General features: G+C 45.1%; 5 protein-coding genes and 1 long non-coding RNA gene across 13 annotated transcripts; 4 read left to right on the top strand and 2 right to left on the bottom strand.

Moving 5' to 3' along the window:
* Positions 1-19,364: 19,364 nt before the first annotated feature.
* MTHFD1 (methylenetetrahydrofolate dehydrogenase, cyclohydrolase and formyltetrahydrofolate synthetase 1) lies at positions 19,365-63,925 on the top strand. Its single transcript, XM_065839299.2, has 28 exons — positions 19,365-19,752; positions 29,451-29,535; positions 31,843-31,902; positions 32,414-32,467; positions 32,842-32,978; positions 33,096-33,196; positions 33,530-33,666; positions 35,087-35,198; positions 39,429-39,556; positions 40,194-40,291; positions 40,992-41,165; positions 41,692-41,828; positions 42,120-42,166; positions 44,208-44,315; positions 44,416-44,490; positions 46,215-46,317; positions 47,492-47,568; positions 48,984-49,124; positions 52,131-52,199; positions 52,733-52,844; positions 53,025-53,164; positions 53,595-53,636; positions 54,687-54,787; positions 55,479-55,656; positions 56,635-56,742; positions 57,948-58,100; positions 62,720-62,828; positions 63,002-63,925. Exons 1-27 carry the CDS (start codon positions 19,712-19,714, stop codon positions 62,807-62,809), a joined length of 2,808 nt encoding a protein of 935 aa, XP_065695371.1. The 5' UTR covers positions 19,365-19,711; the 3' UTR covers positions 62,810-62,828; positions 63,002-63,925.
* Positions 63,926-68,040: 4,115 nt separating this feature from the next.
* Positions 68,041-74,087, top strand: AKAP5 (A-kinase anchoring protein 5). The gene is made up of 2 exons (XM_065840048.2): positions 68,041-68,138; positions 69,246-74,087. Exon 2 carries the CDS (start codon positions 69,906-69,908, stop codon positions 71,295-71,297), a length of 1,392 nt encoding a protein of 463 aa, XP_065696120.1. The 5' UTR covers positions 68,041-68,138; positions 69,246-69,905; the 3' UTR covers positions 71,298-74,087.
* Positions 74,088-82,750: 8,663 nt separating this feature from the next.
* Positions 82,751-86,598, bottom strand: ZBTB25 (zinc finger and BTB domain containing 25). Of its 2 annotated transcripts, none has more exons than XM_065840202.2 (3): positions 86,425-86,598; positions 85,584-85,763; positions 82,751-84,402 (listed from the first exon to the last, which is right to left on the bottom strand). In XM_065840202.2, exons 2-3 carry the CDS (start codon positions 85,754-85,756, stop codon positions 83,265-83,267), a joined length of 1,311 nt encoding a protein of 436 aa, XP_065696274.1. In that variant the 5' UTR covers positions 85,757-85,763; positions 86,425-86,598; the 3' UTR covers positions 82,751-83,264. The 2 variants fall into 2 exon arrangements, with proteins under 2 accessions (XP_065696274.1, XP_065696272.1); XM_065840200.2 differs by lacking the exon at positions 86,425-86,598 and adding an exon at positions 85,970-86,406.
* Positions 86,599-89,382: 2,784 nt separating this feature from the next.
* Positions 89,383-115,311, top strand: ZBTB1 (zinc finger and BTB domain containing 1). Of its 7 annotated transcripts, none has more exons than XM_065838267.2 (3): positions 89,918-90,081; positions 100,578-102,489; positions 113,387-115,311. In XM_065838267.2, exons 2-3 carry the CDS (start codon positions 100,598-100,600, stop codon positions 113,421-113,423), a joined length of 1,929 nt encoding a protein of 642 aa, XP_065694339.1. In that variant the 5' UTR covers positions 89,918-90,081; positions 100,578-100,597; the 3' UTR covers positions 113,424-115,311. The 7 variants fall into 7 exon arrangements, with proteins under 7 accessions (XP_065694338.1, XP_071665825.1, XP_065694335.1 ...); XM_065838268.2 differs by having other exon boundaries at positions 89,919-90,081; positions 100,578-102,317; XM_065838266.2 differs by lacking the exons at positions 89,918-90,081; positions 113,387-115,311 and adding an exon at positions 89,383-89,498 and having other exon boundaries at positions 100,578-103,092.
* LOC136101802 (uncharacterized) lies at positions 110,884-121,270 on the bottom strand. Its single transcript, XR_010651385.2, has 4 exons — positions 120,888-121,270; positions 120,016-120,128; positions 115,347-115,430; positions 110,884-111,783 (listed from the first exon to the last, which is right to left on the bottom strand). It is a non-coding gene; the product is annotated as an uncharacterized lncRNA (long non-coding RNA).
* A 492-nt stretch (positions 121,271-121,762) lies between these two features.
* Positions 121,763-124,141, top strand: HSPA2 (heat shock protein family A (Hsp70) member 2). The gene has a single exon (XM_065839625.2). It carries the CDS (start codon positions 121,848-121,850, stop codon positions 123,750-123,752), a length of 1,905 nt encoding a protein of 634 aa, XP_065695697.1. The 5' UTR covers positions 121,763-121,847; the 3' UTR covers positions 123,753-124,141.
* The last annotated feature ends 214 nt before the right edge of the window (positions 124,142-124,355 follow it).

Genomic DNA, 124,355 nt, shown 5'->3' with positions numbered 1-124,355 from the left:
CCTTAGAAATGTTGACTAATTCTTCTTCAGAGCTAATGAACAAGAACAGAAATTTTGTGTGTATCCAGAACACTTTCTAAAAGTTAAAAAAAACCCAACACAACAGCAATTCATAATCCGCCAGTTCTTTATTTGCCTTGGCTGGTTGCTACTGTTACTGTTTGTTTGCTTTTTTTTCCACAAGGCCAAGCACCTACATTGCGACGTTTGTATCGTTGTACCACAGGTATTGCATCACCTGTGATAACAGAAGTCTGATGTTGTCATGGAACCAATGGCAAGATTCCCACTGACTTCGGTGGGCTGGGATGGCAGTGTGGACCACGGCAGCAACACAGCAGGAACAGCACTGCACAAACGAGGGACTTTTTAGCCCATTATCTTGGGCAGATCCAGTTTGAATGGATTTTAGTATGGGCACTCTTCATATCACTCAACTCTCTATTTGTTTGCTTCTTAATCCTGCTCTAAAGAAGTATTTGAGATCTACCAATTCTGGTGTATGGGACATAATTTTGTGACTTCAGCACTCTAAGGAGTAGTGCTTTATGCCTGTACTTCAGGAAAATCCTTCTTCCTCCCATCAGAGATACTGGTTAATGTCTGTATGCTTGTCCTTCCACCCTGGAGTATTCTGACTGATTAAGGAAGGGGCATGCAGAAAATAGCTGGGAGATCTGTTCCCATAAAAACCTGGAAAGTACTCCAGATAACAACGCTTTGAACACCTTAAATTTTAGATCAAAGAAAGCCCAGTGCCAAAGGTGGAAGTTATTAGAGCAAATTGTGTTCACATCTTCCATTAACCCAGAATATACTCACCACTGAGTCAATGGGAGAACACGTCCTCCTCATCACTGTCACCTTTTGCAAGAACTAGCATTATGCAACCCAGAAGCTGAGGAAAAGCACCTTTTCCTTCTTTTTTCCCTTTTCCCTTTGGTTCCATTTTAAAGTGTCACTTCACAAAGTGCTTTCCATAAATGTAGTCCACCTTGTATGAATTTTATTTTTCTTCCCCCATCATAATTTTGTTGGCTACAAAGATGCAACAAAGCTTGGACACCAAGAGTGGTCATTTGCACCCAGCCTTTGTGTTCTTCTGATATGAAAATGACAATAAAGAAACTTTAAATGTATTTGTTATGCCAGTTTTACAAAACTACTTGGAACTCCAGCAGTGGAGAGCTGAAATAAACTAGACAGAAGTGACTATGTATATGGATAGGAAGGTGGGGTCTTCATCCTAATCCCTTAAACCCATGGCTCTAACACTGGCTCTGCCCATTGGGGATACTGATTCACCCATGAGCATGTCAGCAGTTTGAGATTGCATGCATATATTTGGCTTCATCACATCACCCAAACATAAAATGCTGGTGTCTCTTTGCAGGAAATCTTGCTGTCATGAGCACAATAATGGACAGAGTAACACGAGGTACATTTTCCCTGTCTGCATGTGCTATATCTGCAGTGATGAGTGAAAGAGACCACAAGCTGGGAGGCTTGGGATGCACTTGTGTCCTGCTGTTGACTCACTCTAAATTGGCCCATTCAAAGCCCTAATTGATCTTGCATTCAAGCTGCCTGCTTACAAGTCCAAGCTCTGAAGCAGATGTTTATGTCATGGTGGGATTTGGGACAGTTAGAGGGAAAGCCTGAGCTCATCCAGACGCTCAGCACAGGCTCTGCCACATCTACCCGCAGTGTGGTTTGGCAGGACACCAGCCGCCCACCAGGCTCCATCCCCTCCTTTCCAGGGCCTCCAAGGGATGTTCCATGGCCAATGGCAAGCAGACAATTGGCCAGGCTACTCCACAGAAGTTCTCTGTTATAACACGATATAAATCTTCCTAGTCTAAGCCTGCATAATCTGTAAGAAGGGTACTGGTGGGAAACAGCTAGGACAAAAGCCAAGCTCTATATCCCAACTACTTTTCCTGCTCACTGAGCAGTTCTGAGGTAATTGGAAACAGCAAATCACAGAGACTAAAGCAAAGTGTGAGTGTATGTTTGTGTTTGTAAGCAATTTTAGCTAATAATACAAATGTTCTTCCTCTTCCCACTTAAATAAGATATCATAAACATTATACTAAGAGATACCAGCATCAGATGTTACATTTAAAAGGTAATTGTGAAACGCCTCACACAGGATGCAGTAAGGTGGGGAAGGAGTTGCTGCTGAGATCCAAGTCAAGGGCAAAGAAGATGCACATGCAGCTCCCAGTGCCGAGACTCACGCCTACAACCACACAGAGCTGTAACCTCTCAGGATTCACACCCCATTCCACCCTACAGCCATGTGCACCAGGAGAATCTATATTACCTACCACATGGTGGTTTCATTTTGTCAGTCACAACAAGAGCTGCCCTCAGATCCCTCCGTTTGTCCCTTCCTCTCAGCAGTGGCCACAACACCTGCCTGTCCGCCTTGCCAGACCCCACTCTTTCGCTCACAGAAACCATGTGTCTTACTTTATTTCAGTTTTCCTGTAAGGTCTGTCTGTGGAGAGACGTTGTTAAACTAAAGAAAGCCCTAGCTTGTACAACTGGATCATGAGTGCTTCTGTCAGGGTGTTCTCCTGCAGGCAAAGAAGAGTCCACTTATAAAATGTCGCCTGGAAGTAAAGGGGAAAGCTCTAACAAAGCATCCCTTGGCACCTACCTAACATCAGCTGAAAAGGACGTAGGAAGTGCAGAATTTGAAAGCACCCAATATATATCCTTTCCTGTGTTATTAGCGTCTTAAGTTATTGACAGATTAGTCAATTCAATTCCAGCATAGAGTCACTTTAGGTTTGAATTTATCGTCCTTTTGCTGTGGCTGTGGGAGTTACTGATGTCACCCCCTGCTCTGGGTAATCCTTTCCCCTACTCCAGATAATCCAGCCCTGATGTACAGCAATAGCACAGTCGCATATGCCGAGTTTAAAAAGCTTAACTCTTTGTTCTTGCCAATAAAAAGTTATCTATAGAAAACCAGTTAAAATATTTATGTTATTAAGGTCATTGACAGCATCATTTTTTACAAAATCTAGTCTTGGCCTAGATGAGAATGGTGGTTTCTCTTTATAGGACAACAAATGTTTACCCTTTCTACTCTTAATAATGCCATTAATGTTGCTAACGTTGGTAATGGTGAACAACATCAGACCTGAAGACAAATCCACTGGCAAAGGGATGTAAACATGCCCAACACACAAAAGTTTCTGAACCAGGAGACACAGGAAAAACCTCACTGCTATCAACAGCACTTGGATCCAGCAAAGAATTGCTTGAAAGCAGTTTGGGACAAAAACATGTTAAATAGTGCTTCCCCAAACCAGAAAAGCATTCCTACACAAATAATAAAAACACAATCACCCCTGTCCCACCCAACATGTTCTGGGATGCTCCTCTGGGATGCAGAGCTGTGTACCTCCACGGCAGGCAGGAGATGGGACAGAACTGCAGCCACACCTGGGATGGAGAAATGGGGGCACAGACCCCCCCATGACAGGGCCACAGGCAACAGAGGGGCCAAGCAGCAAAGGCTTCTCTCTTTCTCACCATCCTCAAGGCCTGATTCTTTGAATTTTGCCATTTATGTGCCATTCGTGGGCACTCACCATCACTGTGGATGCAGGCTGTATGTGGCTCTCTGGTATGTTAACTTTTTCCAAAGCTGAGCTGAAGAAAAAATATCTTCAGAGCCCTAAGGCTCAGCATGCTTTGTGCATTCCCAGCTGTACAGAAACACTATCTAGAAAGCACATTTCAAATTAAACTGTCATTAACTTGTCATTTAACTGAATATTTCAACCAGGAAATGAACTCTCATTAAAAAAAAAAAAAAAAAAGTGTTCATAAGAAAATTTGGGAACAGATTAACAGATTAATGTCTATTTGTCATCAAAGCGCTTCATTTTACATCTGCTTTAAAAGACACAGTATCACCTGAAAGTATACCAAGAATTGACACTTACTGATTTTCTATGGACTATTGCCTTGATACTCAGGATTCTCCTAGTTCCAGGAGCAAGTCCACGGGTACACATGCTGCCATTGATACGTATATATGTGGCACATGGAGTTCAGAGTCTTTTGATCAACACCACCAGGTAACAGACCAAAAGCATAATGCAAGGTGGGGAACCCCAGCAAACCATTGTTCCTCCTCTCCACCCGTGTGTAAGCAGGTGATATCTGAACCTCTCTTCTCCCTGGAACAGGCAAACACGGTTGAATACTGATCAATATAAATGCTATAGAACTGTTACGCTCTTCTCTTTGAAAAATAAGTTCACTTATTTACTTGCCTACTTGTCACTCTATTTCCTCAGCAGTGAATACAATTGAAGACAACTCTTCAGGCTTTAGAAATCACCCCTCATGTGAAGCCATAACACTTCTCTGCCAGGAGCACTCATGCTGTGCCTGAGTGAAGGGCACCTTCCTGAGTGAAGGACGTCATGTGTGCTGCACCAAAATCTGACTTGTTTAAAGAAAAAGATCCAAATTGCCATGAAGTCCTGTGTGAAAATGTTCCTGCTTAAAATGTCAAGGCACCCCAGGACAGCTGGGGAAAGCAGCTTCTCACCATCCCTCTGAAAGCCACACAGGCTGCCTGTCATGCAAAAGCTCCATCATCCTGTAACTTGTAAATATTATAGGAAATAAGAAGGACTGGGAATAAAAAAAAGTCCACAAAGGGGACCCATTGACCCATGCACCAGATCCTTTCACAAAGCTCCAGGAATGCCACCGAATCCTCAAAGGAAAAGGGAAGGAAGACTTGGGCCCAAAATGTTTTCCTGTGGCAGCAGCTCAGACCATATTGATTATCTTGTCCTATACAGACATCTCACCACATACATCCATAGGGTCAACGCCTACACTAGTATCAATGTTGTATCAGGAAAGGCCTTAGGGCCAAATCTGCTCTCTGTCTCACTGACTCATTGCTACAGTATGTTCTTTGTTGATCCTGTATGGCCTCAAGTTGCACCAGGGAAGGTTCAGATTGGATATTAGGAAAAATTTCTTCATGGAAGGGCTTGTGAAGCATTGGAACAGGCTGCCCAGGGAAGTGGTTGTGTCACCATCCCTGGAGGGGTTTAAAAGATGTATAGATGAGGCTCTTAGGGACATGGTTTAGTGGTAGATTTAGGTTATGGTTGGACTTGGTGATCTTGAGGGCCTCTTCCACTTGAAATGATTCTATGATTCTATGGATGACTTGTACAGGGACTCAGTCTCCTTCAGAACCCACCTGCCAATCCTGTGCTGCTACGATGGGCACAAGAGACATAAATAACATCATAGCTTGGCACAGCTCCTCATTTTCTTCTCCAGGTTCCTAGGCCATAAAAAGGAACCACAGGCCAAGCAGACTTCCTCCTACTGATCTCACCATATTCCTGTTCCACATCAATTCTACAGGTTCTTAACCTTCCTGCATCCCAGGCAAGCATCAATCACCGTCTCTCCCCTAGTCCCAGTTTCTAAGCTCAGAGTTTGCTCTGCAAAGCAGCAGGGCTCCAAGGCAGAACTGCTCCACATGCTACCAAGCAACTGCATCAGGGTGCGCAGACTGGAGATGTCAAAATGCTTTGCTTCAAAATGATGGTTGGAAGGGACCAGAAGGGCCCTTAATGTGCTTTTTGGCAGCTACAGCTGACACAGGCTATAGGACATAACATCATACTGCCCTGCTGCATTATTTAAAGCTGCCACAGACAGCAGCAAAGGATGGGTCATCTCACAGCACAGACTTCCTAATCAGATCTCAATCTGCTTTATGACTAGGAAAGCTCAGAGAGAGCTCACAGTTGCAGACAAGAGCAAGCTTTGCTGTTCTTTCGAGAAATCTTTCTCCCAGAGATGTGCAGGACAGACGATGGAGCTCTGCAGACTTGCGAGGTTAATTTACTGCTTTTCTTCTCTGATGTCGCTGAGCATGAGGGAACAGACACACTCCCCAGCTTCAGGGAAAACACCAGCAACATGTCTCTGAATTCAGTGCCTCCGTCAGGCTCTGCCTCACTTATAAATGGAGCATTTCTTGCTTTAAATACCAGAAAAATCACACAGCTGTTAGGCAAAAAGGAAAGGGCAGAAATGTGATAGCTCTGACTAGAGGCTGACCAAGTTTTGGGACACAAAGGTTTGTAGTATACAGCACATAAACTGGGAGAGGTACATGCCCACAAATATAGGCTTGTACACAAATGAGTGTTGAACAAGCTTACAGTGAGCTTGCTTATGTTCACATAGAGGGAAAAAGAATGAGATACTTGAATAGCTTGTCCACTCAACACTTTTTAACTCCTTTGAAACTCTTCACAAGAAGCTGAAACTCAGTTCCAAATACCTAAGAATACCTTCAAGAAAAGGAAAACCTTTTTGTTTCATATATGTGTGTGCATGTGCGTGTTTAAACAGCACATCACACAAAGGTCTGCTTTTCCAGGGCAGGTAAATCAGGTCCCTTCCTTCTTCAGTTTGCTGTTCCTTTCTAATTACAAACAGCAGTCATCAAACACAAGTAATGAGGGAGAAATATGTATTTTTATTTCCAATGCTAAGAAGTTAAAGTCTAATTATGAACAACCCCAACAGGGATATAATGAAGCACAGTGGGTAAATATATCCATCCTTCAGAGATAGAAAATAAATATGTACATATCAAATACAGAAAAAATCATTCACTACAGCAAGCGTAAGTACCTTATCAATCCTGTTTCCACTAAAACTAACAGACACACACGGTCAAGAAGTGTTATTCAAAAAGGGAAGCACACAAAGACCCTGTGTGTTCAGAAAAAATTGATGCATTCTATATATTATATACCATAGGGAATTATCTGCGTGTCTCATGAACAACATAGGACAGGAGATGTGGGACTTCAAACCATTCTGTCTGTCGCTAACCTTACCCTATTTTCTCCGTCACTTCCATTACCCTGTTTTTCTTGCAAATTCTTTCGGCTATAAATGGTTGCAGACGAGGAATATCATCTTTACCCTGTTCCTATAGTCTTCCTTACATGTTTGCAGATATGCACCATCAGAGCCATGATCCTGTGTGGGACAATCTTTTGTTTGACCTCATACAAAGTTCTGTGATCTAGAGGCAATCCCACAGAAAGAAGGACATGTATGGGAATCAGGAATGCTAGAAGTAAAAGTACATTGAAGGTAGAATTGGTATAATGAGTATTTCTATAGAAAATACTGGAAATTTATTTTTCATAATCTTCTAGTGAAATTTAACAGTTGGGAAAAAAGTGGGAAAGTCCTATGTAGCCACAAGCCATTAACGAAAAATTATTAACCCGAGAGAATAAGGAGGAGTTGGAAATTACAAGCTGGTTATCACAGCTTCATTGCTTGTGTTTATATTTTGCTTTAAGCAATCTTTCTTTCTCAGTTACCTTATCTGGAAAACGTGGTAATACGTTACTCACAAGCAGGCTGGGATAGTGAATTAGGCCGTTGTTTATTACAGGGAGTACCACGACATGCTGTAAAAGTATTAGGAATGGTTATTATGTGAGAGAGAGGACTACTTAGAAAACGGTTTCTTTGCTCTGAATTCTCTCTTAATACCAAAGAGTCAGGACAACCCAGGGCCTATATTTTTCAACACTGGCACTGTTCTCAATGGAATCCAGTGTGACACAAAATTCTTCAAACAGTTAACAAGACATCTTGCTTCTGCAGGATGCCTAAGAGGTCAATGAGAAGTGCTGGAAGATTTCTGTGTGAAGCTAAGGTGGCGTTTCTAAAGGAAGTCAGCTAAAAGAGCAACAAGAAATGCAGCCAATGGAAAATGCACTTGAGTACATACAAATCGTCACTGGCATAGTGATGCAACTGGAAGTTCAGAGACAGTCCAACCTGGCTGTTGCTGTCTTAGAGTGACGGATAGAACTACAGAATAGAATCACTGAATCATTTCAGTTGGAAGAGACCCTCAAGATCATTGCGTCCAACCACAACCTAACTCCAGTACTAAACCATGTCCCTAAGAATCTCATCTAAACACCTTTTAAACCCCTCCAGGGATGGTGATTCCACCACTTCCCTGGACAGCCTGTTCCAATGCCTGACAACCCTTTCCATGGAGAAAATTTCCCTAATATCTGATCTGAACCTTCCCTGACGTGACTTGAGGCCATTTCCTCTTGTCCTATCAACTAAACTATGGCCAATACAAAACTCCTGCATGGTAGGTAAGTGAATGGCAAGCTTGAGACAGGGGTCAGAAAAGCACTTCAGAGGCCTGTTTTTACTGCCACTCTGTTGGACACAACCAGCTTTACCTCCCTGCCAGAAAAACCTACGATGAAAATTACCCTTCACTTGCTTTATAGAAAATCACTTAATTGGAGTTAAAACCACTCTTGGAAGTGATTTGATTATTCCGTCTCCCTTTGCACTGAAGGGGATGAGGAACACTCCAAGTCCCTGTTCTGCTAGTTCAGAAGGTTCGGAACAGGAACCTTGACGAGACGGCCAGAGAGCAAACACCACCTTAACCCAGGACAGCTGCTTTTGCAGCGACTGTCCAACAGCTGGCTGTGTCACCGACATGTTGTCTCCATGACATGTCTAACACAGACGGGGCACATGAGACAGCTAAACAGATCATGGGATAATTAGACTCAGGAAACACTCTATGATGGAACAAGTGTTAGATCATGCTATCCAGTACTAAATTAACACAGCTTAGCTACAAGGGCAATTTCAAAGCATGTACATTGAGGTTAATCTCAAGCCTTACACCAAAGTTCTGACATCTTCTGATCAAAGGGAGACTTGACCAGTAGCATGTATTTAAATGTGTCCCCGTTACCCCATTACAAAGTTGTGATCTCCATCACAGTAGATAAGTTGCATTCTAGAGTAAGGTCATTTATTTAACCAGCCCTGCTTTGTTCAGTGCATGATCTTTAAGCAGGACATGTTCCCTGTAAGTATTTGAAAAATCAGAGTCTAATACTGTTTTTCTGGTGTGCTCCTGCAAACAGGCTTTCTAAAAATCTCTTTTCTGACCGAGGTTTATTACGCTAATCCAAGTTTTCTGTTCCTCCTCATTTCCTGGAGACAATGTCCTATCCTAACAGGCCCACTTAATGGGTGAAGCAAAGCCTAATGTCTTTCATTAGTTTGCTGATTCGGGGTCAGTTTCTCATAACGAATTGCGGCTTCTGGGGCCCTGTGCCATCAGAGGCACGGCTGTTAGTTCACCAGTAACACCGAAAGTCTTTCTTGTACGCACTTTGCAGCCTTTGTGGCTCTTTATAGAACAAGCTCCATGACTTCTGACATGTTGGGTAAAAGGGGGTGGATGCAAAGGTAAACAACCGAACTGTGGGAGTTGCCAAATCAAACGCAGGGATGCCTGGCAGGGAGGTGAGCGGGGCAGAACAACAGCCTGCGGCAACACTCGGAGCACAGAGGTCCCTCTTCCTCTGTGGCTTCAGGCTGTCCTGAAATAACTGCTTTTATCCTTCTTCATGGAAAAAAAAAGTCTGCTTTGGTATAAAACAGACTATGCTCAGAGCTGCCTGTTATCATGGCATGAGCTTTTCTCTCCTTTTGCATCAATTTGGTCAGAAGAATTGTACTGAAAGGGTAAAACATTGATCATTGCTGTCAACTTTGTAGACATTTTCACAGTGTTTGTCTCCTTTGCCACTGTGTTTCTTCTCTGAGATTTCCTATACATGAATAGAAGCTTTAACTTTTTCATTGCATTTCAGGGCTGGATTTTATTCTGATATGAACTGAGCAGAAAGGTCTGTTCAGCCATTTCTCATCACATAATCCCTCTCCTGTTTCTTTCCCAGTCCCTTTCCAGTATTTCAACCTCAGGGTGACAATTAAGAATAAATGTTAAAGAACACATTCTTACATAAAGGAATGACACACGCAACTTCTGAGTAACAATCTCAGCTTTAGTACTTGACTGCCACATGAGACAAGTCAGAAATACTAAAGCACTTCCTGCTAGGATAAAAGGAGGTTAGCTAGTCTGATTTTATGGCATAAGCATTTAAAATTCATGAGTCTGTCCCTTCACAAAGATGAGAATCTGGCTCAAAAATGATGAAATAATAGATTAAGCTCTTGGGTATTATTTTTACTTCCTTTCCTATTTTTTAGACTCTACAATAAACTCAGGTAATTTTCAGAGTTTTGCCTGTAATCATGAGACTTTTTTTTTAGGAGCTGGTGAATTATGAAAAGCAGCACTTGATATTGTCCTGGTTTTGTTAAAAACAAGTTTCTCTTTTAGCGAATTTTTGCCTGTCAGCTAAAGCCTTCATATTAGCTGCATTTTCCTGGAGAACCCGACACATGTTTTGGTTAAACCTAGCAATGGAATGCAAACTTATTGATAAGCACGGATGGACATCTCGCGAGAGGGGAAACGAGAAACTGGTGATCGAGAGACTGACCAACGGTGTATAACATTCCATTCACGTGAATACTTCATATAAAAGTGGGAGATCACGAGGATCTCGTCCCCTTTGCCCTTTTTCACTTTTTTCCTCATGGCCGACATTAGGAGAGGACCTTGCTGGTCGTCCCTGCGAACTGAGGCCCAGTGAGAGACTGAATCCAGCTCTGGTTGGCTACAGAGTCTAATCCAGGACTTTGGGTGCTGGCTCTGCAGTTGCTGAGACTTACAAGATTGGTTTTGTATATTTTGTATTATTTTCTCTATTCTTATTAGTAGCATTAGTAAAACATCTTTAATTTTTCCAACTCTTCTCTCTCTGTCCTTCTTTCCCTCCCGATCGCCTGTCCTGAGTGGGAAGGGGGGAGAGGGAGGGGCAAAAAGGGGGAAGTGGGGGGGGAGAGGAGGTTAACAATACATCTGCCAGGGTTTGATTGTCACCCCGCAATCCTAACACTCGACAGATAATTGGCACCCAACGTGGGGCGAAGAGAACGGGGTAAATTTGGAGATTTTTGGCTTTTCTACTGCTCTGACGTACCTTTCAATTTTCTTGGCACGGTGCCAACTCATAGAGTTGTGATACTCGCGCGTCTGTTTGCTTCGGATATTTTTTAGTGGTATTAAGGCAAAGTGAATTACATTGATTTAAAGATGTTATGGCAAAAGTTGTATCAGTTATTTTCTACATTGTGCTCGCTGATCCCATATCTGTGTTGGTGTTTCTTTCTGAATCGAAGTATTCATTATATAACAACAAGAAACTGGACAGCGGTCATGATGATACTGTGTGGTATGGCACTGGTTTATTTCATTATACTGCAGCCGCTAATGAATTTCTACTCGTTTCTGCTCTACCTTGAAAAACCTCTGGGAGAGATGAAAGAGCAGAATGGCTCTATATTTGCTAATTGGTCAAGCGAATCTTTAGAAAGGCTGACTAACAATACTTTTGTGATTTCGCTGGGACAGTTTGCAAATGTGTTAGAGAACTTTGAATATCCTTGGAGCTTTGATAGAACTGTGATGGTGTTATCTGGTTTGCTGAATGTGTGTCAGTTTGTGTTACTGTTAAGAGAAATGAGGTTCAATAGGAGGTTTGCGTCTCTTCTTAGTCCTGGGATTTGCGGTGCGTCTTCGGAAGCTTTAGCAAAAAGCACTCCTAGCCGCTCGAGAAAAGGCAAAACAGCCAAAGCTGCCGCTGCAGCCACTGCCCCCCCAACCGCGGCTTCACAGGCTGAAGCTACAGCTCCTCCGCAGAGCTCCTCTGCCAAGGTCTCTGCAGATAACGTTACTTCTCCAGCCTCAAAGGCTAACAAGGCAGCCCCCCCGTCTTCACACACTGGGCACTGTTGCTGCTGTAACCACAGCAATCACTGTGACAGTCATTCAGACTCTGAAAATGAATCAAATGATGGTGAACCCATATCAGCATCAGTTGCTGGTTGTAAGAAAGTCACTAGAAAGACTACCCGTGCAGCAGGTGATGGCACAGGGCCAACATCAACCCAAGAGGCATCATCATCAGGACAGGGTGGAGATGAAGTGACCACCACTCGGTCCTTTTCTCCAGGTGAGCTGAGAGATCTGCGAAAAGACTTTAGTCGTCGTGAAGGCGAGAATATTTTAACCTGGCTGCTGCGATGCTGGGACAATGGGGCAGAAACAATTGAATTAGAAGGTGGTGAAGCCAGGCAGCTGGGATCTCTGTCAAAAGATTCCACCATTGATAGGGCAATTTCAAGAGAGTCTAATGCCACTACTCTCTGGACCCGACTCCTGGCAGCTATGAAAGTCAGATTTCCCTACAAGGAAGATTGTATATCCAAGTTAGGGAAATGGAATACTATGGAGAGAGGTATCCAGTTCCTGAGAGAATTAGCTGTGCGAGAGATCATCTATCTAGGGCCAAACAGCCAAGAGGGGACAGACCCAGATAGAATCAATTGTACAAAATCTATGTGGCGCAGATTTGTACAAAGTGCACCACCTGCATATGCTAAGTCATTGGCAGGAATGGTCTGGTCAGCTAGAGGTATACAAGAAATTAATGAAGTGATTGAGCAGCTCCGGTACTTTGAGGACAGCCTTGCTGGTTCTCTACGGGCTTGTGTCTCCGCTGTGGAGAAACTGTGTGAAAAATCTGATGACCGGTTTGAAAAGCTGTTGCAAGAAATCAAAGAGCTCAGAGAAGACACGTACCGTTCACGACCTGCACAAACCTATGTTTCAGCTGTTAGGAGAAGGCGTTTCCAATCTCGAGAGAGAGGGCAGAGACAGCCCACAAAAAGAGGTTCACTGTGGTTCTTCCTACATGAGGAGGGAGAAAACATGAATAAGTGGCATGGAAGGCCTACCTCAGAACTTCAAGAACGAGTACGTGAGATAAAAGGAAAAACTCCTAGGAAGGTGGCTGCTCCAGTTTACAAAAGGAGCAGAAGAGATTCTGATGCTCTTGAAGGAACCTCTAACTCACACCCAGAGACTGTGCAAAACAGGAATTAGAGGTGCCCTGCCTCCAACCAGGTGGAGGAAAGGGATAACAGAGTTTATTGGACTGTACAAATACTATGGCCTGGTACAACACAACCCCAGGAGTACAAAGCTTTAGTGGACACTGGTGCTCAGTGCACAATAATTCCTTCTAATTATAAAGGAACACAATCCATCAATATTGTTGGAGTGACTGGGGGATCCCAGGAGCTGACTGTTGTAGAGGCTGAAATGAGCCTAACTGGAAAAAACTGGCAAAAGCATCCCATTGTGACTGGTCCAGATGCTCCGTGCATCCTTAGTATAGACTACCTCAGGAGAGGGTATTTTAAGGACCCAAAAGGGTATAGGTGGGCATTTGGTATAGCAGCTGTGGACACTGAGAAAATTGAACAGCTGTCTGATTTGCCTGGTCTTTCAGATGACCCTTTTGTTGTAGGACTGCTGAGGGTTGACGATCAGCAGGTGCCAACTGCTACCACGACAGTGCATCGCCGGCAATATCGCACCAATCGAGACTCTTTGATTCCTATCCAGAAGCTGATCCATCAATTGGAAAGCCAGGGTGTGATCAGTAAGACTCGCTCACCTTTTAACACCCCAATCTGGCCAGTGCGTAAGTCTAGTGACGAGTGGAGACTAACTGTAGACTATCGTGGCCTGAATGAAGTTACACCACCACTGAGTGCTGCTGTGCCTGACATGCTAGAACTGCAATTTGAACTGGAGTCAAAGGCAGCCAAGTGGTATGCTACAATTGACATTGCTAATGCATTTTTCTCTATTCCTGTAGCAGCAGAGTGCAGGCCGCAGTTTGCTTTCACCTGGAGGGGCATCCAGTACACATGGAATCGCTTGCCCCAGGGGTGGAAACACAGTCCTACCATCTGCCATGGACTGATCCAGACCACGCTGGAGCAAGGTGAAGCTCCAGAACACTTGCAATATATTGATGACATCATCATATGGGGCGACACAGCGAAAGAAGTCTTCGAGAAAGGTGAGAGAATAATTCATATTCTTTTGGATGCTGGTTTTGCCATAAAACGAAGTAAGGTCAAGGGACCTGCACGAGAGATCCAGTTTTTAGGAATAAAATGGCAAGATGGCCGTCGTCAGATCCCAATGGATGTGATCAACAAAATTGCAGCAATGTCTCCACCTACTAATAAGAAGGAGACACAGACTTTCTTGGGCGTTGTAGGTTTTTGGAGAATGCATATTCCTGACTACAGCCACATTGTGAGCCCTCTCTATCGAGTGACTCGTAAAAAGAACCAATTTGAGTGGGGCCCTGAACAACGACAAGCCTTTGAACAAATTAAGCGTGAGATAACTCATGCGGTGGCCCTTGGACCAGTCCGAACTGGACTAGATGTTAAAAATGTGCTCTACACCGCAGCCGGAGATAATGGACTTACCTGGAGCCTCTGGCAGAAAGCACCAGGAGAAACCCGAGGTCGACCCTTAGGTTTTTGGAGTCGAGGATACAAAGGATCTGAGGCCAACTATACTCCAACTGAAAAGGAGATACTAGCAGCATATGAAGGAGTTCGAGCTGCTTCAGAAGTGATCGGCACTGAAGCACAGCTCCTCCTGGCACCTCGACTGCCGGTGCTGAACTGGATGTTCAAAGGGACGGTTCCCTCTCCACATCATGCAACCGAAGTTACATGGAGTAAATGGATTGCACTGATCACACAACGAGCTCGAATTGGAAGTCCCAACCGTCCAGGGATATTAGAAGTGATTACAGACTGGCCAGAAAGCAAAGATTTTGGGATGTCTCCAGATGAGGAGGAAGTAAAACGTGCTGAAGAAGCACCACCATATAATATGCTTTCAGAGACTGATAAGCAGTATGCACTGTTCACAGATGGATCCTGTCGTCTTGTAGGAAAACATCGAAGGTGGAAAGCTGCTGTGTGGAGTCCCACACGACAAGTTACAGAAGCCACTGAAGGACAAGGTGAATCCAGTCAGTTTGCAGAAGTGAAAGCCATCCAGCTGGCTTTGGACATTGCTGAACGAGAGAAGTGGCCAATACTTTATCTCTATACTGACTCATGGATGGTAGCAAATGCCTTGTGGGGGTGGCTACAGCAATGGAAGAAAAGCAACTGGCAGCGCAGAGGTAAACCCATTTGGGCTGCCACACTGTGGCAAGACATTGCTGCTCGGCTAGAGAGCCTGCCTGTGAAAGATCGTCATGTAGATGCTCATGTGCCTAAAAGTCGAGCCACCGAGGAACATCTAAACAACCAACAAGCGGATCAAGCTGCTAAGATCAAAGTAGCTGAGGTGGACTTGGATTGGCAACATAAAGGTGAACTTTTCCTAGCTCGGTGGGCCCATGATGCTTCAGGGCATCAAGGTAGAGATGCAACATACAAATGGGCTCGTGATCGAGGGGTGGATTTAACTATGGACACTATTTCACAGGTTATTCATGAATGTGAAACTTGCGCCGAAATCAAACAAGCAAAACGGTTAAAACCTGTATGGTATGGGGGGCGATGGTTAAAGTATAAGTATGGAGAAGCTTGGCAGATTGATTATATTACACTTCCACAAACACGTCAAGGTAAGCGTTATGTACTTACAATGGTGGAAGCAACCACTGGATGGTTGGAAACATATGCCGTACCTCATGCTACAGCCCGAAATACTATCTTGGGCCTTGAGAAGCAAGTCCTTTGGCGGCACGGTACGCCAGAAAGAATTGAATCAGACAATGGTACTCATTTCAAAAACAGTATTATAGACAATTGGGCCAAAGAACATGGTACTGAGTGGGTATATCATATTCCATATCATGCACCAGCCTCTGGGAAAATTGAAAGGTACAATGGTTTGTTAAAAACTACACTAAAGGCACTTGGTGGTGGAACCTTTAAAAACTGGGATTCACATTTAGCAAAAGCCACTTGGTTGGTCAACACCAGGGGATCAACCAATCGAGCCGGGCCTGCCCAATCAGAAATTCTACGGACTGTAGAAGGAGATAAAGTCCCTGTAGTACACATGAAAAATATTTTAGGAAAGGCAGTCTGGGTTACTCCTGCCTCAGGCAAAGGCAAACCTACTCGTGGGATTGTTTTTGCCCAGGGACCTGGCAGCACCTGATGGGTGATGCTTAAGGATGGAGAAGTTTGGTGTGTACCTCAAGGGGATTTGATTTTAGGTGAAAATATGCAATGCTGAACTGTATGATGTGAATTGCCGCACTAACAATGTTTAATAAGTGTCTTTCAGATCAAGACAATGGTGATGAAACCAGCGCTGGCTTCTTCGAGTGGCGCCCGACACCTTCTTCGAAGTTGGTGTCCTTAACCCACAAACAGGGGTCATGAGATGCACTTGTACCATTTTCCCTGCCCTGGGAGACTGTTGTGACAAAATGAACTTAATGAACTTTTCAAAGGATGGTCCACTGATTAATTACTCCTGTGTAAATATGTACATATATATATATATATATATATATATATTAGTAGTGATTAATTAGATTGTATTGATAGATTGTATTGATAAGGTTTAAGTATTCAGTGAATGTCATATTATAAGGGGTGGAATGTCCTGGTTTTGTTAAAAACAAGTTTCTCTTTTAGCGAATTTTTGCCTGTCAGCTAAAGCCTTCATATTAGCTGCATTTTCCTGGAGAACCCGACACATGTTTTGGTTAAACCTAGCAATGGAATGCAAACTTATTGATAAGCACGGATGGACATCTCGCGAGAGGGGCAACGAGAAACTGGTGATCGAGAGACTAACCAACGGTGTATAACATTCCATTCACGTGAATACTTCATATAAAAGTGGGAGATCACGAGGATCTCGTCCCCTTTGCCCTTTTTCACTTTTTTCCTCATGGCTGACATTAGGAGAGGACCTTGCTGGTCGTCCCTGCGAACTGAGGCCTAGTGAGAGACTGAATCCAGCTCTGGTTGGCTACAGAGTCTAATCCAGGACTTTGGGTGCTGGCTCTGCAGTTGCTGAGACTTACAAGATTGGTTTTGTATATTTTGTATTATTTTCTCTATTCTTATTAGTAGCATTAGTAAAACATCTTTAATTTTTCCAACTCTTCTCTCTCTGTCCTTCTTTCCCTCCCGATCGCCTGTCCTGAGTGGGAAGGGGGGAGAGGGAGGGGCAAAAAGGGGGAAGTGGAGGGGGGAGAGGAGGTTAACAATACATCTGCCAGGGTTTGATTGTCACCCCGCAATCCTAACCCTCGACAGATATTAATCACAAATACAAATCATGCAAGTTACAAACTCTGGGCAGGAACCCACAGCTTTTTTGGAAAACACCATTTCTGAGAGTTTACCCTGTCCTTAACTGAAGGAGTCCATCTTTTGCATTTTTTTTTTAAACCACTTTTTTTGTTTTGTTTTGATTTGTTTTTTCCCCCAGAGTTCATTCAGGCCTCAGATAAAGGCAAGAGAGGAAACAAGCAAGGCACAGAATTTTAAGCAGCCTAGAAAAATCCCTTCTCTCATTTAATTGAATAATCTCAGTTTGATTGTGTAAAACTGCAACTGCCTGTTGGAATGTTCCAGGAAATACAAGGAATATAAAATGAAAAAGTAGTTATTTCTAGCTTTTTAAAATTTAGCATATAAAAATCTTGTAATGCAAAGTCTTCCCTCTTTTCCAAGGCACTTTTAAAGATAAATTTCTGGCCTTTAATCCTACAATTACAACACGTTGTTAACTTAAAGTGGTTTAACCACTCAAGGTAAGAAGCTTTCCTCTGAACAGAAAAGCAAGCAGAAAAGACACCCCTTGTTAGGCTATGAAAGGAAATACAAAGAAAAACATTATCCTCAGAGAAATTTTGAACTGGTTATAATATATACAGCCCTCCTAGAACACCAAAGAAGCAACCCTAAGGCTTCTGAAACAGAGGGGCCCATATATTTCTGTCCTCATAGTTTGTGCCCTCGGCAGAAGCTGCGAGGCCTACACTTCTCCCTTCTCAAAATCTGACAGTTCCCCAAATCCCTTTGTGAATCATGGAGAAGCAGGATTGAATTCTTCCTTAGCAAACTCTTTGGAACAGGCACTTCCAAACCTTTGCATTCTATGTCAAGCAAAAATCTATGTGAAAGCACTTTGCACAGGCCTTTTAAGTCTCAAATTCTCAGTGAGAGCACTGCTGTGGTAGCACCCAGCTCCTGTTCTCCATCGCTTGTAGATCTGCAGTGGCGTTACCCTCTTTCTTTGCTGTACGGTCTCCACACATGGCAGATGTGAATACATCCCAGAACAGTAAGTAATGATTTATTGCAGGCACAGGAACGTGCTGCTACTCCCCAATAACAACCTAATGCTGCAGGTGCACCCCATTATCAGTTTCCCAGTTCCCTGTCCCTGATCTTCGTATCACGGTTTCTTGAATCATGGACCTGTTCTCTAGCCATGTGCTGGATAACAGGTAACACTGACGAGTTCCTTAACTTTGCTGGGTTGTGGCACTATCTTGCCTGAGCATGTCTGTCTCAGTGACATTTAATGGCCTTTTTTCAGCTCTGGCTGGACCCTAATCACTAATTTGCTGGATGTGTGAGAAAACCACTGAATGCTGACTCTCTAAGCAAGGTCCTAAAATGTCTGTGCTAGCCTGCAGAGTAAGGAAAAGCCTTGGTTATGAAAAAAAATGGGACATACGAAGGACTGCGTTGACCTGAGCAGCTGCCTGACAGGAGTCCACACTTCATCACAGAACATCCTCACTTGGAAGGGACCCACAAGGATCAAGTCCAACTCCTGTCCCTGCATGGGTCAACCCCACAGTTCACACCATGTGTCTGAGGGTGTTGTCCAGTCTATTCTTGAACGCTGTCAGGTTTGAAGCTGTGACACTTCCCTGGGGAGCCTGTTCCAGTGCTCCAGCACTCTCTGGGTGAAAAACCTTTTCCTAACGTCCAACATAAACCTCCCCTGCACATCTTCCTTTCATTCTCTCAGGTTCTGTCATTGGTCACTAAAGAGAAGAGTAAGTCCTAACTGGATTACCTGCTTCTAGTACATCCCTCCAAGGTGACTGTTAGGAGCCTGTTTCTCACTCTTGACAACTCCTGTGGACTTCAAGCCACAATCCCACCGTCTTCTTCATTGCCCTCATTCTATACTGACTAGCCAGCGGTTGGGTGACTTTATATTGGACAAATGTGTTGAAATGTGGAAGAACTGATCTCTCAATGGCACTGCAGTGCTACCCCAGGACACAAAACACACAAATTATTCTTACACTGATTTGGAATTTTCATTAAGACACGGCCGGTAAGCGGCCCAGCACCAACAGCCGGGCACTGCCAGGCCCCCGCACCGCCGGGCAGCACCCCCAGCTCCGCAGGCAACCTTCGCCCTTCCCGCCCTCCGACTGCAGCCAACCCTGCCCGCCCAGTCCCCTCCTCCGCAGAGCGGGGCGCCAGGAAAGGCCGGGGCTGCAGCCTATGAAGCGTTTCGGCGCCATTTCCCCGTTCCGCCGCGTTCCCCTCAGCAGGCGGGCGCCTCAGGGCAGCGGGAAGGACAGGGGAGGAGACGCGGTACAGCCGTGCCCAAGCCGCTGCAGTGAGGGGAGCCCCTGCCCGCCCCTCCGTGCCCCTCTCCTCCGGGGCGGGGGCAGCGCTTGCGCGGTGTTGCCGGCCCCCGCCGAAAGTTTGGGGCCACGTGTGGCGCGGAGCAGGGCAGCTGGGGGTCAGTCCGTCCTGCAGACGCGCCGGGAGCCGCGCTGTGCTCCGCTGCCTGCCCGCCCTCGCCATGGCTCCCGCCGAGATCCTCAGCGGCAAGATAGTCTCCGAGTACGTACCCCGGGGCCGGCCTTCCCGGCGGGGCTTTCCTCGGGCGGGGAAACGCAACCGCGGGGCGGACGCGATCGGGAGGGAACCCGGTGCGGCTGGGGGGGTGCCCCGGGGAGCCCCGTCCTGGCCGGGGTATGGGGCTGTGGTGGCCTTTGCTCTGGCTCGGTCGCCTTTATGAAGCGATTTGAAGACAGCCTAAAGCTTTTTCACTACCTTGAGTTCAAAGTTCACCCCCTCCTGGCTGGAAACTGTGGGAGTTATTAAATGGAGGTAGTATTAAAGATCTCTAGAAAAAGTGCCGTCATGGCTGCATCGCTCCCCAGCAGCCCACGCAGGGTGTGCACATCCAGCATCTGCCCCATAGAGCAGTTTGCGATCCCTCAGCATCGCTGTGCTGAGATGAGTGCCCAGGCAGGTGTGAAGAGGCTGCCTGGCTTAGAGTTTTGGTGTATTTGTGCCGTGCTCTTGGGATGCTTTACGAGCAGGAGTTGGGAACCTGTGCTTTAGGTATGGTCTGTGTGTTGCTGTACAGGTGTTGGTCATTCCTTTTTAAAACAAGATAAATTAACCCATGTGCTGGGTAATGTTAAGATGAATGATCACAGGTGTCCTGCCGAAGGTATATGAAAGATTTGGCAGACCTTAAAGGAGAAGATTTTCCTGTGCTTTTCAGCTTTTACGTAGCTGGCAAGCTCTGAGTGTAGGTGACCCTGCGTTGTGTCTTTCAGTTTGCTGATTTTTCCTGCTGCTGCTATATATACATATCTGGAAGAAAGCTAAATGAATGTCACTAACCCTAGAAAAATGCAGTGTTTAGCAAAGAGTAACATTTCTATTATATTCAGTGCAAACAAAGTTTGCTTAGGTACGTTTGTTGGGTACCTCCTCTCTACAACCAGAGAATTTGGACAGCAAGTGTAAGTTTGAATTCATCTACGACATATGTACATTTGTTCATCGGTGGAGCAGCTTTAAAAAGCAGGCCTAATGCGTCTTGAATCTGAATAGCCATGATGAAAGGCTGCTTGCATGGTTTTTACCTGGTAATTTTTGCGCCAGTGCCACTCGAGTATTGCAGTCTCTCAGTCTTGTGTGCTTCCTTACACCTGCTTTTGGCAGTCTTGGAGCCAGCATGCTCGTCAATGCCTGTGTGTGGTGCTGGTGGTATTTACATGATTTGCTTCTTGCAGGTTTCCTTTTTTCTGATATAAAAAGTGTCCCTCAAGTGTAGTAGTTCCTGTCAAGCTACACGTTATTGCAATTTTAGAGTGACTAAAAATCTGGAAAGGTGCTAGCTTGTCTACAGTGAGTGTGTTTTGGAGGTATTGTGAGCATTCACCTTAAAACTTCTAGCTTCCTTGGCAGTGCGTATTGCGTTACTTGCTTTCTATAAATTTATAGATACAGTAGTGATTTTTTTTTTTTTAATTTCTGTTTGTTTTCTGTGTTATAGTAGCAGTGGTTTTCAGAGATGAGGACCATCATGATGTGCTAATGCCTGTGAAGAGACATAAGCTTTTCATAGGCACATACAGGAGAAAGAATTGCTTCATTTCCAGCACAGCTCTGAGATGTTTGGCTGAAGCCTGTCTTCCAAGGGCATCAGGTGTTGACGTGAAGACAACACAAAACAGAAATATAATTGCAGCTGTACAGCTGTGCTCCTTCAGTTCCTTTATTTCTGCTGTATTAATGTCTGGTATGACAAAACCATTGTGTGCTCCACAAGAATGAGCCTTAAGTAATTCTACTTTTTCCTAGTGGAATACTTGAAGGAGGCATGAGAAAATGGGGTATCCACCCTGCAGATACCCATCCCTTCCTTCCAGACCCTCTAGAGAAGTGCTGGTCCAGAGGATTCTCATTGTCCAGAGTTCATCTCGAAGCCAAGAGTCTGGTAGCAGCAGCAGAAGTGATAGGCATGTGGTTTTTCTAGGAATTTTCAACTGAACTGCCTGTTGTAGAAAGGGAGTGTTTCTGACTTTACATCAACTGCAAAGTAGTTACTATCTTGTAGAGGGCATTTTTCGAGACTTTATCCTTTAAATGAGAGAAGTGTTTGTAAGTCAGTCAAATATTAACAAATGAGGTGAATCAATCAAGTATCGTTCCAGCTACATAATTCTGGGCTTCTGTGTGTGTTTTAAACCAAAACTCCTAAGTATTGTGAACTTTATTCTTCTGCCACCAAGCACCCCTTCCCTGAAGAGAGATGAAAAAATACTTAATTCAGAGCTGTACCAGTTATTTAAACAAAAATCAGGTAGACAGTGGCATTCTTATTTTTGTGAAACATGTAAAAAGAATATTTTCAGAGAGAGAAGGAGAGAGCTTCCTTGTCTCTATAAATAAAGAAAACTTGAGGAGATAAAGCTAGTTCACACCTAGAAGGTCTTGGAAGGCTCAGAAAGGTACGAAGGAAAATAGACATTTTTAGTGGCTTTGAATATTACCTGTGAGGTTAGAAATGCAGTTATGTTGTGCATGGGAAGGAGAATATACAGGCTAGCAGGGATCATGATGCATGTTGGATTTTTGTGTTAATGCTTCTCTTGCTAAGGCTGCTTTCTTTTGGTAGAAACAACCTGCTATACCTGGACAGTCTGTGAAAGATGCTGTTAGGTGGCTTATGCATCACCCTGAGCTGTCTGGTTATCTCCAAGTGCCTTTCCTCTGCTTCTCAGAGTGGCTGTTTAGTAATTCAGCCTCAGATCTTGCTGCAAATTAAATTTCCCTTATTGGCAAATGAGTTGCAAAAGGTGAGTTGTTGTGTAACAGTACAATAAATGACTAACAAGAGGCACAGAAATAGCGGTTTATGGAGGGTTGGGGGGAATCAAAATACAGTATTCTCAGCCCTTTTTTTGTTAATATTATTCCCTTAAAATAAAAATACTCTGTTTCTGTATCTGAAATAGATACTTGGGGCAAAACTTCATAGTGGCTCTTCTTTACAGCTTATGTCTGCTGCAGTGACCACTGTGTTTGTTTGTTATCACTTGAAGTGGCTCAGGTTTGGAAACGCCTGGCTTGGTTTGGATGGGTTGTTAGCACCCGGAATGGACCATGATTCCTGGTCTGGATGAGTTGGCTGATTAGTTGTGATGGCAGGGAGGGCTCAACACCCTCCCCCCCCTGCCCAACCCCTAGGGACAGGCCAGGTAGTGCTTTGAGTTTAAAGTACCTCTGGAGTACTGGATATAGCGATGATGGGGCTAAACTTAGAACTGGAGTCAACAGTGCAGTAAAGACAACTCTTATGTTTTTTCAGGCTGAACCTCAAAAGTTTTTTGGAGTTCTTACCGAAATTGAACTTAAAAAAATTCCCTGGTCTGTGAGTTGTCATTTACGAGGTCCTACCCAGAATGTTTCAGGCAGACACTGAAGGTACCACACTGCAGCTGTGCAAAGTTAAAGTGTTCTGTGTGGTCTAGTATAGCTCAGTGCCACCGAGCGGCTCCAAATATGAGCAAGAACCCCCTGTGTCAGGTGCTGTACAGACACAGAATTTGAAAATAGAACCGTGCTCCAAAGAGGTTACAAGCTAGGATAGGACATTGATGGACAACAGGGCCACATTGCTGCGATCTGTGCATATCAGCACCAGATAACAAGGAAATGGAGGGTCTGAAGGGAAAGAATCTGTAGGGGACTGCCATGTCTCCTTTGTGGAAAGAAGGAATCTTGATATCACTCTTTGTGAAGACAGACCATTGCAGAGATGAACTAGAGTGTTGTCTGGAGTGCCACAAACGTGGATTGACTCCTTATCTATTTCTCTTGTGTTGTCCTCTGATTAAATCCCCTGATAGCTGGGTGCGGTATCTGTTTTGAGATGCAGACCTGGTTGGCGTGATTGTTGTTGCAGCATGGGAAGCCGGTTGTGACAGTTTGTGGTATTGTAACTCATATTTGGGGCAAATTCTCCTATGGAAGTTTTGAAGACTCAGCTTTGTGTGAAACTTAAGGTCTGTTTTTCTGTTGGCAGCCAGCCACATTTGAGAAGTTCCTAAAATGCTGCCTGTCCCATCCCCTATGGATGATTGCTTCTTCAGCTCGGCTGTTCTGTGGCCCTTATTGGACTGGTGTTCTGGACATGATAAAAAAGCAAAAGCATCTATCTGGCCTGAAGTGTGCTCAGACGAGTATTTGAGCTGAACCAACCAAAAGAGTGGTTAAAAACCATGGGAAGTGATAGAAGGAAACAGGCAGTTCCACCGTGAGGCAATGATGGTGTGTCAGGATCATGCAGTGGTAGGGCAGGAGACTCATGAACAGATTCCAGCTCTGTTCTCTAAACAGTGTCTTCCTGCAACTGGAGCCATTGGTTGAATGTCCAGCAGCATCCAGGCAGACGTTCCCAAGTAATTTCCCATGCCAGGGCCACTCCACTGGGGACAGCCAACCCGTGACTCCCGCCAGGAGAGATCCCTTTCTGTCTCTTCTTTGGGGTGCCAGGAGGATGTTTTGTGGCACATTTGCAGCTTCTTCACAGTCTGCTACTGCAGACATGGTGCTGTGGTGGTTTGGAGAAGGAGAAGCTTGTCTCTCCACACTGCAGTTGTTTGTCATAGGGACAACAGAAGGCGAGCAGTGGCAGAGCTGCAGGCTACCAGGAGGAATGGCTGTAGGGACAGCATCTCTGACCAAGGTGGTGCAGGACCTGGGGAAGGTCATCAGCCTTGTATGGCCATTTCTGTAGAGCTAGAGCAAGAGCATTTCTGATGCATGTTCCTGAGACCTTGGGGAAATTTGTGATCCAGGCAGCGACACCGAACCCCTGGAGACAGGCCTCTTCCAGAGCATCCTTGTCGCTGAAGGATGTATTTGCCAGGTCATACATTTAGCAATATTTATGTACACCCTGAGCTCTGTTACAGAAGGGACAGAAACACAGCTTGGGATCATCTTCATTTGAGATCCCACCTGGAGTCCTGCATCCAGCTCTGGAGCCCTCAGCACAGGACAGACGTGGACCTGTTGGAGAGGGACCAGAGGAGCCACAGAAATGGTCAGAGGCTGGAACAGCTTGGCTAGGAGGACAGACTGAGAGAGTTGGGGTTGTTCAGCCTGGAGATGGGAAGGCTCCAGGAAGACCTTATTGCGCCCTTTCAGTGCTTAAAAGGGGCCCATAAGGAAGATGGGAACAGAGGTTTTAGAAGGGCCTGTTATGATAGGACAAGGGGTAATGGTTTTAAACTAAGAGAGATTCAGATTAGACCTGAGGAAGATGTTTTTTGCAACAGTGAAGCAGTGAAACACTGGCCCAGGTTGCCCAGAGAGGTGGTAGATGCCCCATCCCTGGAAACATTCAAGGCCAGGCTGGATGGGGCTCTGAGCAACCTGATCTGGGTGAAGATGTCCCTGCTCATGGCAGGTGGTTGGACTGGATGAGGTTTGGGGGTCCCTTCCAGCCCAAACCATTCTATGATTCAGTCTTCGAAAAGGGCAAGAAGGAGGACCCGGGTAATTATAGACCGGTCAGCCTCACCTCTGTCCCTGGGAAAGTAATGGAACAGCTTATCCTTGGTGTCATCTCAAGGCACATAAGGGATAAGAGGGTCATTAGGGGCAGTCAGCATGGCTTTACCAAGGGTAAGTCATGCTTGACCAACCTCATAGCCTTTTATGAGAATGTAACAAGGTGGATGGATGATGGCAGAGCGGTGGATGTGGTCTACCTTGACTTCAGTAAAGCCTTTAACATGGTCCCTCACAGCATCCTCACAGCTAAATTGAGGAGGTGTGGTCTAGACAATAGAGTAGTGAGGTGGGTTGCAAACTGGCTTAAAGAGAGAAGCCAGAGAGGGGTGGTCAATGGTGCGGAGTCCAGTTGGAGGCCAGTATCTAGTGGAGTGCCTCAGGGGTCAGTACTGGGGCCAATATTATTCAATATATTCATTAATGATTTAGTCGAGGGAATTGAGTGTACTATCAGCAAGTTTGCTGATGACACTAAGCTGGGAGGAGTGGCTGACACGCCAGAAAGCTGTGCTGCCATCCAGCGGGACCTGGACAGGCTGGAGAGTTGGGCGGGGGATAACCTGATGGAATTTAACAAGGGAAAGTGTAGAGTCCTGCATCTGGGCAGGAACAATCCCAAGTTCCAGTATAGGTTGGGGAATGACCTATTAGAGAGCAGTGTAGGGGAAAGGGACCTGGGGGTCCTGGTGGACAACAGGATGACCATGAGCCAGCACTGTGCCCTTGTGGCCAGGAAGGCCAATGGCGTCCTTGGGTGTATTACAAGGGGGGTGGTCAGTAGATCGAGAGAGGTCCTCCTTCCCCTCTACTCCGCCCTGGTGAGACCCCATCTGGAATATTGTGTCCAGTTCTGGGCCCCTCAGTTCAAGAAGGACAGGGAACTGCTGGAGAGGGTCCAGCGTAGGGCAACAAAGATGATTAAGGGAGTGGAGCATCTCCCTTATGAAGAAAGGCTGAGGGAGCTGTGGCTCTTTAGTTTGGAGAAGAGGAGACTGAGGGGTGACCTTATTAATGTTTATAAATATATAAAGGGTGAGTGCCATGAGGATGGAGCCAGGCTCTTCTCAGTGGCAAACAATGATAGGACAAGGAGTAATGGGATGAAGCTGGAACACAAGAGGTTCCACTTAAATTTGAGAAAGAACTTCTTCTCAGTGAGGGTAACAGAGCACTGGAACAGGCTGCCCAGGGAGGTTGTGGAGTCTCCTTCCCTGGAGACATTCAAAGCCCGCCTGGACACATTCCTGTGCGACCTCACCTAGGCGTTCCTGCTCCAGCAGGGGGATTGGACTAGATGATCTTTTGAGGTCCCTTCCAATCCCAAACATACTATGATACTGTGATACTGTGATGGCCATGTGTCCTCTGTCCACCTGAGCCATTGCATGTACAGAATCCTATAGGTGTGACTCTGCCATGGGAGCCGTGCTTCCCTCTCCTTTCACAGCAGAGCTGAAGGAGTGTGGTTTGTCCTTTGCTCTTCTGGGAAATTAGCTTAATAAATTTAAATTCAGCTCATTGTTGCAGCCCAGAGAAAGAAAGGCTAACAGGTTTTTTTATAATCTTTGTAGCTGGCTTTTGTACTGTGTGCTTAGAGCCATGTGCTGTCCTTGACCTGTGTGGACCCTGGGCTTCTGTTTGCAATGTGAATTTGTGGAACAATGTGAGCTCGGGAGGGGTCTTAGCGTCAGAGGGAAGGCTTTTGGAGGAACAGCCATGTACAATTGCAAATTTACATTTGAAGGCATGCAGCTAATAAAAAGTGGTGTTGGTTTATCAATATGAACTTTTGTCATTGTGAAGAACTAAAGTCCACAATAGAAGTTTGCAAACTGTTGCTAAATAGATGCTGGCTTGCAAAGTTTATTGAGTAATGTATATGTAAGACCGCAAAGTTAAAGCAAGGGTTTAACTATTTTTTTTTTCCTTAAGTTTTCTCTCAAACTGTGGCTTTTCTGGTAGCTGGAGAGCAGTGGTACTTAACACTAGGTGGCTGTCTAACAAGTGATTTCTTGATTCAAGTCTCCTAAAGCAAATCAGCGCTGGCAGCACTACCACTTGGTGTGTGTTACCTTTCTTCTGTAGCTGAAGGGGAAGTGAGCTAGTGCCTAATTACAGAAAATGACAGCAATGTAATGTGTGAACAATCACGGCTGCTGGGGGTGAAAGCGCCACAGCCCTGCCTTGCAGAGGCTGGAGGGAAAGTGGACTCTTGGCTAGGCTGTTTTCTGCTCCGCTGAGAAGACTGGATTATAAATAAAACCCAGACATGAGACCTGTTCCAGTTGATTGTCCCTTATGAAGGGTTTACTAGGTCATAACTTATGATACATTTCACATTTGCTTGCATGTCTTTTGTTTGCAGGACACAAACCAGTGCTGTGCCTTCCTTAATGGAACTGAGGAGGCTGATCTCAGAAGTAGCTGGCTTGTAGCACCGGCTCAGGCCACGTACAGTGGGTTTCTGACCCTGAGATTGCTGTGCTGTTGTTATGAGCTGCTTGTGAGCTCAGGCCCTGTTGTGTCTGCAGCTGCACATTTGGTGCCTTCCCTTGGGGCTTACAGCTGGAGCATAAGGAGTTGGTGATTTTACTACATGGCAGATGAACTTGTCACTTGAGCATGAGGAATTGCTAGGACAAGGCTTGCTGTGACACTGTTTTCTGAACTCCTCAGCCAGTCTTAGTGTCAAGGCTTTTACAGAGGTGATAGCCAAAGGAAGCCTAGGAACTGCTACTTTTAAAGTAAAGTTGAAAACAACCTCTTTTACCAAAGCTTGTTAAGAGGCTTTGAACAGCTTGGCCAGACACAAACACCTCTGAATACTCTCAGCCTGCTCTTCAAGTGCAGCATTACTCTGACCACATGGTTCGGGATGCAGCAGGAGAGATGCAGGATTTGGGATGAAGCAGGAGGCTGTGTCATTCCCCTGAGATGGGACTTGGAACAGCCTCCGGGCTGCTTCTGGCTGGACCAGTTGCAAGTCTCCCCTGGGATCAGTGCTGCTGGGTTGCAGCAGAGCCATGTTCCCTTCTTGCCTCTGGCGTTTCTGATTCGGAGCTCATAGTTGCAGGGCAGAGTTGGCTTCACTGTCATGCTTGAATTTCCCTGTATGGAAGGAATTGCAGCCTCCCAGCTGGCATCAGCTTCCTGCTCTGTCCCCATACCCTTGCTGTTTGTGTTTTTGATGAACTGGCACCAACATCATCTTCTTCAGTTTGGGAAGTCCATTTCCAGCTGAGAAGCTGCAGACCTTGTGATATTGATTTGAGGGTAAATGAGCACAAGGAGAACACCTGTGTTTTAAATGGTAGGGTGTTTGAAGCAGGGCAAATTTGCAAAGCATGATGGTAGCACCTTCTCTTCGAGTATAGTGGGTGGGATGGAGGCTGGAAATCACGTGAAGGACAGACCTGTCAAGCCTCTACTGTCCTGCGAGTTTTGCTTTCCTGGCTTTTGCCTCTGAGTATCTCCTACATTTACAGTGAAGAGCCACAGCCTCCTTCCAGCACCATGAGCACAACTGATCAGTTCTTCTCTCTGAGTCCCGACTGCCTCTGGTGGGGAGACAGAACAAGTGGTGCTGGGTCTGCACACAGCAGAACTTCAAATTCAAAAGAGCACACTGGGCCTGGCACCGGGACCTCTTTCTCACCGCCTTCCCTGATGAAAGATCATGCACATGGGGCCAGACAGTGGCTGAGGAATTGGAGAGGAGTGCAAGTCTGGGGAGGGTGGTGACAGTGGCCTTTGAGCTCTATTTATCAGTGATGGGTATCTGTTATCTCTAAAACATCACATAGTAAACTGGATATGAGTTGACATCTGAGCTAGATTAACTAAAATCCTCTCGTGCTCCCCTTTCAAAATTGTATTTTAGTAATTATATCCTTAAACTTGTCTTCACTGAAGACTTGACCTGAGTTTTGTACCAGGGCTTAACTGAGACCACGAAGAGGAGGGTTAAGAAGCACAATGTGGACTTTAGAAAAGAAAAAAAAAAAGTTTGAATCTTTCAAAGTGTCTTAGTGTTTTTAGGGATGTTAATCTTATCTGGAGATTGTTGGGACTTGTGTACTCAAGGCATAAACATGTGTTTGCCAGTCTGTGCATTTTTGATCTTTCCAACTCCTGAGTTATCAGTGTGTGAGAATTCAGCTCCTTGGTTAACTTCTACCTTTTTTTTCTTTTTTTTTTTTCTTTTCCCTTTTCAGGCAAGTGAGGGAGAGACTAAAGCAGCAAGTACTTGAGATGAAACAGAAATTTCCGGGCTTTACACCAGGACTCGCGATTTTGCAGGTATTGTTCTCTTTAATGACAACTAGAGAAAAATCTGTGTTGCTTTGCAATGGTAAGCACAGCTGATGGTAGCATTTTATAAGGGACAGAAGAGCAGAGTCCAATGTGGGATAGTAACACAGTTCTGTGATGTCTTTTCCCCAAGTACTGGGGCACAGAAACATTTTGGGGTTGGTTTTTTTTGGTTGGTTGGTTTTGTTTGCTTGTTTGGGGTGTTTTTTGTTTGTTTCATTTCATCAGACCCTTGCAGTTCTCTGAACATTATGGTGAAAGCAGGCTTCTTGCCTTTTAAGAGGAAGCCAGTGCTTGTAGACTCTAGTCAAGGTCTCTTTGTTTATGTGAACCTCAAATTCTGTCAGCTTTTGGAGATGTGTTTGTACCAGAAGTCTTTGAAATGAGGTGTTTATTACACAGAACATGGAGAGAGATGCAGGGTGGGAAATGGGGGAAAACAACCAAAACCACCTTTGGCCAAGAAGACTTTGAGTGGAGGGGATGGAGCAAAATCCCGTTGCTGAATTTGATGTCTGGCAGAAGTCTAGGTGCTGGAGTCTACACAGAAACACTTGTGGAGGAAAAGAAGCTCTCATCAGTACAGGGGTTTGGCCTGTGTTTGGCAGAATTAAGGTGATTTTTTTTTTTTATCCTTGCAGCTGTAAAAAATGGAAACTCTTTGTGCTGAGATTAGAAGGTGACCATCAGTAGCAAGTGTCATGTAATGGGAAGGAACAGTGTGGCCACAAAGTGTTGATGGACTGTAAGCAGCTGCTTAGGGAAGTGGCTTCTGTGTTTTGGGCTCCTGAAGAGCTCTTGGTACCTGTCTCTGTATTCCAGTTCTGAGACCACTGTAGTACACAAAGGTCCCATTCCTCTTCAGTGCCAGGAACAAATTTATTTGTGGTTGGATTGGTTTTTATTTGTGTAGTTTTCTTTTCCATTAGCTTTAAAAATATCATCTCTACAGAAGACTTGTCTTCAGGCATTTAGAAGGAAGGACGAAGGTCTTTTATTTAAATTTAGTAAGGGATGCTTTGATGGAAGTTCCTGAACTGCTGACCTTGTAAACTGTCTTCAAAAATTGCTGCCTTGTAGTGTAACTGGAGTTTTTTCTTGGTTGGCCTGTTTTCAGTCTTGGGTTGCCTTAGAGTCCTTACAACCTCCTTGCTCTTTGGCTCTCTGACACTTTGGTGAGCTACCAGACATTCTGGGCTTGGAGCTCGTCTCCCAATACTCATATTCTCAGCTGTCTGTTTTTCATTTAAGTCAGGGCAATTAGCTGTTTCTGATATGTAGCACCCCACACAACAGGTGCTGTTTTCTTGGGAGATATCTAGTGTATTCTGAGCTCAAAGAATACATCATTTAATGCTTATTTTTTTGTCATGTAGTCAGGAATATCCTCTTTTGCACAATATACATGATCTGTCTGCTGACATCTCCTGATGCCCACTCTCTTCTTTCTTTCCTGCCCTGTATGAGGCATACATTGTCATAAACCCAGCAGACTAATTTAAAGGGGAGACAGTGCCTTTGTCTAACCCTGGAGAAGAAGAACCAGTGTGTGCTGGGTGATCAGGTAACCCCTGCAGCTTGTCATCTGTGTGGGAACTAGGGATAGCTCCCAAATACAGGGGAACAGGGTTTCAAGAGTTTGCTTATCAGCTTTTTCTTATTTGTCCCTCATTTTCTTATGGTTACAAGGAGTATTACCCTTAACAAAACATTCTGGATGATGCAGGTAGCCTTCTGAAATGCAGTTGTACTGTAAGCACCCAACACTGTCAAAAACTACAGGCGATTGTTGCTCTTGCTGCTCTCTCTTTGTGCGTCACGTTGTTCTTGTTTAGCTGGTTTTTATTTGGCAGAAAAATTCTCAGGGTTCAAAACAGCAGTGGAAGAAATCTTTCCATCAAGGCACAAATATGTGCTTAAAATTAAGATTCCTGGGTATCAGAGGCCCAACTTTTCTGAAAGCCTTAATCAGATAATTGAATGTTATCAGCACCTGCTGATCATGGTAATTAGCTAGAGATTTAACTTCCTCAGATGAGATGGCAGGCAGTGTTTTCTGCTTTGGAGAGCACTGCGTTTCTAAGGTTTCCAACAGGTGTAAATAGTGCTTATGCAGCAGATCAGACAACTTGTCTTCTTGAAAGAACACTTTCCTGGTAGCTCCAGCTACTTATAGCCTCTGTCAGTGTGTTTTACAGTTATTGAAGAATACCTCTGTCTCCTTGGCCAAGGAAGCTAAGGGTTAAGCCCATCTCAGCCTGTGACTCGGTTTCTATTCTGTTTCTTCATCCTTAGGTTGGAAATCGGGATGACTCGAACCTCTACATTAAAGTGAAGCTGAAGACTGCTGCTGAGGTGATGCCCAAACTCTATATATTTCTTTTTACCCTCCTATAGTAGGTCAAATCTGAATATGAAAAAACAGATGCAAATCGAATAGGTCTGTCTAAGCTTTGCCCGTATTGAAGAAACCAACATTGGCCCGAATTCTTTGTTTTAAGGAAACAGTACAGATGTGTAACCTGACACGTAGCCAAGTGGGGTACCAAGGTAACACAGCGTGGTTGGTGCCACTTTTTGTGTCATCATCTCTTAGATTACATGTGTCTGAAGTGATGGTCCTCTGGCTTTCCTGTTATTGTTCAAGGTAAAAGGTGAATAGGACAGTTGAAGTATGGGCCAGTCTAAGTACGCAAAGCACCCTGTTTCATTTATGGTACTTCCAAATAACGGGACTGTAGCAACAGGAGACAGGCCTAGGAAATATGACAGTATAGATATGGCTGGGCTGGACTGAGAGAATAGCCAGATCAATCTCTGATGTCAATTCAGAAATCAGATAATTTGTTGGTATTCTCATTTGCAGATTGGGATCAGTGCCAATCACATAAAACTGCCCAACACAGCAACAGAAGCTGACGTAAGTAATGCAGGCAGTAAGGAAAGAATACATAATTTTGGTTTTGAACTCAAGAGATGAACTTATATTTGCCCTCTCATTTCGTTAAAAAAGACTCCTTGCCCATAGATATTAACTAATGAAAAAAGAACTGAAACCTGCTGAGATTTTTGTTTTTACTTTTAAAAGAAAACTAGAATACTACAATGTAAAATTTAGAGACTTAAACAGGTATTTTTCTGAAAATAAAAAAAAGTGAGTTGTTTATACTCTTGGGTGGAAAAACTAAACATATTGTGAGTGTCTGTTAATCCAGAGAGGATGGTGCTTTTTGCTTTGCATCACTTATATTTCGGTTTATCAGCCATTAGGTTTTCGGTCTTTATTTGTTGTAGGTCCTCAAGCACATTGACGCTTTGAATGGAGACCCTGCTGTTCATGGCTTTATAGTGCAGCTGCCTCTTGACTCTGATAAGCCCATCAATACAGAAAAAATAACCAATGCTGTTGCACCTGAGAAGGACGTAGATGGGTAAACTGACCTCAGCCCCGGAGAGCATGACAGCTTCTCCAAAAAGAAGCTTTTTTCTTTTGAATGGTGATCACGAGGCTAGGAATCTTACTTGGCCTTTATTCTTTCAAAATACAGTTTAAGTAGCATCAATGCTGGGAAACTCTCTAGAGGGGACCTTGGAGACTGCTTTATTCCTTGTACACCAAAGGGATGCATGGAACTTATCAGGCAGACAGGTAAGGAGGTTTCCATTCGTTGTTCATGAGTGCAGTAGTCTTCTATAAGAGGAGAAATTATGCACCTTGCAAGGCTATGTTTCATGTTGAAACTTGTGTTGAGATGCCACATCTCATCCCTGCCTTTTCAGGTGGGACAAGGGCTGGTTTTAAACCGGTCCTTCTTTCCTCCCTCCCAATCTCGTTCCACATCACACACAACCCAGAAGAAAAATCGTGTTGTGAAGGACCAGAGCCAGACTTAAACTGACCAAAAGACTCCAGAGTGGTCTGAGTTGGTGCTAAAATGCACAATGACCTGTTTTTACTTTCTTCTAACTTTCTGTGATGCAGGCATCCAGGTTGCAGGGAAAAGAGCTGTTGTGGTTGGACGCAGTAAGATCGTTGGTGCTCCCATGCACGACCTGCTGCTCTGGAATCACGCAACTGTCACCACTTGCCATTCAAAGACCTCGACACTGGCTGAGGAGGTGAGGACAGGGTAGATGCATGAGGCCGTAGTTATCTGCTGCAAGCCAGTGCTGCCCACTGCACATTGCTACTCAGTATATTGCTACTCTAAGTCATTAAGTCTGGGTTGTCTTTAATCTGAAATGGTTCAAGTCCTGCTCATTGAATGGTTTTGTAAATACTTCTGCTGGAAAAAGATCCTGATTATTTTTGACCCTTAATTAGAGGCTTTGAATTATAACAATAAAATTACCATTTTTGTTTTCTTTAAGCATGTGCTGACAATTTAATCTCCCCTTCGTATCTCCAACTAGTGGCCTGCAAGACAGCATATATTTTTGTTTTTTCCCAAAAAGACCAAGTAGTCTTTTGCTTTAATGGCTGGGAAATGCTAGATCAAATGTTTTCTCCAGGTTGATTGGGTTGGGTTTTTTTTTTTTTTCAGCCTATTTTCTATGATTGTGAGTTGGTACCATTTTCCTCTTTAGCAGTGAGAGTGACAGAAATAGTGTGTTACTGTACTGCCACCTACTTGGATTTTGTAGAGCAATCAACACTGCCAGGCTCTGTAGGAAAGTATTACAGCTAAAGAGAGGGTAGGTGTATTTGAATATAGCTCACAAGGAAGATCAAAAACACTGCAGTGCTTCGTGCCATTAAGTTGCTGTTCAATAAGACTGTCATTAGGTTGATTAACAGTTGAAGTGCTAATTCTTAATGAAATCTTAAAAATAGTTTATCTCCCTTGAAGATTAAAAGCAAAAAATTCAAGGGATAGCAGCTTCCTTAGCAAACATGAATGAAGCAGTGCAAGAAGTGACAATGAGCTTTAGTTGGAGTCTCTAGCACCAGCTTTGTGACCAGCCCTGTGACATTTACCGAGTGCTGTCTGAATAAATATTAGTGCTGAATTGCAATCAGCTTTCCCTGGAGCCACGTGCAGTCCTGGTCTTAAACAACAAGGCAGCGCTGCCACAAGTGAGATGCCGCTTTGAGTTCTGTGCAGGGGTTGTTCTTGGCTGCTGTCTGATGGGTGCTGGGTGTATTTCTAGCACTGAAAAGAGCAGCTGAATATGCAGGGATATTCGAAGGGAGGAAGATAAGAATATGCAGAAGGCTTTAGTTTAATCTAAAAGTAGTCTGTGTGATCCACTTGGGAATCACGGAGGAGTTCAAAGGAGGTTGTGAAGTGTTGACTAGCAACAGTTCAGGGTAGGAGTGTGAAAATAGGCCATAATTTCTGGCTGCAGGAATCAGTGCGTTCCAAGGAACTGCTAGCTACCTTCAACTGCTGCTGATGCCCTTCCATCCCTCCCATGGCAATTGGTGAGCACACAGTTTCGCTGCCACTGAAGCTGATCTGAGTTGCTGCTGAAGCAGCTCTGTGTTTTTCCAGTGCTGGTGTGATACAGAATTTTTTAATTGGCTTTTTTTTTATAGGTTGGTAGAGCTGATATCCTGGTGGTTGCAGCTGGTAAAGCTGAAATGGTAAAAGGTGAATGGATCAAACCTGGTGCAATCATAATAGACTGCGGAATTAACCATGTGCCAGGTGCGTGGGTGATGTATAGAGCGGGGATATGTTTATTTGTATATAAATACAGTTGCTAAGTAAGCACATGGATACTGTTTCCTTGGTGTTTCTACTCAATGCAGACTTCTTTCTCTTTTAAGTCTGTCTTGGGTGATGATGGCAACCTCTGAAGATGCCAGAATAAAAAAAAAAGGTTGGTCTGAAGTGCTGTCCTGAGACAGATCAGTGGCAGTTCTATTTTTGCCTTCAGTGAGGCTGATGATCAGTAAAGAGGAGACTTAGAAAATATTAACAGACTATCCATGTAATTTACCACAACTACATAGTGAGGTCTTGCTGCTGTTGTCACTTGTGAGCGTGCAGCTTTGCTGTCATTCCTTTGCATTTACATCTGATTAAGCTGTTCTGTTTGAAATATATAAATGGCAAGCAGTCTCTTCAAGTACTTCTCTTGAATGGCTGTTGTCTTGAAACAAAGCAGCTTCTGCAAGAATATTGGTGACAATGGCTCTGGCATAGAATAAAGTGCTTGAACATAATGGATTTTAGGGTAAGTTTTCACTTAGCTGCTTCTTCATTATAGAGGAGGAACAGACAGTCTGGCAATTTCTGTTTTCATCTCATTTTAAATCCAAATTACAGATATTGAATGATATGGAAAATTAGTCACCATCTAACTATCTCTGTGCTACACCCACAAGGCTTTTAAAAGGTAGTTTTCATAATTAATCAGTCATTTTGTTGCCATTATTTAATGGAATGTAAAGAAATTTCTGTTCAGCAGTCTTGTTCCTCGAAGATGACCCTGAGTTGCATTTAAAAATGTTAGTCCTCTGTCTAATTAAAATTAAAAAGTCATCTGCTGTTGCTCTTTGTTGCTTGGTCTATTTGTGCTGAGCTACCCAAACTTAGGGAGTTTGCCAAAACCCACAGGATCACTGCTGATTTTCGTGAAGCAGAATGGCTTGAAGTCTCCCCTACTTACAGGTTGCAAGCAAAATACCGTTGTATTTCTGCCGTATGATGGTACGACCTTTTTTGTTTTTTCAGTCTTGATGTGAACTGCATCTCTGAGGACACATCCCTGTTTCTTTGTATTCAGTCTGCCTGGGGCAGTGCACTGAGATCTGAGCTTCTCGTACACCCAGTTTTGTGTGGCAATATGCTTAATGGCATTGTAGGACTCGGTAATAAGGGCTTGACAGAGGACCATGGAAATTGTCATTCAAAATGATGGATGCCACAGGCTTTTCTGTGATTTTTCTGGAGCTACTGAGTTTTCCTGCATCTTCCTTTCTGATAGGCTGCGAAAAATTTTTCAGGTGAATCTTTTGGGAAATCAGTGCCAGAATTGTGGCAGAAAGAAAGGCAGCTAGTTTGCCAGCTTCTCTGGCTACATTACTGTACAGATAGAATATTGTTGGTAGCTGTGATGGTGCTTTGAATGCAGCAGGGGAGAAGTAGCACAATTGTCGTACATCTTGCCCTATATAGCCGTAAGTGCATCCAGCCGGGTGGCTCCTAGGTGGAGATGTGAGCTACAGCTGGAGGACCTGGCAGCCTCTGATGTGCTTGTACTTAGCAGGTCAGGGTGCATTTGTCTTTCTCTGCAGCTGGAGGGCTAGTCCAGCCAGTATTCCAAATGCCTTATTCCAGGCCTGTAGAAATTGCCCTGCTACAGGCAGCAAGAGCAGTGTGGGCAGGCGATATTCCCAGAGATTGTGTGGTCTCTGGAGTTTCCCCAAGTCCTGGTGGAGGGAGGGACCCTGTGCCAAGTCCTTCTCTGCTGGGGGGTTTTGCAGCTCTAGCCAGCAGGGAACCTTGAACAGTGGGTTATGAGAGCGGCAAAGGAGGATCAGCCTCTGTGGATCTTGGTGCCTTGCTCTTCAAACACCAGAGGAACTGGGAAGATACAGAGAGCCTTGACTTGCTGTGTTTATATCTGGAAATCAAGCTGGTATCACAGGCCTATAAGATCAGATTGTGATGGACCCCTCTCGAAACACCTTTCCCAGTGGTGCCCAGAAAAAGAAACAGACTGCAAGGAGATGGTGTCACGTCTTATAGAGGAGGGTCATGTATGGTCTTGTGTGTTTGCAGTCAGATATCAACCAGAACGCATTACAGTTACATGTACATTAGCACAAGTTTGCTTGGAAGTCATTGGCATAATCCCAGCCCTTGTCTGGCGAGAGTAGGACTGAATTAGCTCTGCTCCAGAAGCTGCACTTGGGTTGTCTGTCAGGCAGCTGTCTTGGAGATAGATGGAAATTGTTGTACCTGTTCATCCCGTATGTGTAGGCATGTCCTTTGCTTCTTTGATCTCAAAGTCCTTGGATGCTCTCCCTGATGTGTTCCAGCTGGCTAGAGAACCCACTGGACCAAAGAGACACAGGCACTAGGAATGCTTATAGTGTCTCTGATACTCTTCGTAACTAGTATATATATATTTTTTTAAGAGTGGGATGATGAATATTGAGAAGGTGAAACGATGGGGGGAGGCGGAAAGTGTTGTGTGTGAGCTTTCTTTCTAAAGAATATTTTAAAGGTAATTGAATAGCTCTCAGGTTGTGCTCAGCAGTGCTTGGCGTGAGGGGCGAATGCAGAGGCAGGAACGGGGGTTTGTTTGGCTCCTACTCATCGCTGTGTCTGTCTAACAGATTAGGCTGTTTGTCTTTGGATCGTGTAATTCAGTGCTTGTTTTCATCATTCTGGGGCCTGGAGTCTCCCTGGCCAGGGTGGCTGATAAGCCTGTTTGGCATCCTTGGAAGAAAATATGATTATGTTATTTGCCTTTTGCAAACTTAATTAAACTGGTCTCCAGCCTGGAAGGCCAGACTGATCTGCAGTTCAGGCAGCAAAGCTGACAGAGACTGTAGAAACACCATTTAACAGCTGTGGTGTTGTTCAAGCTTTGAACTCTAGCAAAAAGAAGTGTTGCTTAAAACACAAACACACCAAAACATCCAAGCTACTAATTGTCACTAACAATGCAACTAAAAATTAATGTTGGCAGAAGCTGCTTTTGTTCCCTCCTTGGTGTTTATACAATCGGCTGTTTGGGAGTTTGGTTTCTCTTCCACTCCTCCCCCTTACCAAATGTATGTTAAAGTTATTGATTGTATTCTGTTCACACATGTGCTTATATATTTCAATGTAACAACATTAAAAATTATCTTCAGGTTTTTCACACTGCTTGAAAGTTCCCTGGAGTCCTCATATCTGAAACGAGGATCTGCTACTCCAAGGAAACTTAAATGTATGGGTTTTTTTGGTATGTTATCTCTATAATCAGCAAATTCCTTAGGTGACTGTGCTAGTTTACTGATGCATTTTGTCTCTTTATGGCTAAACTTAAAAGTCACCACTGGAAAAAAGTGCTTTATCTGCTTCTGAATTGTCAGGTCATGTGCAGCAGGATATAGCAATTCTTTTTTGCCAGAGAGAGAGGTGATTATTCAACTGGAGCTCTCTTAAGCACCTGTGAGGTTTGCTGTGACAAGACTCTGATCTCTGGGAACTGCAGTACTTACTTGTCCATCATTAGAATGGCAATGAGTAATTGAAAAGCTCAGCACTTTCTGTCTGCAGTTTCTGTTAAAGGCAGGTGATTTTATTTAATAGTAAGGTCTAGATTTCCTCCAAAGTGGAACAGAGCAAATGTAAAGCCTTTTTTTTTTTTTTTTAAACAAGTCAACTGTGTTTCTTTTCTCACTTCTTCTAGACCATTGGCTTATTTCTCCTCCAAATTGGAAACTCTGCTAATCCTTCAGAGCAATACAGCAGGAGCTGTGAGAGATGGTTCAGGTGACATCTCTACTGAATGTCCCATTAGTGTTTTACTAGTGCAGATATAAGACTTGGTCTGTGCTTTGGTCCCCCTGCCTTTGTTTTGGAGTCAACCTCATGCTGCCCTGTGGGCCATGTGCCACCGAGGAAATCCTTGGATCCTCAAGGAGCAGGAGATCGATCAGGCTAAGGATACATCACACTTAATGGGAAGATATGTTGCATGAGCTGTTGATGCTCTCTGAGTGAAGTATGATGATAACATCTTAACTTGCAATGTTATTTTAACTTTTTATCTTTACTTACAGCTTCCTGGGTGCTCAGCTTTCCCTTTTCCCCTTTTTTTTTTTTTTTTCCCCTTTCCCCAACAGGGGGAAAGACTTCAGCTTCAGTCAGTGCTACCTCCTCTTTTGTTTTGGTGAAATGTGATGCCTAACTTAATTTTCCTTAAATCCCCAGACAGCACGAAGGCCAGTGGAAAAAGAGTTGTAGGAGATGTGGAGTACAGTACAGCAAAGGAAAAAGCTTCTTACATCACCCCAGTTCCTGGTGGCGTTGGGCCCATGACTGTGGCCATGTTAATGCAGGTATGTGGACACTGTGAGGCTGTTACGTTTGCTGTCAGGGTATGTTGCTGCTGACCATCAGCAACCTACCAAAGCAACTGGTGCTTCCTTCTTGCTCTTACAGAGGTCTGGTTAGGATTTCCAACCTCCAGTCCAAACAATTTGGATTCAGTTAACTGAGGAAGAAGATGAACCTTAAGGAAATGTTAGGACAGAGGTTTTTTTTTGATTGAGTGTTTTTTGAGTGTGGTCTCTCATAACAGTGATAAACAGGCTTGTCTTGCAATTCTCTGGCTGTAATTCTAAAATTATATGTAGGGTGATTGGATAAAAAAGAGGAGAATAAGAGTATAAGACAGCTCCCTCTGCTTCCTGCTTTGCTTAAGAAACCTTGCTGGCACAGAACACCCCAAAAACTCCGGCACACTGGAAGATAGAGAGGTAGATGGATAGGTAGACATGGTGGATGTTTTTTATCTTTAAGAAAACTATGAGCAGAATTCCATTCTGAATTGTTAGCGAATGCTTTAATCAAAGCACTTTGTGTCAATCCCAAACTGAGACAGATGGGAGGGGAAAACCTTTCTGAGTTGCTTTGTTATCCAGCATGGTTCATACAGTGATCGTTGCTGTAATGCTTTTCTCATGCTCATTTTAGAGCACAGTGGAGAGTGCACAGCGTTTTCTGGAGAAGTTCCAGCCTGGAAAATGGAACATCCAATATAACCAGCTTACCCTAAAGATGCCTGTTCCAAGGTAATGTTTTCAAATGAAGCCACTGGCAGTATTAATGCGGCACAGTGTTCACTTCTGTTTCCAAGCTTTGCGTAATACAGGGTGTACATGTATGTAGACTGTAGTTGGCATTGAAATTTGGAGAGAAGCAGCGAGAAAGCACCGTGAGGCCTTCCTAAGGAAGCAGAGCTGACCTGCAGTGGTGCTGGGACATAGGTTGAAGAGTAGGCTCGGGTCATCCTGATAATATCGAGATGTAAACATGGATTTCCACAGACTTTTTAGACCAGGTAGATAGTTGCTGATTTAGCAAATAGCAAGACAGTTGTATTTTGGGAAATTTTCAGTCTGACATGGCAATAATCTGCCATCTTGGAGCAGGAGTAGTTGGTGTCAAGTCCCCAAGGAGCAGTTGAAAATACACAAATTACTGTAAGAGAACATAACCTACAGCTTACAAAAAGGCATTTATGGGGTGGGAGGGATGAGGGGAAGACTGGTGGGAGTGTTTGTTTGGTTTGGGTTTTTTTTAAAAAGGCAACTCTGAGGATGTGTCTATTCTACTGCAGCCAATATCAGTGGGATTGATTCGTTTAACTAGGAGGGGTTAAAGCTTCCCTTTTAAAACATAGATTAGGTGTTTGTAGTTTATGCTGTCCAAAAATGGGGAATTTGTGAGAAGTCTTTGACTTATAAATTGACTTTGCTCTCTTTCTTTAAGTGATATTGAAATATCACAGTCGTGTGTACCCAAGCCCATTGATCAAGTTGCAAGAGAAGTTGGGCTGCTCCCTGATGAGGTAGAGCTCTATGGCCAGACTAAAGCCAAGGTTCATCTATCTGCTCTGAAACGGCTGAAGAACCAGCCAGATGGCAAATACGTTGTTGTTACTGGGTAGGTACTTTAACTGAGGCATCACTTACATGATCTCAAGGTGAAAAGAAATTTTATTAGCATGGCTTGTCATTGTATTACCTTCCGGTAAGGTGACTGTGTTGGGGTGTTCTGGGTTTTAGTAAATCACACTGTGAAAATCCAGTGGTTTGGGAAATAGATTTATCTCTTGTGGAAAATAGTGGGAGCGTAGTTTCACATTTCTCTCCTGGAGATGAACTGGTTTGGTCTGCAGGTCAGGGTTAGGAAGGGCAGACTGGATCACAGTAAAAATTCTCCTCGTCTAGCAGCCTGCCTTCAACAGTAACTAGCAAGTTGTTTCAGAGGAAAGTCTTTGGCAGTTATGTGATAATTTGCCACTCTCATTCCAGTTTCAAACTGCTGAAGATTAGCTGAAGTCTGAGCCAATCCAGAATTTGAGTTGGCATTAACTGCACTCATTGGGTGACTGTTTTATCCCTGAGAGTGTTTTGAGTCTCACCCACTACAAGGGTTTAATCATGTCTGTTCTGCTTTTTCACTGCAGGATAACTCCTACTCCTCTGGGAGAGGGGAAAAGCACCACCACTGTTGGTCTTGTTCAGGCCTTAGGAGCACACCTTCACCAGAATGTCTTTGCCTGTGTTCGGCAGCCTTCTCAGGGGCCAACCTTTGGTATAAAAGGTATGAGCTGTTTTGTTGCTTGCAGTTGGACTAAATGGGGAAAGATGGCATTCAGAGATTTTACTCTGCTTCATTGTAGTTTTAAATAATTCCCAGTTACTATTGCATTTCTTTGAAGAACTTAACACAAGGTTTTTCTTTCTTAAGTGTTGTCTTCAAGTGCTGTGCTGGGATTTAAACTAAGCTGCTTGGCAGTAGCGGCGTTCTTAAAACCATTAAGCAAACATATGTAATACCACTCTGGGCTAGAGAGACCTTTGTTTGCGTAATTTGACTGTTGTCTCTCTGTAGGTGGAGCTGCAGGTGGTGGCTATTGTCAAGTTATCCCCATGGAAGAGGTAATTCTTTATACAAAGTCTCATTGCACATATAAGCTCACAGACCTTGAAGAGACACTGCAGTCAGACAACTTAGAAAATCTTTTTTGTTTATGGCCTGATGTGGCACTCCCAGGAACTGGATACTTAATTTCAGCAAAGCTTTAAAAAACAAATAAACCAAATCTTTGGTTGTTTCGAAAGAGTGCCTGCATGGTCAGTGAACTGGGAATTCCCAGTTCCTCTGTTCCTTCCCGTTCCCTGCCTTGAATTGCTTGCATGCCCTTGAGCAAAGTACATCCTGTACCTCTTTTTCCCAGCACTGAAATGAAGATGATAACGATTTCATAAGTTTTGGAAGCATATTAAGTAGTTCTGTAAGCAGTGGTGGTCACCAACTTTTTCTATTTTGGTGTACTTATGTTTTAGATTACTGACATGAAATGGGAAAAGGGAAGCTGGGAATCAGTAAATGCCAAGACCTCAGCCTGTGGGGCTCTGGCACCGCGGTGTATTTCTGCCGTGACTTGGCAACAAATAAAATCCTGTGTCTGGTGGCAGGGAGTTGAAAGGCACGTGTGGCACGTGCTTTTGTGCTTCTCTCAACTCTCAAAGTAATTGCCTGTGTAATTCTACCTTTGTCTTGTGCGCTATAGATTGATACGGGGTGATTTTAGGAAGAAAAGAAGAAATTATCAAAAGGGCTGTTCATTCCAATTGATACTGCAAGTCTGCAGAAGATAAAAATGTTAAGGAGGCAGAATATTGATTTAGTCAGGTGCTAAGAACATGTGAATGATGGATGTGACAGGAAAAATAATCTCCTCCTGTTTGGGAGTGTTAATAAGATGAACCAAAATCCTTGACTGTGTGCAGCAGTGGGAAACAGCCACACTCTTGGAACCAGACTGGGTCAAAGGACTCCCTTGAAGTGTGACCCACATAGTATAAATACATGTCATTTTGTGGGAGTGTTTTAATCGATGCATATCTCATAAAACCAACGTATCTGGAGTCACTGATTACAGTAATGACCTTAATACATCATTGGATGTTTCCGTGCGCAGCTTTCATCCTGGGAAATGATTAGCAAGTGAAAAACTTTCAAGTTCGTATTGCAGAACCAAGGTGGCAGTAATTACTACTTTTTGCGTGTTTGTAGAAGGAGACAACAATTACCATTTACTGGTAAGGATTTATAGTCAGTGTGTGACTAGCTGTATTCTGCTTTTAGCTATCTGGTTTTTAAGACCACAGTAGAATGGCTTCAACAAAATGGTATTGGAAAGTCTTCTGCCATGTCACCTTGTATAATATCCCCTTTATGTCTTCCTCCTTTGCTGCTACAGAGGAAAGGGATTGTTTTAACCACACCTTTTACTCCCCTGCCATAATGCAAGTTTGTCACATAAGCTATATATCCCAAGCAATTTGTCAGTATAGCTACAGTGCAGCCAGATAACTCACGCAGACAAACCCACTCAAACTACCTTTTAATGAGGCAGAACCAAGAAAACTACGAGCACTGTCACTATGTAGTACGTGGTCTACAAGTTCTGCCTACGATACGGTGTGTTTGAGCAGTTAGCTTGTGCAGAGCTCGGTGCAACCGCAGCTCTACTGCGTGCACTGCACAAGGCTGTTAGTTTCAGTTTAGCTCAGATGTATTTGTGGGAGCAGCAGCAGCAGCTTCAGCTGATGGATGTGTGAAACCTCTTGTGCAAGTGATGAGAGTAGGTCAGAAGGAAGGTGAAGAAGGAGCAAGGCAGATGTGCCACACCACAGTCTGCTCAGGTGTCAAGGAGCTTGTAAAAACTGTTCTCATGGGGAAAAAACCCAAGCTTTTTATTTGGAAGCTGTGTTCTGGAAGTTTGTAAAATGACATAAATGTGGGGGAGGCATTTTTCTTTCCTCTCTTCCACATACTGCACTGAGCAATCTCTCCCTCTCCACCCTCACCCACTTTAACATTGCTATTAATAATTCTCTTTCCATCTGTCTACAATGAATTGAAATAAAGTTGCAGCAGGAGGAGGTAACTTGTATGTTTTATGTCCTCTAGTTTAACCTTCACCTCACCGGTGACATCCATGCTATCACTGCAGCCAACAACCTTGTCGCTGCTGCTGTCGATGCGCGTATATTCCATGAGCTAACTCAGTCTGACCAGGTATGATCCTTTCTTCTGATGTATTTGGGCACAGCCCACTTTACCAAGATGTGTTGGGTGTGCCAGCAGTGCTAACTCCCTCCCTGTTCCATTTTGCAAGGCTCTCTACAGCCGTCTGGTCCCTTCTGTCAATGGTGTCCGGAAATTCTCGAACATTCAGATCCAAAGGCTACAGGTAAGTTGACTGGTTTCACATTGGCTTCTGGTTCTGTTCCACTTACTCATCATTTATGTAGGCAGTGCCAGGTTACAGAAACCCTCGTGTTGTCCTGTAGGTCATTCTGCTTGCATTTATTTTTTACATAAAGTGTGTGGAAGTGTGGTAGCCCTTCTTACAGTCCGGAAAACAGAGATGCAGCCCCAAGGGGAAGAAGCATTGAAGTAACTGTCTTTATCCTATGCTGTATGAGTAATACAGTGGGAAGAGGCAAAGGGATTAGTGCCCTTTATTAATAGCATCAATTCAGGGTCCTTAATGCAGTTAAGAAAGGACCAGAATCAGTCTTTGTGCCTTACACCCAATTACAGACAGAGATTAATAGTTCCTATGTGACAGCTATATAGATAATGCAGCACCAAAAAAAGGGCAATTTGTAAAATTGAGCAAAAAGAGAACATCGAGAGTTTTTTTTATTGAGAAAACAGGAGAAAATTGAAAAAATACCTGTCCCCTACATTGCCCACTCTTCCTCTCCCTAAAAATGATTTTCCAGTTAGATGAGTAGCCCTGTCATTGAGTGGCAGTCCCTCAGCAGATCACAGATCCTGATCTATAGAAATTAATGTGAACCAGCATGTGTCCCTGACTTCTACAAAAATGAGGATTAACAGAGGAATAGTTTTGCACTGGGCTGGGGCGTTCTGGCTAGGAGGACAGCTCAGGGCCTGCTAAGCTCATTCAAAGTACAAACATGTTTGTACAATATTCAGGCTGGATCAGTCGCCCATTTGGAGGTCAGGAACAATAGTCAGACTACTTAGGAAGCTAAAACTGATTTATTAATTGGGTATAATGTCTCAACCATTAGAGAGTGTGTGGTTTGCTTCCACTGCTGAGCAAAGCAGCTATGTCATATTGCTTGATGTTCCTCATGGACTGCTGAGGGAACTCTACCATAACCGTTCTTCTGGTTATTAAATGTGGAGATGTTAATAGCATGCTAATGTTCCAGAAAGCGGATTTTCTTTATTTTTATTATTTATTTACTTATTTATTTTTTCTAAATTGTGTGCTTGAAAGGGAAGAGAACAGATTTTCTGCTTCCCTGCTGTTCTTCTGGAGAAAAATACAATTTAGCTGTCTAGTTAATTAAAAAAAGCTTGCTCGTTCATAAATCAACTCAATCGTTCTCCCCATTCCTCAGCTTGTGCTTGTATCAGGCTTCTCAAGATAATTCTTCTCTCAATTAAGCAACTTGGCAAACTGCCCATCCTCTCAGTGTGTTCAAGACCAGCTTTCTGGGATGCTGACGGCCTTGTGACTGAATTCTTTAATTCCTCCTCCTTTGTGCTGCTGCTGAAAGCGGCGTCTCTAAATACAGATGGCTGTGTGCAGTGACCCTGGGCAGACTCAGGAGAAATGGATGTAAGCATGGGAGACTAATGATTAGAACAAGGAACTGCAGAGCTTTCTCTCTCTTTTTGTAGACGCTCTGCACAAAGTGTGGTGACAACCTGCCCTAACGAGCTCTGTTGTCTGCCTTGCCCTTTCCGAGCTGGCCAGCTGATAATGGGTCATCTTACGGTGTGGTGGGGTGGAGGAGAAGGAGCACCAAAAAGGCAGCCCCTCCTTATTTCTGAATATGCAGGTGCTGCTGCTGGAGGCTCATTGCTCTAGTGAAAGGTTAATTTCAGTGAATCTTTTCATTAAACCATTTCTGTTTTGCTTTCCTCCCATAGAAACTGGGCATTAATAAAACTGATCCTACAGCTTTGACAAAGGAAGAAATAAACTTATTTGTGAGATTGGACATTAACCCAGAGACCATAACATGGCAAAGAGGTACAAGAGCATTTAAAGGAAAGAATTATCAAGAAACAAAGTATGTGTCAAAAGAGAGGTTTACAAGTGCAGCAGGAACTCCGTTTCCTGAGAAAATGGCAAAGAGGGCAGAGCTGGCTTCTCCTGAGTGTTTGGTGGGATAGAAGCCTGCAGCTGGGATACCATTTCTAGAGGGTCTGACACAGGGGCTGGAATCGTAATCTTTGCAAATGCAGAGCAAACTTCACTAATTGGTCCGTGTCTGTGGTTTCGGATTTGTCAGGCACTGAGAGAGTTGAGTTTGGCAGCTGGAGCCAACAGCCTTTTAACCTGAGTGAGAAGGCACTGTGAGCAAGGAGAAGGTTCTGCTCTGAGATTAAGCTTAGTTTTAATCTGCTCGCTGGCTCTGTTGGGGACTGACAGCAAATAAAAGCCAGATTTTTTAAAACATATTTTAATATACCAGAAGGTAAGATAAATCTTGAGTCTGGCAGATAGAGTGTTTCACTAGCAGAAGAAATTTCAAATAAAGACATTTTTTCTGAATTAGAGCCCAAGAGTATTGCTTTTTCTTCTTTTTTATTAAAACACAGTGTGAATTGTATTCTCCAAAATTTGCTTCATAAACTGTAATGGGGCTAAAGTAGTCTGCCTCATGGGAAATATTTTATCAAATACTTAGAATTTTTCAAGCAGGTAGTAAGAAACAGCAAATTTAAGCCAGTATTTGATAGTTTGTGTTTCCAAGGTAATTTGAGTTAATGGGACTGTGTGAAATTATTCTCACTAAATGGCAAAATCTGACCATTTTATCACTTAACTTATGAAATGGTAATTTTTCTTTTCTCTGTGGGTATAATAATTTCCTGATTTCAAATTGACTAATGACGGGGGGAAGCAGCAATCAGAATTATACCAGCAGCTCTGCTTTTCAGAGAGGCTTTGGAACTTGAGGTTAGTGCACGCAAAGGGAGGTAGACTCAGTGTGTGGTCTGCATGGGACTGTGGGCATCTTCACTTTGTCACAGTTCAGTTTTGGGGAGATCATGTGGAGTAGCACTTGTTATCCTTTAAGAGAGGATGGTATCTCAAACTGCCATAGGTGGTCTAGCTGAGTGTCTCTAAGAGAACATAGATGTGACATAATTATGACTTGCAATGTGACTTCTCATCATTCTCTCTGCATTCCTTGCAGTATTGGATACAAATGACAGGTTCCTCAGGAAAATCACTATTGGACAGTCTGTGACAGAAAAAGGCTTCTCACGAACGGTAATTGTTCCCTTTTCTTGCATGTTTTAAAAAGTACTTTGAAAATGTAGTCTTAAATGATCTATTAGATCCCACAAGGGGAAGATATAATTTTGAAAAAATATTAACTGTTGTGTTTCCAATTCCTTTTAACACATAAAGAACCGGAGCATTTGGAGAATGTGGAGTATTTGGAGAACCTACTAGTTAAAGTAACACATCTTTTTTGAACCTAGGGATGACAGCTTAAAGGTGTCCCTTTAAAGATGAAGAGCACTTTCCCTAGGTAAAAAGCACTACAAATTAAATGTGAAAGGCCAGCTAACATCTCTGTGCTGAGAAAATTCGGAAGATTGTATTTTATTGCCCACTCTTGGCAAAGAGAATGTGGAGTTCCCATTGAGGGTGGAAATGGGCTGACTTCACTGACATCTCACCTGTTTAAGCTGGTGTTTAGAATTTTTTTTCCTCTTTAGTATGCTAAGCTTCACGAGACTTTTGTGTGTCAGCATTTCTTCCCCTGCTGGTAGAAGAGACGGGCATAGAGAAAGTGTGGAAACTTGCTTGGCTCTTCTCAAGAGCAACTTTCCGTTGCTCCTGATATTCCCATCTTTTACCAGTACCTTGTTAAAGAGGAAGCACAAAGTCCCTTCCGCCAAGCAGTTAAATTTACTACCAGTGCAGTGTTTAGTTTTGTTGTCTGTTCCCTCCTTCCCTGTTCTTTCCTGAACGTTGGCTTCCCGAACTGGGATAACTGTGGCATACAAACAGTGGTCCACAAATGCCCTTTGTAAATATGATGCACGTGCTTCAGGTGGGATGTATCTGACCAAAACTAGACATGATGTCTGAGCTTGTTGTCTAGATTAATTATATAATCAATACAGTAAAATAGGCTCTGACTCCTCTCATCCCTTAAGTAACTCTCAAATTGATAGTTCAGATGAAACGTGCTCAGAAAAGCCTCTTTCTTATGACTTGAAATGTCCCTAGGGTGCTTAGCTTCCGTGGAGGTGTCTTGTTATGTCAGATGAATTCTACCCTTCATTTCCTATAGAATCTGATTATTTTTTTTCTGTCATTTACTGTACTGTTTAGTGATAGTCAGATGAGTTAGTAAGCTCAGTCTTCAAAAATATAATTTGTTAGTGTCAAGTGTTCTTACATGAATCACTAATGTATGTACCAGGAGAGAGTCATGTAATAGCAATGGAATAAGTAGCTTTTACTTAATTTTGCAGAAAAAAAAATCCGGTTTAAAATGGCCATCGTATGTTCTGAGAGTAATGCTTTGAGTTTCTTTTATATTTGTATATCTGTATTTTTTAATTATGATGATGATGGTGGTGATTGTCCTTGTTTCAATAATTTAACAGAGGTAAGGATTGCTGCTGGGAAATCTTGATGAGTTTATGTTCTTTACTCATCTCTTGCAGGCTCAGTTTGACATCACGGTGAGCAGCGAAATCATGGCAGTTCTAGCGCTCTCCGATGGGTTGGATGATATGAAAGAGCGACTGGGCCGGATGGTCGTAGCTTCCAACAAGAAAGGAGAACCAGTTACAACAGATGACCTTGTAAGAGTGTCCCTCAGTTCTTAAATGCCAGCTCTTTCCTATTACTTCTGAAAGTCCTTGGATTGAAAAGCATAGAGACATTTCTGTACAGAGGAGACCTTAGCATGTAGAAGATTAAAGATGAAATCTTAGCCCCTGGAGTTAATGAAGGTTATTTACTTCAGCGTGGCTGACCCAGACTGTGTGTGTGTGCGTGTGACCTGGGCAGGGACAGAGGGTCCTGTGTGGTGATGTGTGTGTCAGGCTGAAGCCAGCACATGTATTCCCCTGGGGATTAATGGGGAAATACATGGTGGCTTCTGAGTTGTAAATATACTTTTTATCTAGAAGAACTCAAAATGCATCATGCTGGCTATCCTGTTTCTCAGGCTCCCTGCAGTGAAGAAAACATTACACGAGGCTTTGTTCCTGCTCAAATTTAATTACAGAGGATGAAATATCTTATTCTGGGAGACGGTGAATGCTGTAAAAGCCAAACCCTTTGCAGCAAGTGCAAGGTTTCCATAAGCAGCCTTTGGTGGGGAACACAAATCCTTTATTTCCACTGCATGTAGTAGCACTGGTGATGTCTATTACCAGTATGTAAAGCAGTGCTAAGCAGCAGTTGCAAGCTGCAGTGGTGTCTTGTGGCTGTCCATACAATTGGTGCAGTTCTTGGCGTGTTTGTGGAGCATGTCAAACAGCACTCTTCCAAATGATGCTTCAACGGGGTTTCAGGAGAATAGTCTGTGCCCCAGACAGTTCTTCTTTGAAGATGGCAGCCTTTTTTGGAGGAGGAAAGGGGAATTGAGTCCTGTATGTACACTGTGCCCTGCCACTTGGCCTCAAAATGGCAAACAGGCTCAGGACCATTGCACTCGTTGACAGAGATATGATAGGTGTACTTACTGCTGTCCTGTACAGTAGGCTTTTCACAGCTTGCTTTGCAAAAGACAGGAGTATTAGAAATTCACATGATGTCATGTTAATGAGGTTTGTCTTGCATTTTCTGAAGGAACTTTTTAGGTGGGATAGAAGAATCCACAGGGTGGGTAATGCGACCTGTGTTTCCAGGAAGGCAGGACACAGCACTAAGGCTTACCCAGCTATTGCTCTTGTGCTGTGTTGGGGTTTTTTTGTTTGTTTTCTTGTGCTGTGGGTTTTTTTTTTTTTTTTTTTGCTTTGTTTTATTCACTCCTGGGATAAACCTAAGAAACAGTAGACTAGCAATGTGGCCTGACTCTTGCCTTGCAGGAAAAGGGCTAGACTGGGAATCATTTATCTGTACATGTCCTTATGCAAGACATTTATTGGAATTGAGGGGAGGGCACGTGCCAAAGCTTTGAGACTTTAATTCCTACTGCTAGCAATGCTGCCAGTTTAAACTTAAGCACCTGAGTTAACCCTTATTCTGGAAAACAGGAGTCGCTCCTGCTGCCCATCAGCAGTAGAAGCAGCTGATGTTTGGGTAGGGATTTGCTTTGAGTTTTATGCAGAGTCCCGGTGACAGAAGTCTTTCATCTCAAGACTTTTTTTACTTTTTTCTTAATCTAATCATATTTAATTTTGTCCATTGCAACTGCAGAATGGTGGATGGTATCAGGCACGTCCAACAGCTTCTCTTGAACCTTATGTGTTTGTGCTGATGGTGATCATTGGCTTGCACTGCTAGGTCTGTGTTACCTACTCCTCATGCAGGCAGAAACGTGGTGATTGCAGAGACCAGACTGGCACAATAGGAATCTGGGTGCTTCTGCTGTGACATTACCAGTGTCATGGATGGGCCACCAGGAAGCACAAAGAAGCTGGGAAAAATTGTGGAATCAAAAACTGACAGCAGGATTTTTAGAGATGGGATGTATTGAAGTGGCACTGAGCGACACAGGCCTGAAATGTCGGCATGGAAATCTTGCTCTGTAGCTTTCATTTCTCTGGAGATGACAGAAGTTTAAAGCTTATCCATTAAATGTTAAATAAGCTTTCATGTGGCAAGATTGAAACTAATGAAACAAAGCAGTGAATGGCTCAAAAAAAAATTTTCGTATAATTGAGTGCTGCAATCCAATTGAAATTAAAAGGGAAGAAAAAGAAATAATGATTCAAGGTACTCATAACTGCTGTGAACATTTGGCTCGGTACCCAACAAGAGCAATTCTAGTTACTTTTGCAAGTGCTGGGTAACAGCCGGTTTAGTTTCTACCGGACTGTGTCAGTCACAGGAATGACTGAACCCTCGTTTTGTCTTCCCAAAGCTGATGTGGATGAAATTACAAGCTCTCACTTTGCAGGGAGCAGCATTGCAGCAGGGTATATTGCTGTGCCTCAGAGGAACCATGGACTCCAGTGTTTGCCTTTTGTGATGTTGGCCTGGTCTTGCCCACGAGCACAAAAGTTCACTTTAAAAGTTATTTCTTCACAAGAGACTTGGCCAGGATGTAGCAGCTTGTTATGACATTTTTAAGGCCAATATGTAGAACCCAGCTGCTCAAATGAGGAAGGCAAGAAGTCCAAGACAAATCTGGCTGCAAAAGCCAAGTACACTGACATATGTGTAACTTTAAAGTCCTTAGTGTGTTTAGATACTGCAAAAGAAAGACAGTAATGCTACAGTTGAGGTATCGGGGTGTTGAGAGTGGTCCAGTATTTCAACATGTATAAGAAGTGTCCTGAAAAACTCCCCGCTTTGTGCCACTGAATGGGCTACAGTAACCCATAAGTACCTAAGAGTTACTCTCCCACTGCTATTTTTTACTAATACAACTGAAACAGCAATTGTTCTTCATGCCTTCATGCCAAAGTGATAGCCAAGCAAGGCCCCAGCCAAGAGGCTGCACCCAGCAGAAATCACAGATCCTCTTACAAGGAGGTCAAGGTCCTCTTGTGCCTCACTAGCATCGGTCATCACTGGAGCAACTGCTGCTTCTGGCCCTGAAAGCTCCTGGGGACAAAAGCAGAGCAGTGACACTGCATAAGAACCATCTCAAGGTCTCGGCACATCTGAGAACTGATTGCTCTTTTTTCTTTCAGGGAGTGAGCGGTGCTCTGGCTGTCTTGATGAAAGACGCTATTAAGCCAAACCTCATGCAGACACTAGAGGTGAGCACAGATGATTTGCTACATGTGTGTTCTCACAGCCAAGAAGCCAACGGTCTAGTGGATTAATCACAATCAGTGTGGGCTTAATCAACTTAGAGTTGGAGACTTCTTGGGGTTTGCTACCCAGGATTTGGGGCTTGGGGACAAGAGTGGAGCTTTCTGGGTCTGCCATGGCATGTGGGATGACCCCAAGGAAATGCACTAAACTTTGCTGTGTCCCTGTTCCGTTGTCTCTAATACTAGGAAGTGTTTTGGGAATCTAAATGGTGTGAGTGCAGGAGTTGCTGGTATTTAGCCATCCTTTTCCTAAGCGGATTAATATCTCCGCTTGTGCAGATTATTATAATCTGGTTTGCCATGTAGTCCTTATTACTGATAAGAAGGGTTTGATCAGAGGGTTTTAAGATCTGTATTCTAAAAGTGTAATTCTGTACTTTCATGTACAGTAATTCTTAGCTCCTGAAATGCTGCAGATTTGCTAAATTTTACCCTCTGATTTTCTCTTTCTCTCTCCCACACCTCCTGTTTTCTAGGGAACACCAGTGTTTGTTCATGCTGGACCTTTTGCCAATATTGCACATGGGAATTCTTCAGTGTTGGCAGACAAAATAGCACTGAAGCTTGTGGGTAAAGAGGGATTTGTTGGTAAGTGTGTGAGGTGTTTTTTTTGCTTGTTGTACAGGGAGGGATCTGCCTTTTTTTTTTTATTGTGACCGTCTTCATTTGTTTTTATCTAAGAAACAGCTTCTGATTTATATAATCAGAGCATGATTTCTCCACCCAGCAGCCTCTTGCAAACTTATTTTCTCTTAATTCCTACTCTAGTTACAGAAGCAGGATTTGGTGCAGACATAGGCATGGAGAAGTTCTTCAATATTAAGTGCCGCTATTCTGGTCTCCGACCGCATGTGGTGGTGTTGGTTGCTACTATCCGAGCTCTGAAAATGCACGGAGGAGGACCTGCAGTAAGTACTAGGCAAGGTTTTCTTTAAGCCTGAGGAGCTGTTACAGTTCTGATCCAGTCACTTAAAGCCCTGTAGGATTTGATCTGCTTGTCATTGGCCTTGAGATTTGTAGTTGTAAGGGGAATCCATATGTCCTTGTTGCTTCGAAGCTACCTCATTGTAAGTGTGTTACAGGGACATACTTGCTTGTTTTGTTGCCCTAAGGAAGTGCTTGTATGCCGGGGCACTTGTGATATTAGTGCAGTCAGTCATTTGTTGTATTGTGAGCCCATCTTGCAGTCTTTTTATTTTTCCTTTTATTTTTTTCTTAGAAAAAATATCAGCCTGCAGTAGATTGTTGTACCTTGATGCCATTTAATAAGTGTCAAACACGATTTGCTGTTGTGCATAAAAATCTTACGGGGTTCTATCTTTTTCCTTTTTTTCCCAGGTCACTGCTGGGGTACCTTTACCGAAGGAGTACATGGAAGAGGTAACTTTCTTTAGCTGTTGTGCCAGTTGACCAACTAACTGTGGTCATGACATGATATTTTCATGCAGTGCATGCCTGGATAGCTAGTGTGTGTCATTCCTTTAGCTGCCAAGGAAATGCTTCCTCATCCAAGCTGTAATGTTGTTCTTTTTTTATTATTATTTTTAATGATGTTATTTTGGCTCTGCTCTTTCAAGCATTTATTGTACGTGACCTTGCCATTATTCAGAGCCTTTTCGTTTCTCCTGAGCTCGTGCAGTTGTCTGCGTGCTCAGTTTTTCATAGTAATTTCTACTCTGTGTTTCCTGACCCTCTCAGTATGGAGTAATTTCTTGCTAAAATATTGCCTTTGAAAATATTCAGAGTGCCTCTAATTATTCTCTTCTTAGCAGCAGCAGCAGCTTCTGTTTTCATTTCTCCCTTTCCTTTGCAAGCAGAAAGTGAACTGAAGTCTCAGCTTCTGTCCTTGTGCTTGGAATGGTTGTGTACACTTGGATAATTGGTCTGGCTCTCTATACACTGCGACAGCTTTTTCACTTGTGGAGCTTCTGTATGGATTATCCTTTGCTTAGGAAGGGATGAAATGTGTGGATTTCCATGAATAGTCTCTGATGTTGCAAAATGTAAATATGTGTAAACCGAAAGCTGTTGCCACAGACTTCAAACAAGTGTCATGAAATTCACTGCTAATGGTATTTAATACTTAAAGAGGAATGTGTCAGAGAGGAAAAAGAGGCTTTGCTGTAGGAAGTTAATGAGCATGGTATTAACTTACTAAGAATAACAAAAAAATCCTGCAAAAAGTGATTTCTCTTACCTTGCCTTGGCAGCTGAAACCAGTGATCATAAGAAGCAGTCATTCCTTTTCCTGTCTTCCATCCAAATCTGTGCACTGGTCTGGACTGTTCAGAAAGCAGCACTGGGGATTTGCCTTTATGGTTTCATTCCCGTTTTGACATTTTTATCATTAGCTGTGGACGTAGTGGCTTTAGAACAAAAGCTTCACTGACCCAAATAAAATGTGCTTCTTGCTTGCTGTCGTCTTAACAGAATCTTCAACTGTTGGCAAAGGGCTGTAGTAACCTAAACAAGCAAATCCAAAATGCACGGATGTTTGGTGTCCCAGTAGTAGTGGCTGTCAATGCTTTCAAGTAAGTGGGCTGGGACATGGGAGTGATGCATGGGGATAAAACTGTGGCACTTTATGTGCTATGTCTAACACACGTTCTTCTTTTCAGTACTGTTGATGTATTATTTGCGGCATTCTGCATTGTTGGAAGGTGGTGAATAAATAAGGGAGCTCTGCTTAGTCATTTCAATTGCATTCCTTAGTTTAAATTAGCTTAGGATTTCATGATCCATGACTATTATCTGCCATCACTTGCACCCTGAGTGGCCAAATTACTCTGGACAAAAGATGCCTGTGATGATGTGGAGTCTAAGCTCATAATAGATGGTGAGTTGCATGTGCTGTGGACCACGCTGTGTTCTGTGGTCTGCTGTATGCAGTAATTATGCCCCGCTAAGAAGCATTTTGGGCTCTGCATGCTGTGCTGCACAGGAAATCCAATCTCTGTGTGGTCTTTTTATGCAAGCAGGAAGGCTTTGACCTGATGCATTAAAGCCGATGCCAGTTGGAGTGGAGTAGCCAGCTAAGGATTCTTCGTCTGCCGTAAATGCGTATTGGCTGATTTAGAGAAATTATGTTTTTTTAGCTTGCTGTGTGCATATGATTTGACACCTCTAAATCAGCAATAATAAAGAGTGAAAAATGGTTAGAACAAAGGGTTAATTCGCTGTCTCTGCATTCTGGTACAAATGCACAAACTTTTCTCCTTACAGAACAGACACAAAGGCTGAACTGGCCCTTGTAGTACAACAGGCAAAGGCAGCGGGAGCGTTTGATGCTGTGGAGTGCACGCACTGGGCAGAGGGAGGTAAAGGAGCACTCGCGCTGGCCCAGGCTGTTCAGAGAGCATCGCAGACACCCAGCGACTTCAGGTTCCTCTACAACGTGGAGGTAAGAACTTGCAGTACTATGGGCTACTTTGTTTTTAAGGAGAAGATGGGTTGATTTCACTGCCTTAAGCTGCTAAAGGCTGTCTGAAAGACTGCTCTGAGAAACTGAGGAGAAACTTGGTTTTAGAACATAAAATTTACTCCAGCGGTCTCAAAGACCTGGTTGATCAGTTATTGTTTTGAACTTGAGATGTGTGTTCCTCTCAGAGCATGGACTGGAACAGGCCTGACCAAACCTGTTAACTGCAGAGATTCTGGGTGCAATTTTTGCTCAGGATGGAAATCTATACAGCAAGCTATGGCACAGAATTTGTCCTTTTTAACTTTTTTAGTGCGGCTTATGGAGTCCTACTACAGGTCAGGGTGGAAGAGTGTGTTTGTGTGTTTCGAATTACTTTGTACTTAAGCAAATTTGACAGATGACTTGAAGGTAATGAAGTCATCACTGTTAGTTCCCAGGTTATGGCCTGAATCCTCCTTTAATAGCAAGGACCTATTCAAGAACCTAATGAGGTACAGAGCTCCGTCATTATATCCATTTTAGCTCTTTAACAGATGCTTTCAGTTTCCTTCTTTAACCTGTTTCATTTGTGCTTTTATTTAACTGTTAACTTGGGTTCCCTCAAATTATTTTTACTTTTTGACTTAGACTTGAGAAAGAATAAAGACATCTCTTTTGCAGCAAGGGTAATTAACACGCAGGCACAGCTTTTAAGAAATACTATTGCGTATATTGTTGTTTCTGACTGTAGTAAACTAGTTTTGCCCTCTTACCAAGAGAAACAACCGCAACAAAGATAAATGAAACCTGTTCTGAAAACCCTCACATTACCGTCTAGCTTTGTGCTACAGCAAATAGAAACAGCTCTGGTATCTGCAGGTGGACATTGCACAACATGTATGAAGGACTGTGAAGCTGCTGTGGTGTTACGGCTCTTTGTGGTTTGACCACACTGACTTGCCTGTCTTTTTTCTCTAGCTGCCTATTATAGAGAAGATCAGGCTTATTGCACAGCAGATCTATGGGGCAAGTGACATTGAGCTACTTCCAGAAGCACAGGAGAAAGTCACCTTGTACACTAAGCAGGTGAGTTTTCCATGTCACCTGATACCAGTGGTGCTTTTCATTGAAAACTTCTGTATTGAACAGTGGTGTTCAAGCTGTGTGTGCAGGGAATCGTCACTCAAATCATATCCTTGTCCAGGACTCGCTGGATGCTGCTGTGGCAGAAGAGGATGAGGAGGTGCTATGGGCAGGGAAAAACTGGCCCTGGCTTCTAGTGAAGACAGAACTCATCTGGCCCAGTAGCACGTCTGTAACAGTGTGTGGGCAGGGAAGAGCAGGGGGATTCAGTGATCCTTCTCTACTGTACTCTCCAGTCCTTCAGATATTTGGGACTTAAGGAATTACAAATGGTCAAACTGGTGCTAAATAGTCTCTGGTGATTTTTTTAGACGTTGTTCCATTGAGCTATCTAGTCAGTTTTTGAACCCATATGGATTTTTGGCAATCACAACTATGTTGGAGAAAGAGTTCCACAGGTGATACAGTATTTCCTGTGGAAAAAAGTCTATTTTAAGAGTTTTGAACCTGGCACCTGGTTGTTGAATTAGATGCTTTCTGGTTGTTGTGTTACTTTTCTCTAGCATGGTGTTCTTGTGCTTCCGTATTAATGAAGATCTGTTGAGGGCTTTGAAGAGAAGGGCAATGGGAGAACTAGCCGTTCTTTCTATACAGTGTGCTCAAATAATTTTCCTTTTACAGTCCATTTACTATGGTATATGTAGTTTCTCACTTTCTTGTATATTTCTCTACAAGTCTATCAAAATACTGTAGGCATCTAATTGTCATTTCCTGGACCTGTAGTGATATTGATCAACGTTTCTAATTAACTGACCTCAGCTGAACAAGAACTTCAGTTCTGAGCTGTTTAGATTAACGTTTTGTGAAGAGAGAGTAAAAAGTAAGTGAGCTATCAAGGTTGTATATCTAACACTTCCATATCATTAATTTTTTTCCTCAGTTGGATGTGCTGGGGTCTGTGGTGGTTCTTTCTTTAATATTTAGCAGGGAGCAAGGAGAGAGTTTGAGAGAGAAGGAATGGGGATGCAGAATGGTCAACAGATGTGACAAGCTGTGGATGGAGTAGTTGGTGAGGAGTAAAACACACTGAGAAAATGTCTGATGTCTGCAGCGAACAGTAGAGCAGAGCAATTAATTTTGCACACAGGAAAAGTTACTGGTTTCGCACTTATTTCTCTCCTCTTTCTCTCTTTTCTTTGCCTTCCCAGGGATTTGGAAACCTGCCAATCTGCATGGCTAAAACTCACTTATCGTTGTCTCATGACCCTGAACAAAAAGGAGCACCTACGGGTTTTATTCTACCAATCCGAGACATTCGGGCCAGCGTTGGTGCTGGATTCCTGTACCCACTAGTAGGAACGGTATGTGATTGAATGAAACCCTCTACTGCAGGGTGAGGAAAAGCTTCACGTGCGTTCTAGTAAGCACTTACAAAAGGTACCTTAGATTAGGACAGTCCTTGTCATTTACAGTTGGTGTTCTAATAGTCTAGTGTATTAGATGCCCCAATAGTTTTTTTTCCATGGGGAAGAGGGAAGCTAAAATAGACCGTCTGACCATTGGAATACTTAGCAAGCCCCCAGCATACTCCTCAGGTTCCACATCTGTCTTGCTGGATTTTGAGGAAAGGGTGAGCTCTATAGCAAACAAATTCTGGGTACTGCAATCTGGTGGAGGGGATGGGAGAAATCCTTGGCCCACCTAATCACCATTGTGACTTTGCATTCCCAATGGAAGCACTTTGCAGGATTGCAGTTGAAGTCCGCACACCTGCAGAGCAGGGTTAGAACCAGACAACTCCTCCAAAGCTTACAAAGCCAACAGCTTCTGATGAGACACCTCTGAAGTGAAGCTGACCTGTACTGTTAATCATTTGTCAGTTTCCCCTCCTGTTTGGTTCTCCTGGTTTTGCTGACCATCTGTTTGCTGTTCAGCCTGTGTCTGTTCCAAGAATTCATTTTACTATGCCCTTGAGTTTTTAGTTTCTGTTCTTTGACATTATTGGCATAATGTCAGCTGAGAAACGAGAGAGAAGCTACAATGGAAACAGGATCCTGGAATAGCTTTGATACAAATTGCCTGGCAGAAAGAGGAGCTACCTGCAAAATGGACTAATGTTCAGGTCTGCATCCAAAGAAGGAATGTTAGGGTGGAAGGTTCCACTGGAAATTTTATCTGGGGGGGGGGGGGTCTCTTCTGTCAAGTAACTTGTTAGATTATTTAAAGGGATGGAGCAGTTGGAGCAAGTATCTCTGTCTTTCTTATTTTTTTGGATCGGAACCTTTTTCTGAAGTCTTCATGGCAACATATTTCTTTCAATAAGTCTTCAAAACCATTAGGAGTGCATGGCTCCAATGACGAAATTTGCTGATTTAAGAGTTGGGTCCCTTCTTTCTTCAAATGCTAGCTAGAACCAAATATTGGATATCTTTTTTTCTTTTAATTAAAGTAAGGCTTTCCAGATTACCCAGCATAAATAAAATAACCACAGTCTGGCTCATCCATCTTTTTAAAGAGTAATGCGTGTTTTGGGGTAAAATGAAAGACAGTATGCTTGTTTCTGTTATTAAAGACATTTTTTTGCAAGCCAAGTTTTAGTCCAAACAATGTGTTTTGGTATTTTTGTAAGCACTGGAGAAGGAAAGGGTACACAGCATTAATGAGCTACACGAGAGAAAGATGTTTTCAGACATTAAAACTAACGTTTTGGCTCTTTTTCTGATGTCTTCATTTTCTGTGGAGTTGGGCTCTTTCCTTTCCGCTCCCATGCCGGATTCCTAATGGTTTCTTGGACATGTAGTAAATCATGATGTTAGTTCTGCCAGAATTAACCGTTTTGCTTAGAGACATGAAGACCACTCTTCTGTGGTGTCTACCCAGCCAGGGAAGGGATGTCCTTTTGAGAAGCAATCCAGGGCATTTTGAATCAGATCACTATTTTAAACCCATTCAGCAGGAGCTGTATTAGCCTCAGAATAAATTTTTGGCAGCAGCCGTTGAACTGTGAGCTGAAAATGCAGTAAATATGTAGCTCTATGCACAAGCTTTTATGAGAAATTGGAGGTGAAATTAATCACCAGTGCATGCATATTGTTATTATCTGAAGTTAATCACAGAGGTATGACACACTTCATTTTTTTCTCAGCTTCTGAGTCTTTGCTTTTTCCCTTTCTGGCTCAGAGTTGAAGCTGTTGTAGTTTAATGGAATACTTTGAGATTTTAAAGGAAATATAATTTCAATTATTATCTAGATTTAACTTTGAGCATGGAAGATAATGGATGTGAAATGAATCGTTGGGTTGGAATCAGTTGGGTTTATTTTCTGGTGCTGCTGATGAATTGAAAATCAATTATTTATTCAGCTCTGTGTTTTTCGTTCCTAGATGGCAATTTCTGTAAGTTCCACAAGTGCAATAAATAATACATTCCTAGTTGGTATTTGTTTTCTTCGATTTGATTTCTTAGATTGATGATATCCATGTGGTCTAATTTTTTCATCCAAGTAAACAGTGTGAATTGCCCTGTGCTCTTTTTCAGCACATGCAGTATTGCAGGGGAGGAGGATAATGGAGGAAAAGTTCATTTCTTTGGCTCTGAAAATAATTGAGTGCATTAAGCATTGTAGACACTTGTACAGAAAATTAGTAGCCTGGTTGGAAATAATCCTGTACTATGTAGAAATTGAAGGTTTAAGCAGACTGCCTTTAAATAATGGATAGCAGAGTGGCCACTGTGGGCTGCCCTGTGGATGGGAAAGGGGGAAAATTGACCATTTATTTCAAAAGAGAAAGTGCAAGAAATAGTGAAGTCAGGCCAGTCTTTGGCAGTTTGGGACCTTCTGCTCTGTTGTCACTGTCTCAGCTCCTGCTGTGACCATCGGAATCTGCAGGTAGAGATCTGTAATTCTCTGTGATTCTTCAGTGTTACAGAAATAAATAGGAGGTTTCTTGCTCTCCATGACTGGAGATTGGGACTATGATGAGAACAGGAAAACCCCTCCATGCACTTTGGATCTCTTAACACCTTGGCTCTTCAGAGCAAAATATTCATACAGCTAAACACAAAGACAAGGGATGAGGGTCTTCTTCACAGTCCCGCTGTTCTCTGTCTCAGAAACCAGCAGCTCTGACAAAGAATTCATTACAAAGAGCAGATTTGAAGTGATTTTTAGCTCCACATAAGCCATGCAAGACCTGCAGTGGTACGATACATATGGGATTGGTGTTAGCACTTGTAAATGGCTCAGGAAGATGGGCTGAGACTCCAGGAGCTCCCCGAACAGTTTCAAGAACTGCAGAAAGCACCTAACCCATAGAGCTTTGCCTCCTTGCTGCTTAGCTTATTAGCAAAAAGGAAGATTGGGAGGTAATTTGATTAGTGTGCAGAATACTTGCTCAGGGAGAAAACAACGGGTTGCCAAAGAGATCTTTAATCTAACAGAGACAAGCATAACAATACTGATTGTGAAAAGTGAGCCTAGATGATGCAGATAGAAAATGAGACCTTGAATTTTTTTTATTAAAGGGGTTGATGACCACTGATGCAAACAAAGCGTGGTCACGAGTTGCCCCCGTCTGTAGGACATCCGTGTTTAACCTACACGTGCTGCTGGGCTGAACACTGAGTTAGGGAAGGGGAAATTCTGTCAGCTCCATTAGTAAATCAGGCCATGTGTGGAACCCGCCAGCCTGGTGTTCTGCAGCTCTGAAACTGGGAACTGAGTAGTGGGACAACTGGAGAGGACTTGCCTGAGGCAGGCAGCGCGCTGGCAGCTGTTTTGCTGGCCCCAGTTCTGCCACTGCTCAGCCCTGCCAACTTGAAGCACTGTGCCCTTGTTGAGCCAGCACTGTGCCCTTGTGGCCCGGAAGGCCCATGGCATCCTGGGGTGTATTAGAAGTGGGTGGTCAGTAGGTCAAGAGAGGTTCTCCTGCCCCTCTACTCTGCCCTGGTGAGGCTGCATCTGGAATATTGTGTCCAGTTCCGGGCCCCTCAGTTCAAGAAGGACAGGGAACTGCTGGAGAGAGTCCAGCACAGAGCCATGAAGATGATGCAGGGAGTGGAGCATCTCCCTGCTGAAAGGCTGAGGGAGCTGGGGCTCTTTAGCTTGGAGAAGATGAGACTATGGGGTGACCTCATTCATGTTTATAAATATGTAAAGGGTGAGTATCACGAGGATGGAGCCAGGCTCTTCTCGGTGACAACCAGTGATAAGGGGCAATGGGTCCAAACTGGAACACAGGAGGTTCCACTTAAGTATGAAAAGAAACTTCTTCTCAGTGAGGGTGCCAGAACCTGGCCCAGGCTGCCCAGGGAGGTTGTGGAGTCTCCTTCTCTGCAGACATTCAAACCCGCCTGGACACCTTCCTGTGGAACCTCAGCTGGGTGTTCCTGCTCCATGGGGGGATTGCACTGGATGAGCTTTTGACTTCCCTTCCAATCCCTGACATCCTGTGATTCTGTGAATGCCTCAGAAATGTTCCAGTCAGGAGACCTGACCTCTCCAGTGCTATTTAAGGTTTATCCCAATTTAAAAAAAAAAAATAAAGGCCACAAACTGTTTAAACTTTCTTTTCAACATTAATTCCTAATTATTTAACACTTCTAGTTCTAGACTCTTAAAGAATGGTAATCAGCTGAGACTTTACAGTTGGCAAAGCCGTATTAAAACATGTATCCTCATTTTAATAACCAGGAAACTGCCACAAGTAATTGTTGTCTCACCACAGCAAAGTCCATGAACGTTCCTCTAACAGTTAGCTGGTCAGCTGGATATCTAAATACTTTGCCAAATCTTGGGTTCGGTCACTGACAGAGGCAGAAGCCAAACTAAATCCTCATCATAACAAAACAAAACCACTAATGAACAAAACAAAACAAAGATCTGCCTACTGAGCGGTAGTCTTCAGCAGTGATTTAGTGTTCTATCTTCTGCATGAACCTATGCTGCTTCCATTTTAACATCTTATCTCTTCTTGTCCAGATGAGCACTATGCCAGGACTTCCTACAAGACCCTGTTTCTATGACATAGACTTGGATCCAGTGTCAGGAGAAGTAACTGGGCTCTTCTGAAAGGAATTATTGACCAAAGGTAGGTGCCTTCAGGAAGGCTTTCAATATTTGGGCTGTATTTCTCATGTTGATAGTGGAGTTAAGCCAATCTCATATTAAGCCATACGTTTCCAAATGGCATTTGATTATAATTCAGCCTGAAAGTTGCCTGCAGTACTGTATAATAGTAATTAAATTTATTTTTCTTTCTAGCTCCCAGAAGAACACCTGATGAGTCATGTAAATGGAACTATGCCCTGATCTTTTCTGTTAAGTCAAAACAAGATATGACTGAGAATATAGAGCACGAAGTGACTGGAAAGAGAACTGCTAAAGGATCAACCACTTACTTTTAATCTGTAATAATTTCTAAATGATTCTGTGCCAGGTTAGTTGACACTGAGCATATCAAGCACACTTCCTCTACAGCCCTTCTGCTTCATAATTATAGCTGAAGCGGAATACAGAACCTTGGGTTTAGTGACCTCTTTTGATTCAGTGACATGATTTTAATAATTAAAAATCCTAAAGCTGGAGCTGTTTGAAACAATCTTGGGACTTAATTGTCTGAACCATAGGGTTTTTGTAGCATACATTATCTTTGAAAGTCTTGTACACTGCATATTCCTGTTTGCCATACTGAATCTTATATCCCGCTTTTCACACTATGGGAGAAATGGCTGTGCTGCGAAACTGCACCAATGTCATTTAACAGAGCGAGCAAGGAGGAATCCCCTTTGCTCCTCCTCTCCCTCCAGAAGCGCTTACCCTGCCTTTTTGCCGTGAACTATTCCTGCAGGCCCCTGAGCCACATCAGATTTCCCTTCTACAAAACCCAGCTGTGACTACCATGTTCTACTGCTGATGGAAATCCAGCCTCTGGATATTCTATAGGGTCTGGATCTCTGGCGTCTGCCACATGGCTTCTGAACCATTTTATGCTTAACAATAAGCACAGTTAAACTGTTGATGAGCCTTGTTTCCTAAGGTACCTTTTTGCTGAACAGAGACAACATAAGTAGCGATCAAGTGACTTGTAGCAGGTTTTGTCCGCAGGCTAAAAAATCATTTTGTAACATAAAAATATCATTGCTGCCAATTTTTTAACTAATACAAATAAACTGGCAAATACTTCAACTGCTTTTGGGGTTTTAATGTATGCACTGAGATTATTGAAGTAGAACTTATTTCTGTGATTAGAGGTACACAGCAGCAATCCTTGTATTGACAAGTACAAGTGATTATTGCAGTAATAAGTTCCCTGCAATGCACCACTGTGTGTGTGTTTAATCTTGTTTCCTTCCCTAGATGATGTGTGTCATCCATAGGAAATAAACTACCTGAATTATTCCATGAATTTTAGATACTCGCAGCTGACTGCAAAAGATCTGAGTTAAGACTTCCAGAGCCCATCTGCTTGCATCAGAACTGAATCTAAAAACATCCCGATTTGGGTGAGAACTGAGAGAATCAGGCTGTAGGTGTGCACCAGTGTAAGGGCGCATCTGTAGTACACAGATCCTGTGTATATTTATGGAGAGATCTGTATCACTCGAGTTATTCAAGAGGGGAGAATAATTGTACAAAAACTACCTGGTTGTCACAGGAGGAGACAGAACAGCTTAAATCATCATAAGAGCATTTGAGATGCATTCACAGCCTGTTAAAATTCTCTTTTCCGTGGTGTTCAGCTGAGGAGTTACTGGCAGCCGGGTTTGCTGGAGCACACAGAGGCCCCTTGGAAGGGGTCAGGGTGCTCCCCAGTTGCTGCCCCAGACCCCCATGCCTGGCTGAAAGCACCTTGTCACCTGTGTCACCTCGTCCCAGCCTCCCCATGGAGCACGTTGCCAGAGCTGCTGCTGCCAAGTCTGCTGTCAGCTCCTACGTTTCATCTTCCCTGCCACACTGCTTTCCTGCGAGCGCTCTGTGTTCCACCTTCATTTTATGCTTATGAAAGATGGGATAAGTGCAAATTTATGCTAAGATTAGCCTCCTTTTAGTTTATAGCATGAGCTCATCGACATGTGCTTGAGAGAGATGGTTCAAGAGGTCGCTTGTCCACCTCCTGCAGCGAGGCAAAGCAGCGGCTCGGGCGCACGGCTGCGCAGGGGTTTGCTACGCACGGCGGGATTGGTGGTGACAAAGCATAAGGGCCAAAAACCAGCCCCAAGGGTCTCTAGAGCTTAGCGGGGAAGCTTTTCTAACCTGCCCTTTCAACCTAGTGGGATGTGAACACGCCAGCAACCCTACTTTGGTCTTCTGATATATAAAGGGGTTGGTTTTTTTCTTAATTCTCTCCTTTGCAGCTAAGTATGCTGGCTAGTTCTTGCCCTATGAAATAGGACACGAATGACACTTCATTTCTTCTAACTAAATATTGGAAGGTTGTCTTCCCTTCCTGTTGCCTAGAGAAAAAACTAATTATGCGCAGATTTGTTCTCTGTGGGCTGTTTGTGGGCCCAGAGATGTTACGGACATCCGTTCCCCCAGCTGTGCTGTAATGAGAGTCCTGCATCACGTCATACAAGAAACAAATCTGTGTTTTCAACTAGTGATAGGGACAAAAGGAAAAAGGAGAAATTGTTGCTTGGCTGGTTTGCTGGATGTCACCAGCACTGCAGTGTGGGCCCAGAAAGAAAACCAGAGCCTACGGCTGGGCCAGGATGGGCCTACATTGAATCACAGAGTGTCAGGGATTGGAAGGGACCTCAAAAGCTCATCCAGTCCAATCCCCCTTCTGGAGCAGGAACACCCAGATGAGATTACACAGGAAGGTGTCCAGGTAGATTTTGAGTGTCTCCAGAGTAGGAGACTCCACAACCTCCCTGGGCAACCTGGTCCAGTGTTCCGTCACCCCTACTGAGAAGTTTCTTCTCAAATTTAAGTGGAACCTTTTGTGTTCCAGTTTGAAGCCATTACCCCTTGTCCTATCATTGTTGTCACCGAGAAGAGCCTGGCTCCATCCTTGTGAAACTCACCCTTTATATATCTGTAAACATTAATGAGGTCACCCCTCAGTCTCCTCCAAGCTAAAGAGACTCAGCTCCCTCAGCCTTTCCTCACACGGGAGATGCTCCACTCCCTGCATCATCTTGGTTTCCCTGCACTGGACTCTCCCCAGCAGTTCCCTGTCCTTCTTGAACTGAGGGGCCCAGAACTGGACACAGTATTCCAGATGCAGCCTCACCAGGGCAGAGTAGAGGGAACGGAGAACCTCTCTGGACCTACTAACCACCTCCCTTCTAATACACCCCAGGATGCCATGGGCCTTCTTGGCCACAAGGGCCCAGTGCTGGCTCATGGTCATCCTGCTGTCCACCAGGACCCCCAGGTCCCTTTCCCCTACGCTGCTCTCTAATAGGTTATTCCCCAACTTATACTGGAACCTAGGGTTGTTCCTACCCAGCTGTAAGACTCTACACTTGCCCTTGTTACATTTCATTAAATTGTTCCCCGCCCAACTCTCCCACCTGTCCAGGTCTCGCTGAATGGCGGCACAGCCTTCTGGTGTGTCAGCCACTCCTCCCAGCTTCTTTCAGGCTTATCCATCTTCCAAGCAGGTCCTCTGCTTGCCGCAGACCCTGTCATTTATTTCCGTTGCGCCACAGCCTTTGGTGCTGCCATCTTCCCCTGGAGCAGCAGGAATAATTGAATTCCGTGCGAGGTGTTTCGGAAGGGGTTGATGAGGCCTGCCGCCGTCACGCCGCCCCGAGGCAGCACACTGCCCATCCTCGCGTTCACCATCCTCGTTAGCCATCCTCGTTACCGCTGCCCGCTTTCCTGCCTCCAGCTGCCGCAAGGGAAAATCTCCTCTTGCTGAGGGGCCTTGCTCAGCTTTAATGGAGAACTGGATCATAATTAGAACCACTGCCCACCCTGAGAGAGAAGCCACTTCTAGATGAAGATTATTATCCTGAGTGAACACGAGCAGACACATAGAGGAGCTTTTTTAAAAAGTGATTCCCTATTGTTGCTTGATCCACATTTCAGCCCAGCGAACCCATTTTGTACCTTTTTTTCCATGATGAAACTAGAGACTGGGAGGCCATGTGTACATTTCTAAGGCTGGTGTGCACTGGAAAGCACTTGCGGGTTCAAGTGTGCTGCTTCGCCTGATTTCTTACGTGCAAACACGCTGTGAAGTAGTTAACGTCCTTAAAACGTTTGTGGGTGTCAGTCAGCTCCCTGTGGAGATGAATGGGGACATTCAGGCAACTCAAACTATAGCTCCATGTAGCTCAGCAGCTGCACATGGTAGTCCTTTTTCCAGAGGCCCTCCCATCAATCATAACAGCTGGAGATGCAATTTTTTGAAGTCAGATCTCAGCTGCTATGGAGGCAAAAAAAAGGCCTATATGGAAGTGGTAGTTTGGTGTGTTGGACAAAGATTAGCTTAAACCCAAGAACTGGCTGTCCTTGCCACCAGCTCTGAAGGTGTAGCTCCTATGGTGACCCAAACTGTGTGTGTTTAAAGCTACAAAGGTATCGGGTAGGACAAAACAAAAACAGCTGCCAAGAGCGAGACCCCTCGGTTCCCCCCCAAACAGGCAATCACCGGATTCCCAAATGCCAGCGGTCCCTGTGGAGTGTGTGTGGGGATCCAAAGTGCAAACCACAGCTCGGTCTCTTGGAAGACCTTTTGCCTCGTGTGTGGTTTCTGTGTGTGCTGCTACCTGAGAGGGGAAGAAAGGTTCTTCTGGGAGAGGGAGAGGGATCCTGTCCCACAAGCAGAGAAAGATCATAGAATCATTTTGGTTGGAAGGGACCCTCAGGATCATCGAGTCCAACCGTAACCTAACTCTAGCACTAAACCATGGCCCTAAGAACCTCGACTAAATGCCTTTTAAACACCTCCAGGGATGGCGGCACCACTGCTTCCCTGGGCAGCTGTTCAATAATGCTGCCTTGCAAAGAGGGCTCCTGCCCCACAAGCAGAGAAAGACGCTGCCTTGCAGAGAGGGGTGCTGCCCCGCCAGAAGTGGGGGTGCTGTCCCATATGAGGGCGGGACGCCACCTTGCACAAAGCACGGGATGCTGCCCAGCAAACGTGGAGAGACGCTTCCCTGCAGGAGGAGGGGGGATGCCCCCCATGCGGAGCCGGGGTCCCGGACCGCCCTTCCCTCCCCAGCCCCGCTGCTCTCCGGAGCTGCGAGCAGCTTCCCGCAGCGCTGCCCGGTGCCGGGGGGCGGGCCGGGGGCTGGCGGCGGGGGGCGGGGGGCTGCCGGCAGCGCCCTCCCCGCCGGCCCGGGGGGCGCGGCTGCGGCGGGAGGCGGTGGCGGCGGTGCGGTGCGGAGCGGAGCGGTGCCGTGCGGTGCGGTGCGGTGCGGTGCGGAGCGGAGCGGGGCCGCAGGTGAGGGCGCGGGGAAGGCGAGGGGCGCGGCGGGGGCGGGCGGCGCCTCGGGGTTCCGCGGGGGAGGCGACACGCGTGGGGTTCCCGGCCCGGCCTCTGCAGCCGCGGTCGCTGCCCGAGGAGCACCCCCCCACTCACCAGCATCCTCGGGAGGGGTTCGGCTTTCGGGGGTGCCCGTTGCCCGGGGTGCGGGGGACTCGTGGGGCGGCTCCCGCGGACGCCCCCGAAACTTCCCGGACTGGGGGCTCCGCTCGGGGCAGCTCCGGCTTCTCTCCCTCACACCCGCCTCTGTCAGCTCATTTTCCTCCTGCTCCGCGGGGGAGCACGCCCTGCCGGAGCCCCCTTTTTAATCATCTTACTACTTAAAAGCAGAGTACAAAATCCTGGGTAGAGATTTGCCTGGAGTCACCGAGCCAGTCCCAGAGAAGTTGGGCTGTTTGCAGTAGCACGTTTTTGCATCTTTATGTCAAAAAATGTTCTGATGATGTTTAAGGCAGTGCTTTTTTTTTTTTTCAAGGGTGACATATATCTTACAATGTCATTTGTTTGATGAACACATGCAGTGTTAATTGAGGTTGCCATGGAAGGCATGCACGTAGTATCAATAAGCTCCCTTCTTGCCATGTGATTTCACTTTTGTATTCCACGAGCCTCCTTTTTTTATTCTGTGTTTTTGCATATTGTCATATGGTCCATTAAAGATAAAAATATCTGCTGTCTCAGGGTGTAATTTCCCTAGCTGGAACTATGAGTGCATATGGAGCAGTGGGGAAAAGATTGAGCTAACTGTACAAGAAAATGTATGTGTGTGTAATATATGTTAGCCATAATATGGGCAGTTAAAAAAAAAGTCCCCTTTTACCACACAAAATAGCAAAATAGTGTTTTTTGCTGTGGAACATCACTGAGTTGACATCTTGGTGGCCTTATTTTGCCTTTGGATAATGATGCTAATTAGTGGAAAAAACTGCCATGGTGCATCCAGGCGTAAAACTGCTTTTCCAGCCCTGGTCTGCCTCCCAAAATGATTTTTTTTTTAAAAATAACTTGTTAATACTTAAAAAAAAAATGCTCTGCGGGTCTTATCATTTGTTCATTGTATTACAGATAAGAGATGGAAGTGTCGGCCACGCTTCACAGCAAACCTCACATAACCTGTGAGGGGAACTGAAGCAGAAAGCAAAGCCGAGACAAAGCAGCGTCTGACCTTGTCACTGGGGGGCAGAAAACAGCCACTGGCTGCCGCTGGTTTTACTGGTGCTTCAATCAAACTCCCTGTGCAATGTGGAATTACAGATAGCTGAGAAAGTGCAAGTTCTTTCCAGGTCCGTGGGGTGAATAAAAACTGTTACTCTTGGCTTGATTTGTGATCCTTTGGGGAACAAAACCAAAAAACAATAATGTCAGACTGGCAATTAAATAGCTGTGTTGTTAGACCAAGCGCAACTTAAGTGAGTTGTCCTGGAGGTGAGAGTGACTCTGGCGAGCAAAGCCAAGGAGAAGCGGGTTCAGCTTCACATCTACCCAGGATTCCTTGGAGAAGTGATAAAGTGAGTAATAAGACAAAGTGGGAGTTACAAAGCGGATGCAATAGCTTCAGCAGAACTTCTCCTCACTGCCACATCCGCTCGTTAAAAAGCAACTAACGTTGTTTTGAAAACAATTTTGGGGAAACAAAATGCAGTTTGAGCGTCTCTGCAGTTCCTGTGTCTGATGCATTAATCAAGAAAATCGGTGATATAACACAAACGAAGGAGAGGAGTGAATATGGCAAAGGCAGCTAAGGAAATTCAAATGGACAACCCAAGAGAGGTAGAGACTCACAGCACAGGGGCAACGTGTTCCCCGTCAGAGGAACGGGCAGAAAAACCCTCCATGCTCTGTTTCAAGAAGCGGAAGAAGCCCTGTAAGAAAGAGCAGAATGTGAAGGATGCGTGTGAAGGAGCCTCGGAGGAGAAAAGCCAATGTATCAGCACCGACCAAGGGGAGGCCAAAGTTTCTAATCAATCGCGATCCTCCAAAGGAGCCTGGGCAGCCATCAAAAACCTCGCAAGACCTCGGAGAAGGCAAAAATCCTCCTTGCGGAAGAAGGTGCCCTCCGATTCCCGAGTGCAGCTGGAGGTGGATGCTGAGGAGGGCCGCGCACAAGGCGTCCCAAAGAAACGGGTCAGCTCTGGGGTGAAGATGCCCTGCGTACGGTTCTCCAGAAGCAAGAAAAAGCTCAGCCCCTCTGAAGCCGTGGAGGATTCGGAGGGCAGCGTGCAAGCAAACGAGGTGATGGGCATTTTGAATAAAGCTAGCGAAGAGACGGAGGATTTGGCCCCGCTGGATAAGTCTGAATCCTTCAGCCCAGTCTCTGCGGAGGAGGACAAGGAGACAGCAAAGGAAAGTGTCAACTCTGTTGGGAAGAGCGAGCCCTTAGAGCCCACACCTGATGCAGAGGCACATACGGAGTGCCCCGCTCAGTCGGAGATAACCGAGTCAGAGACAGTTAATGAAACAGCCCGGGAGGCACCGCCGGAGGGGACCCTGCCCCAAACCACAGTCCATGCAGAATGTGAGGAAGTTGCTCCCGAAGCGCCTGTTTCCAAGGATCAACCCGACAGCACCCCTGAAACCACGGAGCTGCAGGAAATCCCTGATGCCTGCAAAGAGCTGCCTGAAGGGGATGAATCAGAAAAGAGCGTAAATCTTCCCGAGGAGTGCAAAGCCGAAGAAACTGTAATGGATTTCAGTCAGTCGGCATTTAAAGATGATGTGAGCGTGCAGGGCTGCTCCAGCCAGCAGGTCAGTTTAGCAGCAAGCATGGGCACTGGAGTTGGCATTGTCATCACTGTCACCGAAGCCGAGGACTCTGACAACACTGACTCTGACCAGGCCTACGAGCCGTCCCCAGTTTTGCACCGCAATAAGCAAAGAGGGAGTAAAAAGTCAAGCGAGAGCTTTGATTTTGGTACAAAAGAGGGCCCCGAGGCCGGTGGTGGTCCCCAGGCAGAGGAGAAAGGTCCAGGTGACCATGGGCACAGAACTGGGGAGCAGTACGAACTGCTCCTCATCGAAACGGCGTCTTCCCTTGTGAAGGCGGCCATTCAGTCATCCATCGAGCAGCTAGTCAGCGAAATGGCTCTGGAACAGAATAAACACAACAGTTTTCTGTGATGGCAGTGATGGTGATGACCCCAAAATAAAGAGTACAGGGAGTGATGTAAAGCTCCATTTGGCCTGGGGGGGAGAAAGCTTGAAGGGCTCCCGGGGCCGAGGTGTAGTTAATTCTGCATGCCCGTTCAGTTGTGTGTCTATGTGAAATGGATCCTGGGCTGTGGGACAGACCCTGCTACGCACAGCCTGTCCCCTGGGGCTGGGGCTTCAGGCAGTGCCATCAGCCGCAGCTGCGGAAAAATGAAGGTGTTGCAGCAACTGTGTTTTCATCTAGTGGCATTTTTACATTAAGGCCACGTCTCTGCCACCATCCATGCCAGGTATCCCTGCTGTTCATGCTGTAGATCTGTATGCACCATGTATTTAGCGAAAGGTCCCGAGAGGCGCTGAGCACCCAGCCTGCTGCTGGGCTGGATTCGGGGCACGTCGGATGGGACTGGAGGTTTGCCCTGGGCTTCGGTGGAGACAAGGGAGGGTGAAGCGACTGCAATGTTAACACAAAAACATCAATGCCTGACATGCTCAGGCCAGCGTTTAGTATTGCAAACAGGTACTTGCTACGTACAGATGCCAGAAGCTGCGTCGCCCCCGCTGTCGCATCGCGTGAAGCTGGATGGCTGCAGCGAGCGACGTTTTCCATTTGGCCTCTTCCCCTGTCACAAGCAGCCTGTGCATTTCCAGACACGTTAAGGCACAGCATCAGCCGCTCGCCTTGCTGACCCCAAGCTGTGCGAATGCCAAGAAAACGACATCGCTTCGTTTGCCGGGGGCTCGTTCTCACACCATTAAACTCAATGGGCAGAATTCCCAGCGGCATCGGTGGTGCGGGCTGGGCAGGAACGTGCCTGCTGCAGCCAGCCCCTCTGCATCCTTTGCCTTGCTCCATCCCAGTCACGATGTCGTGGTGAAGCTCTCCTCGGATGGAGCATATTTTTGATATAAGGCATGTGATATAAATAGCAGTGAGCTGCATGCATGTTAGCAGTCAGCTAGGCTGAGAGATTGGGGTTGTTCAGTCTGAAGAAGAAAAGGCTCCAGGGAGACCTTATTGTGGCCTTTCCATACTTAAAAGGGGCTGATGAGAAAGATGGGGACAGACTTTTTAGCAGGGCCTGTTGCTATAGGACAAGGGGTGATGGTTTTAAAGCAAAAGAGGGGACATTCAGGCTAAGCACGAGGTATAGATTTTTTTATGAGAGGCTGGTGAAACCCTGGCCCAGGTTGCCCAGAGAGGTGGTGGATGCCCCATCCCTAGAGACATCCCAGGCCAGGCTCAACGGGGCTCTGAGCAACCTGATCTGGGTGAAGATGTCCCTGCTCATGGCAGGGGCTGGACTGGATGAGCTTTGAAGGTCCCTTCCAACCCAAACTATTCTATGATTCTCTTGCCTCCGCGTTTACATAGTTTGGGTAGCTGTGATGTTCTGCTGGTGCTGGGATGGCTGTAAGTGGGGAGGAGATTTGATCTGAGCAGTGCCAGTGTCCCTGGGTGCTGGGGGCAGCCTGTTCTGCAAGGCTCCCCCCGCACAGCAAAGCCCACTCAGCTTCAGCGAGTCCGGGCATCCCCTGGGAAATGTGCATTGCTCCAGCGGGCTCTGGCACGCCATGTAGCTTGCTCTGAAACACGCAGGGAAATGCCAGAGAGATCTCCCCAAAGTCCTCAGGGAAAACATCTAGACGTGAGAGCCTGGGGACACGGCTGTAAAATGCCTGGACAGGCCAATTGCCATCAAAAACCCACCAAATACCCTTCTCTGATGGGGTTTGCACCAGCATAGTGTGTGTGTGTGCGAGCGTCGCCTCTAACTACCAGCTCTCCAAGAGAAGAGAGCCTTTTGATAATTTGGGATTGCATCTGAGCAGCTGGGATTTATGTACAGCTGCGGGCAAGTCAGCCTGTTCTGAGAAAATTCTCCTGTGTATTTCTCAGCCGATACAGAAATAGCAGCCTCGCTTGGCAATTGCTCACTGACCATAGGCGATTCACTGAGATTTCCCTTCCCAGCCTAGGATTTGGATTTCTGTTCAAATACAAGGACTGTAAACTTTCCTGGTACCTGGTGCGCAACCACATTTTAAAGTTTGATAAAGCCTCTCTGTTGTTACGAGAGGACTGCGAGCAGCGAGTGCCACGGCTTGTTTCTGTGCAAGTAAAACTTAAGGAAAAATCAGAGGATGTAAAAAAAAAGAACAAAAAAAAAGGTTTCTTTTTCTGTGAATTTATTTAACAAGTTATCAGATGTTGATACTTCAGTGTGTACAATTTTCATGGCTTTGTACTTCACACTGGTCCTTCCAAGTGTTTCGCTGTGGTTTTGAGAGGCACTTTTTGTATGTCCTTTGGAGGTGCCGCAGCACTGTGGAAGAGCCGTGCTGGTGCTGGAGGCTGCTGATGGGCTTACACGGGATCACAGCGGGCACCGCGGCCGGTTGGTGCCAAGCAAAGGGCTGCAGCATCTCTTTGGGACCCCACTGGTGTCAGCTGTGGAGGACGATGTCTGGGGCTCTAGTGAAGAAACCCAAAATGGCCCTGCGGGGCCACGCTGTCATCTTCTGTCAGCCCGCTAAGCAGTTTTGGGAAGATTTCATGTGTTTCAGTGTTGCCTTTTAGGAGAAACGTCTTCAAAAGTAGGAGGAGAATGGCAGAAATGCTTTGGTCCAGCGTGGCCCTTGCGCCTGTTGCTCCGCATCCAGGGTTGTGTTTGCATCCTTTCTGTAGCTGTTTTTTCCCCTCCGTTATAGCTGTACATATAACTGATGATTATTTCATTAAAGCTGAATGTACCTGTTGTTTTCTTGCCTTGTGATTCAGTGGGTAGCTCTGGAGAGATTTTATATAGGAAAGGATAAACTTACAGTGGTTTTCTGATGTACCCATCTTTTCAGGCAGCCGCACGGTGAGCAGAAAGAAATCTTAAAGCTGGTAGCAGACCTGAATTCTTTGGACACTTGCTCCTCCTGTGCTCTTTTTATAAGGTTTCCTTTTGTTTGCTGGTCAGTAATTTCCACCGCAGGTTCCTACCTGCCCAGGGACTGCTATAAGGTGTTTGTGAAGGATCACAGATCTCCAGTGGCCAAGAAAAGCCGTCCTGCTGCCCAGCAGTTCAATGCCCTATTGCACGCCCTGGAAAATGTTGAGGCTCTGCAGACAGACCTGGATCAAACCCCACTGCACGTGGAGTGACACAGGTCTTGCCCATCCCGTGGGGTTGGCTTGGGTTTTCTCCACAAGCTGCTGGTTCAGGCTTTCTGCTCCCAAAGCTCCAGGTTGCTATTTCCAGGTGTGGTTTGGTGGTGACTGGGGCCGCAGTGGGGCCAGCACCTCGGGATGGGGAGCAGCAAGTTCAGTGCTTTGGCACTTTCTGTTACAGCGCAAAAGGGTCCCACAACCTAAGTTTTTTTTCTTCATAGCATCTTTCACTTTATAACATACAGAAAAAAAATATATACTTTTTTAGTGTTATTAATACTATTTGTTCTTTCAGGTTTACAGAACAAAATACAGACTCATAACAGCTGCTAATTACTTAATTAAGGCTGTCTACTCCTTCGTTATGATTAGAGAGTTGAGCATTAATAAAACATCTATTCTTTCAGAGGAGAAATGATAAATTTACTATCGCAAGGGAGTATTAGGCCAGGAAAGCTGTGAGAACATGAGTGATTGTGCCAGAGCACCAAAGGGTGACCTGGCTTTAGGACGTTCCTCACCAACAGCTGAAAGAAACTGGAATAATACATAAGCTTGGTTTCTTACAGCCTCATTCAGATTGCTTTTGGGCCATCTGGCTCCTTGTCCAGGAGCTCTTTGTTTGCTGCCCCTCAGAATTATGGAAGTGGTTGCTTTGCAGCAACATCTTAAATTATTTGGTTCTTCTGCTCACCCCCGGCCTGTGCTGCTGCTTTTCTCCCAGAAGTTTCCAGCACCCTCCTCGGCAGGGACAATCCGGCTTTATATTCAGCAAGTCCCTTATCCCCGCTTTGCCGTGTCATTCAATATTTTCATTTCCCACAGCTGTTTTATATTAGTAGCAAAGAAAAAAGTGTTTAAATAGTATAACTTGTGCCCAGGGAGGCTTCCAGGGAGATAAAAAGCTTTCCTGTTATGTCAACACTGAGCCCAGCAGAAAACAAGTGTATCGCCTGAAAAGTTCCTTGTGGAAACTGCTGGTAGACAACGGTGGCATGAACAAATACTGCATTTTCTTTCCTGCCCTGGGACGCCAAAAATGCGTTAAAAATGTGCAGACCGCTTAGGGCCGGATCTCCAGCTGCTGAAGGTCACGGCAGCTCCGTAGACTTCAAAGGACCCAATCCACAGCAGCCAGGAATCCAGCGTTTGAGTTGAATGTGCTGTCTCTGCATAAATGATGGGCATTTTCTTATGTGTCCTTCTGTATAAAAATTAAAATATAATATTTTGGTGGGTTTGTTTGTTTGTTTGTTTTGTTTTGTTTCACAAATGCAAAGAAATTGAGTAGGTTTGTGAAATACACAGGAACCCCGCTCTGTGCTTGGGATGGATGGAGGGATGGATAGAGGGATGGAGGGATGGATGGATGGATGGATGGATGGATGGATGGATGGATGGATGGAAGGAAGCCGGTCCCTGCTGATTACCCCATGTGTTAGGAGCAGCAAAGCCCTAACACTGCCTGTCTTATATATGCAGAGTTTCAACATGAATGACTCAAAATGAAGAAATGCTCCCAGAGAACAGATTGATTTAAATAATTTGCTTTAATATTGTTCTACATCTACAGTTTTATTTGCCAGAGAAATGGTTCTCATTAGCTCTTGTTGGGTGGTGTTAGAGTAATGAAATACTTTCATTTGCAACCAGATAAAATCTTTGTATAATATTAAATGTGATTTAAAAAAATATATAATCAGAGGATGTTATTTCTTTTGCAGTTATTTCGGCAACAATATAGGTTAGTTAACATTTTTTAGCAGGCACAACTTTCACATTTCTTTTTCTTTGCAGAGAGTTGTGCAGGGTGCAGTTCTGTGCTACATGACGGAATTTTCTTGCAATGGGGTGAAAGTCCATTTAGCTGGAAAGTGGATTTCAGCAAGAATACCCAAACCCAGCATTTTAAAATAGGTTTTGTTACATAAAAACTGACAAACATGCTGGATACAAAAGGGAGGGAGACGTTAAGTAAACACGTTTTGCAATTCAGATCGCTGAGATGAAAGTATCATCTGTCGCTACAGCTGACTGGCAGTCACCCCATCAGCCCATGAGTTACATTTAGCTGAGATCATCCTTTCTAATCTCTTTATTTTGGAAGAGGAGACACCCCCTTACCAAGGTGGGTGCCCCAGCAGGGTCCCTTCTGCAGGTACGAGTGTCCTTTTGGGTGGTGCCCTCCCAGCTCCAAGTCTTTCCCAGTGCACGGACACCCTGAGAATCACTTTGCCATTGTCTCAGAGGGCAAATTTGAATCTTGAGAGGCATGTCATCTCTGCGAGCTAACGACAGTCATTCGTGTCACGTTTGCTCTCACTGTTTGCCATTTTAACGAAGACACGAGACCAAGGTACCGATGCGTCAAGGCTCAGTGCCGTGACAGCTCTGCACGATGTGCGACTGGTGCGATGGCAGCTGGGTGGGAAGCGCAAGAACTCCGACTCCTACGGTGCTTCTGAGCATCCCCAGCGGGGAGGAGGAGCGGTGCATCCCCGTGCTCCCGCCAGCAGCCTCTCCCTGCCAAATCCCCCCCAGACTGCCGCTGCGCAAAGGCGCCGGGCATTCTCCTTGAAGCGCGGGCGGACGCTGAACAGCGCTTCATTGCAGCCCAGCCAGCCTGCAGCTGAATTTGCATTTAGTTTGCGAGCCAGAGCAAAGCAGGGAAGGCCAAAGCACTGGAAGTCTCTCGTCCCGAGTCTCCCTGAAGTTTGTTGAGCAGCTGTGAGCCCGCGGGCATGACACCGCGGGCTGGGGGACCGGCTGGCTCAGCCGTGCGGGGCCGGCAGGCGTGTGCAACAGGCACAACAGGAATGCACACCTGCACCCTGCGCATCAAAGCGATGAGTAAGCGGCTCACGACCGCACCGCCATGGTAAACAGAGGCTGGTAGGGGATGCTTGGCCCCTAATGACAGGTTTGGTGCCTGTTCTGCTGGGTCTGGTGTTGCTGGGGGGTGGTGGAGGCGACGGTTGCCGGAGCGTGTCCCTCCTGGGATGGCTGCGGGGAAAGGGGGGGGTGACACTGAGCATCAGCCTCCACCCCTGGCACAGCGGCACTTTCAGCTGGAGCTCGGCAGGGCTGCACCCCCAGTGCTGGCACCAGCCATAGGGAGGCCTAGCTCGACAGGTGACACTGTGCTTGTCCCTGCCAGGAGGTCTCTCCCCTGCATCACCTCGGTGACTCGTGGCCCTGGTTTGCCTGCCACGGTGCCTGTAGCGAGCTTTACACTGACAGAACCCGAGGGAATGGCAGGAAGATGTGCCAGGCGAGGTTTAGGTTGGACATTAGGAGAAGGTTGTTCACCCAGTGGGTGCTGGACACTGGAACAGGCTCCCCAGGGAGGTGTCACAGCCGCAAACCTGACAGTGTTCAAGAAGAGACTGGACAACACCCTCAGACACATGGTGTGAACTGTGGGGTTGTCCTGTGCAGGGACAGGAGCTGGACTCAATGATCCTTGTGGTTCCCTTCCAACTCAGGACATTCCATGATTCTATGATTCTACATCCTCCTAGGAGAGAGTGGCAAATCCAGCTCCAGGAGGGACAGAGGGTTTTATACTACATTTTATGCTGTTTGTCCCAGTAACAGGTGGGTTAGTGCGGACTAGAATTCACCTGACTGCTGCTGGAAGCCTTTAGCAGCATTGGCCTCTGCATCCCGGGAGGGTAAAGCTACACACAGGCTGCCCCGAGCTCTGCAAAGCTTCCCAGGGTGGCTCGGCTTGGGTCAAAACCAACCTAATTCAGCAGATGAGGTTTTGAGCGTTGCTCTGCCTTTGTTCTGAGGGCTCAGTGTCTTATTTAGAATAGTTAGTGGAAATACTTCCTCTCTTAGGCTGCTTTTGAAGTCATGTCATTATTTTTTCTTAATGAAATATGCAAATCCGATAAATGCTGCAATTGCAACTCAAGGAATTCAGTCCTGACACAACCCTGGTTGTAAATATCTAACTGGCATGTAATTTAGGGCAGATCCATCCTCTTTACCTTTTTTCTCCCAGTTTCTTATGGCTCAGAATATATTTGCTGGGGAGCCCACTCTATAGCAGTCCTTGGCATACCATGAGAAGAGGGCAAAGAAAAGGCTGGGTTTTATGAAACGGCAAAGCTGAAGGTGATCGCAGCAGAATGGCATGACCTGCAGATTGCCATGGGAGGGCTTTGACAAGCCAAGAAAAAAAACCTCCCGTCTTGGCCACTGATAGTTCGTGGTCCCGTTCAATTATGCTGAGTTGCATCTGCTGAGATCACTTGTCACCCACACTTCCAAAGGCTTTGCTTACATGGGGTTTATACTTTTTGCCTCCAAAACAGTAGAAAATTATTCAGTATCAGAATTACACTCTTTATGGAAAAGTTGTGATAGCAGTATTTCATCACAGAATCACAGAATGTCAGGGATTGGAAGGCACCTCAAAAGCTCATCCAGTCCAATCCCCCTGCCGGAGCAGGAACACCCAGCTGAGGTTCCACAGGAAGGTGTCCAGGTGGGTTTGAATGGCTGCAGAGTAGGAGACTCCACAACCTCCCTGGGCAACCCTTCATGGGTTTATTTTTAACTGCAGAGCTCACTGCTTCAGGTTTACATCTTCGCAGAAAATTTATTTTCCTTTTTTAACATTTTATTGTGCAGAGCTGTCCCAGACCCCTCTGGTGAGGGGCACTGCATCCACGGATGGGCTTTGTCAGCCCTTCTGCACCCCCTACAGTGCCACCACCCCATTTCACAGTGATTTGGAAGACGTCATGCGAACAAAGAGCCTGCTCGAGTGGCTGGTGTAGCCAGATGTCTGAAGACACGTGTGGTAACCACAGCCTGTACAGAAGATAAAATGAGCTGTAATGGGTTTTTTTAGCCTGTGTAGAGATGGGGTGAGCGTGGCCTGGCCATCAGCATCACCTCCTGGGCAGCCACTGGTCTCCCCCAGCTGCCCAAAAATTCAAGGTGGAAGAGGTAAGATCTATCAATTTGCAGGTGAACACTGACGGGACAGGTTACCATTTAGGGACGACTTGTGCAAGTAACAGGCATTGAGGTTTCACTGCTATGGCACTGGTAATGCAGGAGAATTTCAGCCTAAGGCTTTCATTGCACAAGTGCTACCAAATGGCACCTCCAGCCAGCACTGCAGGTGGTTAAAGGCAAATTTCTCAGTAAAAATAGCCCCATGCTAGAAGGGGAGATAAATACCCTTCATTCTGCACACTTTACTGCACCCTAAGCAGCCCAGGAACTGTGGCCCCTGTTAGACCCAGACCGTTCAGCATCAGAGAACTAAAAATATTTCAAAATGCGTATCTTAAAATGGTTTAGCGTGATTCGGTTGAGAAGCCACCTAACCTACAGATGGCATATTCAAGCCAGCACCCAGATACATATGAAAGTGATGGCAGCTGCTGTAGCACTTACCGGCATTTCAGAGGTTAACTTAAGCTGGCCCTGGAGTCTGCTCATGCTACAGGGCTTTGACAGGGGTCTGAGCCCCAAATCTTCCCATGTTTTCACAAAACATGAGCTGCAGAGCCCACAGACAAGGCACTGCAATGCCTGTGGTTTGTCAGCTCTGTGTCCTTAATGCCAGGACCCCTTTGCAGTACAAGGCAAAGCTCTGGGGGTCCCCCAGAGGTTTGAGAAACTTTCAGCCTTCAAGCAGCAGCACCTTGGGTCTTTCTTTGCCTACAGCCATGTGCATTTATCAACCAATTGCAGATATCTGGAAGGAATTACCAGTATCAGTATTCTGCACGCCGTGACGGAGTATTTCATATTTTCATTAAAAATAGACACAAGAAATGAATATTTGCCAAGCCCGGCTGTGCAAGTCAGGCAGACTTTCAAGCACGCACCAGCATAAAGGTGAAGCACTTAGTAATTCAAGTGTCTTCTACATACAGTAATAAAACTTCTTATGATGCATCCAGGAGCAGCTGCTGCCCTTGCTTAGCAAATGTAGCTGTCTTCTAAAATTGTTTTCTATTCACAAGACTTAAAGAGAATTATGTTTTCGAGTTAACTCGGAGCTGATGATTTGGGTCTTGCAAGCTCTTTCTTGCTTTAATTATAACAGCACCTTAATGCTTGCAGTAGAAAACTGCTGAAAATGTGTTTATTTTATTGCAAATGGTGCAAAAAAACACCTTTGTCAGATGTTTGATGTCACAGGTGTTCAGTACTGCAAAGCTTAATCAAAGTACACCCTAAAAAGGCGTATGACAATAGGAAAAAATTGCTTACACTCGTAAATTTTCGAAGACATACTGAACACGTCCATGAACACAGTGTTGATTGCAGTCTGATGTCAGCTTTACTATTTGCAGTCAGTACAACACACTCACTCCTACAACACATATATGCACATGTAGTTTATACACATTTGGCTCGTCTACCTGACTTCTGGGTTTTTATTAAAGCTCCCTTTTAATGGTCAAGAAGTGAAGAAAACAATCCCACAAACCCAAAGACGAGCAGTGTGTCCCAGCGGTGCCTTTGGGCACTGCTGCTTCTGTCCCCCTGCTGTCCCCAATACTCTATTACCACTGCTCGGTTATCTTTGCAGAGACATCGAGGGCCGTTTAACTTTCAGTATCAATCAGTTCAGGCAAGTTAGACATCTAGATGAAGTTACCGAGATGCCCATCTCCCACTAAATAGTTTAAAAGCTCATTTTTAGCTCTTCACTACAGCTATGCCCCAACCCAGCGGATGCTCTAACAGGGCTTAAATTAAATGCAGGAACCCGAGCAAAGCAAGCAGCACCCAGAGAAGCCAGCCTACTGGGTAAAGTGTCACACAGAAATAGGGAATGACTATAAAATACCTTTTTTTTTTAACCATCATGTAGAAATAGAGGTCAGTGGAAGCCAGAGGCCATTTGCTCCAGTTAAAAGCAGCCTGTGCTGGACGTGATTTAGCTGATGCTATCAGCCAAGGAGACCCAGAAGGCTCTCTTCTAGGAAATGCTCCGTGAGAATTGCTCTGTGCTCAGACACAGTATCTGCAGGCCTGGATGTCCGCAGGGTTTTGTTTGTTTCCTTGTTTTAAAGAAAGGCTTTTTAAGCACAGTTAAAATGCCTTCACACCAGGGCAGCTTTAATGGGCACACACAGCGAGAGGAGCGCTCAGTCTAGCAGGCAAGCACACCCCAAACCGCAATGTGCATTTTGTAACATCATCCAGGCAGGCTCGGAGGCTGTTTGTTTTTTCCCCTTTGTCTTAAAACACAATTTGGCAGCCCTCAGTGGCCCATCCATCCCCTGGAGTGTGCAGCTCCCTGCCCAGGAGAAGCAGCAGCCACCCTTACAAAGACCTCAGATGGTCTTTTAATTCAGCAGCGATTTAATTGCAGCTCTTGCTCCAGGACAGTTTCAAAGAACAGCTCAAGGGTCCTGACTACAAAGAGCTTTGGAGCGGGCATTTTGACAGTGAACCGTTCTCACCATTGTTCAGGCTCCCCTTTCCGAAGGCAATGACTCAACTCCACCGGGACTGGCAGGGAGCCTCCGGCTTCTCAAAAACTGGGTAATGAGATTACGGGAACAGCTTGCAAGGCTTTTGCTCTTCGCTGCAAAAGAAACCTCGGCGCTGTAAGAACGCTGCGTGGCTCTTCAGGGCCTTCTGGTCAAGAGCATCTCCCGAGGGATGGGCTGGAGCCCATCTGGTAGGAAGCCTGGGGTATCTCAGCTGAAAAACTACATAGGGACAAACAGGACTCCAAGAGGAATACATACAGTTTTTAACCTCTCTTGGGTAAGTTATTACTCTTCGGATATTAAGTAATGATAAATGAATGGCAAAAAGCTTGCATTTTACCATTTTACGGTGGCTCTGCAAGCACAGAAGAAATAACACATTATATGCTTGCTCTTAGTAAATATACAGAATGTAATATTTAAGAATGTGCTTGCTTCAAGTAGAGAGTCAGAAATCATTTTCACCAAGAAAATCCATGTGTGGTTTTTAATCTTGTAAAGACTTAGCTTAGGATGTGCCTCCTCTCCGAGAGGAGAGGACATCTCCTTCTTTGCAGCTCCTTGCAGAGAAGATGGACAATAACGGGACATGTCCCAGAGGGGCATCAAAATTTGTCTCTGCTCACGCAGGAGCAGTTGATGAGGAATAGGAATGAAGAAAAAGTTTAAAAGTTAATTTAAAAGATTGTACTGATGAGGACTCCAGGTCCTGTCAAAGTGAAGGCTTCCACCCTTACATCAACACCACCAGTGCCCTTGAAAAGACCAGCCTTATGGCTCCCACATGTATTTTATGCAGAGATTTATTAACTGCAGTTACACAACACAAACATCAGGATTCATCTCCTTGAGATGTTTATTTTAATTAAAAACAAACTATTTGGGAAACACAATACATATTTCCCTCTACATTTCCCTCCATCTAGTTTCAGAAAAGCAATTCTATGGGATACAAACAGTACTAGGCACCTCGCAGCTTATTAGACAATGTTTAAACCTCACAGCCAGGAATACAGTCTTAACTCTAGTAAAGCAGAGCAGGAGTAAGTTCACATTTACAAAAAATGTAACTGAGTTACATGGAGCTTCCAAGGACTTAGATGGGAATTAGCTTGAGTTTAATAGTTAGAGAAGTAAAAAAGCAAGTACACAAATCAAAGTAAGCAGTTCTTCACAGTTATCTTGGAGGTGATGGGAATGGTGGTTGAAGAAAATCAGCTGCAGGGAGAAGCTGCTGACTAGGTGGAAAATGCCAAAATATCCAGAGTTTCAGCATCTGAAGGCTACACAGGGGCAGAACTACTCTACCAGGATCGTATCAACGCTTTCTTGGATGAGATCCGACTCCAGTATACATTCATCTAAGTGTTCCTGGGATAAACTGGAGCCCTTCCCCACGCTCTCGCTGTCACAGTAAGGATGAAACCTGGGCGTCGCGGGGCTCTCCAGCCGCTGGCAGCGGCTGTACTTGTGCTGCTTCCCTCTGTGCATGTACATGTGTTCCAGCAGCTGGCTCTTCCGGAAGAACGTGCGGCCGCAGATGGTGCAACTGATTTTTCTCTTCCTTGAGAAAGAAAAGTTACAGTTCAACTCCACCGGTTCGTGGTCCTTGGAGATGAGGGAGAGCTGGCCGATCTGCAGAGGCTCCAGGTCGCTGCAGCTCGGATGCTCCAGCTGAAGCTCGTCCTCCTTGAGGAGGAAGGCCCCGAGCCGGGGGCCATCCCCAGCCTCCCTGTCCTCAGCCAGGGGCTGCACCTCGCCCAGGTCGCTGCTCTCCAGGATGGAGGCCGGCACGCCGAAAGGCAGCGAGCCCGACACGTGGGTGTGCAAGTGCTGCCGCAGCCCAACCCGGGAGTCGAAGCGCTCCCCGCAGTAGTGACACAGGTGCACCTTGAGACTGGCCTTAGCAAAAACGGGGCTTGCTACCTCCGGGGAAGGAGGGGTGCAGCTCTGGGACACCACAGGCTCCGAGTCGCACCTCTCCTGCTTTATGGAGACCGACAGCTTCGGACGCTCTTCTGCCGGCTTGGCGAGAGCAGCGGGCTGAGCAGAGGGGCGAGCGCCCTGCTGGTCGAGGGAGCTGTCGTCCAGGCCGATGGCCAGAGAGAGCTGCAGCTGCGGGTGATCGCCCTGGGCAGCGGCCCTGCCGCCCGCCTTGGGCAGGCTCTCCTTCACTCCCACGCGTTCCTTCGCCGGTTTGTGTGCGGTCGAGATCTGGATCCCGTACAGGTTTGAAGACTGGACCGGCTCTGGGGAGAACACTTGGTTCATCTCGACGGCGATATGGGAGAGGTGGTCTGCATGGAGAAAGCGGATGCCCTCCTCCAGCCGGCTCTGGCTGACCATCTGCTTTGGCCCTTTCCCAGTGTACATGATATGCAACAAGTAACTAAATATGTCAGGCTGGATGTCTGCAGGCTGAATCTTTATGCATTCACTGAAACAAGACAAATGATTAGATACATACGGGGCTTCAAGTCACAATCCTGATCTGCTATCTGCCCCTTCATTTGTTCTGCGTGCTGCCAGAGCATGTGCGCTGCTGCCGGCCTGTGATTCACAACAAGCAGCACTCCCTGCCAAGACCTGCAAAAGTGTATGTGTCCTGTTTGCACAGCAAAGCACCCCAGCGTGTATTTACCCCTGTGATTACAAAGGCCGCAAGCATAACCGCAGCCAGGGACAGCAAGTGGCCTGGTCACCCCATCACTCACAGGCACAATTGTCACCCCACAGGAACACAGTGATGCCACGTGAGCTACACATCCCCCGTGTGTGCCACTCCAGTAACACAAGGCAAAGAATATTTGTGTGTTTAAGTACTAAATTCAGCTGCTGATACTGTGTAATCTTTATGAGCTTTGCACTTAAGTGTCAGTAAACAACTTCTATTGGAATGGAAGTTAACTGATCTCCTCACTTCCAGCCGAAGGGTTACGCGGCCCATGGCTAATGATGATCTTGCAAAAGTGCTGAGGGGCACAAACCTCAAAAAGGAAGGAGACTGGAGAAGGGTTTAACTAATTACGAGCAGCAAGCGCCAGCTCAGAGGCGAGATTAGACCTTGGCACTGCTCTTGTTATACCTGCAGAACCACTCCTGACCTGGCTGGGTGAAGCATCTGAACAGCAGCTTGAAAGAAATCGATGATCTCAGTCTCAGCCCTTATCTTCAAGAGTCTGAAGCGCAGAACTGTGATAAGGCTTCTTGATTGCTTCAAGCCCATGGATCCTGCCAGAAGGGACAGTCCCATCCAGCAAGCTTGGAAGCGCTGTGTATGGGCAGGAGGTACCTGAACATCCCTAGGCTGTCAACTTGGGAAGTCTCACTGCAGGACGACTGTGGTACTTACGTGTTTATTTTCTCTGATCACGCAAAAGCCTCATATTCAAAATGCAGGACCTGATGTTGGCATATGCTGACTAAGAGGGTGAGTGTAAAGGACAGCACATTCTGGACTGGGGATGTTTATAGAGCCGGGATGTGTGCTGGGATAGGAAAATAATCTCAGGCCATCTGACATCCCCACTTACACGTTTAGACGGTTACACCTTTAGGAAGGGGAAAAAGCAGAAAGCTGAACAAAGTGGTTAAAAGGTGAGAGCCGTGTGTCCTTACCTTGTCTGATGAATAAATATCATCTTAAAATAGTTCGAAAAAGCAGCGAGCACCGCTCTGTGGGCTTTGAAGTAAACATCTCCAATGGCAACTGTGCAGTCACACAGAAAGCCAAACTCCCGCTGCATGTTCAGCTGCTGGAGGAGGAGGACGCTGTGGCCGATGGTATCCATGGCGTGTCTGAGAGCAAGAGAGCAAGATGTTCACCTCTTAAAGAAATCACAGAGCTCCCAAAGCCTCAAGTATGGGTTTCTCACACCCTTAATGCAGAGAGCATGGCCTCGCAGAGCCCCTTCCCTCCTCCAGATGGTCCCTACACCCTGATTTAATAATCTCTCCTACGGATACCGGTGCCCAAACCCACGTTCAATGAGCTCAAAACCTACCCGGGACTTTTCAACGTGCCAGATACAAGCAGAGCTCGTTCTCCTACAAATTACCAACGCTCCGCGATGCATCGGCACTAACTTTCGCTCTGAGCTCGGTCCGTGCTTTCCACCGCCCCGCTCCCCATCGCTCCCCGGCCCCGGAGCCGCCGCAGCGGAGGCGCGGGGAGCGGCAGGACCGGCGGGGACCGGGCGGCTGCCGCTCACAGCGGGAGCCCTGTGCCGCCCGACAAAGCCCCTATTGTGCCGGGCTGAGCCGCCCGCCCTCGCCAGCGGCCCCTTCGCAAATAAACGCTGATATTTGCCATTGTTTCCGCTGAAAATTATTGCGCGGGAGGGTGGGGGAACAGCAGGGGGAGGCGCTGAGCGCAGCCTCCCCTGGGAGCGTAACCAGCGCCCTCCTCTCCCGCCCCCCCTCGCCGCCGCGGCTCCTCCGCGCCCGCGCAGCCGCTTACCCGCGCGGAAGCGCAGCGCTGGCCCCGCTGCGGCGCCGCCCGCCCCCGCTGCCAGCCCGGCGGATGGGGTGGGCGCTGCCCCCCCGCGCTTCCTGCCGCCGCCCCCGCCGCGCAGCTCTGGCTGGAAAAAGTGACCGCGGCGCTTTGCGCGGCTGCTGCGCGGCCCCGGCGGTGGAATGGGCGCGGCGCTGCGCGGCGCGCAGGGAGGGAGCGCGGGTTCTCCCGGGAGGGGTTTCTGCGGGGGGGGTTTCCTCTGGGCGGTGGAGGCCCTTCCAAGAGACCCGCCCTGGGCTGGGGGACTTTGCTGCTGCAGTCGCCCTGTGGCAGTGTCATGTGCTGAGCTCCTTAGCTCTTGGTATAAGTGTTGCTTTTTTTCTTTGATTGGTTTTGCGTTGTTTTTTGTTTGTTTTTTGTTTTTTGATTTTTTGTTTTGTTTTAATTCTAACATAGAAAGCCCCTCTGTTACAGGCACCTCCCCGGGTTGCATGAAAATGGACGTGAAGATACGATCTGGCTTTTCACCCATGTCTGTGGCCCAAGTGCTTTGTTTAACCACCGGTGAATCCTGTGGACGCACCATTTCTCTCTCAGGCCTCCTCCAATCTCTTACTAATTTATAAACCAGGGGTTATTTTGGGTGAGAGCAGCTGTGCTGGGTCTGGCCGCAGGCGGGTGCAGCAGCGCCTGGCACAGGGGGGTGCCGGCAGTGCCACCCCCACCCTGATCTCCAGCCACCCCCCAGCTCCTCCCGGAGCATCGCCCTGAGCCACAGCCCGCGCTTTGGTGTGCAACACAATCTTGGAGGCATCTTTCCCATGAATTTTATCGTTAGACACAATCTTGGAGTCATCTTTCCCATGAATTTTATCGAATTGCTTTTTGAACCTATTTAAACTTCCAGTCCTCGTGGCGTCTTGCTGCCACCAGCTTAATTGTCTTTTGAATGGAAAAGGCAGTGAAAATCACTTATTGTATGCTTTCCCCATGTTTTCGGTGCAGTTTCATAGATCTGGTAACACCTACGTCCTCAGTGGCATCTCTCTTGGCTTGGGCCCCTCTGCAGAAGACATTCGGTGCCTTGGATCGTCCTTCACGGTTTTCTCTCATCCTTTGCTACTTTGCAGCTCATGTTCCTATTGCATTCCTGTAATGGCCATTTTTTTTAATTGGGTTGTTCCCAAAACTTTAGGGCAAATAGTGCCCCCAGCCCCCCGGAATCCAGCAGTTTATGGGGCTGTTTCCAACAGTGCCTCAAGGCAAGACGAGAGATGGGCTGAGAAGATGAAGCGTAGGCTCCAAAGTGGTTTGTTCCATGCAGTTTTCTGCTTATCCCACTGGCCAGAACAGTTTTCTCTTTTCCGTTGGTCTTTGTATTATTTATTCTATTTTAAATAGAAAGCTCGCTGGGCTCAAGGGCTGTTTTTCCCTCCCGTGTTTGTGCAGCAGCAGGATTGACAGTCAGTGGAGCTATAATCCTGCTGCTCCTATAAATATCAATAGCTGCATTTCTTCCCCAAAAAGGCTGGCAGTAAGTGGCTCAAGGTTTTGAACTCCATTCCGAGTTATTTAATGTATCTATTAACCCATGTACAGAGTGAGTCACTATTTGTAGATAGCATGTTATTTATTTAAATGATTAATTATTTACATATTATTTTGTTGACTGTGGTCCAAAGAGGGCTTTGAAGAGCTTCAGCAAAACTGAAGCCAAAATGATGGAAGCAACAGTGAGAGATGAAATTTGATGTTTCACTGTAAAACACAGGTGATGATAACGTACACCTCAGCAGATATCAACTGATACAGCCTACGCTGCTGGGTCAAATAAGAGAGCAGGACATAATCACAGCTCTCTTGATGAGCACTTCTGCTCGCTCCTCCTCTGTGGCCAGAAGGTGATAATAAAATAAAGAAATTAGAACGGCAAGTGTATTGGGAGGGTGCTGGGAGAATGGGGACAGTGTGAAATACAGGGACTGGCCTGCGCCCCATCTTGCAGGAGGTGGCAGAAGCTGCTGGTGACACTCAAGGGGGGCTGGGACGGAGCAAGAGGCTGCACAAGCCCCACATGGATGGTCTTTGCTTGTGTTGCCCTGAGACAGGTGAGGAACTGGAGAGAAAAAGTCCACTGAACCATGAAAAAAACCCCTTTCAGTGTGATTTGAAACTCACAACCACGTCAGCATATGGAGGCCATTTATTTAACTTCCTATAAAACAGGAAAACCTACAAAGAAGAAGTTGTATGGTGGAGGTCCCTCCACCTTTTGTGGGGACTGGTGCCTTACAGCCATGGAGTTTTTTTCCTTCGGCGCTGCTACAGGCATCGCACCCCTGAGCCAAGAGGGTGAAAAGAGGGGATTTTTGAGACAAATTTTGAAAGCTCCACTTTTATTCAGTAGTGGTCAGAAAATCCCCAGAATGATCCAGAAGGAAGGGGTGATGTCCCATTTGGAAACTAGGATTCTATTAATTGGGTTTGTCCTGTTTGCTTTCACAGTGGAGGGATGCGTAGGAAAACCTCGAGGGTCATTGAAGCAGGGATCGATGCTGGTACATTTAAACACCATGGCTTTTTTGTTGTTGTTACTTTTGTAATTTTCAAATTTGTAATCAAATCTTTTAACTTTGCTACCATTAAATTTTTCCCTTCAGCTTGTCTGGATACTGGATTGTTGCGGGAAACAAAAATGATGGTATCTCTAGAATCTGCATCCAAATGAAGGAGCTGTGCAGATTAAACACTTCCGATGCTTGTGCTGAATGACAAATGTCACTTTGGGGTGGAAAAGTCAAGTGGTAAGACCGGGAGGAAAGCTGGACCTGGCAGATGTTTTCTCTCAGCCCCATGGCAGGTAGCAGAGGGGCTGCTTGCAGCTTCAGGAAATCCTATTTGCTCACATGGACCAGTTCAAGAGGAGCTGGATGTTGTTAGACGTGAGAGGTCCAGAAAGTGATGGGAAGAGGGCCTGGGAAAGCTCCTAGAAAGAAAGAAAAAAGAAGAGCTGTCCTCGGGATCTGTGATAAAGCACGGCAGCGGCTGCCCCGCGTCACTGTCAAGCTCCAAGAAGAAAGGTGGTGATATTAACGCTTGAAATTGCAGGAAAATACTTTCTCACGCAACTTGCGGTTGTTCTTTTCGCGAGTGAAGTTAGACGGAGCAGGCCGTGGGGCTGCGAGTGCAAACGGCACACGCTGGACATGCACACGGGTTAGGAAGACTCCCCCGTTACCGACCGGCACGGCTGGTTTGAGGGAAACGGAGAGGACGGTGCCCCCCTGCGCCCCGAGGGTTTGTTGCGGGGGGGAGCGGAGCGGCCGGGCTTGCGGCACATGGGGAGGGGGCGCCGCCGGCGCCCCCTCCCCATGTGCCGCAAGCCCGGCCGCCTCCCCGGCGGCATGGGAGGAGAGGGGAACGCGGCAGGGAGCCGCCCGCCGGGCCCCGGCATTGGCGGCGGCGCAGCAGCGCTGGCAGCGGCGGGGCCGGGAGCCGCGGGCCGCCGAGGGGAGGGGTCCGGCTCCGTGCGGTCGCGGCGGAGCCGGCGCTGCGGCAGCAGCAGGCGCGGCGGGGCGGAAGTCCTTTGTTGCAGCCGCGGCAGCAGCAGCAGCGGCGCGGGCAGCTCGTCTTCGGCGGCCGCCGCTTCTCCCCGCGCCGCGGGTAAGCGGGGCCGTGCGCCCCTCCGTGCCCGTCCCCGGGGGCCGCCGCCGGGCGCTGGGGAGGGGGGGAAGGCGGGAGGCGGTGCGCGGCGGCACGGCGGCCGCAGCTCCGCCGGCGGCGGGAGGTGGGAAGTGCCGAGCGGCGCCGGCCGCGGCATGGCCCGGCCCGCCATGGTGGCGCGGGGGGAGCGGCGCTGCCAGGTAGGGGCTTTCCAGCCGCGGCCGGTCCCCGGCGAGCGGACGCCGGGGTGACCTTGCGCCCGACGGCCTGGCACGGCACGGCACGGCGCCGCCCGGGGTGCGCGGGGGCTGAGCGGCGGCGCCGCGGCGGCGGGTCCGGCGCGGTTCTCCCCGGGCGCTGCGCGGGGGCCGCGCTCCACCTGCGGGGCGGGCGGCGGAGACGGGGCCCGGCGGAAGCGGGCGCGGCGCGGGCGGGCGATGCTGCGCCGCTCGGCGGGGCTGAGGAGCGGGAAGCGGCCTAGGGAGGTGCAGCGGCGTGAGGCGGGGAAGGACACCGCGCTGCCCTATTTACTCTGGCGCTTGGAGTCACGTTAAACATCTCGAGTGCCGTTGTCGCCGCCCGGCCGTCTCTTTCCCGCCAGCAGGCCAGCGGATCCGAGCGCTGCCTTCTCGTTCTTTTTTTTTTTCTTTTAAAAAAAACCTACAAAAACTTCGAGTGAGTTGCAGTAGTTCAGCGAAAAACCGAGCGGAGCTGCAGCCCGGCGGGAATGCTCCACCCTGCCAGGCTGGAGACTTGGGTTTCACTGGGCTGGCAGCGCACAGATCGCCTCCGAGGCGGCTGGGAAGGAAGGGGAATCGTTTTGTCACATAAAAACAAGCCCTGTGTTGCTCTCTGAGCGGTGTTGAAAGTCTCGTTCCTCAAAGGACTCCTCGGATAGAAAGGTAGTAAAAAGAGTAGAGGAAAGGGGAATGAAAACACTGTGGGTTTGGGGCTGGGGTTTTATTCTATTGCTTTCATGTTTTTTCGTTGCGTGGAATTTCAACTTTGGCATATTTGTTGGCCGATAGACTAGTGCTGGTTCCTCTTGACACGTAGGCATTGGTAAATGGAGAGCATAGGCTGGATGCTGTCTAATATTTGGATATTTACTGCCAGATCCTTCCACTTGCTTGCATTATTCCCTTTGCACTAGAGTATCACAAGGTACAGCACATACTACAAAACTGTCCGGGACTGCAACAGTGAGTGTGGTGTTCCTTAGGTATTTAATTACATTAAACAAACATTCCTTTAATTAAAGGTGTTTGTTTAACATTCCTCATTACTGCTCTTGGAAAAACCCACATAGCAGCCGTGAGCAGGGGGGATGATGCGGGCTTCTCATTTTTGCTGAATTACAACTTAAGCTTTTGTGGCGAGCGGGGGAGAGACGTTGGGACCATATGGCCGTGGGGAAAACCGGCCAAACGCGAACGGTTGCAGTGCTGGCAGAGATTTTCCTACTCAGCAGCGTAGCGAGTTGACAAGATTGTGGAGGGATTTTTGGATGACTGGCCAGAAAATCTGAGGGGTAACAAGCCGTGTTCGTTGCGCTCTGTTGCTGTTTGAGGCAGCAGGGGACCAGCAGGCACCAGCGGGGTTGCAGGGATGAGCGGGGGCTGCAGGAGGATGTAGGGAATGAGGACGTGGGTTGGTGCAGCGTGGGAAGCTCAGAGGAGTAATAGAAGCCCCTTCTTCCTGGTAGCCGCAAAGTTTCGTGTGCAGTAAGATCACAGACTTAACAGATGCTTCAGCTCTGCTTGCACAAGGCATCTCTTCGTGCCATGTCACTGGCACAGGAATGTGCAGCAATTATGTTGAGAGTGCTCAACCAGTGATTTGGGTTTTTAAATGCTTTCTTACTTGAAGGTATGAGGTTAATTTCTTCTTTCATAGATTTCCATTGCTGCTGACAGCAGAGAGCCCTGAAAGCTGGGGATTGACAAAGCCTTACTAGTTATTTATTCTACTGGATGGAAACAGAATCACTGCTCAGAATTGAGATGATGGAAGTTTCCTGATAAAAATCATGGTGTCTTTTCTGGACCTCTCACTAGAGTCCTCCCGGACCTCACGCACGTAGCGTGAGAAGCCCCATGTGCGTTTCTCAGTTTGACCAGTGGCTCCCCAGCGGTTGGGTTTTCCTGCCCTGCCTCTGCTTGGGCACGGTGAAACTGTCACCCAAGGAGTTCTGCTGCAGCCACAGCATGTGCGCACAGCAGCTGACATTATTTGCATGAAGACCATTTATATCCTCGAATATGTCTGGTATTTTTTTTCTTTGTGCATGTTCTGCCATTGCAAAACTCTCTAGAATTAGCTGACTGTTGCCTTTTTTCCCCCATATTAAACCTGTTTCATTGGTTGGAGACTGTAGTGGCTTTATTTATTTATTTTTTTTAATGTGCTGCAAGTAAAATGTGAAGCATTTAAGAGCAGAAAGAGTCAACAAAATCTGTAGTCTGATCTGTTTGTCACAAGTTTCATTTGTGTGCACCCAGCAAGTTGTTAAGCCAAAGTACAACTTGCATTTAGCCAAGGATGCTTTCCTGGAAGGCAAAGGTACATTCATTTGAGAGTCTCAAGAGATGGCTAAGCCACCAAGATGTCTCTTGAAGTTGAAAGTTAGGGTAACTGGGAGAGCGTAGATTAAAACATTCATCTTTCTGCTACAAGGCATAAATGGCGTAATATTTTTTTTTCCCCACTAATTGCTTCTCTTAAATTTATTATTTACCATGTTGCCTGACAACTTTTTACAACTGTAAAGGTGTCAGATAAAAGATAACTGTGACTTGCTAGAGTAATCCTTTGTGGCTAACAAGTTATTTTAAAGGAAAGTGTAAGCTCCCTCTACTACTTTTACTCCATAGATCTGATCTAAAGTTGTTTGAAGTTGAGATCGGGCTTTACAGTAAACTCAATTTTCTTAATGTATTCACTTAGGCTTTTCTGACACCTTATTCCTTGTCTTCCAAGGAGTGGTCTTACCTAAGAACATGTAATACATCTTAACTAATTCTCAGGTAGCAGTTGAGAATCATAACTTGCTAAATTTTGATGCCTGTTCTTCATGTGTGGATGTGGATGCTGATCAGTGGAGAACTGCTGAGGAGGGATTGTGTGGCTCCAGCATCTCATGGTTGGGGGTTTTGGAGCATCTTACCTTTCCCTGGTTCAGATCTAGCCCAGGTGTCAGCTGAAACCTGTTTCTATGTGTTAGCCACGAGTTTGTTTAAAATGAGTTGATTCAGCCATCAGGATGTGTCTGAAGATGAGTATCTACATCACTGGAAACGGTTTCACAGCTAGCACGCCTGAAGGCAGCTGATTGGAAGGCCTATGGGAGGAGGATAAATTATACCTTCGGTTCATCGTAGCCTGAGTAATGGAGCTTAATTAGATTTTACCTGGCAGTACACGGAATTCCTGTAATTATTTTCATTTATGATCAAGGCTACGCTTGCAATGCAAACTGCATCTTATCCATACCTGCTGTTGAGGTGGATGGTGGTCACCTGGCCCCAAGTTCTTCACTGTTTTCACTATGTTTGTGTAAACTGAGGCACCTTCGTGGACTCTATAGTACCAGAGAAATCTTGGTGGCTTCCTCCTGAGTACGTCTAGATAAAGGCTGTAGCCCGTCAGCAGCTCTGTGGTCAGTGCACCGGCTGAACGTGTAAGGTTCTCGGGCATCATGCAGAGAATTTAGACATATCACACAGGGTTTTCTCCTGAGCATCTCGATGTTGTCATTTAGGAAATCCAGATTCTTTGGTGGGTCTGACCCACAGAGACAAAATAACTCTTTAGGGAGGAGAGTTCTTGGGAACCAGTGCCAGGGTGGGATATGGTGTCAGACTGTGATGGGGAATTTGCTTTCTGCTGCCCACGCGCTTGTTTCTTTGGATAACTGGGCGTTGTTTTCTTGAGGTTTTCCAGCCTCATTTTCTATTAGCACCGAATTCTCCACTCTGTTATGCTTTTGTCCAGCCTGCTCTTGGTTTCCAAAGAAAAGCAGCCAGTAACTAAGCATGTAAGCGCTCTGGTTTTGCCTGCTCAGCAGTGGAAATGCTGGGTTTTGAAAACCACCTACTAATTTTAGGAGCTGAAAGGCTCCTGAATTCTGAACCTTGTGGTATATCTTTTCAAAAGACAGACAAGTTAGCAAAAGAACTTGGCCAATTTTGTGCTTGAGGACTTTTTTTACTTCTTTAGTTGTTTTAAAACATTTCAGGAAATTTTAAATGTGAGGAAATGACAAAAAGCGTGTAGCTATAGTAAATATCTGTTCTTTTTTGTTAGCGGACTTACAAAAAACATATTTGGTTAGTGTAATAGTGTAACTTACCTTGTTCATGGTAACATCAGAATAGTAATAGTACCTGAGTGGTGACTTAAAAAAATCTGGTGGCATACAAGCAGCTTGAATCAAAGCATGGCAGTGTAAAACCAAACATTTACTGGGAAAACAAGATGCATTTGGAGACTCTGAGTTTGCAAATTGAAGTGAAATTACCTGACTCAAGTATCTTCACTTTTCCTTTTCATGTCAGGTACTTTGCTAGCGTATTTTTTTCAGAACACCACTGCATCATTCAGTATTGCTTATGGTGTGGCCTGTTGCTTTTTACTGCACAGATTGATCACTGCTGTAGATGGTGGAGTTACTTGTGTTCCTCATGGACTTTCAAGCGATGGTTGTGACTACAGTATTTGTGTGCTCTACAAAGGCAGCGTGCTAGTCTGTCCAGAATATGCCTGGCTTTTCTCCTCTTTTTGAAATAGAAAAGAGTCAGAGGGCATCAGAAATACTGAAAAAATTTGGATTGACAAACTTGCCTGCATAAAACTTTAATCTGTCCTGGCACTGATGGCGAGGGGATGCAGATCTCCAAGGCAGTGTTTGTTGCTGTGACATTCTCCTTTTTGTCCGCTGGTCTCATTCCCATCCCCTAAATGTTGTGCTGAATGAGCAGGGATCTTGTGTTGTTGCTGCTCAGATCCATCCCTGGGCAGATCCGAGGATGTGCTGAGTAAGGAAGGGAGGTAAGAGGGAGGCTGGAAGAATGTACTGCAATACATACAGAAATGGCAGCTGAATTAATCCTGCATTAATGATGGCTTTTCTTGTGTATATACTTAACTTTGAAACCTTGGGTTTTTTGTAAAAAGGACCCATTTTTATTCTATTGCCTGTTTTTGTTTTTCAAAACAAACTTCAAAAATAGTTTGCAGCACTGAGCCGCCCACATGGGTGATAAATTCAAATCTCTGCCATTTTAGCAGTTAAAATCACAAAATAATGGTAAATTATCGTTTTCTGAGAGCTTGCTCTTGATGAGAAGGAGTTTGTCATCAAACCTGTGATATTTGCTGATGGGCAAAGGGATGGCAAAATTGGGAATTTAGGGTTCAGTTCCAGGTTTTCCATCCATTCCCCAGCAAAAACATATCTGGCCCCTGAAACTTGGCTCTTCCCAGCCCCCTGCCCCTTCCCTCCACCATTTAGACCCTCATTGCACCCATTTTTAATTCCCTCTGCTGCTTTGAAATCTGAGTCACCTCCTCTCAGCTCAGCACTCCACTCCCAGCCTGTCTTTCCTTGCCTTCCTGATTTCCAGAGGTTTTCCCTCTTACAGTTCCCAATCTCCCAGTGTTTGCACTAAATCCTCTTCTGGGTCTGGCTTTCGTCAGCCAGAACCGAGTGTCTCCATCCAGCTACAAGGAGGGATGCTGAAACCCAGCGGTGAGTTATGGTGTGGAGCCATCTTCAGCTGCTGGTTTGTGACTTTCTGGAGGTGACACATAGAATTATAGAACAGTTTGGGTTGGAAGGGACCTCCCAAGCTCATCCAGTGCGACCCCTGCCATGAGCAGGGACATCTTCACCCAGATCAGGTTGCTCAGAGCCCCGTTGAGCCTGGCCTGGGATGTCTCCAGGGATGGGGCATCCACCACCTCTTTGGGCAACCTGGGACAGTGCAAAAGAGCTGCAGCAGGAAGTGTTCTCAGTGAGGCTGTCATCTGAGATTTTAGTAACTAACTGTGGGGTCCTGGTCCAATTTTGGGCTCAAGACGCTTCAAAAATAATTCCAAGAGTGATATTAAGACACAAGCGAGGTCATATGCGGCTAAACAATCTTATTTTTATGCCTAAAGAGAGAGTAAATCTTTTTCATTTTCACACCTAAACCCAAAGCAACAAAGGAAAAGAGGGGAAGAAATTAGGAGGAAAGTTAAGCAAGCATGCAAGAAGATAAGCAAGAGATATTCACCGCCAGGGATCCAAACGCCATCTCCTGTTGGGCAGCTCACATGTTTCAGGCCTTGGTAGCGCTGACAGTTTGCAGGTCTCAGGTCCTGGTAACACTTGGCAGTTTGCAGATCTTGGGTCCTGCTGGTATCGCGGTCCAGGTCCCCGTGTCAGAGTCCAGGTCCCAGCAGTGCTCGGGTCTCAGGTCCACCAGTCCCAGGTGACAGGTTTGGTCCCGGTGGTGGATGGCCACACTTGCAAGTCGTAACTTGGTCATTTGATGGCCGTTGGTGGCGGGCGTTGCCTGAGCACACTGCAGGCCTGGGCTCAGACGTTGGTGGCTGATATTGCTGGAGCTTCACTTGAGTTTACACAAGCTTCAAGCATTCTTTGAGTTTTAGCAATTCACAGTGATCATGCATTTTGCACTTTAATTCACTGTATTTAGGCCTTTACAGCGGGCCAAATTAAGCAAGCAGCGTGAGCAAGCATTTTTCTGTAACAAGCAGGCCTCAGGCATATTATTTTAGCAAGCAAGCTTTGAGACAAATAATTCACAATATCTCAGCCTTCCGCACTTATGCCATGTGTTAAAGACCACCGTCTTTCACACACACTCAAACAGTATGCTGAGAGCCATCGCCTCTCACACTAGCAAAAGTCTTTAAGTGTGAACAAACTGATAATTTTTATCTTCTTCTCCCTGTCAAGCTGATAGCTTGGCCAAATTCAGGCAGATTTTTGTATTGTGACAACATATCCAAAACATAGAACTTTCTCCCTTGTGAAGTCTGTCTTCAAAGATTTTGGAAGAGAAACTTTTTTTCTTTCTTTTTAAAAGAAAATAATCTATATATATGAAAGTTTTTTTTTAGCCTCATTTTTGGACCCATTTTGGCTGAAATTGTCTGTGGAGGGAAAGAAAAATCAGTCCAAAGCAGACAATTCAGAAGAAAAGCTTTACCTTTGCAGCTTGAAATGTGTCAAAGTTTTAAATAGCCTAACATAGACTTTCATTGTGAGGAGTTTCGGTAGCTGCAAATACATACATACAGCAGGTCAATACAGAATCCAGAGGGAGGATGTCAGTACTTTCATTAACTTTAAACACTCCCTGTTTTAACACCTACATACCACGACAGAGGCCAGGTTGGTACCTGAGCACCTTGCCATCCTGGTGAAGTGACCTCATGTTGGGGCTTTTTTTTCCCAGAGTGGTGGTAGGAGGTTGGCATTGCCAGTGTATCAGGACAGTGCTAGAAGCTCTGCGAGAGGGTCCTGTTTACTGTCTCTGAGGAGACCATATAGCGGCCTTCCAGTACCTAAATGGGACCTACAAGAAAGCTGGAAAGGGACTTTTTACAAGGGCATGTAGTGATAGGACAAGGGGTGATGGCTTTAAACTGAAAGAGGGTAGATTTAGTTTAGATATAAGGAAGAAATTCTACACCCTGAGGGTGGTGAGGCAGAGGAACAGGCTGCCCAGAGAAGCTGTGGATGCCCCATCCCTGGGAGTGTTTGAGGCCAGGCTGGATGGGGGCTCTGAGCAACTTGGTCTAGTGTAAGGTGTCCCTGCCCATGGCAGGGGGTTGGAACTAGATGATCTCTAAGGTCTCTTCCAGCCCAAACCATTCTATCATTCTATGAGAAGAGGAAATATATTTCATCTTTTCAAAAAAAGGAGGAAGCTTTGAAATGATGACTTTGTGTGCTGCCACTCCAGTGGCTTCCAGATCATTCCCACGGGTGAAAATGCCCCAGTCTGTGGATGTGTGCAAATGGTTTGTGATCTTCTTTTTCGGTACAGGCTTGCTGCTTGCACTGCTCTTCTGCTGTTGAAAGATGCAATGGAGTACTTCTAGTGTACAAAAAATTTTAAATGCAAAAATTAAAACTTGCCACTTTGTGAAGATGAGATTAAAACCAGCTGTCTTCAGCCTTTTCTTGTCTCGATGGCAGTTCACACCAAGAGGCCAGTGGTGCCTTAGACTGAATCTTCTCACTTTCTTGTTGGTTTTCACTCTTGCAGTGAGGAAGTTGAAGTCAATTCTTTGTCACCATACAGCTGCTGTTTTTAATACTTGATTCAGTATACTGAATTATTTTCAAGTGTCTAATAAATTACCTCAAATCCAAAACACTTTAGCACTTGGAAGAAAATGAAGTGCCGTTTTATTATTATTTGATGTTGAGAGCTTTGCTGTTTTTCACAGAAACATCTGAACTCACCCAGTGACTTAGACAATAATCAGTCTTCTGTAGAAAAGACATTAAGTTGTTCCAGAGATTTTCCTACTTTAAAAACCACCCTTTTGTGAGTTAGTGAAAAATGCTTCAATTTCATGTCATGAGTTGTATTTCTAAGTGGACATCGCTGGGCCAAACTAGTCAGAGAATTATTACAGCACGGTGCTCTCCTTGAATTTTGGGTTTGGAGGACTGGGTTGAGAGGGGAGGAGCATCTGCCATTCGGACGCTCTTCATCAGTGTAGTTCAACCCAAATCTCGATGTTCCTGTTGCCAGACAAGGTGTCGTGCTGGTGGGAATCCATAGGTACTGCTATAGGAGCTGGCAGTAGGAAATATTGCTGGGTGGGGTACACATGTTCTTGTCTCGAGAGTTTGAATGTGTTTCACCGTGGCAGCCCTTCCTGAAATGAAGGACTGTGACTAATGTTAGGTTTGCTTCTTAAGGGGCCAGGCAACACCTCTGACTTGTGAATTCAGTAGTAATTGTGGAATTCAATTTCTCTGCCCATTTCCAAGCCTCAGGGAGATGATGGGGAGGGAATGAGAAGAAATCAGGGAGCATTTTTGTGTGTATTTTGTTTAAATATTGGACACTTGAAAGAATGGTTGCAAATCAATCCATGCATTTCATCAAGTCATAAAATGCCTTTTAATATATATTGTTTTCTAACCTGTACTTTATTTGTACAAATCTCATGAGTTATTTGCGTTGTTTGCAATAACCTTTCAAAATGTTAAGAATGCTTGTTATTGCTTTAGGTTTTTCATTTCACTTAGGGTGTTCTTTATACCTTATTTTGGTTTCTCACCATCCTCCCCGTGCAGTTACTACAGGTAATGTGTATCAGTAAAGGTTTTCCAAAGTGAGTTGTGACTAGCTGTTGGATCTGGCGTATTTGATTATCTTCTGTAAATCAAATGCATGCCTCCTGTGTAAAATACTTTTTTTTTTGTATGTTTTTGTTAACATAAATCATTATTTTCTTCCTTTTTGCTTTTTAAGACAAACTCATCCTTTCACTTACAGCAACTTTCAGCGCTCACAGACTTTTCTCTCTAGTCTTTGTCAAGTCTTTATTTCACCGTGGCTCCAATTCTGGCTTTTTCAGTTCTCTGTTGCTGAGTTTTTTCTCTGTCCAGTCTCCCGTCTACATGTTTTGGTTGTGCTGCAGCGCTCTGAACGCGTGGTTTTGGAGCGGTTGGCGGCACGGCGTGCACCACTTCCTGCCTCGCTGCAGCCTTAGCCTGGTCACCATCTGCAGCAGCGGGCTCGTACGTGGAACGTGCCATCGCAGCTGTCCTGTGCTTCTGAGAACGCACTTCAGTTTGCAGTTTCTGGTTTGCAAGATGCCTTGCAGATAAGGTTGAGACTCTCCCTGAGCTGCCCTGAAGAGTAAAAAGCGCGTGGATGTAGCTTGTGTGGATGTTCCACTGATGTATCTTCTTGGTTTCCTTTAATGGGGAGCGAAAGACCAGTTTGAGCCTGGTCCGGTTGCCAGTATGTGTTGCATCATATGTCCGTTGGACTGACAGGTGAAGAAGGCAAGTTGAGACTGAAGAGTGGTTTCTTGCAGTCAGCTTACCTTGTATATAGATGTTGTCCTGGGGCCATCTGACAGAAGTCTACCCTGTGAAGTTTTTGAAGTTCTGCATTCAGAATTCATATCTGAAAATCTTGCCTGTAGGACTTTGAGATGTATTTGCTAATTTATATTCTAGAACCATTTCTCTGATTGACATGTGTGGTTGTTAAGTTTATTAGTTTACTAGTCTTGGAAGTCTGGTGGTGAGAACATGGAATTATGGATGTTTTCACTGGCGTCAATATTCGTAGCAGTTACCAGCAAAGATCTCCAGATGGGAAGCTGTACCACAAACAGTCTGAGAATAGGAAGATCTAGAGAAGAGAACGATGGCAGCTCCTCCCTACATTTAAGTACGTTTTGCTTGTTGTGCTCGAGATTTAACAGATGTCTTCTTCTTTATGCAGGGCTGTAACTGAAGTACAAGATGGCAAGAACCAGCCACAGCAACTATGTCCTTCAGCAGCTAAACAACCAAAGAGAGTGGGGCTTTCTGTGCGACTGCTGTATCGCTATCGATGATATTTATTTCCAAGCGCATAAAGCAGTTCTTGCTGCTTGCAGCTCCTATTTTAGGATGTTTTTTATGAACCATCAACACACTACAGCCCAGCTGAATCTAAGCAACATGAAGATAAGCGCTGAATGCTTTGATCTTATTTTACAGTTCATGTATTTAGGAAAAATTATGACAGCCCCTGCCAATTTTGAGCAATTTAAAGTGGCCATGAACTATTTACAGCTATACAATGTACCTGAATGTCTAGAAGATATACAGGATACAGACTCATCTAGTTTAAAATGTTCATCTTCTGCTTCTAGCACCCAGAATAGTAAAATGATATTTGGCGTGAGAATGTATGAAGACACACTTGCTAGAAGTGGCAGTGAAGCGAACAGGTGGGGCATGGAGCCGCCAAGTTCAACAGTAAATACATCCCATAACAAAGAGCCTGACGAAGAAGCTTTGCAGCTGAACAGCTTCCCCGAACAACTGTTTGATGTCTGCAAAAAAACCACCACGTCCAAATTCTCTCACACAAAAGAGCGCGTGTCCCACTCGCGCCGCTTTGGAAGAAGCTTCACCTGCGACAGCTGTGGGTTTAGTTTTAGCTGTGAAAAGCTACTGGATGAGCACGTGTTAACGTGCACCAACAGGCATTCTTACCAAAGTGCCAGGTACTACAGCACTGAAAAAATAGACTTTAACGAAAAGGACTCCATTTCTAAAATAATCTCCACACAAACTGAAAAGTACAAGGGGGACTCGAGCCAAACTGCGGATGGTTCCTCCTCTCCCGCATCAAACGTCACAAGCAGAAAAAGCAGCACGGTTGCCTCCGAGACATCAGGTGAAGAAGGAAGTAGAGCCTCTGAGAGGAAGAGGATTATCATCAAGATGGAACCAGAGGACAATCCTGCAGATGAGCTGAAGGATTTTAATATTATTAAGGTGACAGATAAAGACTGCAATGAGTCTTCCGACAACGACGACCTAGACGACGAACAGGAAGAGCCACTTTACAGATACTATGTTGAAGAAGAGATCAGAGAGAAGAGAAATGGTCGGAAGGCTTTAAAACCCCGTTTATCCATGGATGAGGATGAAAGAAAGTGTTTGAAAAGTCCGCGGCACCTTAACAGGAAGGCTCCTTCAGTGCAGGAAGATGTGGAGAACGCTCCCTGTGAACTTTGTGGGCTAACAATCACCGAGGAAGATTTGTCCTCTCATTATTTATCCAAACACATAGAAAATATATGTGCTTGTGGCAAGTGTGGTCAAATACTGGTCAAAGGCAAGCAGTTACAGGATCATGCACAGACCTGTGGAGAACCCCAGGATCTGACCATGAATGGTATCAGAAATTCTGAGGAGAAAATGGACTTAGAAGAGAACCCGGAGGAGCAGTCAGAAATAAGGGACATGATGTTTGCAGAGATGCTAGAGGACTTCAGGGACAGTCATTTCCAAATGAACAGCCTTCAAAAAAAACAATTATACAAGCATTCTGCCTGTCCTTTCCGATGCCCTAATTGCGGTCAACGTTTTGAAACTGAAAACCTAGTGGTTGAACATATGTCAAACTGCCTGGAGCAAGATCTGTTCAAGAACTCCATGATGGAAGAGAACGAGAGGGATCACAGACGTAAGCATTTCTGCAATCTTTGTGGGAAAGGATTTTATCAGCGTTGCCACTTGCGGGAACACTATACTGTTCATACCAAGGAAAAACAGTTTGTTTGTCAGACATGTGGGAAGCAGTTCTTAAGAGAGCGCCAGTTGCGGCTCCACAATGATATGCACAAAGGCATGGCCAGGTATGTCTGTTCCATTTGTGATCAAGGAAACTTCCGAAAACATGACCATGTACGGCATATGATATCTCATTTATCAGCTGGAGAGACTATATGCCAGGTCTGCTTTCAGATATTCCCAAATAATGAGCAACTGGAGCAGCACATGGATGTTCATCTGTATACATGTGGAGTATGTGGAGCAAAATTTAATTTGAGGAAAGATATGAGATCTCACTATAATGCCAAGCATTTGAAAAGAACGTAAGCGTAAACATACTGTTAAAGCATTAAGTTGGCAGCAGAAAGAACACCAAAGCAAGGCATACAGTGTAGTAGACAAAAATTGAAAAGACAAAAAAAATTGAAATTAAGTCTCTTTTTTATTATTTTTTTTAAGACCCTCCTAACCGTAGGTGTCTATTTAGGCTCATTAAATATATAGCTTTGAAGAGCATCATGTGTTTATTATTACATTTTCACTGTTTCCTAATATCAGTTTCTGTTCTTAATTTTATTGTTTTACTAAGTAGATATACAAATCATTATTTTTAAACTGTAGATTAAAAGCACAATGTTACCCCTTCACTGACTGCTATTAAACAGTTCTCGGATCCACATCCGTAAGATGAGTGCTTTAATATTTCCATGTGTTGTTTCTTCATGTGAAAATTTTAGATCACAGTGATTAATGCGCAAGAGCATAATTGTTCATAATCCCCAAAATTAATTTTCAAAATGAAAACAAAACAAAACAACCCCAAAACAAAGAAACAATGCCAAGAAATAATCCTTTGCTCTCTGACTCTGCTGTAAGGGCAGAGCTGGCTGTCCTGGTCCTCTGCTTCTTGGCTTTGCTGGAACGTGCATCCCAGGGGTGAGAGCACGTAGGCTCAGTTAAACCCGGCAGCCTTGGACTGGTGTGCGCAAGAGAAAGGGAGTTAATTAATGACTCTTTGGAAAACCGAGGAGTTCCCAACAGAGTGGTCATTTCCCAGACTTGAAGTCCTAGCAGAACTGTTCAACTGACGTTTATCTGTACCTACGTGGGTATATATAACTTGCTTATCCTAATATACACGGGACGAGTGGCTGTGGTGGATTGCTAGGGCCGCAGAATGGCCATGGGTGCTGAAGAGGGAGTTTTTCAGCTTAGCTGTAAATGGTGCCTTGCTGCTTGTGTTGGAAAGTTAGAAGCGGGATGGGTGTGCAGATAGTCCCGTTGCTTGGGCGGGGAGGGGAAGGGGGAGTCTGGCTCTTGTGAACCTCAGTTTGTTTCTTGTTTTCATGGTACTTTCTGAATGTTCTGTTTTTTCAACAAGAATATAACAAGAAAAGACTGCAGAGTTTGCTTAATAAATGTAAAGACATTTTATGCCTTAAGATTTCTTTCTGATTCTAGTATAGCCCTAATCTCTGTAGCTTGTCTCTTAATTTAATTGAATTTTAAAATCCTACTAAGTGTCAGCTGACATGATTTGGCCTTTGAGAGAACAACTGGCTTTGACTTTTAGGCACCAGCTGTCTAAACGTTTGTTAAGTGCATGATTTTTGATGGGGGGAGGAAAGGATCCTAATATGTAATGGTGGAGGAAACTATTAAAAAATAAAACCTAGCAGTACTTTCTTCCAGATTTCAATTTTATCAATGCGATTTCCCACTGAGCTGTGGACGGAAGAAGGCAATTTAGATCAGAAATTAAGGCAGTTGGGACTAGGTGATCAGTGTAGGTCCATTTAACTAAAATACTCTTATCACCTCGCATGCCAGTGGTGGGGTTGAGAATAGAAACCAGGAGCTGAGGGTCTAGTCCAGGGATTTCACATACTTGTTGCTGTTGGAGTTTAGTTTTGATCCCTTGTTGTTTCTTGGGGATTACAAGGGGTATCGAGGTTTCATGTTAGACTCTTTAGAGAAATGAATACAGTTCAGGAATTCCACTATGACTATTAAAATTAGTAGGAGTTGCCTTGCATTTTTTCAGTTTGAAATGTGCATTAGAATTTCTCTTGGTTGTTAGATGTGTGTGTTTCTTCAGTGATGGAGAAGGACCCACCACCAGACTGCAGTCCTGAGCTGGCAGTTGGCTCCCTGGGCACCGGCTGCTTCAAGTGCAGTTTGCGCCATTAGTATTTTGCCGTAACTGCTCAGTCCGACATTTTCCTGTGTGATGCTGAAGCCAACTAAGTCCTGAAGAACACTGGGGCCCAAACGCCCACAGACATGAATGCACTCCAGCATTTCAGTTAATTCAGAGCTTCCCCCTTCTTAGGATTTATTCCACGTTCCCCATCCCAGCCCAGACTGAAGCTCAGTGTGTAAGCGTTCAAAGAGTAAGCAGGATGGGTATTTTAAACAGTTTTTAGCACAGCGATAAGGTGATTATAAGACTCTTCAAATGATTGCCTCAGAGATGAAGTAGTCTAAGTGCTGTAGTGGAAGAGTTGCAGGGGTTAATACACTGCACAGCAATTCTCCGACATGCAGGTTAGTCCTTCCAGTGTTGGCTATGGCTGAACTGGGAAAAGCAGCCAAGGGAAGTGGGGGAAAACTGGAGGGCACTGGGGGAGTTGGCAGAAGAGTCTTGTGGTGCTGAGGAGGCAGGAAGGCTGAGTCGAAGAGGAGGGATGCATGAAAGTTGGGAGGGCAGGGTTAGAGCCGTGCAGTGGGAAGCAAATTCCGAAGGTGGCACAGAGGGGGTGGCTGGAGGAGTGGATAAAATGTCCTGTAGACGCCTGTGAGACCGGTGTGAGAATGACTCAGCTTGGCTGGGAGAGCTGCGGGGATGAGCTCACTGTGGCACAGCCCGGGAGCTGGGACTGCGCACGGAGTGCAGCCAGCCTGCGCTGGAAGGGCTGCAGGGCCACGGCAGAGCTTAGATTAAATGCCTTCTTGAAAAGGAGGAGGTGACCTCTGCAAACCAGGAGACTCCTGCAAAGGGTCAGGAGCCCATTTTTACAATGTATTGGTCTGAACTTGACCCCAAAAAAAAGTTTCACAAAAAAAGGTACGTCCTAGTGTAAGCAGACCTGCCAACTACAGAAGTTAAATGGAGGAACTGGGAATGAGGGCTTTTATGTGTACTATCTAACCTTATAAACACTCTGGAATATCTTTGGTTTTCAATTACAAGCTGTATTGTAGTAGCCTCTCAAAGGAAAGTTTGTTAAACCTTTCCAACTGAACTTGAATTAATGTTTTTTCCTGTTCTTGTGGAACAAACCCTACTGTCTTGGAGTTCACATGTATGAATGTCCAGACTAAAGCTCAAAATGAGCACAAATTGCACTGCGGGGGGAGATTCAGAGTGGATCTACTTGTAAGTAGGCAAAGAAAACCAGAATGATTAATGTAGCCTGAAAAGTGATCAAGGGGAGTACAGGAGAACAAATCGAAGGTACTAAGGCATGAACAAGACAGACTGGCTTGAGAGTAGATGGTCAGAGTGTTTATGGTGACGTGTAAAAGCGTGTAGGGAACAGCATGGGACTGTTGAAGAAAAGGCCTGGAGTGACAGGAGGGAATTTGGCTGCTGTGGATGGGGAGAAGGGACAGGGCTGTTCTCCCCAGAATGGGACAACATCCACAGGAGAGTGAAATGATGCCGTTTCAGCCCTCCTACCATGATAAAATTATTTACTGTGGAGACAGAATAAAAGCAGACCTGAAAAAAAAACCAAATTGCAGTTATGATATCCTAGAAGTCTTGCTGTTACTTGGAAGATAGTGAAGGTGAAGCAAAAATACTTCATTTAGAGTTCTCTTTCCTCTAACAAATTTGTACTTCTCAGTCATCACAACATAGTTCCATGCATCTCCTTCTTGCGCCACACGGACTGTTAGAGTGTAAAACCCTTAGAGCACTTAAGGATTCTTGAGAGAGGAGTGTAATTGTGTCACATTGCACAGGGCGTAGCCAGAAAGAAAAAGATGAGTTGGATGCTCTGACATATATTTTTAAGTGATTTTCTATTCTTATTTTGGAGGACCTCTCTCTTTTCTGTTGTTTTCCTCATTTTGGTGGTGGTGTGGGCTGCGACCCTGAAAATAATTTATAAGTAGGCAGCCTAGCTCTTAGCTTTTAGAATTTGCTGAAAGTTAAAAAGAGGGAATTCACGAGGACCTGGAATAAGCTTTAAAACACCACAAAAACTGTCAAGCTTCTTTTTCAGTTTCAGATGAGGTGTTTCAAATATTAAAATATATATATGTATACACTTGTAAATGCTTATTGGCAACTTGTTAATTCAAAGAGTATTTGCATATGTGTATAATGATACTTGTAGCCAATGGGTCCCTGGAGAAATTTGGATTTGAATAGATTAAATATAACAGAATTCTAAGAATTTATGCTTTTATTAGGGGATTTCTCCAATTTTTGCAGTTGATGGAGAAAACACAATTCAGCATTTTTTTTCCCCAAAGCTTAATACAGAAAATATGCTTCCCTGGAGAATATATTAAAAATATATTGTTATAAATGTGAATACTTTGGCTACAGTATTGTATTTGAACACACTAGTGCTAAATCATCAAGAGTATCTCAGCTGTTGGTGAGGACGTAAGTGTGCTCCTCGAGGCAGTGCCACCTCCAGCCCTGGCAGCCCCTTCCTCCTCCCCACCAAGTATCAGCTCTCATATCCCACGTGTGCCACCCTCTCCACTGTCAAGCACATATTTATGTAGCTTTACAATGAACTGAATCAAACAACAGCCTTTTCTTAATTCCCTGTGGGGCTATTTTTTGACTGGATCAGTTTCCCGCTGTGTTTCCCTCTCCAGCTCTGTGTCAAATCTTGTGCTAGCACAATAGAAGGGGTGGCACGAGGGGAGAACTGAGTAGCTGGGGGGAGCTCCTTTGGTTACACAGGCTATGCCAGGACTCCAGCAACTTAGTTCAATGGCCTGAGCTTAACTCAATCTCTGTCTTCCCCAAGTATCCTTGTAGAAGTTGAACTCTTATGTTCCATTCCTGTTTACTGATAAGAAGAAAAGGCAGCCCAGCCTCTTAGGTACAAATGAGACATATGTATGCTATCCGTGCCCTTCGTGAGAACTGGAAACCTTCCTCTGTTCAGCTCCCCCCTCAAATATGCTCTGGAGCTTTCTTAGTCTTTCTTAAAACAGACTGTGTAGCACCCCAGGCCACTGGGTTTGTGTGGTTGGCCTGGCCTGAGGCCAGGAATGAGCTGAGTGAGCCCTTTGCCTGACCAAACACCAGGAATGGCTCCCACCTTCTCCGGTCTTCGTGCCCTCCAGCTGTTGTCCAGCTGTGCTGCCCACATGCTCAACAGCTGGGCCCCACTCCCCTGCTGCCCTCTGCCCCTTGCCACACACTACGTGTGCTTGTCTGGGTGTTGTGACAATGGGAGAGAGTCGTCTCATTTTTGATCTAACACCGAAAGCTCGGGATAATTCCTTCTGTAAGGGAAGGAGATGCTGGCGCTCTTTGTCAGTGTCCCCATGTGCCTGCTTCTGGCTTTTATGTTCTTCCTAATCTGAAAGGGTTAAAAGTCAAATATTCTCACTTCCCTAATTCTCGGTTTGATGCTTGCCACAGACTTAAAGACCTACAAGATGAAGCATGACTTATTTAACTTTATAAAAGTCTGCTGAAGGCTAGAAATTAGGAACATGTTTTTAAAAGTTGACATTTCTGTTGTGCTCGGCTATAAATCAGTTTTTTGTATTTTGTTCCAACTTCCAAAAAGCTCCTAAAATATTGTTGTGCAGGGTATTCTTGAGACATGTTAGTAGGCTGAGATTTTGAAGGGGGAACATGGCAAAAACCAGGACACATTTTATAAATTAAGCATCTTCCACTTTTATAGTCACTTCTACACCTCTGGAATTAATTGTGATTTTATTTTTTCATGCAGAAAAACAAATCTTAATTTGTTGCAGGGCAACAGAGCTCATGACTTGGGAGTCAGTTCATCATGACTATAAGTGTTCAGCCCTGAAACAAACAACCCATGTTCCTTTTCATGTACAGGAATGACCAGTGCCAGCTTTACATGAGAAATGCTTTCGGATCTTTTTTTGGATCATTTTTACCTCTACCTCTCTTGTAGGTTTTTCTTTTTTTAATTATTATTTAAGTCATAGGAAAACAATATTGTACATCATGTTTCAGAGAAACTATTTCCAGTGATTTCTGCACATTCCATGTATAAAAGTAGTTGAAAAAATATTTTTAAGTTTCATATTAATGTATTCAAGGGATTGTAACAGAATTATGAAATTAGAAATCAGCAGATAGTCCAGGACCAGATTTTAACTGTCCATTGGTTTTGCGTAGCTAGTGAGGCACACCTTACCCCAAGAACTTAGAATTTCAGAAGTGGTCAGTATCTTTGATTCTCTTGCAAGAAAACAAAAAGGTTTAATCCTTTCCTGTGCCTTCTGGCATACTAAAATTATAGTAAATCTTCTTGCAGCTGCAACCACAAAAACAATGCTGCATCTAGCATTTCCTATGGGAGAAAAAAAAATATCCCTTTCAGAGCTGTTTAAGAATTACCCTCTCTGACAAAGTCCTGACGCTGTTACTGTTTTTACTCAAACTCAGCTGTGATTTGCATCCATGAGATTTTGGGGTGTACTTTATTTTTGGTTGCAGAAAAGAGATGATCTCAGATAAGTATGTCTTGTGGTTCTCTAGACATCCCAAGACTCCTGACAATGAATGAGAAGAGGGCATTCCCTAAAGGCCTCCGAATTCTGGAAATTATGTGGATTGTGGGAGATCCACTGGAAATCAGGACTGTCTGCAATTCCTTGGTTTCTCAACCTGTCAGGCAAAGTGCCACCAGTGTCAGCAATTGCCAAGGTCTCTGCAGCAGCAGCGCTGCCAACATGAAAGATGCAAAAAATCAGTCTTTCCCATCTCTTCTCCCCCATCTTCTCTAGTGACAAGGTTGCTATTTTAAAAATTCATCCTTTTGGCTCTCCTGTTTGCCTCTTGTTTTTTGAAATGGGAAGATATGCTTTCTTCCTGTTTTAAAGCAATGACAAGGGCTAAGAACATACCTCTTTTAATACTTCTCACATGCTCAGCTGAACCTACACAATTTGGTAATACTAATTATCTCCTCTTTTAGGTAACCATCCCAACCATAACCATTGGGGGTGGTCACCAGAGGGACTTCTGCCTCTGCCTCCCCAGAAAACAAATGGGAGAAATAATGTCCTTCTTTCAGTGGAAAAAGCTCCAAAACTGTGAAAGTTTGTGGAAATGCAGATACACTGGCTAAAAATAGAGTTTGCTGAACACCATAGATTACTTTTGGTTTTGCAAATAGATACCCCAGACTTCTGGTATAGGTTATTCCTCTTCCTTTTATCCAAGTCATCGTTAGAGCATTTATTCAGGATTCTAAAGATGGTGCCTGTTTCCTCCCTGCTTATGGGGTTCCTACTGGTACCTACTGGCAGAGAGTTCCAGTTACCAAACTACTGAGGTTCTGGTTTCTAGCCATTGATATTCCATTATTTATACAAAGTGGAAACATTTTAAGAGATGAAATCTAGAATATCCCTCCTTCAGGAAAAGGATAGGTACAGTAGTATTGTAGAAGGAGGAGACACGGGGTAGGATCCCTTGCAACTGATAAAGAAAGTGTCTTAGTATGTCCCACAGCCCAGGAGAGAGCTCATATCTCTGAGCTGCATTGTTATCAGATGGATTAAATATAATATGTGTACACTTACACAGGCTGTAAAACATGACACCGGCACAGTCGGCATGCCTGGAAGTATTGAGGGTTAGCCCCACCTAGTCTGCTTTCAGACAAGGTTGTGTTTCTCTTAGATTTTACTGGCTGGCGCTAACATGGTTAGGTCTGCCAGAAAAGACACATGTCCCGATGAACAGTAATTTAAAAACTGAAAAATAAGTCAAGACACAAGTCTCACAGTAATTGTTACAGTTCTTTGAGCTTTAGTTTGCTGGGCAAATGAGGAGTTAAATAGTTCAAAGGCAGTTTCCTTTGGAGAATGTTTATTTGATCAAGCTCAGTGTGGCTTAGACCCCAAATAGAAATATTAACTTCAAACAGAGCATTACTATGAAAGTAGGAATAGTCTGTGGCCTTCCAGACCTCACAAGCTATGTGGGTTTGTTACTCAGAGTCAAAACAAAGATGTCCCTTAAAACACGTACACATTAACTCAGTGTATTTCACACACCACGATGTTTTATCTCAGACCTGCTTTTCTTCCCTGTCACTGAGGCTGCTACAAAGTCACTGGGATCCTGAATGAACTGTAGACTTCTCAGTAAAAAACATACATGGTCTGCTTGGACCATCCAAGCTACTTAGATCATTAGAGAACAAGTTTTGAGCGTTACTGTTCCTATTTATTAAGCTTGAAGCACAAAATCCTTCGGATTTTGGAACAGTGCTTATCTTTGCTTCTGGAGTTTCCTTACATTGCAGAAAGCAGGGTGAGGAAGAACCCAGTGGGTGCTTCTCTTTTAAATGGACCCTGGAAGATCTTACTAGCTGAGGGGGGTGTTGTTATTTTGTTTTTGTTTTTTCAGGTCTTTAGCTGGATGAATCTTCAGACTTCTAATAAATGCTCTAAGCATTAAAAAAGCATTATTAATACTTGATGAGTTACACCGAGTTCAACCACTTAATCTAACAGTCAAACCCATGCAGATGCTATTAGTACAGGAACCTGATCTCATGCCAAATCTGGAGAATTATCTTTGATCTGTCTCCAGATCCTCCTTTCATTTGTAAACATCCAGCTAATCACAGACTTCCTCTGACTTTTATGAAGTGGAAAAAACCTGCATCCTTTCTAACATCTCTGAAGTGCTTTAACTCTGCAGATGTTCATGGATGGATTTGTGTGCTGGGGGGGTATGAGCTCCATCTGGTGGCTAGCTGGAAAAAATACGTATTTCTATTTTAAAAGCTCCAACGTTTCTACAGTTGAGCAGAGTTTACTGTGTGAAGAGTGAAACAGATCCCCTTGCAGCTGTGTATTCCAAAAACAACTTCTGTTTTTAGGGTAGCTAGAGGATTTTAAAGTTTGGGAGGAGGGCACAACATTTTTACCTCTTAGCTAGCTTACTGTGGGCTGAAAGCTATTAGCAATGCTGGCAGTTCTCTGGTGTTCAGAGTTCTTCATGTACACGACACCACCACAGTTGGCACTGATTAACAGTATTTTTGCAGTCTCATCAGAAAAATCTGATTTAATATTCACAGGCAATCCACCTTCCCACACTCAGGTGGTCCCACGCAGCGTAGTCGGTGTGTTTGAAGGGGATGGTGTAAAGATGCTCAGTCATTCCACATAACCTGTGTATGATCACGAAATAACAGAGATCTTTGACTGTAAAATGCAGGCTGGCATCTTAATAAACACTAATGTTAAACACTGATGTTGCCTGGGGAAAAATAATGTTCACATGTATACTGTAGTTAGAATACCTTTTTTTCACCTTTTTTAGTTTACAAACAAAAAAGGCCTTTCCTGACCTTTGTTTGAGCTTGTCATATAAGAGCTACTTTGATATAACAGTATCAGTCCAATGAATTCCCCTCCAAGATTCACAGAGCATATTAAGTAGATACATGGACCATGTGTGCACTCGCTGCCAGAACCAGCAGCACTTCGAAGCCAGCAGTTTGCCCAAGACCTTCTTCCCCATGTTCACATCACCCTTCTGGCATGAAACAAAAGCCATTTGTCATTTGTCCCAGATTGCTTTTTTTTTCTTTTTGCCCACCATCGAGTATGTGACTTGTGGCACAGAGGGCAGACACAATATGCAAACAATTCTGGGCCTGGCCTGTGCTGTGATGGCCTGGCTGCGTGTCACATGGGGCACCCTGTAATGCTCACTGAAGTGCGGAGCACAGCTCCCAAGGCTTTCTGCTCAAAGGTGTGCCAGGAAATTCAGCCCTGAGCTGAGCTTGAGGACGCTCTAGCAGGTAAGTAATGCAGACGGCTGATCAACCTGGCTTCACGTGCAGCCTTCAAACCTTTCCTGCTCTGCCATGTAGACACAACCACTTGGTCCAGGGCTGCCTTGGTGTACATAGGAACTTGAAGTGTAGATTAGCCAGAAGCAGGACAATCATATACTTTGCACAACGTGATTTACATATCCAGAGTAAGAAGTCAGCGTAATAAGAAAAAAATACCCTGAAGATTGTCTTTAAAAGTTAGATCCACATATTTCCGGTTTCTTGACTGTCTGTATCAGATACAAAGCTGTTCATATTTGTCATATATCAGTTTCATTGAAAGAGACTCACAGACATTGTAAATACTTTTATAGTTTATCTGCATTTAACCTAACATAAGAATTCGGGGAGTGGGGTTAAGTAAATGTATAACAGTTACCTCTGAGTTAGGCAAGGAAAAAAACCCCTTTTTTTAAAAAACAGAGGCAAATATGAAGCAGTAAGAAACAGTGTTCCAGGATGGGGGGGTGTTCCAAACTGTGAGAAATCTAGGCTGAGGGAAAATTAATACTCATGCAATTTTTTGAGCATCCACTAAGCCAAGCTATAAACCACTACTGGAAAGTAACGCATACAGTATCGAAAATAACTTGTGAGAGGCTTGGGAAGTGGAGGGTTTTTTTCAGCAAATCTTTAGTTGTTTTGAAAATGGAAGGCAAAGGAGAAAGAAACAAAAGTTTCTGAAACAAGATCAAAACATTGTTTAAGGTTGTGTGTTGGTGGGGTAGGGGTGGAAGGAAATGAACTGTATGGCTTTTAAACAGAGTTCCTGACTGTGGCGGGTGCTCTGAATATAACTGAAGGCTGGGTATTTAGAGCAAAACCACACCATAGTGAGGTGGGAGGGACCACATCATGCTAGCAAATAAAGTACCGGACTGTGGGCTTCTGACTTTTAATATTTTTCTTGCATTTCTTTTCTGCATGGCAGTAGTGAAATAGGGACTTCTAAGCTTCTGAACAACTGAGAGAACCAGGTTTGAAGAAGACATGAGGAAGAACTGGTCGGCAAAAGATTTCATAAAAACTCAGAACCGCGTGTGCCAGATCTGAATTGGCACCACCTTTGCTTTTTTGACATACTGCAGCAGTCGCAAAAGGCACCAAAGCAGTCAAATTAGAACACGCAGTAAAAGTTCATTTTGGACTCTTCTCTGTATTATAAAACTTATTTCCTTGTGACTATTACTTACACCTGTTAAAAATAAATTTGAAGTCTTCATTCGCAGAGCAGACAGCCAAAAGAGGCAGATGCCAGGTGTTAAGGGCTGCACTGAAAGGAGTTTGCAGGATTTGCTATTCATGTGCTGGAGTGCTCCTTTTCTGCAATGAGGCTTCTTAGAGCTTCTGTCAAAGACTGTTTAGATTTTTTAGTTCAAACATTAGAAGTGTATACTCATGAACTAAACCCATGTATTTTCAGACAGTTACAATGCTAAACTATGAAGAGCTTAAGAAAAAAAAAAGATAAAAAAAAGAGTACAAGGTGAAAAAAAATCTTAAAAACTGAGGACAGAGGGTCCCTGAGGAAGGACAGGAGGTGAGAAAGATCCAGCTGACCTGATATTCCCTCTGCTGCCATGATCATCATTTGCAAACTGAAGAGGACCTTCCATGGAGCACAGTGCTTGTATGTGGCGAGTAAGGAAATGGTGCTCTGGTTTTATTACAAGGATGGTGAAAAATTTTGACCAAGAAGGAGATGAGTAAATGCAAAATAATCTTCACAGGGCACAGCGTGCACCTTGTTCTGGATCTAAGCCTTGCAAAAGCTGGCTTGAAGAGGAGAATCAGGCATTCATGTTCAGATTTGAGCATTTTAGGAATCCTAAAGTTTCCAGCTGAAATAATGGGGAAAAAACCCTAATGAAAAACAAACAAAAACACCAAAAAAACCCAAAACCAACCAACCAACCAAACACAACAAAAAACCCAGAAACAAACAAACAAAGCAGTAAATGTTTCAAAATAGGGCCAGCGTAGATTAAAACAATATTAATTTCTTTTGCTTCTCCCAGACAACAGTTGCTTAGATTGAGACATGTAAGCAGACTAAAAATGCTGATCTATATTCTGCTCTAGTTACGCATCTTACTAATTCTACTCATGACGATAAAAGGATGTTTCATTGTTCAGTATAACTGTTATCTCAAGAAGACTCTGTCTATAATTTTACTTATAATTGGCATAATTTTCATTACTGTTGTTATGAAGTGTGTAAAGTATTGTCTGTATTGCAGCTTGTATAGGGCATGTGTCTGTGCTTGCTTTACTCATTTTTTTAGTTTATAAAGTTGCTAAACAAATGCAAGAAAAGATGTTCAGGTATCTTTGAGTGTGGTTGCTTAATCTAATTATATAGCTCCAAACATTTCAGCATATAGATGTTGAAGGTACCAGCTCTATTAACACATAATATCTTAAACATTAATGTAGGCATTTTAAAAGCCTTCTGTGCAACACCGGAATGCCAGCGCTTCTGTCCCAGTGGCTGTGCTGGAGCAAAGGGGAAATATCTGGACAAAGCCAGATACCACTGGGGACTCCTCAGGGAGAAGGTACAATATAGCTTGGAAATCTAACAGAAAATGGGATGTCCTTTCTGTAGAGAACAGGTAGGACTGGCACGAAGCAGAGGAGAGGAGGGAAATATGTTTATAGCATCGCCTATCTTTAAGCCTTCAACAGTATACTTGAGCGTAGGACATCTAGAACAGGCTGTCACTGTTCTGTAAGTTAGCAGTTATTTGTAGCTTATGTAGAGTTATAAGTGAAGACATTCCAGGTTAGTTTTCATCATCTTTAAAGCTTATTCTGTGCTTTGATACAGTATCTTTAATAAAATATTCTTACAAATCTGCTTATTATTCTCATTTAATTCCATTTTATACCTGAATTAATGCCAGTCCCACCAACAGGGTGAAGTTCCAGTTATTACTTTCTTCATCTGCTCCTGCGTGTTTCCCATTCACCTGCTGAGAATGACAAGGAGGAAAACTGGGATGAGTAAAAATCAAATAATCATAGGAATGAGAAAATAAGTGTATAAGTGCATGTGAGAGATTAGTCAAATTATATTGATCTCTGAGTATGAAGTATTGGTCTTTCCCTGTGTTTACAGTACACCATTTCCCTTAAGACTCATAATTTTCCAGTTTTACAGTTACTGGCAATAATTACAGTGTGTTCACAATAATTACTGTTCACAGCAGTTCTAAACAAAATCATCTGTTTTCATTTATTCACCCCTCTAATACCTTAAAACAAGACCAAGCACAGTTCGACTTCAAGTATATTAGAAGATAAGATTAGACTTCAAAATAATCCTGGCAAGGTGCAGACATGACGTGGAAACATAATGTTATTTAGTGGGAACAAGTGCAAGGCGGAATCATTAGCTGTGCAAGTAAAGGCATGGCTGCTGTCACGGAGGCACCCCAAAAGTCAGTTTAGGTAGGCAACAAGCTTCAAACAGACTTTATTATAGCCAGAACTGTTTAGCAAAGAAACCAGCTAAAAAGGGGGTTTATCCAAAATCATTCTGCACTCCAGCAACATTATAAAACATGGGTTCAGATACCACTTGAGGATATTATTACTCTACAACCACACAAGAATTATGACCCACAGCGGGCATGCATTCATTCGCAAAAACAAGAGACCTCTTTCACGCAAGGTTACCCAGAAAAAAATAATTGCTTGCCCAGGATGGGCAAGGGCTCATTCAAGGATATATCCAGAAGAAAATCTCCCACCCAGGAGAAGGTGAGGGCTCTCAGTCCTGAGAATTCTCCTTTGACAGAGTCCCTGATCTCAGGGGAGGGCTCTGTTTACAGACCCGCTGCTCCCAGAAGACCACCCATAAAAGGTCTTTGATGGTACCCCGGTTTATAGCCTGGGCAGATCTGGTTGTGGTCATTACGAGCTGGTTCAGAAGCTTCCCAGCTTCTCTGGGCCTGGGCACCTCCTTGGCTGAGGACCCTGTCTATCGACTGAGGGTCCTGCCCCTCCTGCCTCCCAGCTGGGGAGGGCGGTGAACGTGAGGAGTCACCGTGCCCCGGGGTGGGGGGACATGACCGTCACCAACCAAGGTGTGTGCGTGAGGACAGGGACAGTGGGGCACAGAAGGTGCTGAAGAGCCATCAACTGCCCTATTGCAAGCTCTGGATCTCATTTGGGCGAGGGGAGGAGGCAAGGGAAGAGGTGTGTGAATCCATGTGTTATTTTGGTTCAAATTCTGAAAATGAGTCTGCAACAACATGCCGTTGCAAATAAAGGTAAAAACTGAACGGTTTAAACTGGAGTATAATCTACTCCTTCAGAACTGCTAAGGCGTGAGCTTGAAACGTGTCCAGTTTTGATCACAGCACTTGAAAAACAAGATAGAAGTTTCATGCAGAGAATCCAGGAGAAAGCAATGAGAATGTCTGGAAGCTGAGAAAACTTTGCCTTTGAGCGCAGATTGAATGATTTTAGGTCATCTTACAGAAGAGATGGTAGCGGGGAAGCACAATTTTCAGATATATAAAAGCTGGTTGCAAAGAAAAATAGAATAAGGTATTTTTCTCATATCCACAATCGATGGGAATAGAAATAATTGCCTTAAATTGCAAGAAAGGAAATTTTGGTTAGACACAAAATGAGACTAAATGACCTATTGATGTCCTTTTCTGATATGATTTTATGCTTGCTTGCAAACTATCTGCTTTAAAGTCCCTTATTTATTAGTGTCATTAGATCTTGCACTGGCTGCAAGAAAAGGAAACTGCAGTTATAGGAAAGTAAAGAACTGACTGCCTAAAATACACAGCACACCAGTTTATCTAGTTAGCTCGAGTGATACTAACCTCAGCTTTTAATCATGCCTCAGCAAACCGTCAGAAGTCTATGTAAATAAATGCACTTGAAATCCACTTAATTATTCCTCGAAATATCAAGCATTAGTTTAATCAGTGCTGACAACTTCCATGATTTTATTGAGTTTAATCAATCTGAGGCAGTCTAGTTTTAGTTGTGAGATGGTATAATCAGCTACTTTATTTATTAAAAAAAAAAAAAAAAGCTCTGCAAATAACATGGAAAATCCTAAAAGTGTAATCTGAGCATATGCTAAAGATTAAAAAGCCAGAAGGTGCACAAAGCCACATGTGTTGTTTAAGTTTATAATTTTAAACTAGGTTTATAATTTTAAGATATCTGACTCATGATTTTTGAACTTCTGGTTTGGCAATACCAAATTACTGTGCCCTATATTCTGCTATTCTGAACATTTCCATATTACTGATCATGCATTTGCATAATTTGCTGAAACACGTTATACTGATTTGCAGAACTTTATTTTGTCATTCGCAATAAAAAAGGAACACTTATTTTAAAAAGATCAGGTATTATGGCTGCCTTTCAAATAACAGGGAGCGTCGTAAGTGCAAAAAGTGGAAGTATATAAAAACGAAGTAACACCAAAAAGTTACATAGTTTCTCCCACATACACTACAATTGTTAACTGCACCTTATCAGAAGATCTATTGTCATTTCAGAGACTGGCAGTTCTTGTCTGAATTCCCATTACTAGACATATATTCACAAATATAAATGAGATGAATAATTTCACTGATGAAAAGGTAGTATTTGTTCTTAGAACAGTTGTTGCTTAGACTTTTCTAAACAGATTGCTCTATTATAAAATAATTACTTTACCCTCACCAATACAACCTGATTTATGCAATTTGCTGGATAGTTTTACTAGGGGAATGGATACGGGAGAAATGGATCCCAGAATTTAAGGTCTCAGGTCTTCTGATCATCAAACCTGAACAGACCATTTCATTTCAACTTCATCATTGTAATGATCCAAGTGGCTGATGTTTGACTGAACTGTAAACTTGTGTTCACTCCTATTTTTATACTACCTTGCCTTATGAAATATGTGGGGGAAGAAATCTTCCTTTTATCGAGATAAAGATAAGGGTTGAGTTCCCAGTTCTGCTCCAGATACTGAGGTCTTGCTTCAGTAAAGAAATCTAAATATCATCTTCAGTTCTGGCTGGGTGGTGTAATGGAGAATAGCCTACAGCATATTACATAAGGCTGCCCAACAAGAGATATGGGATCATCGATCCAAAACATGAATAAATAGATCAGAAAGAGGCCTGCTACTGTCAGAAGTGCCAACTTGCTGTTCTGGAAGTTACTACGAAGTACGGCTTACAGATTCAGGATGACGGAATAAGAGCGAACATCTTGTTAAAGGGAAAACCAGAGTTGTGCCAAGGCCCTCACCATAAAGCTCAGTCTTTAATTTCTGAACCAGTCTGTTTGGCTCACCTAGAACATGATTGCGTATGAAGCAACATAAAAGAAAATCATGTGGCTCTTCCCATATGAGAGGATGACTGCATAGATGAGCTACTTCATAAATTGTGCTGCAAGTCTTAGAGAACTGCTGACAAAAAGCAGGCTTGTAATAGCTCTGCTGAGGAGAGAGAATAAATCTAATGAGGTTTTAGAGGTGGCTCCCTCTAGTTAGACTGAACATCGGTAAAAGATGAGAGATTATGGCAGAAACATAATGTGAACTTCTGATTAGGAGCAAAAGCTTAAAAAGCAGCTCAGACCTATACATATTGCTGTGCAAGAAGAAAACAGCACTTGCATGCTCAACTGGAATGGAAATATTTCTGCAACACACTAAATATTTGGTACCTTGAGTCTACAGACCTTTTGATTTTTCCTGAGAACGGCCACGAGTGTGTAATTTACACCATTACCATTAAAATGGCATGGTCATACATTCCCCCAAGATCTTTTCCCAAAATTTACTACAGCAAAACAACAATTCAAATGATGAAATAAATACAACTGAGGGAGTAATATCAGGGTAAGCAGCAATCCAGTCAATGCAAACACCTCTCTAGCAGGTTATCAGCACATCTGGGTATCAGCACAACCATACCAGGGCCTTACTAGTTATTGGGCCAAGGAAACCGCAAACAAGTTTTGTCTGGAGTTGTAAATATTTTGTCCCTGGGCTGATAAAAATATACGACTAAAAGCTCTGGGCCAAAGTAATGAAATGTTGCTTCTAAATTTGATAAAACCTGTTTGACTACAGATACACTTAAATGAGATATCAAATTAATTTTGCTGCAAACGCTTGTTGTGTTAATGAATTTTGTTGTGCTGTTTCTTAGTCTATTTGTTTTCTCCATCTCTTATTTCCGTACATACATTTTTGAGGAAGAAATCTTCTTTTTACTCTGAAATAACAGGGTCTGAGTTTGTACTGCAGCTACCAAAACAGGGTTCTTGTGCATGACTAGTGCTCCTAAGGGACAACCCTCACAAGAATACAAGTAATAAATAACATCAACTTTTCAGCTGAAACCGAATTTATCAACCAACTCTCTTTGTATTGCTTTGGCATTTCTCCCTGCTCCATATGATACAATCAACTGAATGAAGTAGCAGTGAATTACAGGAAGAGATAGTTCAGTGATGAATCAGTCACTGGTCTAACTACAAGAGAAACTGACACCCTTCCCATCAAAGAAATATGCATACGGTATATACAGAACAGCTCCTGGTGGCAGCGGGGAGAGCTGACGGTTTCCATTTTCCATTTACTTCTTTCCGATTTCTCCAAAGTCAGAGCCCATGTGAAAAAGTACCAGGATCTGTAAAAGAATAATAGTTATTTAAGCACGTACAATATTTACCATCAGAAATTGAAGCTCTTCCATCTCAAAACTACAGGCACACATACTACACAAAAGGGGTGGAATCCTCATGTCCTGTAAAAAGGCTTTGGAAAATATACTAATTGAAACAAGGGAGGTTTTGAATGGGAGTTAGAGTATCTGTAATAACAGCATGAACACAAATCACCCTGGGAAAAGCTGTAACACATTTTCTGTGAGGGCTGCTGTAGCATAATGCTGAAGGCTGGGGACAAAACTAATGAAAGATGATTTAAATATACAGTGGTTTTAATCCTTCTCTCACATAACACGGACGGTCTACGGGTAGCAGACTTTCAGCCACACTTTTAAAGTAGCTATCGAAAAGGAGCTACTCGCTAAGCCTCCAAGGAGAAAAATATCTCAGTATTTTGCTGTCCTTACTACAACTGGAATACTTTGAAGTATTTGTCTCAAAGTAAGGAGGAATAATTTGGAGGAACCGCAGCAGATTTTCATGTTTAATATATTTCCATCAAAGCGCTTGCCTAGCTCCGAGTCAATAGCTTCGTAGCTTTCGCTAAATTTAGGCGTGACGACATTTTACATTAGCACAACAGAGAAAAATTTTGGAGGCGTTTCAAGAATGGTCACCGGGCAGAAAACAGGCGGCACCACAGCTCCCCAAACCCCGACTTCGGGAGGGGAAAGCCGGGCGCCGTTCCCTGCCTTCCCACCCGGGCCGGGCTCCCTCACCGCGGGTTCCCGGCGCTCGGGGCGGCCGCTGAGGGCGGCCGGGGGAGGGGGGGCTGTCAGCCCGCCAACTTCAGCCGAAGTAAGGCTAAAACCGGCCTTGGCGGGCGCGGGACGCCCCCTCTCCCATAGCGGGGCGGTGCGAAGTCGCCCTCGCTGCGGGGGTTTTCCTCGGGGGGTCGCGGCGGCGGGTTCGCCGTGACGAGACTTTGAGAGGCTGGAAGGAGAGGGGGCGGGAACGGGGGTTTGTGTGTGTGAGAGTTGAATTTCTGCCGCCTTGCGACCAAATAAGGGTAAATTCCCCGGCAGCTGGCGGCCGGCTGCGGGATGACACGCAGCGCCGGGCTGAACTTTCAGGAATCACAAACACTTGAACAACCCCGCTCCCCCTCCCGCCTCAACCCCCGCGCCCCTCAGCGGGAGACAAAACCGGGGGAGGAGGGAGGGGCGCGCGACCCAGCCCACCCCGCCGCGGCGAACCCCGCCCCGATCGGGGCTGCCCGATCACCATTGGGTAACGCTGACGTCAATCCCCTAACGTCCACTGGAACTTTCCAGCAGCGTTTCGAGGAGGGGGCGGGGCGAATGCGAAACGCGAGTGCTGATTGGGCGGGGGTGGTGGCGCAGATTGCAAGCCGAGACGGCTCGAGAAAAAACCAGGAAGAAGAACGGCCTGGCCGCCGTGCAGAAGGGAGGGTTGGGCTTGACGAGTGGGCGCCACGCTTCTGATTGGCTAAGAATCTGGGGGCGGGCGCTCCTCGGCGACTCACGGTCGCGATTGGTCAGTGGTTTGGTAGGCGGGCGTCTAGATTGGCCAGCAGGGTTCTGGCAGGTTCCAGAAGACGGCTGAGCGGGCTATAAAGCGAGCGGGAGCGACGCGGTCCCGGCACATCGCGCCGCGGCAGCAGAGAGAGCGGGCGGCGGGACAGCGAGTGAGCAGCCGAGCAGAGAAAAACCGTCACCATGTCTGGCAAAGGGCCGGCGATCGGCATCGACCTGGGCACCACGTACTCCTGCGTGGGTGTCTTCCAGCATGGCAAAGTGGAGATCATCGCCAACGACCAGGGCAACCGCACCACACCCAGCTATGTGGCCTTCACTGATACCGAGCGCCTCATCGGGGACGCTGCCAAGAATCAGGTGGCGATGAACCCCACCAACACCATCTTTGATGCCAAGCGTCTCATCGGCCGCAAGTATGACGACCCCACGGTGCAGGCTGACATGAAGCATTGGCCCTTCCGCGTGGTGAACGAGGGTGGCAAGCCCAAGGTGCAGGTGGAGTACAAGGGCGAGATGAAGACCTTCTTCCCAGAGGAGATCAGCTCCATGGTGCTTACCAAGATGAAGGAGATTGCGGAGGCCTATCTGGGGCGCAAGGTACAGAATGCTGTCATTACAGTGCCTGCTTACTTCAATGACTCCCAGCGCCAGGCCACCAAAGATGCTGGCACCATCACTGGCCTTAATGTGATGCGTATTATCAACGAGCCTACAGCAGCTGCTATAGCCTATGGCTTGGACAAGAAAGGTACCCGGGCTGGTGAGAAGAATGTGCTCATCTTTGACTTGGGAGGGGGCACTTTTGATGTGTCCATCCTTACCATTGAGGATGGCATCTTTGAGGTCAAGTCCACAGCTGGTGACACCCATCTCGGTGGGGAGGACTTTGACAACCGCATGGTGAACCATTTTGTGGAAGAATTCAAACGTAAGCACAAGCGTGACATTGCTGGCAACAAGCGAGCAGTGAGGCGGCTGCGTACGGCTTGTGAGAGGGCGAAGCGTACCCTCAGTTCTTCCACGCAAGCTAGCATTGAGATTGACTCCCTCTATGAGGGCATCGACTTCTACACCTCCATCACTCGTGCCCGCTTTGAGGAGCTCAATGCCGATCTCTTCCGTGGCACCCTGGAGCCAGTGGAGAAGGCCCTGCGTGATGCCAAGCTAGACAAGGGCCAGATCCAGGAGATCGTGCTGGTGGGTGGCTCCACTCGTATCCCCAAGATCCAAAAACTGCTACAGGACTTCTTCAATGGCAAAGAGCTCAACAAGAGCATCAACCCTGATGAGGCTGTTGCTTATGGCGCTGCTGTACAAGCTGCTATCCTTATGGGAGACAAGTCTGAGAATGTGCAGGATCTGCTTCTGTTGGATGTCACCCCTCTGTCCCTGGGCATCGAGACAGCTGGGGGAGTGATGACAGCTCTCATCAAGCGCAACACCACCATTCCCACCAAACAAACCCAGACCTTCACCACCTACTCAGACAACCAGAGCAGCGTCCTGGTCCAGGTGTATGAGGGTGAGAGGGCTATGACGAAAGACAACAACTTGCTGGGCAAGTTTGACCTAACGGGCATCCCCCCAGCACCCCGTGGGGTCCCCCAGATCGAGGTCACTTTCGACATCGATGCCAATGGTATCCTGAATGTCAGCGCTGTGGACAAGAGCACGGGTAAGGAGAACAAGATCACCATCACCAATGACAAGGGTCGCCTTAGCAAGGATGACATCGACCGTATGGTGCAAGAAGCAGAGAAATACAAAGCGGAGGATGAAGCTAACAGAGATCGGGTGTCAGCCAAGAACTCCCTCGAGTCCTACACATACAACATGAAGCAGACAGTGGAGGACGAAAAACTGAAGGGAAAGATCAGCGACCAGGACAAGCAGAAAGTGCTCGACAAGTGCCGGGAGGTGGTTTCTTGGCTTGATCGCAACCAGATGGCGGAGAAGGAAGAGTATGAGCACAAGCAGAAAGAGCTGGAGAAACTCTGCAACCCGATCGTCACAAAATTGTACCAGGGAGCTGGAGGGGCTGGGGCAGGTGGCTCCGGTGGCCCAACCATTGAAGAAGTCGATTAAAGAGGACTGAAGTATAGACTGGTTTATGGACAGTCACTCCATTCTTTGCTTTGTATTTTTTTTTTTCTAACGTTTAAAGAAAACGTCCTTGCCGATAACAGAGTTTATTCTGTTGGGTGTGTATAAAGGCAGATCTGTCAGCTTGGTTTTGATAAATGGGAAAGCACGTCCTGCTTTATAAGGTTAGTAATAGACAAGTTTTGTTAATTCAGATACAGCTGTTTGTACTCTGGATGTTTGTCTCTATTCAAGTGTCTCTTCTAAAGTAACCACTTGACTGTTGCAGTTGACAAGTTTCAATTTATGCATGAAAATCTTTACAGATTAAAAAAAATGCCACATTTGGCTTCTGGAAATTTTGGTAATAAATAAAACATTTAAAGCATAAACCTATCTTCCTTTCTGTGAAGGGGCAGTAGTGGGGTGGGGGTTTGGGGGGGTGGGGAATGAGGGAAACCTTCCTTGCACTGTCTGTGGCTCCCGAGCTCTGTTTTTTTGCCCCCCTGAGGTGGGTGCCTGTGGCTGGTGGGCACAACCCCTGGCACGGTTGCTGGGGAAAAGTTTTCTGAGCTGGTGGTGTTTGTTTTTGGGCAGGACCTGCTC

This window comes from Patagioenas fasciata, chromosome 5, assembly GCF_037038585.1.
Source record: "Patagioenas fasciata isolate bPatFas1 chromosome 5, bPatFas1.hap1, whole genome shotgun sequence".
Classification (NCBI taxonomy): Eukaryota; Metazoa; Chordata; class Aves; order Columbiformes; family Columbidae; genus Patagioenas; species Patagioenas fasciata.
This window is presented reverse-complemented; position numbering and strand designations above follow the sequence as displayed.

Excerpts from the sequence above, each read along its gene's own strand:
- HSPA2 (XM_065839625.2), top strand. The coding sequence starts at position 121,848 with ATGTCTGGCAAAGGGCCGGCGATCGGCATCGACCTGGGCACCACGTAC.
- ZBTB1 (XM_065838266.2), top strand. The coding sequence starts at position 100,598 with ATGGCAAGAACCAGCCACAGCAACTATGTCCTTCAGCAGCTAAACAAC.
- AKAP5 (XM_065840048.2), top strand. The coding sequence starts at position 69,906 with ATGGCAAAGGCAGCTAAGGAAATTCAAATGGACAACCCAAGAGAGGTA.
- ZBTB25 (XM_065840202.2), bottom strand. The coding sequence starts at position 85,756 with ATGGATACCATCGGCCACAGCGTCCTCCTCCTCCAGCAGCTGAACATG. Across the intron at positions 84,403-85,583 it reads ATATTTATTCATCAGACAAG|TGAATGCATAAAGATTCAGC; the intron begins GTAAGGACACAC and ends GTCTTGTTTCAG.
- MTHFD1 (XM_065839299.2), top strand. The coding sequence starts at position 19,712 with ATGGCTCCCGCCGAGATCCTCAGCGGCAAGATAGTCTCCGA. Across the intron at positions 33,667-35,086 it reads CCTCGACACTGGCTGAGGAG|GTTGGTAGAGCTGATATCCT; the intron begins GTGAGGACAGGG and ends TTTTTTTTATAG. Across the intron at positions 49,125-52,130 it reads CAGTTACAACAGATGACCTT|GGAGTGAGCGGTGCTCTGGC; the intron begins GTAAGAGTGTCC and ends TTTTTCTTTCAG.